Source organism: Melozone crissalis, unplaced genomic scaffold (genome assembly GCF_028551555.1).
Source record: "Melozone crissalis strain CALT ecotype California unplaced genomic scaffold, PUWL_Pcris_2 ptg000035l_1, whole genome shotgun sequence".
NCBI lineage: Eukaryota > Metazoa > Chordata > Aves > Passeriformes > Passerellidae > Melozone > Melozone crissalis.
The window spans coordinates 99,354-243,532 of NW_026535813.1; the positions used below are offsets into that span (position 1 = coordinate 99,354).

At 42.6% G+C, this 144,179-nt stretch overlaps 1 protein-coding gene and 1 non-coding gene across 2 annotated transcripts; both read right to left on the reverse strand.

The window, feature by feature from the left end:
- Positions 1 to 31,440: 31,440 nt before the first annotated feature.
- Positions 31,441 to 105,911, reverse strand: LOC128941419 (zinc finger RNA-binding protein-like). Its single transcript, XM_054283176.1, has 20 exons — positions 105,875 to 105,911; positions 105,547 to 105,631; positions 71,199 to 71,481; positions 64,389 to 64,533; positions 63,392 to 63,610; positions 61,304 to 61,548; positions 58,441 to 58,632; positions 54,882 to 55,170; positions 53,763 to 53,956; positions 52,227 to 52,346; positions 51,113 to 51,258; positions 50,554 to 50,716; positions 48,155 to 48,360; positions 47,758 to 47,908; positions 46,169 to 46,310; positions 39,940 to 40,037; positions 39,049 to 39,144; positions 33,439 to 33,550; positions 33,231 to 33,328; positions 31,441 to 31,620 (listed from the first exon to the last, which is right to left on the reverse strand). The coding sequence occupies exons 1-20, from the start codon at positions 105,909 to 105,911 to the stop codon at positions 31,441 to 31,443; spliced, it is 3,201 nt and encodes a 1,066-aa protein (XP_054139151.1).
- On the reverse strand, positions 74,005 to 74,146 carry LOC128941443 (small nucleolar RNA SNORA66). The gene has a single exon (XR_008483558.1). It is a non-coding gene; the product is annotated as a small nucleolar RNA SNORA66 (small nucleolar RNA).
- Positions 105,912 to 144,179: the final 38,268 nt, after the last annotated feature.

Sequence of the window (144,179 nt, forward strand, 5' to 3'; positions counted from 1 at the left end):
GGAGATTGCAGGTAGAACACCTGGTGGACAAAAGGAGACACATAAAGCAAAGGAAAAGAGAAAAAAAGGCTCCCTAAGAACTGCAGTAGCCCCACAAAAATTATCGTGCACAAAGAAAGACCCAAAGAAGAAAAGAGGATTGGTAAAGTAATCTTTTGGGGAAGCAGATACGGGGGATGAATGTGTGTGTGAATGAGATGCAGACTGGTTATTCCAGAACTGCGAAGTGAGTGAGGGGTTTCCGAGGGCTGTGTTTCCAATCTTTCATGAGAAAGACCACCAGCAAGGAGACAAAGCGAGAGATAAAAGGAGTGAGAGTGGCCCCCTGGGAAACTGGGATGGGGTCCCAGGGAGGGGTTGGACCCCTTGGAAGAAGGGAGCTGAGGGTTTTCCTAGCACAATCCACTGGGAAAACAGGACAAAAGTGGGCACCCCACAAAGTTGCTTGATTGAGAGACCCAAGAAAATTTGGGGTTGTACAACACTGCTGGATTGAGAGATATAAATACCCAAGAAAATCTGGGTTTGGCCAATAACATTTTGTGATTTTACAATACCCATGGGTGGATATTAGCAAGTGACTTAAAAGTAAAAGGTACCTTGTTGTTTTCTTGTTGTGAATCAGAATGAGTGAGATATTAAAGAAATAAAAGTGAGTGAGTGTGAATGAATGAAAGTATATGTGATATGGATTGTTGATTTAAAGTTTAACCCTATTTTCTGGAGTATGGTAGATTGTATTATACTGTTGGAGAGGAAGGATTTTCTGTGCTGTGAAGAGTGAGAGGTATTTGAGCTGTCAGGGGAATGGATTGCAGCAGGGAGACAGAAGCCAGGGACGTGCGGGCAGGGTCATGGGGAAATGAGATGGGGAACCAGAGAAAGGGACTGGGACCCCCTGGAAATGTTGCCTCTCCCTGTCTCCACTTTCTCTGCTCATGACAGGAGCTCCGGTCTCCTTACCCATATCAGCTTCTCTGCCTGTGTCAGGAGTTTCAGCCCACCCCATCCATACTGACTGTGATCACTCCCATCCCCACTGTGACTCTGGAGCCTCTTGCTCCTGTTCCTACCTCTGCTTTTTTCTTGATTCCAGTTTTCCTGCTGACTTCTGCTCTTAACTGTCCACTTACTGGTTCCAGCCTCACTTCTGAACCCCGCTCTTGTCTCTTCCCTCAGCAAATCCAGCTCCTGCTGTATCTGTGGGAGGGGTTCAAGAGGGAGGCAGAGCCCTGGTGTGGTCAGGGTCCCAGGAAGGCACTAGGGATGCCTGTTTCTTCTGTAGCGGGGGGGAAGGGAGCACCCTCATCTAGAGGGAGACTTGGAGGCGCTTCAGGGGAAGTGCCCTGTGCAGGAGTGGGAAGGACATGGGCTCTGTTTTCTGGGGGATAAATGCTGTCTAGAGTCTTTGATAACTTGGGAAGCAGATCCCCAAGAGGAAGTATTGGAATTCGTGGTTGATTCTGGAGTGGAGAGAACTTGTGTTGTAGGGATTCCAGGGAGATGTGATATGGGTGGTGACAGGGTAGAAGTGGCAGAGGCAGAAGGAGAAAGGTTTAAAATCCCTGTCATTGAAGATGGAGTAATAAGGAGAGAGACTGACATGGGGATAGGCAATGTCTTGTTGATTCTTGGGGCAGGTATCAGCTTGTTGGGGAGAGACTTGCAGATGCAACTGGAAATGGGGATTTTACCAGAAAAAGAAAGGGCTGTGGACTTACTTTTAGAGATAAACTAGTTGTGTGTATACCTCGTGCGGTCCAAAGTGTGTTAAATCAAAGGAAAAAGAGAGAAAAAAGAGGAAAAAAAAAGAAAAAGGTTGGAAAAGGGGAAGAGTGGTTAACAGACTCTAAGATATTGGAATGTGGAATAATAGTAACTTGGTACTGGAGGAGGACAGGAGTTTGAATACAATTTCTGTATAAAGGGCAGGGAGGTGCCTTAACACATGGTTGTTTGGAGGTTGTTATCAAGTTTAGGAGGTGTTTGGCTGCTCTCAAGTAAGTGTCAAGGTCTCGGGGGCTGTGACAGGAGTATTAATACCTAATTCTATTCTGCCCCGTTTCAATACTCTCTCATTTCCCCTGTCTGTCCACCAGTTTACTGAATTCACAAACTCCCACGTGTCGAGCCCAGACCACTGAAGCAAAGGAATTCCTTCTATCCATCTGGCCAGATTGGATTCTCAGACCAAAACTACCTCTATTATGATTCTAGCAATCAGCATCTATAAACACAATCCCCGTACCTAAAACCACAAGTAAACTCTTATCAAAGGCTTCTACTTTTTCTTGCCAAACTGGCCCCATCCTTTGTCTGTCTCCAATTTACTTCAAAATGTTCTCGTCTCAGTTCTCAAAAATTAATCAACTCTTTCAAACAAACCACTTTTACTACTTCATACTCGACGTGTGCTACACTTAAAACTTTTGACACAAGATGGCAGTGTTGCCTCAAAAATACACCACAGCTCCAAACACGACTACAACATTACACTCTCATTCCTGTGGGAAACACTTCATGCAATCGAACAATATACAAACACACTACACTAAAGCACTTAACCTCTACATTTCAAATTCCACAAACATAAACACCTGAACAGCAAAGCAATGCCTCTATAATTTCTCAAAGTCTGAACCCTTTTAATTTGAACACCGGCTGTTCCTGAAAATTCCATCCCCCATAACCAAAACACACACACACACAAAGTCACAGTGGGGAGGGGATTTTATTAAGGATCATGCACCCCACTCACTTTGTTTTTCCCTGGCCGTTTCAGTCACCCGAGAATGGAACTGCACGTCCAAACTCCCACTTGTGTCGTGCTAACCAGCACGTCTCAACAAATGGTCTCACAATTGTTCTCACAATCAGGACACACTAACAATAGCATAAAAACTTTAGACCAGGATTTGCCCTTATGACTGCTAGCCCCATCGGTAGCAAACTGAGCCCTCTACAGCGAAACAAATGGCAAAATCCCCTTCTGCCAGCAACAAAAGTCTGAGCTCAGTACAACAGTTCGACAACTCTTTCTGCTGACAACTACATTTCAACTGCATCTTCAGCTTCCAAGCACACTACATAGGCACAAGTTCCACGTGGGATGTCTCCCACGACTTATCAAACGGCCTTTCCTGACCACGTGTATGCCTTACAGGTCACTACTTAAAGCTACTTTAATTTTTAAACATACAATTTTTTCTGGAATTTTAGTAGTCAGGGGTCCTTGTCTGCTGCTGGATGAACAGTCTGGGCGTTGGACCCCACTCTTCCAGGAATATCCCAGTGGCACCCCAAGGGAGTCCACAACTCGAGCTAGTCTCACAGCCGAGCAGAGTCTCCCCCTGGCTGGCTCACCAACTGAATTGCTAAAACCGAAAATCACGGACAAAGACTCTCTAACTAGACAAGGTTAGAAAGTGGTATGTTTATTACGCTGGCTGGTGGCACGGGGGGGCCATCCTCGAAATGTGTGACTTCACCACACAAGGTTTTTGCCTTCTATTTATTTTTCAAAATAATACATATGCATAACACCAGCACCTCCCATCCCCGCTTTGTATCAAAATGAGGTTATCAGTCCTTTACACGTGCACAGTTCTTCTATTGAATTGGGTCGGTGGTCTCAAATTGGGTCAGTGGTCCCAGGGATGAAGTCAAGAAGGTCTTCATCAGGTCTCTGTGACCCTCTGGCATGATCCAAGGCCCCCTGCTTCGTGATGGATTAACAGAGAGTCCAGGTGCTGGGCATTGTTCTACTATGTTTCAATATGTTCCTATAATGGTTCCCTTGCTCCACTTCTTTCTACAAATGAGCTAATAATATAACAATTAGCTTTAGCTTAATCATCTAATAATCATTAACCTATTATTGGTGTATCTAACTTCAATATGAATTGGTTCTATCCCTCAGCTAAAATCATAACCCTTTCAAATCATGATTCAGTATGCACTGGTAAAGTTTGTGTACAATTAAGGACTGCTTGTACTTTTGCAGAAATCAATAGCAACAGAGTAGTTTTACCTAGTAGAAATCATTCTAATTTTTCTATTTGTAATTTTGTTAGGATTATCAGGTGTGGTTTTTTGTATTTGGCACCAGCGAGATCCCACCAGTTGATCAGAAACAATTACACAATGTACCACAGGCTATCATCTACTCCTATTGGAATAGACCTTACATTAGTAAGACAATTAATTAGACACCAAGAACTAATTGTGATTTTGAAGAAGATCTAGAAAAGCAAAGAAAATGCTCTAATTATGGTCCATCATAATACTAGAGAAATAAGCAGAATTCTGCAAAGAATAAAACAAAATGCAGATCATCACTGGTGGGATGTAATCTTTCGATGGTCACCAAATGCAACTAGAATTTTCAATATGTTGTGCCACCCCATTGTAGTTTTATTGATATCAGTTGGGGTGAATTTAGTCTTATCTTTTATAGTGCTAATTTGGAATTGGAGAATACTACAGCGAATAGCAGTGTTGACCTCCTTATCAAATGTACATGGCAAACCATTAAGGGACACCTATTATCATAGAAATTTGTACTAAGTAAAAGAATTTACTCATTTTCTAGAAAAGAGGGGAATGAAACAGGGGTTGGAAATTTAACTCGGGGTAGAAACCAATTTTGGATTTAGCTGGAATCTGCTTATTTAGTCTGTTAACTTGTATGCTCACAAAAAGGCCTGCAGAGAGAACAAAGAGATTCAAGGCTACTTAGAAAGGAATGTAAGCACCCAAGCTAAAGAGAGATAAGAGGCCCTACCGACCTTGGGGCTGAAGCAGACAGAAAAACTGAATCTGGGTTACTTGACTGAAAAATTGCACAGACTCATAAAAATTGATAAGACCAGTTTAACACATATGCATATGTCTTTAATGCATATGCAACAGGTTAGGGGATAAAGTAGACTCGGGAATTTCTGGGAGTGCACATTTGTCCAGCGCTGAAATAAATCATTCCGGCTTTACAGCTTTTACAAGTTGTGGAGGTTTTTTTCTGCAAATCATTTGTGGCGAGAGCCAGCCAGGAGATCGTCTCTGTACCCCGCAGTGGCAGAGCGGGGAGGCGGACCTCCTTGGCGCCCCTCCAGGGGACTTTGCCTGGAGGATCTCCGTGTCTCGTGTCTCGGCTTGCCTCCTTCGGGGACAGACAACCGCCTGCTGGTGTGCGGATAAACGGTATGTATCCTTAGAAGCGCCCTGGGGAAGGAATTGGGCTGCTCAGAGACGTCTGAGTGCATGGCCTCGATCCGTGTAAGTAAAGGTTTGAAGTTTTGTCGGCAGCCACTGGCCGAGTGAGGAGGGTTTTTTTCCGCAAATCAAGTATATTTAGAAGGTTTATATCCGACTGCTGGGGGACTAGTGGCTTTGGATTGAGAGCAATCGGCTATGAAGAATTTAGAGTCAAGGAAGGGTGAATGGAATAGCTTGCATTTGTGGGAATTTTCCTGCAGCTTTTGGTGCATCTAGAGTTTGGCATTTGTGGGATCTCAGCCTCTCAGGGCTGAGGGGCAGAGTGACCGAGACCACCCCTGGGGGGCTCGGGAGTCCTGGAATGTTGCCAGAAATGTCTGGTGGCTGGACTTTGATCCTACACGGGAGACGACATCAGTATGAGGATAGGAGGATTTCACCGGGGTGAATGGTGAAGGGATAAGTTAATTGGAGTGTGAGATACAGGGTTTAAGATTTCTGTACAGGGGGGTCTAAAGAAGTAAGATGGAGGAATTGGGGCGTGCCCTTCTCCTTCTTCTTCTTCTTCTTGGCCTCCATCTTCTGTGGTGATGTTGGCACTTTGGGATTGGTCCTTACCAAAAGTGCACTGGTTAATAAGGGTAGAGGGTATTGGAGAAAAATGATATATATTGTATACGTAACTCCGAGTATAAAGATAAGTGACCGCCCCGGGGAGCTCAGTGTGTGCCCATGGCTGACTGCTGAGCAGAACTCTGTCAGGCCAAGAGAAAATCTTTTAGATAAGCAATTAATAAACACCGAGACCGAGAAAAGATCTGAAGTCCCTTCTCGTCCTTTGGAGCGCAGGCGGCCCAAGGCCACCTCGGGCCTTTCCAGACCATCTAAACAGCCGAAAATCCGTCAGGCATTGTGCGTGGGTGTTACTGCAGTGCAAGATTTGTGCAGGACGCTATTATTGTTCTTCTGCTAACCAGTACAGAGAGTGTGCCTAGTGCTGACAGCTCCCTGATCGAGCTGATTTAGAATCAGGGACTTTAAAGCTGATGTGTGGAAAGTCACATTTAGTACATGAGAGGTGAGATGTGTGAGAAGAAGACTGGGAAAGGACTGTACGAATCTGTGAAGCCAGGTTTGGCTGGAAGCGAGACAAGAAGCAAAGGAGGAAGTAATAAGGATTGGAGTAGAGGGCTGGTTTTGATAAGGAGAAAGGGAGCGATGGGAAGCAACCAGAGTAAAGAGTAAGTAAAAGTAGTGTAAAGTAGTCCTCTAGGGTGTATTTTGGCACTCTGGAAGGAATAGTAGGGTATGTAAGAACAGAAAATAAAAGGACCCTCATGAAATTTTCCACACAGTGGTGGCCACTTTATAGGCTTGAAGAGGGGGTTAGGTGGCCCCCAACTGGAACCCTACATTATGAGACTTGGTTACAGCTTATGTTCTTTTTGAGACAGGAGCAAAAATGGGAAAAGGTGAGGTATGCTGGCATATTTTTCTCCCTCTGGAACCACCCTGAGTGGCAGAGGGACTGTGGACTCAGGGCTCCCTCTGATCCTTTTGTATTGGCCCTGGAAAAAGATAATGAGGCTAGTAGGGGGAGGCTGAAACACTGTTGCAGTGCATGCTCCATAAATCAAAGCTGCACATACCTGGACAAGGTATACCCAGCTGAGTCACTGGAGCAAGAGTTGAGGGATCTGTTTGAACCATCCCTAGAAGGCAAGGGGGATGCAGAGGGACAGCAAATTTGGGAACAACCTCAACTCCAGCTCTCATTCCACCTCCTAAGACTTCACCCTCAACTCCAACTCCAGCTTTTGTTCCATCCCCTGACATCCCTGTCCAGACTCCAGCTCTTGTCCCATTCTCCGCTCCAATTAAGGATATTACTATTTCAACTCCAGCTCCAGCTTTAAACAAAGCTATTTCTATTTCAACTCCAGCTCCAGTTTTAAGCTCAGCTGAATCAATTCTGATTTCTATTTCAAGTTCAACTCCAGCTTCTACTCTATCCCCCACCTCGACTTCTCTACTTACTCGTAAATCTTTCCAACTGCCCAGCACCGACTATGAGGAAGAGGAGCCCTCTCCAAAGGGTCCTACAGCACTCCAGACTCGGAAACCAACTAAGAAAATTATTCAAGCACCTTTGAGGGAGGCAGTAAGTCCTGAAGGGAAGACAATGTTAGTTAAAATTCCTTTTTCTACAACGGATTTAGAGGTTTGGGAAAAGATTGCTAAACATTATTGGAGTGACCCAATAGGTATTGCAAAGAAATTGAAGTTTATGATTAAACAGCATTGGCCTGATTGGTCAGATCTTCAGCTGTCATTGGATGCCTTAACTGAAATAGAAAAACAATTGGTTTTAAAGGTAGCTGGAGGTTTAGCAGAAGATGTCTGTAGAATAACACAGAGGGAAATGAGAGATGTCTTTCCTCTACAGGATCCACATTGAAATGCTAATGATGTTAGTGATATGGAAAAACTAAAGAATTATCAAGACTTCATATTAAGGAGGTTAGAAAGGGCAATCCCTAAAGCAATAAACTGGTCAGCCCTATATACAATTAAGCAGGGTCCCTCTGAAACGCCTTCTGAATTTCTAGAACATTTGCGGGATGCAATGCGTTGTTATACAACTTTAGATCCTGAATCTGAGGAAGGGATACTACATCTAGAGGGTGTGGGAACTCAGCACATCCCTCTGGATGTCCAGAGTTGCCGAGAATCCTCTCGGGGGGCTCGGAGACCCTGGCATGTTGCCCGGGACACCTGGTGGCTTGATTTTGATCCTTTTAACGAAGTGCCACCTGTGTATGAGGACATGAGAGCCACACCAGTTTGAATGGTGCAAAAATAATGTGTTCACAGGGTGAAAATATAGATTTTAGGATTTTTGGTATAGGGGTTATGGGGACAAGATGGAGGAATCAGGGCGTGTCTCATCCTTCTTCTTTCTTCTACTTGTTCTCCATTTTCTGCTGTGATGTTGGCACTTGGGGATTGGTTTAGAGTAGAAGTGCACTGTCTAACATAGATGATAGGTATTGGGAATTAAAAGTAAATATGATATATGTAGTTTGTAGTATAAAAGACAACACCGCCTTGGGGGCGGGGGAGAGTGCTCGTGGCTGCCTTGCTGAGCAGATCTCGGCTGGTCAGAGAGAAAAATTTTGTAGATAAGAAATAATAAACAACCTAAAGACCAAAAAGTTAAGAGTCCAGACTCATTCTTGGGAGTGCAGGCTGCCTCAGAACCATCCCACGCATCTCGAGGCAGAGACCAGACAGCCGACCCTGAGAAGTGGGTTTATTCTTAGGACAGTCTACAGAGGACATTAGACGCAAACTTCAGAAGATACAGGGTCCGACAGCATGGAATTTAGAGACTTTGCTAGAAGAAGCATGGAGAGTATTTAGTAACTGGGAAGAAAAGTGCAAAGAAGGGATGAAAAATTTATTAGCAGTAGTAAGGGAAGAAGAAAAAGGGAAATGTGGACAAGGGCCACTAAGGCAGGGACCACCTTGGCTAAGGAGAGATCAATGTGCATTCTGCAAGAGAGTTGGACACTGGAAGAACCAGTGCCTGGAACGAAGAAAAGGTGATGAACAAAGAAGAGGAGATAAAAAAGAGGGGACAGTGGTTGCCCATGTTCAGGAAGACTGATGTGGACTGGAGGATCTTACCCTAGGAGATCGTCTGGTTATAAGGAAACTAGGGAACAAAGAAAAGGAAATTAAATTCCTGATAGACAGAGGGGCAACATATTCAGTGTTAAATAAAGCTTTAATACCAATAACAGATGATTATTATGTCATGGGAAAAGGGGCAACTGGACAATCTGAAAGAGCTTATTTTTGAAGGCCATTGAAATATAAATTTGGGAAACAATGGGGAATTCACAAGTTCTTATATATATATGCCCAATGCTCCATCAGCACTTTTGGGTAGAGATTTATTGGAACAATTAGAAGCAAAAATAATATCCAAAAATTGAGACATTACTTTGGAGGTTAAGGACCAACAATATGTGGAATTGTTAAGCCTGATGTTAATAACCAATGAAGCCAAAGTTGAAAGTGAAGATGAGACTCACAGGAAAATACTGGATCAGTTATTTCCTGAGGTGTGGGCTTCTAACATACCAGAGAGAGGAAAGAATTCACCCCCAGTGCAAATTAGGCTTAAAGAAGGAAAACAACCAGTTAGGGTCATGCAGTACCCTTTGAGAAAGGAAGACAGAGAAGGGATTAGCCCAGTAATCAAACACTTTTTACAGATAGGGCAATTAAAAGAATGTCAGTCTGAGTTCAATACTCCTATTTACCTGTTCAAAAGCCTGATGGATCATACCGAATAGTACATGATTTCAGAGCTGTTAATAAGATAACTGAGGATTTATACCCAGTGGTTGCCAACCCCTACACTCTGTTAACTCATTTAACATCTGAACTACCATGGTTTACCATTTTAGATTTGAAGGATGCTTTCTTTTGCCTTCCTCTCCATGAGGCCAGCCAGAAAATTTTTGCATTTGCGTAGGAAAACCCCAAAACTGGATGCTAAACCTAGCTCACATGGTCAGTTCTGCCTCAAAGTTCAAGAACTCCCCTACGATATTTGGAGAACAACTAGCAAAAGATCTGGAATCCTGAGAAGCTCCATCAGAAGAAGGACAGCTGTTACAGTATGTGAATGACCTCCTGGTAGCTACCAAAACTCAAGAGGCATGTATGGAGTAGATAGTAAGCCTCTTAAACTTTTTGGGCCTAGAGGGGTATTGAGTATTCCTGAAGAAAGCCCAGATGGTGAAGCAAACAGTTATTTATTTGAGCTATGAGGTTAGTGCTGTAAAAGAACTTTAGGACAGGATAGCAAGGAAGCAATATGCCAGACCCCAAAGCCTCAGACAGTAAAAGAACTGAGAACCTTTTTGGGCATGACTGTGGGTTTATAACTATGGACTGTTAGTCAAACCCCTATATGCCTTGATCACGGAAGGAAACAGAGACCTCCAATGGACAAAAGAAGCAACATGAGCGTTCGGCCAACTGAAGAAGGCCCTCATGTCAGCTCCAACCCTGGGACTTCCAGTCACCTACCTCTCTAAGCAGCTGGATGCAGTGCCTAAGGGATGGCCAGGATGTCTCATACCTGTTGCGTCAGTGGCAGTGAACATCCAGGAAGCACAGAAGTTCACCCTGAGCCAGAAGATGACTGTGCTAATCTCCCACACAGTGTCTGCTGTGCTGGAAGTAAAGGGGGGACATTGGCTCTCCGCACAGAGATTCTTGAAATACCAAGCCATAATGCTGGAACAAGATGATGTAGAAATGTGGTAACTAACATTGCGAACCCAGCTTCTTTCCTTGTTGTGGTGTGTTTGTTTTACTCTCCCTTTGCTTGATTTGTTCTCCCTTTGTTTGAAGTTGGAATGCTCTGTTCCCCCCCATGTTGTAACGGTTCTGCCCAGGTTCTCTCTCCTCTCCCAGTTAAATGTCAGTCTTTCTGGTCCCCATGGTGCCAAATGTATCCAGTTCTACTCCTCCCAGGTTACCCTGACAGCTCAATGTATCCTTTCCCCTACTCCTCCCCAGGGCCCTGCCAGTCACTCCCTGCTCACTCCCTTTTCTCCAGAAGCTTCTCTCCAGGGTTTGAAGTGATTGAGCCAGGGACTGGGGTCCCTCCTTTAAGCTGTACCCATTGATCTCCTGTGTATGTCAATCTCTTGTACCCCTTTCCCCTCTGGATTCCCATTGGTCTCTGTATTGGTTCCACCCCTCCCACCCACTCCCTTTATAACCATGTGTATCAACTGTCAAATCCTCTTCATTTTGTTGGCTCCCCTGGACACCATTAAAGCCAGACTTTGCCCCAAAACGGAGAGCGCTCTTTATTCCTGTTCATCGCAGCGATTCCGGGTCTCGTCAGCACCTGGAAGCACCTACAGCCATAGCACTAGGTGCCTGCTTGAGGCGCTCTCCCGAAGCCAGCTATCGGGACAAGTGCCCCCTGTGCTGCTAGCGGTTGTTGGCCGGCTAGCCTGGGCGATTGACACTAACACCACCGCCGCACCGCTGCATTTCCTCAGTGGTAATATGGGAGAACCGGTGATCCATGATTACCTGGAGACTATCAAAGCTATCTACTCCAGTCACCCAGATCTGAAGGACACCCCTCTCGAGGACACTGAGACCTGGTTTACTGATGGAAGTAGCTATGTCATCAGTGAAAAAAGGCATGCTGGGCATGCGGTTAGCACAAGCCGAGACATAATAGAGTCTGGATCATTACCAACCAACACCTTGGCACAGAAGGCTAAAATAATTGCCTTAACCCAGGCTTTAGAGCTGGCAAAAGAAATGAAAATCAAAACTTAGACAGACTTGAGATGTGCATTTGGGGTAGTCTATGCACATGGAGCCATCTAGAAGGAAAGAGGACTGTTGAACTCACAAGGAAAAAACATTAAACATGCACAAGAGATAATAAAACTGTTGGAGGCAGTTCAGCTACCTGAAAAGGTAGCCGTCATGCACATCAAGGCACACCAAAAAGTAAGCTCTGAATTAGAGAAAGGAAATGAGCTGGCGGACTGTAAGAGATGGTCTGAAGTTTCCCTCGTTTGCCTCATGACCGTTGCAAGGACAGAGACTAAGACCCAATTGGAATTCTGGCCTGGTTGAGGTGGATGCTTGCCAAGTGATTGTTTGCAGGTGTACTTGCTGTGCTACCACGGTACACTGCTTCAAGCAGGGACTGGCAATTAGTGGCTTGCTCTGTATGCTTACACCTGCTTCATAATCCCCGCTCATCACAATAGCCCATGAATTTCCCCACCTCTTGGCCAGATGCCACTCACTTTAACTTTGGTGATCCCCCAAGGAAGATCCCTCATCTGCCTCACGACTGCTGTAAAGGACGGAGATTGAAGCCCCCTCCCAAGGACTGAGACTGAGACCCTTAAAATTCTAACACAGGGGCACTGGCCTGACTGAAGTGAGATGTCTTCCAAGTATTGCCTGCAGGTGTGTGGACCAAGACTGGTTTCCCATGGGAACCACTGCTGAGCCTGGTTTGTCCTGTTCGGAACTGGACTGTCTGTACTGGTTCTCAATGGACATATTCTCCACTGCCCTGTACCTGTTCCATCGACATAAGGCTATAAAAGACCCCTGAGTTAACCAAAGACTTTGTGATTCACCCTGACGTGACAAGACAGATTTATTGGCTGGACCACGAAGATTTCATCTTTCTGTTGGTAGCTATTCCCCCCCTCTTTCTCTCTCTCTCTCTCTATCCTTTATCTCCTTTCTAATCCTTCTATAGCATTTGCTGTGGGCACTCAATAAAAGGTGCATTTGTTTTGATTAATACTGAAAGTCCCCTGCTGTGTGTCTTTTGCACTCCGAGATCAGTAAAATGAACCATCACGACCCACGCTTGTACTAGCGGATTGATCATGACACGGACAGAAAGGCAAAAGAAGCAGCTAAAGGTGAGGTAATTGTTGAGACAGTTGAGGCAGCCTTAATCCCAGATGGACAAATTTCTATTGAAGGTAAGCCAAGGTACAGTCAAAAAGAAAAAAGACTTATTGAAAAAGAAAATGGAAGTTATAATCAAGAGGGATGGGCTGTTACAGATGAAGGGAAAGGAAGGCTTGTGATCTCCTCTTACATGCTATGGTCATTAGTGAAAGATGAACATGAGAAAACACATTGGAGAATAGATGCCTTGTATAATTACTTGAAAGACAGAATCATAGCCAGAAACTTGCAAAGTATAGTGATTCAGGTGACTCGTCAATGTAGCCTTTGCCTCCAAAATAATCCCAAAAATATTCCTAAACCAAAACTTGGGCAAATTGGAAAAGGATATGGACCTGGACAGCAATGGCAAATTGATTTTTCAGAATTACCAAGGAAAGGGGCGTACCGATACCTATTGGTGTTAACAGATACCTTTTCAGGGTGGCCAGAAGCTTTCCCTATGAGAACTGCTAAAGCGCGGCAGGTAGCCAAAGCATTGTTACAAGAAATAATACCGCGTTTTGGAGTCCCAGTGACAATGTCTTCAGATAGAAGGCCACATTTTATTTCAAAAATTTTACAGCAAATTAGTCACCATTTAGGCATAGACTGGGAACTTCATACTCCATATCAACCTCAGTCAAGCAGTCAAGTGGAGAAAATTAATCTCTTGATTAAGCAGAAAATAATAAGACTGGGACAAGAGGCGAAGTTACCTTGGCCTCAGGCTCTTCTATTAGCACTATTACAAATCCAGGCCAAACCAAGAGTAAAAGAAAAATTGAGTCCCTTTGAAATACTGTGTGGAATGCCATATAGAATTCAAGAAGAGACAACACCCACTCAAGTAGGGGAAGAAACCCTACACAAATATGTGGTGGCCCTAAACAAACAACTTAGAGAAATTGAGAAATATATGGCTGGGGCTCAAAGCAGAGAATTAGATGGACCAGTACATGATGTACAGCCTGGGGATTATGTATATATAAAGTCTTTTGCAGAGAAGACTCTGGAACCTCAGTGGGAAGGACCATTCCAAGTGCTTCTCACCACCTTTACTGCACTCAAGATTAAGGAACTAAGTGTCTGGATCCATCATTCCCAAGTGAAGAAGGCTCTCGAGGGACTCTGGAAAGTTATTCCGGATGACAATGAACTGAAATGAAAACTTTCTCGGGAAAATAAATAGAGTGTGGGTGAAATGATAAGCATAGTTTAAGAATAAAAAAGTTTGTAGTTATAATGGATACTCAAGTAGGTGTAGCCTGGAGAGTTGTGGTATTTGTGATTATCACTATAGCCACAGCTAATGCAGTACCACTTGCATATAATTTGACTGGTATATATAAGAGCCAAGGGAAAGCTTATGACTCTGACTCCCGTAAGTCTCTGGATGAGATGTTAAAAGTTACAAATGCAACTGTGTGGGAAGGAAGAAATGTTCAGGGGTGTGAATATGCATTTGTCCAGGATGGGTTTCATAAATTTTATCAAAAAACCATGAAACCTATTTGAATTGGTTCTGAATGCTGTGACAAATGCTTAGCCAATTGCCCAGAGTTTAGACTCAAAATAGAAGGTTGTGCAACCAAGTATTCTAAGACTGATTATAATATAACTCAATTTTGTACTGTTTCGCGAATTGAAAAGGGTAAAATAATTCAACCAGTGCCAACACTGAGAGAAACCACGACTACTTAAATCACTTTAGAACCCATTGTTCCCATAATTACCAAAATTGGACCGTATGCTGTTAAAAAGGCTGGAATTAAAAAATTCCTGATTAATCCAAAGTGGTCATTAAAACGGGTAGAGATGGCAATGCAAGTGAATGCCTTTGCTATTCGGCCTGAGTGTGCTCCATTTTTAAGGACCTCTTTTATGGACTCGACTACCTGGCTGCAGAAGCATATGCCTTATATGTCCAGACAGAAGAAAGACCTTACTGGATTATTAGGAATGGGACTAGGAGATCTAAATAAAATAGATTCAGAAGTATTAATGAATAAATTGACAGAACTTGGCAGTGATATGGTTAAATTGCAACAACCTTTGCAATTCTCCTTGTTGGCATTCGGTACCAGCCAGTGGAACCAGAATGGGAAAATATAGAAGAGTGAGATCATCAACTGATGATTGATACTTTAGGCACAGCTAGTGAGAACATTGTTTTGGCTTTTGGGTGTACACAGGCACAATTATGGATGCAATCAGTGGCGGCCTCAATCATTAGGGACGGGGAAGAAGGCATATCCCCTGCCAAAATTCGTAAAGTTTTTTGGGATAATGCCTCAGATTTAGAAAAAGAACTTCAATCCTGGTGGGTTTTAGTTAATTTTACTTATGATCTTATGATGAGTATGGTAACAGCATTTGTTTTAACCATATACGATGCATCAGCAAGCTTGATGCATCCAATTGTTCCTTTAGGGCTAAATCACGAGGGGATCATACTATATCCTTTTGAACACAGAATGTGGGCACGAAAGGTCGAAGGAATGTGGAGAACTGTTAACTTAGAACCCTGCTCAATGAGGGAACAATTGGGGATTGGGGTTTATATGTGAAGGCAATGTAAGTGATGATAAAGATACTTGTTTGGATACAGAGCAAAGCATTTGTCATTTTGAAATGCATCCCATTAACCAGATAACCTTGCTTGTGTATGCAAGACAAGGTTGTGTCTGCCTCAGAACAGCATGCCCCACTATAATGGTAGATGAGATCACTGTGAATGAAACTCAATTTAACTTCTGCATTTGTAACTTTGTCAAAATCGAAGGATGTGATTTTTCCTATCAAGCGCCTGTTGTATCATACCAATATATAAAGGCATATTTGATTACTGTCCAAAAAATATTATCTGTGCCTATAGGGATGAACTTAGCTTTGGTTACCCAATTGTTGAAACATCATGAATTAAAGAGAATTTTTAAAGAAATTAAAGATGAAGGAAAGAAAAATTTGATTACAATACACCATGACACCAAGACTATATGGAGAGTATTTAAAAGATTGGAAGAAGGCCCATCCCTTCATTGGTGGGATGTGCTTTTTGGGTGGTCTCCAACGGCAACCAGCTTACTCAATACCTTAGTTCATCCAATTATTGTTTTGCTTATCTTAGTTGGTATAAGTTTGTTTTTGTCTATTATAGTACTTGTTTGGAATTGGAGACTGTTGCAGTGAGTAACAGCTTTAACTTCAATATCAAGAGCATATGGTAGTTTTGAGAGACACCTACCGAGCAGCTTTACAAGATGAAGAAGAATCTATATAATAGTAAAAGAATTTACTAACCTTGAAGAAGGAGTGGGGAATGAATCATGATTTGAAAGGGTTAAGATTTTAGCTGAGGGATAGAACCAATTCATATTGAAGTTAGATGCACTAACAATAGGTTAATGATTATTAAATGCTTAAGCTAAAGGTAATTGTTATATTATGAGCTCATTTGTAGAAAGAAGTGGAGCAAGGGAACCATTATAGGAACATATTGAAACCAGTAGAACAATTCCCAGCACCTGGACTCTGTGTCAATCCATCATGAAGCAGGAGGCCTTGGATTGTGCCAGAGGGTCACAGAGACCTGATGAAGACCTTCCTGACTTCATCCCTGGGACCACTGACCCAATTCAAGACCGTCGACCCAATTCAAGAGAAGAATTGCACACACGTGAAGGACTAATAACTTCATTTTAATACAAAGCGGGGATGGGAGGTGCTGGTGTTATGCATATATATTATTTTGGGAAATAAATAGAAGGCAAAAACCTTGTACGGTGCGGTCAAGCATTTCGGGGACAGCCTCACTGTGCCACCTGTTGGCATAATAAACATACCACTTTCTAACTTTAACTAATTAGAGCGTCTTTGTCTGTGATTTTCAGTTTTAATGATTCAATACAAGCACAGTTTTCTGATTAGTAACTGGATGAATCTCGAAGTGTCAAATACTTTGTCCAGTGTCATGACACACATCTTGAGCATCAATAATTTTGCTTTCACAGATGAATCCTACTTGTTCCCGGGTAACACAAGATTCTCAGTTTACTGTTTGATGCTCGTCTTTCATCTTTTGTGCCCACATTCTCTGTTCTGAGTGATAAAGCACCATTTTCTCATGGTTTAATCCTAGTGCAATGATGGGGTGAATAACATAAACAGTGGCATTACATACAGTAAGCACAAAGGCAGTGGCCACATAAGAAGCAGGATCATAGGTAAAATTTACCATAGTCTGCCAAGATTGAAACTTTCTTTCAAAATTAATCACATTAGCCCAAACAATCTTTCGTATCTCAACTGGAAAGTCACCTTCACCCCCTTTCTGTATGATCAAGGCTGGTGTTGCTTGCATCCATAACTGTGCTTGTATACAACTGAAAGATAAGGACACATTATCTTGAACTATACTAAGAGTAAGAGCCGAAATGAGGGATGTGGGACTCCAGGCAGCTCTTCAAAATTCAGTTTATTACGTCCAAGACATTACAGCAGTCCAGGGTCATGGGCGACAGAGCCTGTGCCTACAGCTGTCAGCTCCAGCTGCAGGCAAGCCTGGAGACCCTTAGTTTAGGTATCAAATGCATTATATACTTTTCTTTGCTGAGCATCTTAATACAGTAGAACCAATCTATACCTTAACTTTTATCTATAGCCTATCATAACTACTATAATTATGATATTCATGTTACTATTCTCCAATCACTAAAAGTTAGTACATTACAGTTTAAGCTAGAAGTTGTTTTTCAGTTTCCTTGCACTGGAAAATTCTGAGACCTTTTTTCTACTTGCAACATCGACATGTCTTGTTTGCCTGTGCTATCTTTCTGCTTGGTAAAAACATCTTCTTGTTTGAGGTGGGTTTATCCTTTGCTCTAAGTCATAAAAGCCCCCTTCTAACTAACATACCCTTTGCTTCCTTGGTTATCCAGTAAGACTGGCTCAGCAATTCTTTTCTTCTATATCAAAACTTGCTTTCATTTCTATTCCTTCTTCAGATTCTACATTCAAAGATCTTTCTGCCAAGCATACCTATCTGTGAGACTTTCTTGTCAAACTTTCATCCTTCCCAACAACTAAGTGCCTCTACTATGAACTTGTGGTCTTGGTCCCCGGCCTTTTCCCATTTTGGTAGCACTTTTGAAATTTGCCACCGACTAGTTCCTAATGCTAATAAAGATGACTGCAGGGGCTGTTTTAGTTTTGTTAGATCACTTGTTGCAGTAGCCAATTTGTTCATTAATATTTCTGAGTCAATTTTGTTCACAACTCCCAATCCTGTCCCTAATATCCCAGTTAAATCCCTTCTTATTCTGCTCCTGAGGTGTATTTGTCTTTGTAACCACATTGTCCAGCCCTCGAAGGATGTCTGTGGTGGTGGCTCTCTGGTCACAGAGAGAAACAGATAACTTTTCCAGGCATCATCCTGGGGAAGTGTGAGAAAGCTCAGAGAAAGAATCCAAACAATCCTTAATCTCTGCAGCTGTGATCATGTTAACGTGTGCTACATGATGTTTACAGTAAGGTTGTTTAAAAAAGTGTGGTTTCTTAATTAGCTAATCATGTGAAATGTATTGATTAAATGACCAATCAGCTCCACCTGTGCCGGACGAGGATATAAAAGAAGACATCTCAATAAACGTGAGGCTTTTTGCCATTTTGCCTTCTGATACAACTCCGTGTCATCTCTGACTCAATGGTGGCAGATGTCCTCAGGAAAGAGGAGCAGGCTGGCTGGATTTCTGATGTGTTGATTTGCATCAGCAATTTGACACGTTTGAGAGACCACCCTGAATTAAACAACAGTTGTTGTTGACCCATATTCCTTATTATGTATGGGCCTATTTCATAGACCTTAGGTTTGTCTGGCTTGGATTTGAGCTGCTTGAGTACTGGTGTGAGTTGTATGAGGTTCTGTTGTTGTAAGAGATATAGCATATATTTTAAATTGGAATGAGAGTCTGATAGCATCATGAGCCCAAAGACAGGTCAACTCTACAGGCTGTATTAATGTGAAATTATTCCAACAGCCTGATTTACTTGGGCCATCATAAACCTCCTGGTGCCTGTATGTAGGAAAAGCTGAAACACTAATTTGATTTGGTCTCTTATGGGTGGTCCCCTTGACCATCCGCCGTCCTACCCTGATTTCTTTTCCTTTGATCTCTTGAAGTGTTCACAGTCTCTGTTCTTGCTACTCCTGCTTCCCATATACCTGACTTCCATGCATTACCACAGTTGATAGGTTTAAATTTTTTTACATCAGAATGTTTTCCCATGGATCCAGTGTACCGAATAAAAGCTTGGGACCAAGGCTATTCAGCATCGTTTTGGATAGAGTTACCTGATGGAAGTGAAGGGAGACGAGCACATCCTATTGATGATCATTGAGTCTCAAATTTATTGATCCGGCTTACATGCTTTCATAGTAGTGTTAATTAAGCTCATACATATTGCAAAAGCTAAGCTCATCATTGGCTACAGATTAAATGTCAGCTCCTTTTTTTGTAGCTATATTCTCAGGATGCTTTGTGGTTTTCTGTTGAGGCTAGTACTTGTTTTCACATCCTGCTGTTGTTGTCTTACTACCTGCTCAAGGACACAGTGTTATTGTTTTCTTTTAATCAGAAGGCTGAGAATTTACTGCTTACAGCTGCATTTTTACTGCTTAACCAGCTGTATATGATCATGGCCTTTTTCTCTCAAGCCACGTCTGCACAAAAACTCTCCACAAGTACCTTCTAATTCTAAGACTTCAATTGCAATTACACACAGAACAATTCTGCAAATGAAATTACTAACTACTCCCAGCCGCAATATACTCATTTTACCAGAGTAAGTTTTAGTTTCAGTTCATTATCTCCTGGTGTCACTTTCCAAGTGGCACCTGGGGCCTTCTTCACTCGAGAGTGGTGAATCCAGGCACTCTGCTCCTTGATCTTAATTGCAGTGAAAGTGGTGAGAAGCACCTGGAATGGTCCTGCCTTCTGTGGTTCCAAAGTATTTTCTGTAAGAGATTTAACATATACATAATCTCCAGGCTGTATGTTATGTACTGGTCCATCTAACTCCCTGCTCCGAGTTCCAGCCACATGTTTTTCAATTCCTCTGAGCTGTTTACTTTAAGCCACCATGTTTGTGGCCAATGTAACCTCTCTGATGTGGGTGGACATTCTCTTTTGTATTCCATATGGTCTTCCATAAAGCATTTCAAAGGAACTCAACCTTTCTTTGGCTCTAGGTTTAGTTTGAATTCACAACAATGCCAGTGGAAGAGCTTGGAGCCAATTTGTTGCTTAATCAAATGGTTCATTTTCTCCACCTGGCTACTCAATTGGGGGTGGTATGGAGTATGAAGTTCCCAATCCATGCCTAGGTGGCTGCTAATTTGTTGCGCTATCCTGGAAATGAAATGTGATCCTCTATCTCAGGACATCATGGCTGGAACTCCAAAGCGTGGTATTTTTTTTTTTTTGTAATAATACCCTGGTCACCTCTTGAGCCTTAACAGTCCTGGTGGGGAATGCTTCTGGCCACCCTGAAAATGTATCTGTCAGTACCAATAAATACCGATACCCCCCTTTCCTTGGGAGTTCTGAAAAGTCAATTTGCCACTGCTGTCCAGGCCCATGGCCCCTCTCAATCTAAGTTTTGGTCTGGGGGTATTTTTGGGGTTAGTCTGGTGGCAAAGATCACACTGTCGGGTCACTTGAGTAATAGTGGCATATAAACTCCTGGCAATGATTCTTTCAATTGGATAGGTGTTCAGGGTATCAACTCCCCAGTGTGCTTTCTGGTGCTCCTCCCTTACTAGTGACCACAACAAATGGGAAGGGATTACTAGCTTCTTGCTAATAGTAGCCCACCCCTCTTTGTCATATATCCCTTCCTGATCTTGGATTAACTTTCTGTCTTTATTCCGGCTTACCTTCAAGGGCCATCTGGAATTAGGACTCCCTCAGTGGGAATCTCACCTTTTGCTGCTTCTTTTGCATCTCTGTCCACCAGACCATTTCCTTCCTCCAATTCTGAGCTCATTTTCTGGCATGCCTTGATATGCATTCTCAGGTAGCTGGACAGCTTCTAACAGTTTCATTCTTTCTTGTGCATCCAAATAATTTTGTGTGCATGCACAACCCCAAATGCATACCTTGAGTTTGCCAATTCTGTCTTTTGTGCAGAGGTGTTTGTTGGTAGCGGTCCAGACTCTATTACCTGCAAGTGGTGACAGCATACTCAGCATGTCTCTTTCCACTGATGACATGACTGCTCCCATCGGTGAACCAGATTTCTGCATTATCAAGGGGGTATCCTTCAAATCTGGATGATTGGAGTAGGTGGCCTCAATAGCTTCCAGGCAATCATGGATCACTGGTTCTCCGGTATCCCACTGAGAAAAGAAGCTGGGTTCACAAGGTTAGTGACTACAGTCTCTACATCATCTTGTTCTACTATTATGGCTTGGTATTTCAGGAATCTTTTTGGGGAAAGCCAGTGTCCGCCTTTTACTTCCAGCACTGCAGACACTGTATGGGACCCTAGCAGAGTCATCTTCTGGCCCAGGGTGAACTTGCATGCCTCTTTTTGGTCTTGCCTTAGAGTCCTTTGCCTAGCATTGATTTTGTAACTCAGGTAGGTGATTGTTGGCTTCACTATCTGAGCCTTTTTCTGAAGTACTCTATACCCTTGTAAACCCAAAAAAAGTTCAGGAGACTTACCATCTAATCCACACATGTCTCTTGGGTTCAGGTAGTTATCAGGAGGTTGTCTACATACTGCAGCAGCTGTCCTTCCTCAGATGGAGCTTCCCAGGACTCTATATCTCTTGTAGGTTGTTGTTCTCCAAATATCCTGGGGCTGTTGTTAAACCCTGGGGTAATATCATCGATGTGAGCTGAGTCTTGTGCCCACTCTTGGGATTCTCCTATTCGAAGGCAAAAATTTTCTGTCTGGCTTCATGGAGAGGGAGGCAAAAGAAGGCATCCTTTAAACCAAAAATGGTAAACCAGGTTAGTTCAGGTGTCAAACATGTTAGCAAGGTGTTTGGGTTTGCCACCGCTGGGTGCATATCAGGCTTTTACTGCCTGACCCTAGCTGGTTGTTTTCCTTCTGTAAGCTTAACTTGCACAAGAGGTGCGTTCTTTGCCCTCCTTGGTATGTTAGAGGCCCATACCCCAGAAAACACCTGATCCATTAATTTCATTCTTATTTTCAATTTTGGTCTCACTAATTGTCAAAATTAAGCTTAGTATGTCTACATATTTTTGATCCTTTACCTCAAAAATAATCTCCCCATCTTTAAATGTGATCTTTGCTTCCAGCTGCTCCAACAAATCCCTACCCCACAGTGCCTTTGGAGAGCTGGGCATATACAGAAATCTATGAATATTTTGATGGTTTGCAGAAATATGATTTTTCAGATTGGCCAGTTTCCCCTTTACCATAACATAATCATCTGTTACAGGCATCAAGGCTTTATTTAATACTATGTTGCCCCCCGTCCTAAAAATTCCATTTTCTTATAATATGTGCCTCAGCCTGGTTTTGGGGTATCCCTGGTTGGCTGTTGCAGGTCTGGATAGCGCAGTCCTGCTCAGCACAGCCTGCCCAGGCTCCCAGGCAGCTCCCAGCCACAGGCTGCCTTAGCAAGCTCAGCTCTTAGGTGATATCAGCTCTTTAGTGATTATCAGCTCATTTGTGATTTCAGCTCTTTAGCTTGCTAAGTGCCCTAGGCAGATGCAGGGAAAGAGAGGAGAAGGCTGTGTAAGGTTCCACAGAGATGTCTTTATTGGAGTCTTCTGCGAAGGTTCTCAGGGACAGCTCTTCTGCCAAACTGGGAAAAAGTAGCTCTTTATATAGGGTACAGGAGCTTTAGAAATTGTCCAATGTTAAGGGTGGAGGTGAATGTGACCTATAGTCTTACAGAGAGATAAGCAAGGGTCCGAAGGTGGAAGAGGGGCTTCTTAGGTCCAGTCATCATGACTAGGCATTTCCTATCTTAGGCTGCTGACTGCCAGGGAGGTCTTGCAGGCCCTGTTCCTGCTACATTCTTAGTCCCCATTTTTCTACTCCATCCCAAATCTTGGTCTTAATTCAAAAGTCTTGGGGTAGAAAAAATAGGCTGAGCACACTCACCTTTAATTATTTCTGCTGGATTTCTTAAATTACTTGAAACTCTCTTTTCTAATAATTCAAACAACCTATTACTTCTTTGCTTCTCGCGACCGGTTCCTACTAAAACCCTTATAGCTCTCTGAGTAGCCTATGTTTCCTTAGAATAATACAAATGACAAAGTGCCTGTCTTGGTCTCTGTGAAAAGTACATATTATAAGGCTCTACGCAGATATTTACTATATGCATGATGCACTACTGATTAGTAGTGCTGTATTAACATTTTAATAGTATGGTAAATGTAGTGTTGTAGTTAAAATAGAAACTATGTATGTGGGTTATTTTTTTAAGAGAGGAATGAGGTACTCACACTGAGATAGCAGCCACAGGACACCTAAATCTTTCAGAGAAAAAGAGTGTATTTCTCCCTTATCAGAAGAGACTAACTTCTTCCTGCCTCGCTCAGCCCTGAAGACACCGTCAGAATTCAGAGGAAGAAGTTGACACTGACCAGACAGAATCCTGTGTTTGAATGAAATTTATGCATCATGTATGAATATGCAACAGGCTATTGCTTTTAAGGGTCAATCCTCTGTTAACGTGGGTCCTTTTTCGGGCTTATGTTGCCCAGAAAAAGGTACCTGGACCGTCTGTAACTCTTCGTTTTTATTGTCTTGTATTGTCCTAACCCTAATTGTCCAAATTTTTATTACTCCAATATTATTACTATCTTTATAACTGTTTTATTACTATTAAACTTTTAAAATTTTAAAAACAACTGATTGGTATTTTTCACAATAGTAATGAAAATAGTAATGAAAATTAGGACAATAAGAGACAATAAAAAGCAAAGAATTATGGACGTCCAGGTGCCTGGCACTCCACCAAAAAGCACACCTTGCTAACAAAGGATTACCCCTTAAAAGCAATAGCCTATTGCATATTCACATATCTCATACACGATTCAAACATTCCTTTCAAACTAGGGTGTTTCTGCTTAATTTTAGCTTCCCCCTCAATCTTGTAAATCAACCTTCTTGGTTCCTTGAAGTCTGAGCTTTCCTGATAAGGAGGCAATAATTCTTCTCTTAGGATCTTGGTGTCTGTTGCTGTTATCTCTGTCCAGAGAGGATAATGCGAAGAATTTCTTGATTATCTTTTCCATTCCATGAGCTAGTTACAAAAAGTATCTTACATCACATAGTTTCAATTTTAATAATATGCTATAGCCTAAAAACTATATTTACCACACTACTTAAAAGAGATTGACACAGCACTACTTAAAAGAGATTAATACAGCATAACTTTCCAACATAACACATATAGTATTCATTTTAATATGCATTTTTCACAAAGAGGACTTTCCTTTTGTGAACTCATGCTGACTGTGCCTGATAATTGCATTGTTCTTTACATGCCTTTCAGTAGTACTCAGAGTAATCTTCACCATAGTTTTTCCAGGAACTGAGGTTAGACTACCAGGTCTGTAGTTCCCTGGGTCTTCCCTCACACCCTTTTTGTATATTGCAGTTTATTTTCCCATAGCAGCCCTTACAGTGCTGTGCTTTGCATTGGGAGCTAGAAAGGTGTTGACAATACACCAGTGCTTTGGCTCCTGCTGAGCAGCAGTGGCACAGCATGAGCACTGTCTCTTCAACATCTCTCAATATCCCCAAAGGCCAATAGGTTGGGGGTGGGTAAGATCTCGTGAAGGGACATAACCAGAACAACTGACCCAAATTACCCAAAGGGATATTCCATAACATATAATGTCAGCTCAGATACAAAAACTAAGGGAAGTATGTGGGGGGGGTCGTTCACTATTGCTATATTTGCCTTCCAGAGCAATCACTACACATACTGAAGCCCTACTTCCCATAAAGTGGCTGGACATCATTTGCTGATGTGAAGTAGAGAACAAATCTTTTGCTTTTCCTTTTCTTCCTGCTCTAGGGTGATGTTATGATGCTTGTATCCCCAAATCGTGTGTTCTGTTTATGCTGGATATTATATTCTGTGCCTTTAAGACTGTCTGAGTGCGAAGGCAGGGAGAAGAAGCACAGAGTTTTGTTATCAAGAACTAGACTCACTCCTCCACAGTCTGCTGGAACACTGTTGTTGTCTGGGCACAGGTGTGGCAGAACACCGTGCTCCTTTTGCTTTTGAGTTAACTAGGTAGGTTAGCTAGCTGAGGCAGTCTGAGCTTTCCCTGGACTGTTTTTCTTTCCCTTTTCTTGGAACCATTCGAACCTGCTCCAGACCGGGACCCAGGAAAACACCAAGAGCTTGTACTTTCTAGCCTGCCGGGGCCTACTCTGCAGCCTTTCCCAGTGCTGGAGGGACTGATAACAGAGCAACCACCCACCAGAGAGACTTTCTGAATTTTTCATTTCTTCAGAGCAGCAAATGAGTTTTGTCATCCAGTATTGTTCATTTTGTGTGCTGAGGAGTGCTTGGCCTGTTAAATAAACAGGTTTTTTCCCACTTCTCTATGAGGAAATTTTTTCCCAAACCAGGTGGGGGGAGGGGACGCATGGGTTGGCTTTCTGGAGGGATTCCTTTTGGAGTTTTTCTCCCAAATGTGGCCTGAACCAGGACAAATGATTGGTGGCCAACGTGTGGCTCGAGAGAGTGGAAAAAAGTCTGTTCTCATTGCATTTTGGTTGCAATTACTCTGTGTTGGTATAAAGCAGTTAATAGCCATGTTATTTGAATTCATAATGTCTCTTGGGGTGGAGGCTTGCATGTATTTCTGGTCCCTAGGTTTTTTTGAGGTCTTAATACCACTATGGTCCCTAGGTTTATTTTCTTATCCAGAATTAGCTCTAGTATTGTCCTTAATTTGTAGTTTTTGCAGTAGAGGGGCAGTGACTAGAATAGCTATCATGCTGGGCTTGGTGGTAATGACTTGTAGGAAGTTTATAAAGGTGCTGGGGTCTGTTCCAGGTATGAATGATTCGTGGCTATGGTTATGCACCCAGTTTTTTAGAGGAGGAGCAGGGGATGAGGCTTTTCAGCCTTTGCTTTCCATCTTCTCTGAATCTGTTACATCCCCATTGGAAAATGTTCAGTTTCTCCTGAATGTTAAAGAGACCATCTTTCTGGTATTTAATCTGGTAGGCTTCCTCTATACAGTCTGCAGCTTCTCTAGAATGAGGGCTGAGATTTCTAGAACTTGTTCCTAAGGGGGCGCAGCATGACAACACCTGGCCCTCCAATCAAGTTACAAGAAAGCAGTCTCCACCAATAAATAGCAAAGAAGAGTTGACTGACAGACTTTGGGAGGAGCCAGGGTTGGCTGATGCAACCCCCAGGGGTATAAAAGACTGAGCATCCATCTTGAAGATTAACTGGCCACGTGGTAGGCAGCTATGAAGGCAGTTCCCAGTGCTGCAATTTTTCCTTATTTAGTCCTTTTGTTGTATTTTTGTTAAGGTTTAATAAACCTTTTAAAATTTTTAAAGTGAGCAGTTGTCTCTTACACTGGGTAGCAACAAGTTACTAACCAACTAGAATTAAACACAATGCTTTTAGACAACGATATAAATATGAGCCATGAACAATAGATTGGCTATTACTGCATGAAGAAAAGGTGCCTTGTCCATCTTTACTGCAACATATAACCAGCAAATTAATGACAAACCTATATGCATGCCAGAAGTTGTCTGTAATAAGGGTGTCTTACATATTCTGAACAGAATTCTTCCTAATCATATACATACAATTAAGACAAACACAATGCTGCATGCAGAAAAGAAAAATAAAATCACACAGGGAGCAAGGTTTGCAATTCTCATGTAGAAACAAAGGGCTTTGTGTCTCCCTTTTAATGATAAAGTAACTTTTTACTGTAGAAAGTTTTTTATTTACTCTTGGTCAGCTATTCAAGTCTGAAATCTTGGATTTTTAAATATAGAAAACTTCAAAAATTGATAGAGGTTTCTTGATACCATTCTATGGGGTTTTTTGAATTTAGGATATTAACCTCAAATAGAATTAATGTAGAATATATGCATAAATATTTAAGCTAGGCTAAGCCTCTAAAAGCTTATAGGACTTAAACTGTCCTGCAATAAATGAACCACTGGCTTCAAAATAAATATTAGTTGCCCTGGCTTTTGTCCTGGTTTAGGGCAAAGCATTCATCAGCACAAAAAATGAATAATATTAAATAATAAAACCTTTCGCTGCTTCGAAGAGATGACAAACTCAGAAAGTCCCCTTCGTGGGCTGTAGCTTGGCTCACTCAGTCTCTTATCAGTCCCTCTGGTGCTAGAAAAATGCTGTGGCCCAGGCCAGGCCCCAGCGGGCCACATATGTGAGCTGCCAGTGCGCTTCTGGGTTTTCAGTCCAGAGCAGGTTCAAACAGCTCCAAGAAAAAAAAAAACAACAACCCACACTCCAGGGAACTTCTCTACCTCAGGTAGCTAAAAACTAACTAAAAAGCAAAGGAGAGCTCTGTCCTGCTGTCTGTCCATGCTGCAGACAACACAGTCCAGAAGGAATGTGGAGGAGTGAGTGCAGTTTCTGATAACAAACTCTGCGATTCTTCTCTCCCCTCTTCGCTATCGGAACCAGTCTTAAAGGTGCAAAACTTATTTCTGGGCTAAAGAGATGAATGGGGATACAAGCATCATAAAGTCACCCCAGGACAAAATAGTTCAGGAAAACATACCTATTAAGGACTACAACCCTTAATGAGGAACTTTGCTAATGCAGACATGCTAAGGCTAGATTAAGTGGGAAAGTGTGCACCGTACAGGTTAAAAATCCCCATCAATAGCTGCCAAACAGGTATCCATGAAAACCAATGAACTTTACCCTGTTAGGAACTTTACACATGCCACATATTTTTAGGGCAGCAGTACTTAAAATGTAAACTCTAACCTAACAGAACACAGTTCAATAACTTCAAATTTTCTCAGTACTAGGAATATATGGAATATATATACATGTGGACTTGATCTAAGAGGCCTTTTTCAACCTTAATGATTATATGATTTGCACGTTTTCATAAATTTAAATGAGAAAATGGAACAAAATTGGAGAACACAGATCAACAGATATTAACAAAATTAAGCCTGATTTTTATTTGGATGTAAATCAAAACCACTGTGATAACACTGTTGATGACACTCCTTAGTTTTTTTCCTCCTCAAAAGACTAGGTGTCTGTTTCATTTTAAAAAGGCTGAGAAATATCACAGTACAGGAAAAGAGAACTCTTGAGAAGATTTATAAAAGTATCTCTCAGAAGAAATCTAATTTGCTAGCCTTTTTTGCCTAGGAAAGCTCTTTGACTTACAGCTTTCAGAGGAAAAAAATACCATCCAGAAGGAAAACATGTTCTGGCTGAATCTATCACTGTACTTTGTAAACCTATGATGTAAGTAGGAAAAAACAGCAGAATGCAAATTATGCCTCCCAATTTCTTTTTTTTTTCCCCTTCTCTATTACTAGTGGTATGCTGATAAAATCTGTTTGGGTAGTGCAAATGGGTCTTGTTTAACAAAGAAATGAATTTGGCATTGAGTAATTCTTCACAGACCCATCATCACCAGATATTCATCAAACAACAAGAATGTTAAATATACATGAAAATTGCTGTAGGAATATTTAAAGTTGATTTCAACTCTCAGAAAGTTTCTAGGTACAATTTTAAGTAAATTTTAAATCACTTCTGAGTAGTGAAATAGGTCTAAAAATAAAAGCAGCAAATGAATCCATCACATTCAATAGCTCCATAAGGTTAACAATTCATATAGAATTCTATAATAGGGTAAGATGTTGATGGAATGTATCCAACAGACTTGCATTTCTACCAATGCCTCTACAGAAACCCATGTGAAACCATAATACTCACAGACAGCACATACTTAAAAACTAGGCAGACAAAGCTTGAAAATACTTCAAAACAGAACAGCTCTCATTTTACTAAATTGTTCCTCTAAAGTGAACACTGAGGGGAAAATTCTTGCTGTGTACATTTCTTTTTTGTATATTATGACTATAGTGTCTGGCACTTTGAGATTTAACACACAGCATTGCTCAATAAGAAAGGCAAACACTGTTTATTAGTGAACCAATAGCATTATCAAAACATAGGGTATTAAAATGGCTATTTGCTTGTAAATTGATTACTTGGTCTTAACTTTATCTTCCTAAGCACACAATGTAATATTTAAAAACAAAGTTCATGCTGTACTTTTTAAAACCTTGTTTTTCCATTATTCTTAGCTTAACAGGAGTCAGAAGTTACATCGTTAAAATAGCCCATTAAAATGGGCAAGTAAAACAGAAATAAACTGCAAATTCACTCTTTACCACACAGTGCAAAAATCATAGTCACAGCTTCAAATTTAATGTGGAATCATTTTAAGTATACAACAGTTCAAAAGACCCAGAAACTGCTTAAGAGTTAAAAGCCAGTAGAACAAAAACACAGGAAATCCAAAATACATCTTTGACCTTTTTAATCCTAAATTTTAGGGTTAGTCACATGCCCAAATAAATGTTTGTTTTATGGAGAAAGAAACTTTGGTATGGAGTTGAACTAGCCACATGAATAGCACCTGTAACTTTCAAAATAAACAGTAATGGCTTATTAGACACCATGGCAGCAAGATAGCCCTTGTAAAAAAAACAATCAACCAACCAACCAAAAAACCCAAACAACCAATACCCACCAACTAAGACCAAGCACATGCTTGGAGGCACACATCAAGGCTAGACAAAAGAAACTAGCATAATCCTTTTTTAAAGTAATTTTAAAGCATGCATTAATTATTGTATTTCTGATGCTGAAATTGGTAAGAAATCTTTCCTACAATGAGAAAGCCTTCCTTTTATTTGATAACCAGTAATAACCACTCATTTTAAAACTGCACTCTAATGTTTGAAGAATGTTATTAATATATTTCCTTAAGATTCTCTCAATTTTTCTAAAATACTGTATATTTCTATTTTACAGGCCCATGCTGTTAGCAGTAAGCATTGCAAACAAAAACATCCCCCCATCCTACTCCAAGAGGCATTTATTAAAAAGGTCAAAGATAAATTCAACCTCAAAATGGAACAAAAAGATTTTTTAAATTGTACCAGAAATAACAAATTATCTTTGTAATGTGTGATACACTCCTACAGCCATCAGTAGTCACCAGAATGTTAGTCTATGTTTATCTGCGAGTTTTATGGGTTTGCAAAAAGTATAATACACACTGAACAGAATGAGGGAAACTTCAGTTTCAAGTGTATAATGAATTTTAGTAATTTAATAAATTTTAGCTTTTAGTTGTATATTCCACAGTAGTGCTGTGACAACAAATCACAACTGTGTACCAGAGCATACATCAACAGTATAGTGTAACATTACTATACCACTGCTATACTTAGCTTTTTGAAAGAGACATAAGCGTACATCAAACAATTTTCAGGGTTACTTTTTTCCTTTAATAATGTTCACTTTTTCAATTATGCTTCACTTTTTAAAATTTGAATTATTGAAAAAAAAAAAATCACTGAGAGTTTATACAGAAATAGCTATAAGGAATACCCTTACAGGCACTGATATGACAAACGTTTAAGGCCTGAGAGGCATTAATATCAACCAAGTGGGCTGAAAAGAATTACTAACTTTGTCTAAATGGGAAACGCCTGCTTCTGTTTGTATGATGAAAAAGGAAATTCAGAAAGTTATATTTTGACCTTGCTATGTCACAAAGTCAGTCATAGAAAGACCTACACATTTAATCTAAAATGATAGCTTTAAAAGCCCTTATATTAAAAAAACCCCAAAACATCATGCAAAACTTGGATCAGTTATGCAGCTGCTTTAAAACTGTTGTAAGACCATACTCTATATATTAGCTTTTATACTGCTAATACACAACTAACAGCAAAGTTGATTAGATTAACAAATATTTATATTGATATCACACTATATCACACTTTATATCACACTAAAGAGACAAATGCCAAAAGATTGGCAAAAACATTTAATTTTGAGTACTCAAATGGCAGGATAATTATGTGTTGCAACCCCTTCACATTTGGGAAAACAAAAGCAAAAACATAATAATTCAGTCTGACTTTACAAAATGAAGTTTTGTAAAATATTAACTGGGAGGGCAACAGTTTATGCTAACACAATGTAACATATACAACTAGTGTGAAAGGCAAAGAAAAAACCTTCCAAATAAAAAAAATAATCAAAATACACACAGGAACAGAAGCACAAACACTGAATTAAATACAGTTAAGATAAAACAATGCACATGAGAGAGAAACGGAGACTAAAGGTAGCAACACATTTAAAGAAAATGTAATGAGGAAAAAACTTAAAACTATTTTTTCCAATGACAGTTTCCATTTGCAGTCTTTCCATTAATAATCTATCTGATACAGTATATCATTAAAATATTCACAATCTCACAGAAGATCTATATTTTTCTCTTCCAAATATAATTACTAAGTTGTTTTTGGATATTTTAAACATACATTATTATGTCAATTTAAAAGCAAGGCAACAAATGGACTTTTTATCACCTTCAATCTTAGCACTAATGACAAATGTTTTTAAAAGTTATCATAATCTTTTTTGTCTTTTTTTCCCTCTGCTTCAAATCCATCAACCCCATCACTGTCCCTTCTTCTTTTACGATTATTATGAATGCTGAAGCGTTGATTCATCTGTGGTAATGGATCCATTCCTAAAACTTTGTGTATTTGACGGAATGCAAGGAGTCTCAGTGCAAACTAGAAAAAGGATAGAAAGAAGATATTTCTGTTAGAAACAAATGTCAATCTAAAATACTTTATCAAACAATTAATGAAGAACATTAGTGGTATATGATATTATACTTAGCTCTTATTATCCTCTCTTCCTTCCCCCAACAAAGTCAACACAACAAAATGTGTATGTCCCATTTGCTGCTTTGACACAAAATACAACATATTAACTTAAAAATAATATACGTGTGTTTTAGCTGCTGGACTTGCATTGAAGCAGCCAAGGCTTGTCATGTGCCTCAATATGCATTAGCGATCTTCAGCAAAAGGATTGAATTAAGAGGTAGGGGCAGTAAACTCTTAAGCTGCAAGCATGAATAGCCAATACTGTAAGTAGATACAATAAATATTAAAATTTAAGCTTTCACAGATTTCTTTGAGTGACTTTATGATGCTGCACGCAGTTTATCTGCAGAAGCTTCACTTTACTCCCCCAGAATTCCCCTCTCTCACAAACTGTGCTGCCTAGCTCAGACAGCAGGAGACAGGTAAGAGCTCAGTGCTCTCAGAGTTCTCAGCTTTTGCAGAGAGAGAGAGAATGAGTTTCTCTTTGCTTTTTTTTCACTGGTTTTCCTTGTTAGCTAAGGCAAGAAAGATTTTCCCTGAACTGTGCCTTCTTCTAGGACTGTTCAGCTTCTCTCCGATCCAGGACATCAGGAGAATCACCCAGGGGCCCCCCAAGCTAAATGCCAGGCCTGGCATGCTGGGCCCAAGCCCCAGAGAGACTGAGCCACATCCACAGAAGGACTCTGAATTTGCCATCTCTTCAGAACAGCAAGAGGTTCCATTGTTTATATTACTTTTTTTTTTTCATGCTTGTGAGTATTTTCTTGTTAAATAAACAGTTTTTTCCACTTCTCTCCAAGGAGATTTTTTTCTCCCAAACTGGTTAGGGGAGGGGCTGCTGAAATTTGCTTTCTAGAGGAGACCCCTTTGGAGGTTTCCTCCAAAAATTTGACCTAAACCAGGACAATTTATAAAATATTAAATGCTGGTCCAATTTTTAATCTAATAACATGCTACTGTAGAGTAAGCATCTTTACAGAGATTATATATGTGTAGATGGGAGTGCTTCAAACTTTTCAGGAAAATTTGTTAATTTTAGTACGAAAATGAACACTACAATACATTCTCTGTTGTGACATTTTTATTGCCTAGCTTAAGACTGATCATTTGAAAGACTAGACTACATTCTAAGGAAAGAAAATTCATGTCCATCATATAGTTTCATCAATAAAAACACCAAAAAACCCCTAAATCAACCAACCATCCCCACAAAAAAACTATCCATCAAATTTAGTTACTTAAAACACTTTTCTGTTATGTGGGGTCGTGGGTTAGAGAGAGACACGACACAACACACCAATCATCATCAGCAAACAGCCCTGACTTTAATATGGCTGCCCTTTTTATAGGGGCTTTGAATCTCCAAGGCCCAGACAGCTGCTTGGATGGGACTGCTCTCTGCCCAGCTCTCTGGCCAGTGGTTTGCTTGCAGTTAAGGTTGAACAGGGTTGGCTGAAGGTCCCCTGTATAGGTTTGAATCCAATTTATCGTACTGTGACACTTTTCCTTACCTGTGCACTTGAAGTAATATCCTCTCGTTGCTGATCTGTCATTACCGCAAGTGTATCAAAAGGATCTTTCTCACAAGGGTCCAGAAGGCCAGGGCCACCTAAAACAGTTAGGCTAATTAGTAGCACATCTCCATCTTATTTCAGTCAAGATTACAGATTTTACATTACTTAAACACAAGTATACAAACACTAATCAACTGCAACTTGCCTTTAAGGATGATTCCTGAAGATATACACTCAAAAACTCTTCTTAGTGCATCCCCAGGACTCTGTGGTCCAGTAGCACTGCTAATTGCTTTTTCCACAAGCAACTCCATAGCCTAGAAGAACAATAAGAAAATCCAGACAATTTAGAAGACTGATTTAAAAAAAAAATCTACTACTGTTGTTCAGTATAGAACTTTTAAAACTGAAATTTTGAAGGATATTACACATCACACAACACTTTCAGTTAAAATTTTAAAAATCAGATGTTTGTTAACAATAAAAAGAAAGCTACTGTAAGATTAACATTGAGTGTTGAGTACCAATATGCTGCTTCTCATGACAAATTGTCCAAAGATTTTCTTAGAAATTTATACAGTACTAGCCTCCTTGGGGAACTTGTCCAGTCATTTTTTGAGAGCATGAAACGTGGTAGGTCACTGGAATCTGTTAGCCATGTGAGTAAACAGCACACAATATTGAAACAGACTGGAAATTTACCAGGGTGGAAATCCATTTTGGATTTGGATGAAATGTGCTGTTTAAAAAAAAAACTGCCTCAGCTGAAGGAAAAATGTGAGAGATAAGAGAGACCCCTTGAACTTTCAAACAGATGAAAACCAAAGCTGAGGCTGCAGGAGACAGGGCAAGGTGACTGAGACAGAGTAAAAATCCATTTTGAATTAGGTAAAATGTCTAGGAGAGGTGAAAAGTCTGTGAGGCCAAAGCTGAAGGGAAAAACTGCAGGACAGCGAGAGTGAGGAGACAGAGAGAAAAAACAGAAACGACCACAAGGTCGATCTGCCCTGACCTACAAATTCTTTTGATAAAGAGGAACTGGCGATAAATGTCACGCGGAATGAATATGTATGAACCTATTGTGAAACTGTATGCATATGTATTTGGAAGGGGAGATAAAAGGATACCTGAGGTCTTCAGGGGTACGCATGCCTTTTAAGGAGAGCATTCTCCGCATGCGTCCGGCCCCCGTAATAAACATACCAAGCTTTACAACTTTTATAAAGTTGTGAGGTTTCTTCTTTTCTCCGCAAAACAGTGACCCAGGAGTTCTTTCTGTATTTTCTGATAAAAAAACTAGCTGCAAGTGTAACGGGAAACCAGTAAAATGAATATGTATGAAACTATTGTGAAATTCTATGCATATGTACCAGTAAGGGGGATAAAAAAGGATCGGGAGTTCTCAGGGGTGCACATGTCCTTTATGGGGAACGATCCCCACATGCATCCAGCGCTGTAATAAACATACCGGCTTTACAACTTTTACAAGTTGTGGAGTATTTTTCCTTCCACAAATCAGTGTGAAATGATGAATTTGATTCATCTAATGAAATTAACAGGATGCTACAGAGAAATTATCTTTTTTTCTACAAGAATACAGAAACTTAAAGTATCCAACATTTAATGACCTTTTAACATTTAAGTGGTTACTAATTCTTCAGTTTTGCAAAACTGAAGTTCACTTCAATTTTTGTTTTTTGGGTATACCCTAACACTAACTTAGATGTTAAACAAGTGTAAATAAAACCTTGATGATAAACAGGTTTTCTAAAATTTACACTTTTTTTTCTGTGAATGTTTCCATTGTTTGCCTTTATTAGACACCATTAAAAAGAAAAAAAACTATAAAAGTTTATGCTTATTTTTGCGAAGTAAGCATTAAATGGATGTTTCAATACCACCTCCTTGGCAAGTTTTATTTTCAAACAATATGTCTCTCTTGGTTTTTGGTGGGATTTCTGGTAGTTTGGTTTTTTTTGGTTCCTCTCCCAAGTTACAGTTGCTCTAATGTTGCCTTCTATTTCTATTTTCCAAGAATAAATGTCCATTCTAATGCATGCAAATAACTACAGGCAGTGCTGATTACAATTACTCCCTAAGGGTGCCTATTCCTTTCTATTTTCTCTCAATTTAACTGAAAAATTTCAATTCTTGATCATGGTATTTTAGGACTTAGACTGTATCACTCAGGGTCAAGCTTTTGAGTTTTAGCAACAATTTAGTTGTTTTCAAGTATGAAGCAAAATACAGCAGGAAAGAAAAAAAGCAGATCGCATTATTTATTCAAGTCTAACTCTTTTGGATTCTCATAAAATACACTAAAGTCTTCAATTTCATCATAGGAAAATGTGAATTATGATGCCCCAGTGTTTATGTGCGAAAACGGCTAGATTTCAAGTTTGGAAAATAAAAACAAGTTTTGAATATTGGTTCCTTCTAACTTGTAGGAACTTGACACAATTCTTCTAATTTAGTTTTTATTTCTAGCTATATAAAGAGACTGATACTAATGTGTGTTTAGATTTCCTAATGTTTTCTATTATTAAAACTACTTAGGCTCTTTCTGAAATGCTCTGGCATCTCTGGCTTGTAACAGACTTCTAGCATAAAGGTCAGGAGAAGTTCTGCGTCTAGGAAAATATATTTCTTCAATCTACAAAATTTTATCTGTAACTGTCAGAAATAATATATATTTTTAATGTCTTTTTTTTTTTTTCCAGTAGGACTTTGCTAACAAGCCAAAAGAACAACTGAATACACAAATTTCAATGGTGATTCGTGGCACCGGCAATGCATTGGGTACGAAGAGTGTTACTGAACAAGTTAAATTTCTTTAATAAGAAGTCTATGCAGCACTGGGGGTAGATGTTGGAACATTCTTTTAACTTCAGCACAATAGTGTATGATCCCTGTATTTGTGGTTAATGTTTAGTTTTGTACCATACACTGCTTATGCAAATACCAGAGATGATTGTGGCCTTGTGTTAACTCCCTATATCTGACTAATAAGTCTTCTGCCAGCTAATGTATCCTTGTTTACTTCTATCAGTGATTAATATGTATTAGCTTATATCTTAGTTTTGAGAACAAGGATTGTGTGTCAGAGCAAAGAATGATAAGTGAAGTACATTATGACCTGATGACATACTTGAGATACTCTGAAAGAGAAAAGATTCATCAGAAGATCTAGAACCATATCCAAACAAGTCCATGGAAATAATTAGCATATATGCATGCATTCAGGAAATGTGATGAATATGCATTAGTTTCAGGAATATAACCTGGTCTGTTAGGTTGCTGCTCATGCATGCTTTGAGAAGAATCCCCCATGTATCCAGCACTGCTAATAAAGTAATGTTGGCTTTCTAACCTAGCAAATTGGTTGGAGAGTTTATTTCCCATTTTTCGGAGACAAGAGCAAGACAGGAAGCACTTTTAGAGAGAACTGAGACACCTAGGCCTGAAATCTCTCATGAAATCCTCATAGGCAAACTCAGGAAGTATGGACTGAATAAGTGGACAGTGAGGTGTATTGAGAACTGGCTGAAGGGCAGATCCCAGAGGGTTGTGATCAGTGGCACTCTAGTTGGAGGACTGTCACTAGTGGTGCTTTCCAAGGTTCTATACTGTGTCCAGTATTGTTTAATGTTTTCATCAATGACTTGGACAAAGGGGAAGATGCCTCCTCAGCAAGTTTGCTGATGGCACAAAGCTGGGAGGAGCGGCCGATACCCCAGGGTGCTGTGCTGCTCTTTAGAAGGACCTCGACAGGTTGGAGAGATGAACAGAGAGGAATCATCTGAATATCAACAAAGGCAAGTGCAGGGTCCTGCATCTGTGGAGGAATGACCTCCAGGCACCAGTACAGGCTGGGGGTGACCTGCTGGAAAGCAGCTCTACAGAGAAGGACTTGGGGGTCCTGGTGGACAAGTTGCCCATGAGCCAGCAGTGCCCTTGTGGCCAAGAAGGCCAATGGCATCCTGGGGTGCATTGGGAAGAGTGTTGCCAGAAGGTCGAGGAAGGTGATCCTGCCCTTCTGCTCAGCCCTGGTGTGATGGAGTGCTGTGTCCAGTTCTGGGCTCCTCAGTACAAGAGAGACATGGAGCTCCTGGAGCAGGTCCAGCAGAGGGCTATGAAGTTGATCAAGGGTCTAGAGTATCTCTCTTAAGAGGAAAAGCTGAGGGAATTGGGCCTGTTCAGCCTTGAGAAGAGGCAACTGAGAGGGGACCTCATCAATGTCTGCAAGTACCTAAAGGATGAGTGTCAGAGGATAGAGACAGGCTCTTCTTGGTGATGCCAACCAATAGAACAAGAAGCAATGTGCAGAAACTGATGCACAGGAAGTTCCACCTGAATATAAGGAAGAACTTCTTTATTCTGTGAGTGACCATGCACTGGAACAGGTTACCCAGAGAGATTGTGTAGTCTCCCTCACTGGAGATAGTCCAGATGCATCTGGATGCAGTCCTGTGCCATGTGCTCTGAGATGACCCTGCTGAAGCAGGGAGGCTGAACCAGATGACCCACTGTGGTCCCTTCCAACTTTACCCATTCTGTGATTCTGTGACACATCGCTTCATTTCTGGCTGTGCCTTAGAACAGATATTATGAGAAATAAGAAACAACATTCCTTGTTCTTCATCTATGTGCCTGCTGTGTGTTGCAATATTTTAAAGGATGCTTTTCTAAAAGTATGTCTGGGTTTATTCTTTGGCTACTTAGTAAGCAATATTGAGGGTACTTACACACTTCCGAGCTTCTGTAAAACTATATTTATACAGTATATCTTTCATGAAGTATAGCAGAGAAAGTGGATTTTTCTTAAACTTTAAATATTTTAAAAAGCAGAAATAATTGCTCCACATTTTTTCTGATCAGCAAGCTTATTACAATTGTAAAACATTTCTCATTGAAATAATGCCAACTATTATAACTGTCTTGACAATGTTAGCACTCTTCCTGCCAAAACTGAAAAGTCTACATTAGGAAGCAGCACAGTGCAACAGGATTTGGTCTATGAAACAAAAAGTCGAAGTTGAATTTACCTCCACATATATACGCTTTGGAGATTTTGGTTCAGACTAACTTTGTGCAGTCCACAGATTGAACATTTATTAATATTTGGAACACAAGTTGCACTCCTGGAGAGCATAACTTAAGATAGTCAATGTAAAAGAATGCTCCAAAACCACTCAGCTGCAAGAATTGAGATAGGTATCCAGCTACAACCTAGAGAGCTGTGTCTAAGTGACACTGATTAAAATGCCGATGGTTACACATCCACAGACTAGTACTGTGGTATTTCATCTTGCAGAAACAACATATTAATGATTGCAGGAATTGCTGTGAATTATTCTTTCAAGCAGCTTTTCTGTTATCACAGAGCTATCTGGGTACAGCTGACATTATTTTCTACCAGTTTCAGTAAAGTCCAAGCAATTCAGAGCAGGTTGTAAGTAAAAAATAGATTCTTTGATACAGAGTAAAGGAAAAAAATGCTAAAATATAGAATAAGAATGCTACTCTCAAAAAATTCCAAAAACAACAAGAAATTTCATTTTTAAAAAACATTTTCAGCTCCACATGGCAAAACCACAGAAAATTAAAATTTTAGAGGTAATCTGGATCGTTTGTTGGGGAAAACCAAAAAATCAACCAACCAACAAACCAACCAACCGCCCAAGCAAAACCCTACATTACTCCTTTTAAAAACCTAAATTTTAAATCTGTAGTAACACATTCCCATGCTTTATTTGCAATGGATTAAAAAAAACCCAATGTGCATTAAAAACTCATTCAAAAGAACATTACTCACCCAGCTTGGAAAATCAGACCATGTTGGAACCCGCTGACAGAGGTCGCGAAGAATACGTATGATAACCACACAGGACTGCAGACCATTAGCTCTAGCCTTGAGAACAATACAAAATCAAATTAATCCCAGCAGATACAGCAAATAGGACTTGTTGAAAGACTAAAACACTGCTGTTCAATGGAAGCTCAGATACAAGACCAAAACAAATCATTCTACAACTTTATTCTAAGAGCTGCCATTTACAGCAGTATTTTATACAGGGTTAGTAATTTAAGGTGATAGAAGTCAAAGTGCACAGGTTATACAAGAATAACATTTCTTGATCCCCTATACACTTTGACCTATATTCACCTGCAACAATAAATACAGTATTTTTCTATATTAGAAATAAAGGTCTAAGAAATAGGTATAGAGATGGAAAGGTGAAGGGAATCTGTTTCGTTTCTTTATTGTGCCTTTGCCAGAATGCAAAGTCACTAAACCAAACAGTTGCTTCTTGCCTTTCATTCCCTACACTTAAAGAAATAGGAAAAAAGTCTTAAATCTAAACACAAAGCTTTAAACAAATATTTCATTATTTAAAGCAAAGTTGCTCTGCAGCCTTATGGAACATATAACAAATATACAACATATGATCACCCCAAGTGAATCAAGCTTTCCACATTGCTTTCTTGATGACCAGAAAAAGAAAAAAAAAGGTCAAATGAACAATAACTGCATACAGCAGTTCCTCTCTACTCAACCTTCTACACCTAAATTCAGGGACCAGAAAAATATTAAGTATTATTACCATGAACAACACTGAGTGTTTTCACCCAGTTAGACATTTATATTACAACTGAACTAATCTCTCATAAGGCTACAAGAAGAAAATAAAATTATGTTCCGAACCTGGAACCACTTAGCGTGGCGTAGAGCAGCCAGAGCGTCAAGGCATTTTTGCCTGTCCAAGATGTCCGGTGGGTCTTTCACCATACCCGAGGTTACATCTAAAATGGATTGAATTGGCAAAATGCAGTGAGGAATGGGTGTTTGACCATTTAAAGTAGCTTCAATGCCACACATGCCATTTAAAGCTTGAACCCATGAACAACAAATGCAATTGTTCAATAAAAGTCACTCAATTAGTATTAGGGCATTAACCCAGTATGAAGATTGTAGAATCATATTAAACTTTAGCTGTCATGTTATTTTCAAATGCATTGCAGATTATGCAAAACATAGTACTTCTTTCTTTAAGCTAACACTGGAAAAACATATATCCCCTAAAATTGAACAGAAAAGGAAAAATGAATGGACACAGTGCACCAGCACAGAGACCACAAGACAGAAGGAACACTAAAAATCCGCTTTAACAAAGTAGAAATATTCACACTTAGTTTCATGAAAATTTTAATGGTCACATGCTATTTGGGATCTACTCTTTTTAAGAAAAACTAAGTATATTAAAAAAACACTTAAAAGCACTAGATATTTTGTAATGTTATTTTTATCATACTTTAAACTTGAAATGGAAATTATTATGCATTTTAAAAAACTGACTAAAGGAATGTGAAATCTCTTCAGTTTTAAGATTTCCATTACTTTTTAATATCCTCTCTTACTCATATAAATTCCTCATCCATGATATATGCGTTCCAATATCATTCAGGATGCAAGGAAGGATCTGAATAGGGACTGCTTTACTTATGATTCATCAAGAAAAAGAAAAGCCAAGAAAGAAAAAAACAAAGCAGACTATCTGAAAGAAGGGCCAGAAGGAAAATCTGGGGAACTACAAGCCTGTCAGCCTGACCTTGGTACCACAGAATGTCATGGAGCAGATCATCTTGAGTGTCATCATGCGGCACATACAGGACAACCAGGGGATCAGGCCAAGCCATCATGGGTTTAGGAAAGGCAGGTCCTGCTTAAATGACCTTATCTCCCTCTATGGCAGGGTGATCCACTTAGTGAATGAGAGAAAGGCTGGGGATCTTGTCTACCTAGACCTAGTAAAGCCTTTGACACCATTTCCCATAGCATTCTCCTGGAGAAACTGGCTGCTCATGGCTCAGACAAGTGCACGTATTCTTGAGTAAAAACCTGTCTGGACAACCAGCCTCAGAGTGGCGGGGAATGGAGTTACATCCAGCTGGCAGTCAGTCACTAGTGGGGTTCCCCAAGGCTCAGTACTGGGGCCAGTCCTGTTTAATATCTTTATCAATTATGTGGATGAAGGGATTGAGTGCACCCTCAGTAAGTTTGTAGGTGACACCAAGTTGGGTGGGAGTGTTGATCTCCTCAAGGGTAGGAAGGCTCTGCAGAGGAATCTGGACAGGCTGGATTGATGGGCTGAGGCCAATGGTATGAGGTTCAACAAGGCCAAGTGCCAGGTCCTGCACTTGGGTCACAACAACCCCACACAGCACTACAGGCTGGGGGGAGAATTGACTGGAAAGTTGCTTGGCAGAAAAGGACCTGGGGCCATGGTTGACAGCGGCTGAACATGAGCCAGCGTGTGCCCAGGTGGCCGAGATGGCCAATGACATACTGGCCTGTAACAGAGATACTGCGGTCAGCAGGACTAGGGAAGTGACTGTCCCTTTGTACTTGGCACTGGTGAGGCCACACCTTGAATCCTGTGTTCAGTTTTGGGCCCCTCAAAACAAGACAGACACTGAGGTGCTGGAGCGTGTCCAGAGAAGGACAACGGATATAGTGAAAGGTCTAGAGCACAAGTCTTATGAGGAGTGGTTGAGGGAGCTGGAGGTGTTTATCCTAGAGAAAAGGAGGCTCAAGAGGGACCTTAGCACTCTCTATAACTACCTGAAAGGAGGTTGTTACAAGGTGGTTGTTGGTTTCTTTTCCCAAGTAACAAACAATAGGACAGGAGGAAATGGCCTCAAGTTGTGCCAGGGGAGGTTTAGATTGGATATTAGGAAAAATTTCTTCAAGGAAAGGGTCGCCAAGCATTGGAAGAGGCTACCCAGGGAAGTGGCTGAGTCACCATCCCTGAAGGGATTTAAAAGAAGTATAGATGTGGCACTAGATGCAGTGGACTTGGCAGCATTAGTTTAACAGTTGGAGTTGATGATCTTGAAGGACTTTTCCAACCTAAATGATTCTATGATTTTATTATTCTAAAATATGGTAGATCTTTTATGTTTAAATGTTCAGAAAATGATTAATTACAAAGCAGATTGTTTTGTTACTAAAATAGAAAAGACCACAAGACCCTTTTGGAAGTGGTTTAAATCAGTGAAACTGGAACCACTGAACAATATGAAAGGGTATCTTCAAGTTACTTTAAAAATTGTAGGGATATAATGTAATGATCACTTTTAAAAGTATTTTGTTTTACTAATTATGAAAATGGCTACTGTGACTAGTGCCAAAGTATACTGGTAGCATAACTGGTGATACACCAGACAAGATGAAAAAAAAAAAAGCCTTCACTCAATGGCACTCATTTCACAGGATTTACTCCAGCAAGATTTAAAGTTAGGTAACTCAGAGAATAGAAGTTATATATATAGTTGCATGAAACATGCCAGCAAGTAGGGATGATGCAGAGAGCTCAGAAACCACCTATTTATACACAAATGCAAAATAAATAGTAGGATACTTTAAATAGTAGGATACTTTAGAGAGAACTAAAAAGCTATGAATGAACATGGTTCTATAACTTTGCAAAACTTAAATCTGAAGTACTCCATTCAGATTTGGGCATTTTTTTTATAGGATAGTCCCATTGCTCTACATGGGGCTAAAAGGGGGAAGATTTCAAAATAAGAACAAAGTTAAGAACATAGGTATCTTCTCAAACAGATGTTTAAAATTATGTACTGTGTATTAAAGTGGAAAGAAGAATAACTGAACCAACAAGGTATTTACACAGCAAATGAATACATTTAAAGGGGCATTTCATTTAAAACAAAACAAAAATCAAACCAAAACCTATACAAGAGGGGTGCCAGGTAAGATAACTGATGAAACAAGTAAAACTTGGATATAAAAAGACAAGGAGTATATTTAGAGGGAATGCACAGCAGGAAAATAAGAGGCAAAATAAGACTGAGAAATTAAAAATGTGTCTCTTCTGTCCATTAGCCTAATCAGTCTGTTTTTACAGTCTTTTTTTAAAGCTACTATGCAAATAGATTATACTGTGTAAACTTTAATCACAATAACTCACTACATGATTTGAAATTCCAATTACTTCTAGCTCCAAAAAATTCAATTTGGAAAACAATTTTACTAAAAAGAATTACAGTTTAAGTGCACAGAAAATAATCATACACAGTGCTGGAAATGTCAGTCTAAAATGTGCTACCACTAGGTATCATATGAATATCCTTGAAAGTTAAAAAGACTAAGAAGTTGTAAGACATCTAATTGAGCTGAGAATATATTGACTGGAAAAAATGTATCAAGAAAACTTAATCTGTGAATTTTTGCATCTGTTTTACATTTTAGGATTAACCCCTTAAATAGTCTTTAAATAAATTCAGATGCCTAATCTACCACCCTGTTGAGCTAAAACAAAACCATTAAAATTAATTTACAAAATACAAGCACAAATTCTTACCCTATATAACTTAATTTATTACTACCCTAAATATAAGGGGTTAATCTTCAGTTAGACATTCTGTGTCCACACTACTTCGTCATTAAAAGTTAACAGGCGTATCAATTTTACTAAGTTGTATTACACAGAATGCAATTTATCCAGTCAACTATTTGAAAACTAGTGTGAACACTGCTTAATTCTAGGATAAAGACAAAAAGAAAAAAACCCAAAGTAACAGCAGGCCCTAGGACTGTGCGTCCAAACACCTCCTTTGTAAAGTATGGCAGGTGTGGCACTGAGCTTTAGAAAACCTTGGTCAAAAATCCTTCCGATGTCTTGGTAGCAACCCCTGACAGGAATCAAGACCCTTTGCTAGAAAGCTTAGGACTGGGGCTGTTAGCTAAGGATAAAAAAGTAAAGACATGTGCACATATATATATGCTTTTATAAATATGTACACTTCGTCTGCTGAAGGAAAGAATCCACAACTGGGTTAGAGCCCTTTGAATATATCTGATTTGGTAAACTGTCAAATGCGCAATACTGTAAGAAACAGTAGCTATGTGGTTAGCAGTTTTATTTCACACTAATTTTGGTTTGGTTTTTTTTAGCTTTTTATAATGTAATGGGATTATTACACATCAAACATGTTTATATTCCTCATGCAAGTCTCAGTCTCATCTTTACTTAAACTGCAGGCTAAAAATAAAAAAAAAAAGAAAACTTTAAGCCATTCTAAGACACAGAGCATGAGGAGCTGCAGTAAGAGAAAAACCAAACACATACTATTACTCTGCAGCAAAAAAGCAGAAGTCTTCATAATAAGGCCTCCTTTGCTGCAATAATTTGCAATTCAGTCTTTTATTTGCTCTAGCTTCAAAAGTGAACTTTTTATACTGCTCAGTGTCTTGAAAAGAAATCTAACTTGATTTTGCTTGCCTAGAGACAGCACTCCAGCAGAGAATAAACTCATTTTAACTCAAGTGTGGGTCAGACAAAAGTACAGATATGTTTCCTTTAGGTGGCATAAATTAAGGGTTTGATCATAATAATTTGAAATTTGTTTTCTTTTTAGTCTACATCATAGAATTTTAGGCCAGAAAATGGAAATTTAGTATTGTGGCAGGATCAGTATTGCATCTTTTCACAGTATGTTAATAAGCAAACATGGTGTTTAAGGTTAATTTAATTTAATGCTTAATGTACTTTAATAATCAAATATTTTAAAGCAGTCTTTATGAGCTTAAATAATACATGAAGCCTGATTCAGCACAGAAAATTAAAAGTCATGTTACACTTAGGATTTTCAAAAAACGAGTAAACTAATTGGGTGTCATAGTATATGTACAAAGACTTTATAACTAGGAATAATATGTAAAGCTCAAAAATCATGTACAAAGCACTCTTTAAGACTCCAGAAGTCATCCAAACTAGAGAATGCATCTTGACATTTTTCTTTCTGATTATGTAGGATGGCTTTGTTAACACAGCTTGCTTACAATGCATTAGTCATAGCTACAGAACATTTACTAATGCAATATAAAAATCTGAAGTAATGTAGAGGGCATGTAATGATGAGATGAAATTTTAAAAGTCTCTGTGGCTTATATAAATGCATATATACATGAGCACAAGTATACATACATACAATTTTTTTCAACCTGCATAGAAGTGTTAAGACAGCCTCAGATTTGCTATATGTAGGTTCACTGTCAAACACCAGAACCCTGTTTGCCATGATCTCTTCAACTATGAAAATACAGGATTAAAAGGAAACAAAAGTTAGTTTTATCTGACCCAAAAACAAAAGGAACCAATGTACTGTAAACATTATTCATGCTTGTTGGCTTAAAAGCTTTTAAAGCTTGGAAAGCATTACAAAACAGACCGTAAAGCAACATTGCTGGCACCAGAGAAACTGTGAACTTCAAAAATGCAATTTTATTTACAAATTTCACTTTCTGCTGCAGCTGAAATGACAAAGCCATTTCTTATTTTCCTAGTCTGAGTTTGCCAGTTGGATAGAAGACTGGTTGCAATATCAGGAGCCTAAATATATTCAAAAATAACTCCAGGCCAAAAAGCAACCTCAGAGTGCTGGAAAAAAAATTACATCTTCTTTTAAAATTATAAGCACTGTTGCCATCAAAAATACAAAAGTACATTTTAGGTGGTGCTGCTATTTGGAATATGTCAATGATGGTAATACTGATCTAGCTAAAACTTGAAAATGTGATCTTTCTTTTAGGGCAGGACTGCATTTTAAAGCCAGTTTATAGCCACTTGTTATAAATTAATTAGTTTTACCTATAATTTTATAAGAGGGGTGAAAAAGAATCAAGTTTGTACCTTTTCCAGAAAGGTGAAGTTGGACTTCAAATTAGAATTTTAAAAAATTAAATGCATCTTATAAGCATTTTTTATAGGAAATTGTTCTCTACTGAGACTGCTTGTTGAAAAACAAGGTTTTGATCAAGTACTTTAGTTATGCCAGCATGTTGCCTTCTAGGGCCTCAATGCTATCTTAAGCAGAATAGATAGAAGTAACATCTTTAACAACTTCCCAACCTCTATCCCTCATGTTCTCCTCCCGAATGACTGGAGATGTCAGTGTGATAGTAACTTGCATTTTGGGTTCCACACATGAATTTAAAATTATTGCTGCTTCTGGGACTGCACACTTGATATCATATTTCTCGGGACTTATTACCTAAATATCAAGAAAGAGAAACTTCCATTAGCATGTGGCCAAGAAAAGTAAAGGGAAGAAAATGGATTTCAACATAGCCTTTTTTAACAGAAAGGCAGAAACGCAATATAATTATATGAAGCAAATACCTGTGTATTCAAAGAAACAACAGTATACACAATTAATACATATATATATGGACTTACATACTGTTTCCAAATCATTAATGAAAACACACAGCAGTTGCCAAGTGTGCAAATGAGAAAAAAACAACCAGGTGAAATTCATATAAATAAGTAAATTACATAACAAGAACCTTGACAGCATTTGAGATAAATAAAAGCCTCAGTGGCACTTCAAATGCCAGTTGAATGTTTTTCTTATTGGAACACAGGAGCCTTTAAAAAGCACCAAGATGCAGAGGTGGTTCTTCAAGCTTGCAGTTACAAGTTGGGTACTGAGAGTCACATTCTATACTTGGCTAACACAACATCCTCTGATGAGAGCAAAGGACAAGATTAACACCAGGGGGAAAAAATAGTAAGAGTAACAAGGTGGTCACTCAGAATTTCTTCTTGGGACTAGATTTAATAACTCTAAATACCCCCAAAATAAAGCTGTAGGCACCTTTATCGCCTTCTTCCACAAACTAGAGGAACAAGTGAATTCTCCACAAAGCCAGACCAAGATGTGCAGGTTTAAAGTTTTCTTCTGTTATTTCAAACAAGAGCAAACCCAAGATTATTTTCTAATTATTCTGATCCTGCTAATGCTTCTACCATGCCATGGATTCTGTTGAGCATTTTACCAGACTGCACTGAAGTACTAATGCTGTGAAAAGCATCCTATAGCAATACTAGACAGGCTTTGTTCAGTAGAGAGTACTCAAGCTAAAAACTTTATTCTGTACTTTCATTTATTGTAGAAATACAGCAAATGGTTTATATGAATTTTGCTGAATGGTTTAAGACTACATGTACTTTTTTTTGAAGTGCCAAATAAAAAAAAAACACATACAAGACTTAGTTAACTACTTCTGGGACTACAAAGCGCTGACACATACAAACTGGAAACAAGATGAGTACAAAGAGACTGGCATTAATGGAGAACTTTGACCTTCAGGCAGTGCAAGCTTCCTGTAACATCGCACAAATTACGTCTATCGCTGCTGGTAACTGGATAATCGTCTTTCTTCCGCTCATTTCTATTTCCCAGTTGAAGGAAATCTATTAAATTGTGATTGAAACTACACTGCTAGCATAAGCACCTAGACACTTGTATGGATGCAATATACAGAAAGCAAAACACACAGCATAGTCCCTGAATTCAGACACAGTCAGAAAATGAAAAGAAACTGTACCTGACCTATGAAATGCAGCACAGTCAGCCCGACAGACATTTGACTTGAGGACAGACTTTTATAGTATTTTTACCAAAATTCAGATCCAAAAATCTAAATGTTACTTACTGCAAGTTGTTTGGGAAGACTTTCAGCAATAAAACCAAGTAACATCTTTGAAGGCTTCTCAGCACATAACAAAACAAGATTGACATTTCGGTCTCCACGGAGTAACAAACCTTTAGCCAAAACGCCCACCCGTAAAACTCCTTTCAAAGCTCTGTGAATTATAGTTAAAAGCTGCATTTAAAATACTATAAAAATCATAAAACTAAACATGAAGATAGAAAAATTAAATAAAATAGCAGTATTCCATATACTCTTGAAGCCACAGTGACATATGTCATATTAAAATCCGAAGGGAACAGACTTCCTGAAAGCACTGATAACAGTACAAGGAAAAACATAAAATGGCTTCAGAAAGAAGTCGTAAAATTCTTTAAAAATAAGAAGGAAAAAAAAATACCTGTCTTTACTGCTGTCTTTTTTGTCATCTCCCTCTTTGCTCTTGCTTTTTTGATGGTCAGTCATATTGTCAGAAACAAGTTTCAAAGCACGCTCAGTAATAGAGACAATTTTTTGGACTGCTTGAAGTTCCTCCTCTGTTGGATATATAGCTGCATGTTTGGTCATCACATAGCGGTCATCAGAGGAGTCAGGGCGGCGTAGAGGCTAAACAGATGAAAAAGCACATTTCTGAAATTTGAGTACACAACAGGTAAAGGCAGGTGACTGTTCTGTTCTCATGAGGCCCCACCTGGAGTACTGAATCCAGCTCTGGCAATCTCAACATAAGAAGGATGTGGACCTACTGGAGCAAGTCCAGAGGAGGCCACCAAGATGATCACAGGGCTGGAGCATCTCTCCTAGGAAGACAGGCTGAGAAAACTGGGGCTGTTCAGCCTGGAGAAGAGAAGGCTCTAGGGAGATCTTAGAGCACCTTCCAGTACCTAAAGGGGGCCTACAAGAGAGCTGGAGAGGAACTTTTTACAAGGGCATGTAGTGAAAGGACAAGGGCTTTAAACTGAAAGAGAATAGGTTTACATTAGATATTAGGAATAAATTCTTTACTGTGAGGGTGGTGAGGCCCTGGAACAGGCTGTCCAGAGAAGTTGTGAATGTGCCATCCCTGGCAGTGTTCAAGCCCAGGTTGGATGTGGCTCTGAGCAACCTGGTCTAGTGGAAGGTGTCCCTGCCCATGGTAGGGGGTTGGAACTAGATGACCTTTAAGGTCCATTCCAAACCAAACTATTCTATAATTCTATAATATACTTTCAAGTTCACAGGTGATGTGTGACCAAAAACCAAACATGGCCAAACAACAGAATATTCAAACCTCAAATTATTGAGATGTAAGGAAACATAAAGTATCCTTAATAACTTACACTGGTCACAATCAATCATATCTGTAAAAAACATGAGATGTATTAAAAAAAATAAATTGGGAAATCCCAGGATCAAAAGTACCTCCCCAACATAAATATCTATTGTCTTTCTGTTAACTGGGAAATACTTGCATACTGCCATAAAATAAAGTATCCATGATTACTTTCATAGAATCACAGAAAAATTCAAATAGAAAGGGACCTCAGGAGGTCCTCTAGTCCAGCCTCCTGTGGAAACCATGGTCAGCTATAAGACTATATCATGTTGCTCAGAGCTTCATCCAGTTGGTTCTTGAAAACTGCCAAAGAGGGACCTTCACAACATCTGTGTGGAGAAAAAAAGAAAAAAAATCCTGTATTCAGTTTGCACTTTTTTTGTCTCAGCTTAAGCTAGTATATCTCACCCTCTCACTGTAAAGAGCCTGGCTCCATTATCTTTATAACGCACAGGTATTAGAAGGCTATTACATCCCACTGAAGCTCTCTTCTCCAGCCTGAACAGGCCCAGATCCCTCAAGTCTCTCCTCACAGGGCACACTACAGACCCCTGATCCCAGCAGCCACACCTGCTGTAGTTTATCAGAATCTGTCTTGTACTGGAAAGTCCAAAACTGAATGCAGTATTGCAGTTTGGGTCTCATGAAAGTGGATCACTTCCTTTTATCTCCTGGTTATGCTTCTGTTAATATCACCATGGATGCTATTAGCCTTGCTTGCTGCCAGGGCACATGGTTGGTTCACATTCAGCTTACTACCATCTGCCAAGAACCCCAGATGCCTTTCAGCAGGGCTTCTATCCAGCCCTTCAGTGCAAGCAGTTATGCCCTCCCAAGTGTAGCATTAGGCATTTGTCCTTGCAGAATTCCATAAAGTTCCTGTTGGTCCATTCTTCCAATCTGTCTAGGTCATGCTGGATAGCAGCCCTACCCTCAAAGGTATCAACTGTTCTCCCTACTGGAACCAATTCAGTTTCATGTCAGCTGCAAACCTGATGAGCACGAACTCACTCCATCACCTTTCAGATCATTGATGAGATGCTAATGAGACAAATCCCGGGATAAACACATGCAGCACTGCACTTGTTTACTGACCTCCAGGTAGAGTATGGCCCACCACTAAACCATTATCCTCTGGGACTGATGATCCAACCACTTTTTATCCATACATTTGTCCACAATTAGATAAATAAAAGTATAATGCAATTAAATAAGAAGTAGTACACAAATCCAGAGTGACTTGTATTTCAGAAGAAACAATATTTGTCTTCAAGGCATCCTTTTGTCATATAAGTGGGCTTATTTTCAAAGCGGTCCAACTACAGAGTTTCATTAGTATATAATTTTTTCTTCACTTTTCTATATGCTTTATTAAGAAACGCTGGAGACAACTGAAGTAGCACTGAATAATTTATAGTTCTTAACTGTGCGTCTTGGTAAGCATTTTCTTCTTTCTTTTTTTCCCCTCAAGCTAAGAAACTCACGGCTGGTCCTTGGGGCTGAGGAGGCATTCCTGGCCTAACTCCCAGCAGGCCTAGAGATCCTGGAGGACCATGAGGATATCCTCCATCTGGTATTCTGCGATGGTCATCCCAGTGATGCTGCTCTTCCTCCATTCTCCTCCAGTACATGTCCTCTTCATATCGCCTGAAGTACATCAAAATGTCCTCTTTATATAGCAGCTAATACTTCCAACCATTCTAAATAAATTCTTGGATGTTCTCACTAACTCATTTCTAGTAATCAAGAACAAATAACAATGAACTCCAGAGGGTACCTAAAATGAATGGTTATTTTGAAAGCAGGTCTGAATTCATAGGGAATAATTCTAGCGAGTCTACATTCCTCAGAGAGATTGAACAAAAAACCCAAAACAAAACAAAACAAAAAAAACCCTGAGGGATAATGACAACTTAATTTAAAACAAGACAGTATAGAGCTCCCAAAACAAGTATTTAAAATAAGTAATTACAGATGAAGAGTTAGTTTTAGATAATCTGACTGCAACTTTGTCTCATTTGCTGATAAAACAGAATGCACTACCTCATTTCCATCCTCCAGTGTTCTTCCTCTTCTCGCCTTCTCCAGTATTCTTCTTTCTGCATCTGTTTCCTCATCTTCTCTTCTTGAATTTTTCTTGCTCGAATACTGGGCTTTACTTCTACTTGTAAATCTGGGTTTACTTTTTTCTAGTTCAGAAAAATAACAAATGAAATGTTGGTTAGCCTCTTATCATCTCAAGGTTATGGAGTTCTTCTGACATGTTAAGCACACACTACGAGTCTATGATAAAATCAAGGGGAGTGAAATGCAGTTTTAGAACCGCACTGAAAAAACAGCTGAAGAAAAATCTGTGTCTGGTATTTTAAAGGAAAGAAACAGCAATGTACTACATATAGCATGAATTCCTTTTTCAGCTATGTGAGAAAAAAACTATCTAAAATTAAAATGTTGCATGAAATACTAAGTAATTTGCTGTTCATTCTGTAGCAGGATGATTACAATATAGCCTGAAAAAAAACCATTTCATCTTAACTACTGTGCGCTTCCTGATGCCCTGTTCCTGAAGGGTCCCTCATACTGGACCATAATCATAAGACACTAAATAAATTTTTCTGGCAATTTTTTCTTTCCTCTTCTTTCATCCCTTTCATGATTATGCAGGCCCATTGTATCTCCTGTGACCACGGTAAATTCTTTTTATATAATCTTAATAATAATGAAAATGCACACCATGTGTCACTATAGGTGTCTCTCCATTCATGACTAAAATGTCTGCAAATACTTGTTTCTCAAATGTCTCTATAAGGGGTTTATGTGGTTTATCCTGCCAAAAACATTGACCCTTTGAAATTTACGGTAAGCAACAAAGCACCTATTATTGCTTGCACACACTGTACAATATTTTAATGCTGGAAAAAAAATGCCTGAAAGCAATATTCAGAATGTTTAAAGCAACACCCAAACAAAAATGCAGTTTCAGTTTGCATTACAACTTTAAAGACTATACTCCCTCAGAAATATATTTCTCTAGCTTTTTTTATATGCTGTTTAGTCAGAGCACCTACTTCTGACTAGTCTTTAAATATAAGAACATGTAATCAGTCAGCTGACATCTGGTAGACTTCCAGATTAAAGTATTAGCATTTTTACCAACCTTATACTGAAGTCTGTGCCGCCTCCCTTTTAAGTGCATCTCTTTGGCATTAGGATCATTAAAACTGCATTCACAAAGTTTACAGTGAAAGCGGATCACCTTTCCTTCATCATTTCTTACCTGGAAAATAAAAGTTATAAAACACATTTACTTTTTTTTTTAACAAAAGCTGATTTGAAAATTAATCTAATTCAGTGACACTGGGTAATGTCTACCCATCTCAAAACATGCTTAAAACTTCACACAGGAACTGAAAAAAGGCAAAATAGAACTTTCAATTCTGACAGACACACCATGGTGTTTGGTAAGGAACAAAGTTCTTCAACAGCTTTAAACTTGAGCCCGAACATAATGAGTTGAATAATTACAAACTATGAAAAATTTGCATCATATTTCATCCACATATCTCATTCCACCAACATGAAGAATGCCCCACTGAGGTCAAAAGAAACATGCACAGTACAAAAATGTAAACATATGCACAAGCCTTTGCAGGTTCAGTGCCTTGTAACTCTTATCTTCAAGAAGGACCCAGGGAATTACAGGCCAGTTAGCCTCACCTCAATCCCTGGGAAGGTGATGGAGCACCTAATTCTGGACACCAGTTCCAGGCACATTAAGGACAAGAAAATCATCATCAGTAGTCAGCATGGCTTCACCAAGGGAAAGTCATGCTTGTTCAACTTGATAACCTTCTGCAATGAAGTGACTGGCCTGGTAGATGAGGGGAGAGCAGTTGATGTTGTCTACCTGGACTTCAGTAAGGCCTTTGACACAGTCTCACCATAATATCCTCATAGACTAACTGTTGATGTAAGGGCTGGATAAACATACAGTGAGGTGGATCAAAAGCTGGCTGAATGGCAAAGCCCAGAGGGTGGTGATCAGTAGAATGAAATTTAGTTGAAGGCCAGTAGCTAGCAGTGTATCCCAGGGCTCAATGTTGGGTCCAATTCTGTTTAACATATTCATTATTGATCTGGTGATTGGGCAGAGTGCACCCTCAACAAGTTTGCTTATGACACAAAACTGAATGCAGTGGCTGATATGCCAGAGGGTTGAGCTGCTGTCTAGAGAGATCTCAGCAGGCTGGAGAAACGGGCTGACAGGAACCTTGTGAAGTTCAACAGGGAGAAGTACAAAGTCCTGCATCTGGGGAGGAACAGCCTCATGTGCCAATATATGCTGGGGGCCACCCACCTGGAAAGCAGATTGACAGAAAAGGCCCTGGGGGTCCTGGTGAACACTAAGTTAAACTTGAGTCAACAATGTGCCCTTGCTGCAAAGGCAGCAAATGGCATTCCAGGCTGCATTCAACAAAGTATTGCTAGCAGATTGAGAAAGCTAATCGTTCCTCTCTCACTCAGCACTGGTGAGGTCATACCTGGAGTCTTGTGTCCAGTTCTGGGCTCCCCAGTGCAAGAGAGACATGAACATAGTAGAGAGAGTCCAATAAAAGGCCACAAAGATGATGAAGGGACTAGAACCTCTCTCCATATAATAGTTAAAAAATAATCCATGTTTTCATATCAATACCTCCTCCACATAGTCATGGCCCACTGGCTGGACATCACTTTGCAAGGCAGCAAGATTCATAGATGTCACTGGTTCAGCTGCTGTGTCTGGTTTTACTTCCTGTGTTTGTATTGTAGCAGCAGTTGTTGCTTTAACACTTTCAGCTGATTTCATTTCTTCCAGTTTACTTCCTGTTGTCTGAAGTTTATTACCACCTACAAATCAAAAAAGTTAAATCTCTAACTTTCATAAAATGAGAATTATACATGATGTGCAAACTGAAGAGTTTATTTGCAAGTATCAGTGTTCTGGTCAAAGCATTATCAGTCTGAATTTTAGTTAAACTAAACATTTTTAAATACTATTAAAGTTTTGGTTTTTTTAAAGCTAAACAAAAACTTATTTAAAAACCTAGTTTTTTATTTTAGCAAGAAATCTTTTGCCTTATATAGTTGTAATTGTAATTTTCATGCTTTTTCAAGAGATAGGACTGAATGGGAACAACTCAGCAAATATATTTTAAATTTTTTTGTCATCAGATTTGTTTTCTTTTTGCAAATAGATCCAAGAAAGTACAAACATTAAAAGGTTTTGAGGGACTAAAAAAGACAGCATACTTTCAGTGTTGCAACTGCATAGATCTTTCCTTTGAGAGCAAGTTAGCTTACTATTGAACAACTGCTTTCTGTCTCTAAATGTCTGTCATGCTTATTTCATAAGTTTCCACTGTTAAATTTCCAGTGTTACAATAATGTTTCAGTTTCCCAGTTACCAATTGCCAACCTACTGCAGGCTGTGTTAACAGGCCAGGCTGTGAACTGAAATTAGAAGCAACTGGACTATAATCTGCAATACTCCAGCAGCTACTACAGAAGAAACCAAAGGTGGGAGGCTTTTTCTGAAGGTGGGAGAGGCCTCCAGGAGAGGACAGGTGAAGACAAAAGGGCAGAAAACAGTATAAACTGTGAAGCAAAATTTTGAAACACATTCTTATTTTCCCCATTAGTAATAATTCTCGTAAACACAACAGAATTACTCATGCAGAAGTTAATTAAATATATTTGTACTTGTTGCACTAAAATATTTTTAAAAACTATAGAATAGGTTAGGTTTAAAATAAAGACTGACTTCTGTACTTGCCAACAAAGTTTATTTTTGGTGGAGATATTTTCTTTACAGCTATATTAGCAGCGGTTGAAGATGTTTTGTTGTTGGACACAGTGTTAAGTGGTGCATTTGCCGTGGGAGTAAGAATTTTCACTGTAGAGGATGCGACAGAGGAGTTCACAGTACTGCTGCTAGTTGCTATATTTGAAGCAGAAGCAGATGGTTTAGAAGCAGATGTGGATGTTGAAGTTGCAGCTTGGGTAGCCACATTTGGTTCAGTTGATGGAATAGGTTTGCCAAGTTTTGTATGCAACTTTACTACCTATAAAAATAACAAGAAATTAATAATATTATCTCCCTGGGGTTGCTATAAAAAATTGAACTTGTTATAGGTTATTGAAGCTTTAACAAAAACATCAATATCACCAGTGATATTGATATTTTTATTTTATTTCAAAGTTATTGCCTTTTTTACTAAAAGCAGTTTCAGGAGGAAAAGAAAGGGACATGCAAAAGTTCTTATCGTCTGTGATGAGGAAATAGTTAATATTTATCTCAGGTTGCTTATTTCCCCTATAAATTCACACATTTACTCCAAAAGCTGTGTAAATAAGAACAGAAAGTCAATAAACTCACAAGCCAGTAAAACTCACAAAACAGTTTGGGCAAAATGTTTCCAACGTGACTATTTTGTTGCCTGGTTGCTTTTTATTCTCCCTCCAAAAATTGTAGTATGCTGAACTATTTTAGTTATTTTAGTTCCAAATAATATTTGTAAATAAGTTATTTAATTCAGATTCAACACTGTCTCTTTTCATCACTACATTTTAAGAATATTTATAGACTTTCCAGGTTACCTAGCAAAATGGAAGATATTCCTTGGACAAAGGCTTTCTTTTCTTTTTGTTAAAGCACATCTGCAGAAAGAGTTAAGGAGGATGCAAAAGGCATATTTCAGAGCTCTTTATCTCCTTGAAAGTTAAGAGGTATGTGCTTATTGTTAGAAGTAATAAGCAGAGGCCTTTTTACAACACACTTGAGATAGAATAATACTTCTTTTTGGTGACAGCTAACCATCACCTGAAAAAGCAATACATGCAGTCCATAAGAACAAAACATGCAGAATGAAAACTGGAGACTGGGTTTGAAAGCAGCAGTAAAAAAAATGCAAATCTGCTAGCTATGTCTTTAATGCAAATACATGTACACAATCAGGTTCAACAAGGTGAAGTAGCAGATCCTGCACTTGGGTCGCAACAACCCCCTGCAGCGCTACAGGCTTGGGGAAGAGCAGGTGGAAAGATGGAATAGGAGCAAGGAGTGTTGGCCAACAGCCAGCTGAACTTGAGCCAGCCTGTGCCCAGGTGGTCAAGATGGCCAATGACATACTGGCCTGTAACAGAGATACTGCGGTCAGCAGGACTAGGGAAGTGACTGTCCCTTTGTACTTGGCACTGGTGAGGCCACACCTTGAATCCTGTGTTCAGTTTTGGGTCCCTCAAAACCAGACAGATGTTGAGGTGGTAGAGTGCATCCAAATAAGGGCAACAAAACTGGTAAAAGGTCTAGAACACAAGTCCTATGAGGAGCAGCTGAGGGAGCTGGGGCTGTTTAGCCTGAAGAAAAGGAGGCTCAGATGAGACCTTATCACTCTCTACAACTACCTGAAAGGAGGCTATAGCCAGGTGGGTGTTGGTCTCTTCTCCCATGTAGCAAGAGCTAGGACAGGAGGAAATGGCCTCAAGTTGTGCGGGGAGAGGCTTAGATTGGATATTAGGAAAAATTTCTTCACTGAAAGGGTTGTCAAGCATTGGAAGAGGCTACCCAGGGAAGTGGCTGAGCCACCATCCCTGGAGGGATTTAAAAGTCATGAAAGACATGTAGATGTGGTGCTTAGGGACATGGTTTAGTGGTGGACTCGGCAGTGTTAGTTTAACAGTTGGAGTCAATGATCTTAGAGGGCTTCTACACCCTAAATAATTCTATGATATGCACACAAGTGTATACATACACTTCTTAGCTTTTTATTCTTATTTTAAGCATGTTCCTCATCAGAATACAGACATATTAATGTCATGTAATATTACAAATTTAAGTTCAAGAAACTCTTCCAGATTAATTTTTTCCCACTAGAATGCACAAGATTCTTCGGTGTACCAAAGAAAGAGTCCTTTGAGATTTCATTTTTACAAAGATGACAACCTAACTTAGTATTAGTTAGCAACTATCTATGAGGAAGAGAAAAGGACATCCAAATATACAAAGATAATATATTATTGTACTCCATATACCTATGGAGTTATTGGGCACAACACAAAAATTTAATGACTCAACTTCATTAATGAAAGAACAAACTAGGCAAATCTATATAAATGATAATTTTTGTTCTTCTACTAACAAAAAAAAATTTGGAAAATTATTTTAAATTTGCTATGAGATTTATTTACTTGAATAGGAATGATATTACTGATGCCACTTTGTACAGTGTTCTGAGATACAAAGGTCTATAAAAGCTGAATATTATTACGTTGTTACTTACATTAATAATTCCACAGCTTTGAGGAAAATCTGTAATATGGGTGATCAAGAGAGACAGGGAAGACTTTGAGATGATCAAAGAATCTGATTTTATTGTGGGATACAAATGCTTATATAGTATTTTAGGAAGGCTAGTAATGTTTTACTACAATGATTGGGTTAAAAATCGCATAAATAAACTTATGCATTTTACAACATCTCCTGCTTGCAGAATTTGAGGTAATTTTCTTTTTCCTGTAAATCCATCTGATTTAATCTTCTTGCAATCTTGATTTAATTCTCAAAGTTCTGTTTGGTCTTGCCAAGGCATTTTATTTATCAAATCTCTTATGTTAATAAGGTCCAAAGTACTCTCTGTTTTGTGTACCCCAATACTGTAATATCTAAACATGCATTCTACACTGCACCATTCCCTTTATTGTCGTATGACCAAATTTAGAACACAAGTCACAGGAGTTCACAGTGCAGCTCGTAGTCTTTATTCTAAAATGTTCACCTAACTGCACACAGACAATAGGGGAAGCATGCTTACCAAAATTCTTTAAACATGCTCATAAAATCTACTACAGGACATTGTTCCTTGTTTCCAGATGCCTTTTTTTTTTTTTTTTGCAAGAAATACCAAAAAGTGATACATAATAATCTCATTTCTTGGCACTGACTCAGTTTACAGTATTTCAAAGCACAGAGCACTTCACAGTGCCAAATAAGAATGTCAAGACAAGTCTTGAAAAGTGTTAGGGGGCACAAGCATGCTACTGCATGTCCTCATTGACACTTTTCCCCATCTTGCTCTATACCTTCTTCCTACTATTTACATACCTTTCCCAATATATCCTCTTCTCCTTGATGCTGTGGCAATATGTTTTCCCCCTTTCTCCCAACAAGGCCCTTGTACTAGTGAGCTTAAAGATAATTTTGAAACAAAAAGCAGAACTGTCTTTAAACAAAATTCTAATTATATTCTTTCTGCGTATTTTCTCCTAAAATGAGAAAAATTATGGGAAGAAATATATGACTGACTTGTATAATATAGATGAGAGAAAGTTCTTACTTTCTGATGTTTGGCTCCACGGATATGGGCAGCGTAAGCATCTGCTCCTGTACAAGACACATCACAAAGCTCACAGCGCAACTGATTCTGAGTTCCACGAGCAGAAGTACTGTTGTTATTGGTGTTCTGGGAAGCTTTTAATGCCGCTTCTTTCTTTTTGTGTTTCTGGCCTTCTAAGTGTTCTTTATAAGTCTGTTTAAATAAAAAATACACACAGCTGGTTTTGAACTGTTTGTTCATCATTCATGTGTATACATGTAATATAGAGCATAGCATAAAAGACATGTTTTGTATGAAAAATACTTCCTACACTGAACATTGCTTCCCTATGACATGTTTTAAGGCATAAGTAGGCCACTTCCAAAACCAAGATATTTTCTTCACCACCAGGATTCCACTCTTGGGTAATACAAAACGGTCTTTACTCCTCTACCTTCTCACTTCCTCAGTCAAGTACTGGTCAACATATATTACCATTGAAAGCCTGATAAGATCAGAAAACTGTCTCAGTTGCATTTTCCCACATTGCATTGAATTATTCTTGATTTTGAATTTTCCTCAAACTGCAAGACCACAGTTATTAAATGTATTCACATAACTAAAAAAGCAAATTCAAAAAAAGGTAGCGCATAAATAAAGCTATGCTGAAAATAAAATACAGAAGTTGCTATTTGTTCCTATACTAACACTGGCAATCTATGGAGCAGACAGGGTAGAAAATAATGACTAATTTACCTAAAGAGTGAGAACTGTTTTGCCAAACACACACACAAATATTTCATTGATCGATATCTACTTTTTTATGCACTTGTATCCCCTTTGAAAATAAACTGGGATGCTGGAAAAAAATGAATACATTTTCAGGATTACCATCGCGTTCCTTTAACACAATATGGCTTTCAGTGGGGCCAGAGGAACCCACAGAGGCTGCTTCTGAGAGAGAAGCTCCTCAAAACTTCGATGTCCAGTAGAGCAAATCCCTGAATACTCTGACAATGGACATATTGGCTGGCCCAATTACAGAAGTTAGTAATGCTTCTGTGATGACATATTTAAAAACAAAAAAACATGTGCAAGCTCTCTTTCTTTCTCCCCTCAGAGGGGTGGTGAGAGGGCCGCCAGGCCCCTTCCTGGTGTGGCCGGGACTCTTTTTGGCGTGGCCACTGAGGCTGTGCTGCTGGGACACTATCCCAGCACCGCGAGCAGCCACGGGGCCGAGACCATGTGGCCATGTGGCCAGTGCCCAGAGCGCTCATGCGGCGGAGGGCAGCTGTTGCCATCCTGGCGCTGGGAGCGGCCGCATGGCTGGGATCGGTGCAGCTGGGGTGGTGCCACGCGGCAGCTGCCATCTCAGCATGGCTCGCAATGAACTTTACTTGCTTAGACACTTTTAGCGCAGCCATGCTGCGAACAAGAGGGCAGAAGCAGCAGTAGCTTTTCCTTTTCGGCGCCCCACATGAGGACAGGTGCTGACTGGAACTGGCAGCCGAAGCAGCTCATGCGGTGCCAGCGGGGACCACATGACCAACAGTGAGAGGCATAGCAAGTAATTCTCCAATGTGGAGCCTAGACAGGCTCAACCTTTCCGCACTGTGGAACTCTATAAAAACTTTTCAACTGATAGAACTTGAGAACAAATGAACCTATGGACACCAATTTTCTCCCAAGTCAGAGAAAAGGAAAAGGTGAAGACACATGAGGAGAACAACATGGTGACACTAAGGTCGGTGAAAAATGAGGGAGGAGGAGGAGATGCTCTGGGCATTGGAGGTGAGATTCTTCTGCAAGCCATGGTGAGGACTATAATACAACAAATGGGGTTTTTTCCCTGTAATTCATGAAGTGCATGGGGGATATGTAGAAGTCTACTTGCAGCCTGTGAGAAAAGATACGCTAGAGCGTGTGAATGCTGAAAAGCTGTAATTTAGTGACAAACTTGAACATAGAGAGAGGACCTTTGCTTCCAGGAAAAAAGGAAGAGGACCCTTGCTTCCAAACTAGAACAACTCATCCTTAAAAGACTGTATCCCATGAACTAAATGACCCATGCAAACAGTTGTGGGAAGACTATTTGCCTGTGGGAAGGACTCATGTTGCAGCAGGTTGGGAAGGACTGCTACTTGTGAAAATTAGAACCATGTTGGAGAAGTTCACAGGGAACTGTCTCCTGTGGGAAGGACCCCATGGCACAGCACTCCTCTCCCTAAGCGAACTGAAGAAAGATTTTTAGAAATGACAAACTGACTAAAAACCCCATGTTTTGTCTCCCTGCACTGTTGGTGGGAAGGAAAGAGGGGAGGGGGGGAAAGGTGCTCTAAAGGTTTATTTTAGTTCTCATTATCCTCTTTTATTTCTGTTAATAAATTTTTCTTTATACCTTTTAAGTTTTGAGCCTGTTTTGCCCTTAGAATGTTTTCTCCTAATTCTTATCTCACCCTGCGAGCCTTTTAGTTTTTCTTTCCCCCTCCTCTGCTCAACTACAGCAGAGGAGAATGAGTGAATGGTTTTTGTGGGTGCCTGGCTTCTAGCCAGTGTCAAACCATGACAACCATTCACAAAGTTTTGAAAAAAGTCTTTTCTAAGAAGTTTGCTATGTTAAAAAGAAAATAAAATTCAAAGTTTAGAATACTTCTGGAGTCGAAAGCACAGCTGAAGCTTCTCTGTCCAAGCTAAGGAGATGCATCTTTTTGTCTTCTCTTATGGCCTCTTTCTGTCATAGCATACATTTTCATTTAATTATTCATTTAGTATAAGTATAGAATCAGGTCTTTAAAAATTAACAAATATTCTAAAAGGGGCCATTTTTTTAGCTGGAAAAAATTATGACTAAAGCATATAGCAGGATATTACATAATACAGGTACCTGTGGTCCAGCACAGCTGATCTTGCAAACATCACAGTAGTGGATCTGGGGTGGTTTGGGAGGTTGCTTTGGTTTCAGTTGCTTATTTTGGAACGGTATCTTTTTAGTAAAGGTGGTCCCTGTCCAAGCAGCTGTTGCAGCAGCAGCAGCTGCTGCCGCTGCCTGTTTCTGCTGCTGCTGCTGCTGCTGGTAATACGATGATGCAGCTGAATATACTGCAGCTTCATAGCCAGAATAAGAGGTACCTCAAAGATTAAAATAAATGTTACATCACTGTACATCACGTATCAATTACATAATACACTAATTCCAAGCATATTGCATAATAGAGTAGGATATAAAAGATTTATTGAGATCTTGTCAGGCAGTCTGAATTTTTCTTGATGTTTCACAGTACACAAATACATAGCATGCCATTTGTATCAGGAGTCTATTTGATTTTAGACAAAACTTTGCAGACACACTGTTCTGTTAAATATATCAAAGCATCCCTAAAGAATATGTGAAATTTCCTGGTACATCTGGTAAGACTGAGTATGATGAAACAAGAATTTTAATAAAAGATTGTCCTGGGGTGACGTTATGATGCTTGTATCCCCATTCATCTGTTCTGTGCCTTTAAGATCGGCTTTGAAGAGTGGAAGTTTTGTTTGGGTTTCTCTTAGGGACACAGAGACGGGCAGTACATAGGGCTGTTTTCACTTCTTGCTTTCAGCTTGCTGCTTTGCTTGCTCTCTTTTCTGCTCTCGCTTCTTCTCTGCTTTGGCCTCTGCTTATTAGCTAGCTCTAGCTAAACAGTCCAAAATCCTTCCTGGACTGTTTCTCCTCTCCTTTTCTTCGACCATCTCGAACCTGCTCCGGACTGGGACCTGGGAACATCGAGAGTTTGCACCGTTTTGGCCTGCAGCAGCTGCCCCAGTGCTGGAGGGACTGAGAACAGAGCAACCACCCCTGAAAGAGACTTTCTGATTTTGTCATCTTTCTCAGAGCAGTGTCATCGGGTATTGTTCATTTTGTGTGCTGGGGGGTGCTGGGCCAGTCAAATAAACAGGTTCTTTCCACCTCTCTCCGAGGAATTTTTTTTCCCCGAACTGGTTGGGGGGAGGGGCCGTGTGGGTTTTGCTTTCTGGAGGGGCCCTCCTTTGCAGATTCTTTAACAAGTTTGCCCTAAACCAGGACAAAGATTTATCAAAGGTCACTTGAAATAAGCAGTCTTCCAGAGCCAGATTAACTGTTCAAGTTCCAAAGAGAAAAGGAAAGATATTATGTAGACTAAGGGAAAAAAAAATAAGATAAAAGATAGAATGTAATAGCATTAGCTGTTCTATTTCAAATGAGTTGCAGCACACCCTGTCTAGACACTCCTTGATTTCTAGTATCAAACTTTAGTAAATCAAGGAAACTGGGCTTTCATACCTTTTGATCCAGTATTCCCATAAACTTTATAGATCTACTCATTCAACTATTTTAATCCTCTAATCAAGCTCTGTTTCGATGAAGTCTTACAATCCCTTTTTAAACTGAAAACAAACCAAAACAAATAGTTCAAGGTAGCTATAATATGCCAGTTAATTACCATCTGGCCATAAAATTAACATCTTCTCACCTTTAACTACTTTTTGGATTTCTAGTGTTTGAAGGAAAGTTTTTCTTTGTAGCACCCATTCTCCTCCCATCTTGGGTCAAGACAACCCAAACTTAAAAAATTTATATTTGACTGCTCCTCCTTGTCTCTGTAATTGCTGCTTGATGGCAGCATGCTCCAAATTTCCCAAGATTATATTTGTATTTCCATGTTTTTTCTATCCCCCATCTTTTCTCTCCAAACTTCACAGTAAATCACAAAATATTTGTGCATGTAGTAATGCCAACACTGTATATTCTCACATGGAACAAAATAGGCACATACAAGCATCAAACCTCTTTGGAGATACATAAAAATATTTTACCATTATTATGATTTAACTGGTTGATATTTCTCTATAGACTATGAAGCAATTGAACATAAACTGCTAAAATGCTGAGTATTTATATCCTCTCCTGTAACAAATGCAAAGATCCCAACAATATAATATGCAAAATTCTTACCAGAGTAAGTAACCGCTGTTGTACTGTATGTTGCACTTTGAGTATAGGATGGAACAACAGTAGCTGCAGCTGCTACTGGCTGCACAGTAGAAGATACTGGATATATAGAAAATGTAGTTGTTGCTGGACTTGGGGTTGCAGGTTTTATAGCTGTCACTTGTCGTGTTTGCTGGGCTTGGGTATACTGAGTTGCCCCTTGGCTATATCCTGCTTTTGGAGCTAATTAGGATAGAAAATAGAAGTGTACAAACATTGATATGCTTTAGCTGAATAAAATGCAAAGCATATGAAGCGATACTTAATGATATGCTAGGGAATAAACACATTAACATGGTGGGTTTTGTTTTAGTTTGGTTGGGTTTTGCCTTTTTTTGATTGGGTATTGTTTGGTTTTTTTACAGTAATGGTTATGCTTCAGTTACCATATATCCCACAATGGTTTAATCACATCGAAGCTCACACTAGCAAGCCTCAGATTTATTTATGTATTTTTAACTGTGCTGCCATGTTTTTAAACAACCTTCTCCTTCAATGGTTTCACTGGAGTACACACTAAACCAAAGTACATCTAAACTTGGCTATTATTTCTAATTATAGTAAAAGAAAAGTAAATAGGATTTATGTTTTGTAGCATTTGTGATATCGATAATTAAAGAACTATATACATTAACTGAAAAATTTTTTTAAAAGTCGTTCTAACCAAGTTAGCATCTGAAACCAGCACTGACTTTTTCAACCTACTTCAGCAAAAATTTTTGCCTAGAAGTATGTTTTGAGTATATTAATAACAAGCCAAACCTCAAAGATAGTTACTTATGGCAATGTCACAATAATGTTCAAGTTCTAGGTGAATCAAGTTTTTTCTACATATTGACAGGGATTACATGTCAAAACAATAAATAAATCTGATAATATGAAATCATCAAAGACATATTTTAAGCTATTAAAATAGTATACAGACTGTATATAATGACAGGAGTTAATTCATGCCACCTACCTGTCTGGTAGTATGACTCAGCCACTGAAGGCTGAGGCTGTGCAGCAGCAGCTACAGCCGCAGCAGTTGCTGTTGGCTGTTGATAATATTGTTTGCTGTCATAAGCTACAGCTGGGGCAGTAGATCGAACATAAGAATAGGAATCCTAAAAATTCAAAAAAGAAAACCCATCAAATTTCTCCTTAACTATATATCTGGAATAAGAAAAATCATTAGCAGAGTCAAAGATTTTTCTTCTATTCTACTTAAGTAGATTTAAAAAATATTTACAGATACATTATATACCAATATATGTATTAAAGAAATTAAATTTATGTTTACAGATACTTCAGGCCTGAAGACACGCCTGAATGGTCTTTTTCAGGCATAATATAGGAGTTAATCTCATGCTATTAAACAACTTTTCCCCTTCCAAATTATTTTTGTTACCAAAAAGCAGCTCAGTGCACACTAGTTTTCCATGACTATATCAGACTGCATTCCTGTAAAATACGAAGGAAAAAACCCACCACAGATCTCCACAAACCACAATATATTCACAAGTTTAAAACATGGAACCATGGCTTGGCCCTCCCTGCGACAGGAAGAGCCACCAGAAAAAAATATCAAGGAGGTCCTATATTTTTCCCTTTGGGCAGGTAGAAGGCAGTAGCTCAAAGAAAAGGGGTGAATGGAGGCAAGTCCTCGCTCGGGGCAGCAGGTGAATCCCCTCCTTGCCCACCTCACCCTCTTAGGTGCCTCTGTACAATAGGTACGAAGATGTAGAAGGTCAGTCAAAGGATGATGAGGACAAAGGTCCATCTATGCCAGAGGTGTTGCCAGAATCAGAAAGGCCTACCCTCTGTATAACAACCACCTCCATGAGGAAAAGACAGGTTGCAGCTGTAGGCAGTTGCCTTCTAAGGTGAACAGAAGGTACAATATGCTGGATGGATCCTCCTCTTAAGGAAGTGTGCTGCCTCCCTGGGGCCAGGGTTAAAGACATGACTGGGAAAGTTCTCTAGCCTGGTACAGCCCTCAGAATACTACCCATTATTAGTCTTCCACATGGGTGGTGATGAAATCACAATACGTAATCCAAGGGCAATCAAAAGAGACTTCAGGGGCTTGGGATAGCTGGTAAGGGAATATGGAGCACAGGTTATTTTCTCCTTTATCCTCCCAGTTGTGGGCAGAGACATTGGAAGAAACAGATGAACCCAGTCTAATACATGGCTCTATGGCTAGTGTCACTGCCACAATTTCACGTGTTTGTATAATGGAATGGCCTATATGACACAAGGCATGCTGGAATCAGATGGGATTCCCCTTTTACAAAAGAGAAAGAGGGTCTTTGCTCAGGAGCTAGTAGCACTCATTGATATAGAGCTTTAAACCAGACATGACAGGGGAGAGGGATAATATCAGGCTTGTCCTTGACAAGCGGTGGGACAACACATCAAGATTAGAGGGATGGAGTGATAGCGAGGGCCTTCAGCCAGTGACTCTGAGATGTGCTAGCCACACTGAAGCACACCTGAAGACTTACAGAGATGAGCCAGGGGCTCCTGAGGTAATAGAAGTCACTAGGGAAACACCTCAGAGGAGAGGTGTTCCTATAAAAAAGGTGATATGCTGACAGCCCAGCTGAGATGCCTTTACACCAATGCACGCAGCATAGGCAACAAACAGGAGTTGGAAGTCTCCATGCTGCTACAAAGCTACAACCTTGTTGTCATTACTGAAACTTGGTGGGACAAATCCCATGACTGGAGTGTGGTTATTGATGGCTACAGACTGTTCAGAAAGGACAGAGATAAAAAGAGGGGTGGAGGGGTTGTCCCCTTTGTCAAGAAATGGATAGATTATGAAGAGCTGTCTCTGAAGAACAGCCATGAGAAGGTTGAAAGCTTATAAGTGAGAAATAGAGACAGAGCTGAAAAAAGGAACCCTGTGGTTGGTGCTTACTACAGGCCGCTCAATCAGGAGAAGCCTATTGACAAAGCCTTCTTGCTCCAGCTACAGGAGACATCGCAATCGCAGGTTCTTGTCCTGCTGGGGGGCTTCAACCACTCCGACATCTGCTGGGAAAGTAGCACAGTGAGCTGTAGGCAATCCAGAAGACTCCTGAAATGCATGGAGGATAACTTCTTAAGCCAGCTAATAGACAGCACTACCAGAGGGGATGCAATTACTGGACCTGATGGTCACCAGTGTAAGTGAGCTAATGAGGGTCATCAAGATTGGAGGCAGCCTGGGCTGCAGTGATCATGCACTCATAGAATTTGCAGTCCTGAGGAATATGGGTCAGGCTGAGTCAAGACCCAGAATTTTGGGAAAATAAGCTTCCAGCTGTTCAAGGAGTTAGTCAATAGGATCCCCCTGAGAAACTGCCCTCAGGGCCAAGGAGCAGAACAGAGCTGGCAGATCTTTAAGAAGTCTTCCATTGAGCAAAGAGAGCTTGCAATCCCCCAGCACAAGTCAGGCAAAGAAGGCAAGAGACCAGCATGGCTGAGACAAACTAAAGGGCAAGAGGGAAATGCACAGGCAGTGGAATCAAGAACAGGTGTCCTGGAAAGCATATAGAGACACCGGTTGTGTCAGGATGATGCGTGGAAGACCAAGGTGCAGCAGGAGCTGAACTTGAAAAAGGAGGCAAAGAATAACAGGAAGGACTTCTACAGGTATGTCAGCCAGAAAAGGAAGATCAAAGATGATGTACCACTCCTGATAAGCAAGACTGGCAAACTCTCAATAATAATGAGGAAAAGGCTGAGGTACTCTACAGCTTTTTTGACTCAGTCTTCAATGGCAACCTTTCTTCCCACACTTCTCAAGTGGATAGACTGCAAGACAGACTGGGAGAGCAAAGTCCCTCCCACTATAAGAGAAGATCAGGTTCATGATCACCAAGCCATTCTCCATTGCATTTGAAAAGTCATGGCTGTCATGTGAAGTCCCAGGAGACTGGAAAAAGGGAAACCTTCCACCCATCTTAAAAAAGGGTAGAAATGAAGACCCTGGGAACTACGGCCCTGTTAGCATCACATCTGTGCCTGAGAAGATCCTGAAACAGATCCTCTTAGAAGCTCTGCTAAGGCACATGGAGGACAGGCAGGTGATTCAGGACAACCAGCATGGCTTCACCAAGGGCAAGTCTGACCAACCTAGTGGCCATCTATGATGGAGTGACTCCATCAGTGGACAAGGGAAGGGCTACAGATATCCTTTATTTAGACTTCTGTAAAGCCTTTGACATGGTCCCCCACAACATCCTTCTCTCTCAGTTGGAGAGAGGATTCGATGGGTGGGCTGTTCAGTGGATAAGGAATTGCTTGGATGGTTGCATCCAGAGTGTATCTGTCAACAGCTCAGTGTCCCAATGGACATTGGTGACAAGTGGTGTCACTCAGGGGTTCGTATTAGGACCCAGTGCTATTCAACGTCTTCATCAATGACATAGATGAAAGGATCGAGTGCACCCTCGGCAAGTTTGCAGATGGCACCAAGCTGAGCAGTACAGTTGACATTCCTGAAGGATGGGATGCCATCCAGAGCAACCTGGACAAGCCCAAGATGTGGCCCATGGGAAACTCATGAGGTTCAACAAGACTAAGTGCAAGGTGCTGCACCTGGGTCTGGGCAATCTCTTGTATCAATACAGGGTAGGGAATGAAGAAATTGAGAGCAGCCCTGCCAAGGACTTGGGGGTGCTGGTGAATGAAATCATAGAATCATTATGGTTAGAAAAGACCTCTAAGATCACCAGGTCCAACAGTCAACCGAGCACTACCACCATGTTCACTACTAAACCATATCCACACATTTTTTGAACATTTCCAGGAATGGTGACTCCACCACTTCCCGGGGCAGCCTGTTCCAATGCTTTAGAACCATTCCCATAAATAAATGTTTCCTAATATCCAAACTAAACCTCCCCTGGTGCAACTTGAGGCCATTTCCTTTTGTATTGTCAATTGTTACTTGTGAAATGAGACTGAGACCCACCTCACTACAACCTCTTTTCAGAGCAGTAAGATTTCCCCTCAGCCTCTTCTCCAGGCTACACAACCCTAGCTCCCTCAGCCACTCCTCAGAAGACTTATGTTCCAGACCCTTCACCATTTTCACTGCCCTTCTTTGGACACACTCCAGTGCCTCAATGTCTTTCTTGTAGTATTTTTCTTTAATTAAGGGGACTATTATCTATCTGAATGCATCTAATAACTGACTAGTTTAACAACCTTGTAATTATGTGTAAACATGCTACTGGAAAGACTCCTACATTTTGGTTCATTACCATATGTAACAAAGTTCAAAGCCCCACAAAGGAATTAATAACATACAGCAACAGTATAGTAGCTTTAAACAAATAAAAATGCAAATTAGAGTCTAGATAATGCAACAAAAAAAGCTGCTAAAAATACAAATAAAGCTCACATTTCTAATAGGAAACTACCTGGCCATGTAAAACTGCCCATCTTTCTGCATCTAAGCTGTCTGAAACCAATGGGCTAGGGTTGCTGATGTGTATATACCCTTACATTGTGTCAATTTAGACAGACAGCAGACAGAAAAGACTGCAACTTCTCGCTCCTTGGAGTAAACAGTTATCTTAAATAAGTCCCAAGATAACCACTACGTACTGAAATCTTCCGACTGCAAAACTGATGCAGCACTGATTTGTACTTCTAAGTTTCTTTATTTCTGAAGAGTAATACCAGTCACTGACAGGATGTTGTTTCATAAGACATTTAAGCCAGTGTAAGAATGGGAAGTTGTCTGAGGTACCATCACATCTCTCCTCACCCTACATGATCCCACATCCATCTCTTGCATTGGCACCACAACTATGCAGAACCAAGGAAATTCTGCAGAAGTCTGTCAATCCCATGGAAAGATGCTGTTCCTTTTAAAGTTGGTTAACCTTCTGTGGAATCTTTATCCTGAACTGACCCACTCAAATGCTGACAACTGCTAGATTCAATGCAAAGAAGTGTCAGTAAAGGTCAGAGCGAGATGAAAACACAACAGTTTTCTTTTGTAAAATCCTGTAGCCACACAAAGGTAGGCAGACATCTCACAAAGGGTACTCAAAATCTACTCAAAAGACAGTTCCTCTCCTAGAGTAATCTTCTATCCTCTTACATTTGGTGCTAGAGCTCCTGTGGCAACCAGGAATCTGACAAGGGAACTACTATCTCCCACTGAAAAATTTTATTGGAACAGTTTTTTCATCTAAATCAGTTCCATGACCCATTTAACTGCATGCCACTTGGACAGTGCCGTGGTTTGAGAGGAAGTAGGTTTTCTGGGATATGCTGTGGTCACACCAATGGATATTCCGATTTGAATATTGGCACCTGGTGTGGCCACTGGGGACAATGGATATGATTCGGAGAACACAAGGGTTTAAAAAGCAGAGCACTCCCGGGGGAAGCTCTCTTGGGTCTGGCAAGGGAAGCAGGTCGGACCTCCCCTGTCCAGCTCTCGGCTGGGTGGGGGAGGGGAAGCCATGCGCCGTGAGGTAGGCCGGGCCCTGAGGATAGAAGGGTGGAAGAGCATCGAGAGGCATCGGGCAGCCCCCCCCTCCCCCAGGAGACAGAGAGAGAGAGAGAGCCTGTGAGACCCTGAAATTTGATATGATGTGCTGGCAGCCCAGCCCCGGGCGCGAGTGGGAGCTTTGGGAGGGCAGAGCCCGAGCTTTTAACCCTTTTTTGGACAATGAAAACCTTTCAGAACATTAACCTTTCTTAGAAGAGAGATAGAGATTAAATAGAGGAAGAAATGGGCGAGTATGATGAAGGTTCGGGTGAGTGAAGATGCGCAAGAGTAGAGAAGAATCTTAAGTGGGAAGAGATGATGGAGTGGCTTTTGCTGGACTCTTCTTGCTATAGCCATGGAAAGAACCATGTTCCTTGTGACACAGAGACTGCATCCAGGGGGAGGCGATGGCTCAGACCCAAGAGGGTTCAGTGTTGAGACCCCTCGGACCCAGGGGGTGAAATTTGGGAGGTACAGGTGTCCCAAAGGTGAGACTGTACTCTGCTTGGAACAGGACAAAGCATCCTTAAAAAAGATGACCCTAGAAGCAGCTCTGGTCCATGTTCAGTAGTGAGAGCACCAGACATGAAAAGAGGTCACGATGGCAGATGTTCTCTGGGCAGTGCCATGAGTGACATGGAAACACAGGAGGTTTCGACCGTGTTTCCTGGGGAAGCCTATGGCACAAGAAAGACTCCTCTCCTCTTGATGAACTGAGAATTGGTTACCTAAAGAGTAGTGATAGACCAAGAGTTGGTGATTTTGGGGGATAGATGTATTGGAATTTGGTGGGGGGAGGAAGAAATCTTTTTGGAAAGTTTTCATTTTCCCTGTGTGTTTCTTGTTACTTAGAGTTGTAGTTTAGTTAATAAAGTTTTCTTTATTTCTAAGTGGGGACCTGCTTTGCTTATTCCTGGTCACATCTCACAGCAGACACCAGGGAGCATATATTTTCATGGAAGCACTGGCATTGCGCCAGCGTCAAACCATGACAGACAGTTAGGCTAGCCAAGACAGGTATTTCAGCAGTACTTCACAAAATAATCTGGAGATAAATGTCAATGCATTGTTTATTGTGTGAATGTCTAAATCTTATCAGTATTACTGCTGATAATCCTCTATACACACCATACAGAACAGCAGTCACTTCACATTCTATCACAGTTTTAGCTGTGAGCCATGGAAGAAAAAAATATAAATATCACCACATTCTCTTATCCAAACAGGCCTCCTCCTTTTAACATATAATTTGAAAATTACACAATTATTTTTTTTTAAAAAACACACCTGGTAGTTCTGCGTAGTGACAGGAGGTGGTGGTGGTGGAGCTTCTTGTTGCCTCTGTGTATAACCATAATCTGTAGCTGTGTGCGCTGTAGGATAGCCTCCATAAGCAGCAGCTGTTGCAGCAGCTGCAACAGCTACTGGAGCAGGCCTGGCTACTGCAACTGTAGCTGCTGCTGGAGCATAGGCTGCAGTGACAGTGTGCGCAGCAACTGGTGCTTGGTGGACAGTGTAGCTGGCAACTGTAGTTGGATGGGAATAAGCTACGCCTGAAGCTGGCTGCTGGCTACATTGGAAAAAGACAGTAAGTAAGTAATTAGATTAATCCAACATACTCATCTAATGCCTAAACATTTCAAACTCCCAGATTTGATTCATACTTGTCTGTTCTACAAACAGACCTGGAACAGCTATCATACACTGTAATTACTTTTATTACCTCTTATCTACCCCATTAAAAAGGCTGTATCATTTTGAAGTTTATGTGAATGGAAATATATCGTGCAGGCAATGACTTTCTTCTTAGCAAGGAGTGGTGGTAGCTGTGTTCCACTGCTTGAAAAGATCTCAAGCCTTTCATTCAAAATAATACACAAGTCTTACACAGTTATCTTTTCATTACCAATAAGTTTTTAAATGTTTTAGTGGTTCTTCAACAAAACTGATATACCTGTCAAATTAAGAAAAGTACTGCTTTTCTATGGGAGCTCATTATTGATATGCACTTGCATGATGTTTTTCAGTAAATCATATTAAAGTAATGAGATTTTAAAGACTTCTGTGAAAAATAGCTCAGAACTCTTAAATTTAAGGAAGAGAAGGTTTAAATATTTCTGATGTGGGAGGTTTCCCACAAAAGTTGAAAATTATAAAAGCTGGCCCCACTCACTCAAACAGAAGTCCACTGCCTCTCAACATGAAGCATCAAAAGAACGGGCAGTCAAATCAAGCAAGACAACTGCTACCAGAGGTCTGGCAATCTTCCAGGCACATGCTGAAACTAATTTGCTTCTCTTTAATGTGCAGGTAAAACATTACTATGTAGCTATTTAATAAAAATAAATAAATATTAATAGTGGAAATAAAAAAACTATGGATTCTAAGATTTATTATTTGAACTAAGACTAATATTGTTGTCCTATAATGATTTACAACTTTGCATTATTATTAAAATCCTATAAAATAGCTATTTTTAAACAAATAAAGTGAACTGGGCAAAATATCACTATCTGGAACAATTATATTAAATAGGGGATTGAGTGATTATTATGAATTTTTTAGTATACTTCCTGTACTGATTTTCAAAATTTTAGAGTCTCTATAGAGTTTCACATCTCCATAGCACTGTTAAAAGATTATTCAAAAACAATTCCATGCCTATCAAGGAGGTAGTATCCTCTAATTTTTAGAAAAAAATAGTTAAATGAAATCTTGTTGGAAGCAAACACTCAAAGTGGAATTTCAGCATGATTATGCTCAAAACCAAAAGGAATGAGTTACAGTATTTCTTTCCTAAAGACTGCAATATTCTCTCTGACATAGCTATCAGAAACAAAGCACCTTTTAACTATAGTTGCTATTATTTTTGCAAAAAACATTTCCATAACTCCCTTTCATTTAATAACTTTTATTTTAAAAAAACCCTGATTTTGTAATTTTAATTACAGCAGAACCCAATAACTTCAATATATTTTTAAAAATTTCTTACAGCAGAAACACACAGAGAAAATATTATTATTGTACTTACACACCCGGACTCCACCTTTTCCTATCTTAAGCCCCTGTTTGCTTTAAAAGCCACTTGCATTTCATCCAAATTTAATTCAGTTGTGAGTTGTACTCACAATTATGTTTCATTTCATTTTCAACTTCTTAGCATAACAGTCGAAGGAAAAGACCTCACTCACTCTGGTGTAGCTCCCACCACTGCTTGATGTATATAAACAGTTTATCTATTTTGTCAGTTTAAAGTGAGAAATCAGACTCCATCAGAAAATCGAGGAAGACTATTTTATGATGGTAAAAGTGAATGACAATTTATAAAATTAGGCTGTATTATCTACATAACTAACAGTACAGAAGTGTAAAATAGTCATACGTTCTGAGGTAATTCACATTATCATACGTACCTACTAAAAGTACATTACATTGGGAAAACAGGCAGCAGACTATCTCAGACTGCACTTGAACAAATTACCAGTCTAATACTGCCAACAAGGAAATGTCTTCCTCCTCACTCTTATTCCTCCTTCCTCCCATATACCAAACCTGGTTATGTCATCCTATTTCATCCCTAGTGCTAATTCTGCTACTTGTCAAGCTATTCATTGCACTGATTTAACTCATTAATCTAGCAGAAAACTAGATTTTTTTTTAAATTATTTTTTTCCTGAGTTCATTTTCTATCGTGGTGGAAATGTTAGAAACATTGTAGCTCACAAAACAGTCTGCTGAGTGCTAGAACCCACATAAGTTATACATATGGAAGCAGAGGAAAATAAATAATGGGAGAGAGAGAAAGAACAGGGACCTGCTCAGGAAGCATTAATCTGTCACAAGTTTCATGAAATCAAGCTTAAGTTACTATTACAAAATACAATACAGTGTTAACAACACACTATGAGGTAATAGTATCAGTCTATCAACTAAAATGCTTTTCTTCTCAGAAATATATATATATATATTTGATTAGAGTTGCCTGACAGTTTTCAGTGTTTAATATTGTGAAGAGATTGTGATCATTATGAGGACTATTAACAAGATTCTGCTAACAGTTTAATTTCTTCTGTGCTATTTTTGTACCAAACTTCCTTATCATGGTGCAGAATTAGCAGCTCAAATAATTTGATTTCTAAGGCTAATATAATTCTATCACCATGTTTATTTTATCAAATCTGTTCCCCTTGCTTCTGCAACACCATGCAGAGCTAGTGTAGTGACTGAGTTTGCAAGACCACAAGAAAAATATTCTAGAATTGACTGCTACTTCATTTTTAAAAATTGTTATGCTATGTTACAGAAATTCATATCAACATCTTGTTAGCGTTCAAAAACACATAATCACGGAGGATTATATGCGGGGGATTATATGCGGTGTTTTTTATTAAGAGCTCTGGGAATCGGGGTATATTCAACCCAAATCTGACTCCGACCATACATCCGAGATGATCATGTTTTATACTCTATCGTTACATAACTTTCATGTTAATTATTAAACTTATATTGTTCTATTGTATACATAAATTTAGCCCCTCTCTGAATTTCCAACATAGTTTCTCACTATTCTTCTTATGGTTATATAATAATTGCATTTAATTACTAAACAATCATCACATCTAACAATTATATAATTTATCATACTGCTTACGCAGGTGCAGTTGATCTGGGAAAGCACAAAGCCTAACATTTTAGATTCTATCTTTAACTTTTTCCAGGGTTCCACTATCAGTCTTTTCTAACTTGATGTTTCTTTTTCTCCCCATGGTCTTACTGAGAACCTTTTAACATAAAGATGACCAGATACTTTCAGTTAATTAATTTATAATCAAAATATTTTTGTGTCACTGTCGTTTAACTTAAAAGAGTTTTTAATCCTTGTTTGGTGATTAGTGGTTCATCATATTTGCCAAGATGAACTTACCTCTCTCCAGACTATTTTTCTAGCTCCCTCTTCCATCAATCTTTCTTGCAATTTTTCATTGCCCATATCCTAGTATTATCTATTTTTTCATTACTACAGATGGCAAAAACTGTATGGATCATTTGAGGTTTCAGCTATGCCACTCACTCTGCTCCAGACTTTTTTTCCAAAGAATCTAGCTTCCTCAGAGCAGCTTCTTGTAAAGTTACCTGTGTGTTGACAATATTTCCCTTGCATCAAATATCACAATGCACCATAAATAAGACTCAAGATCAATCCCTAGAGTACTCCACTGCAACTATTCCTCTGATAATCACTCTTCTAATTCTACTAACCACCTCTACTGGATCCTTCTCTACAATTCTTTTACTAATTTCTAGATAGATTATAATTTTCCATATTGCACCACATCAAGTATTTCAACTTAGTCCTAATAAATAACACTCAAAAAACTTAGGCATTTAATCAAGTTATTAGAGCAACAGTGAAACACGGTATGTCAGCTGAGCTATGGTAACAAACTTCATGTGTGCTTTTTACTACAACAAAGAAAGTCATTCAGTTTAGCTTAATCCCCTAACACAGTGGGGGAAAAGTTGAACCAAATTAGAAGCAGAGAGAGAAGCTAACCGGTTGACTTGGTACCTTAGTGAGTTTTCTTTGTAGATCAATTCTTCTCTTCCCCCAAATAAATTCTAATATCCTTAATAGCATCTTTGAGTTCAAAGAATTTGAGTGCTCTTTATATGAAAAGATATGTAGTCCAACAGGCTTTACTAACTAGACAGAACTTAAAAATGACAGAGTAATTTAGGCTGAAGCAAATATTATGAGGTCGTCTGTTCTAACTCTGTGCCCAAAGCACAGCTAATAACAAAGTTACATTCGTTTTCCCAGGGCTTTGTGTCTAATCAGGTTCCAAGACAGCTCTAGACAAACTGTTCCAATATCTGAGCACTTCACTGTCAAAATTTTTTCCTTAATTTATGAAAGATTGTTTCAAAAGCAAATGACTTCTAAACCGATGTTTACTTAAAGCAAACCCAGTTTGTGAACATCCAATTCAAGGTAACTTCATATTACAATTCTTACAGTATTTTAACTTACTATCAAAATAAACATCACTCTTTGACTTAAGAAGTTACAGACAAAGGACTCGTTAGCTTTAAATCTTACTCTGCTACACTGCATTAATAATACCTTCTGCCAAATATTTTAATTCAAAATGAATGTATTTTATTCATACCACATCTATTTCTTTAGCTGATCATCAAAGTAACAGTACTTCCCCACCAAGTATGGATATTCTCAGTTCAGTCAAAGAAAGAACAGAGATAATTTCTCCCAGGCTGAGCCTGGGAATCTTAGAGGAAAAAAGTTAAAACAATTATTATCTCTCTTTCTGTAACCATTTTTTATAGCTATGGTTCTCCACAGTGCGCTATCCATAGTATGCCAGTAGTGTGAGATGTTTTCACTTTGAGACCAATCAGGTCTCAGCTTAGCGAGTGAGACTATAAAGCTCGCAACTTCTTGCTAATAAAGGGATTATTCTGTTTTGCCTTCTGATCCACCTGAAGACTGGAGTCTTTCTTTCCGTCCCTGACTCAACAGCGACACACCAAGCTCACTTTAATTCCAATTTTCTAGGAACAACACACATTCTGAAACACTCATCTTCCATCTTGGATTTCTATATCACAGTGGTTTTACTATCGCAATCACAGCCAGTGTACAGGCTACATGTTGCACTCAATTGTTCTTCTCCATGTTCTGCAGATGTATGTTTTAGTCAATGACAGGTTGTCTTAGGCTGAAAGATTTAGCTGGGGTGTTGTCCTAGTTCGGGGCAAATTTTGGAGAGAACCCCCAATGGGACTCCTCTAGGAAAGCAGATTCAATCAGCCCCTCCCCCCAACCAGTCCAGGAGAAAATACCTCCTTGGAGAAAAGTGGAAAAAACCCTGTTTATTAAAGAATAAAACCTAAACAATATTAAACAATAAAACCCCTTGCTGCTCCAAAAGAGATGACAAACTCAGAAAGTCCCCTCCCCGGATTGCACCTTGGCTCACTCAGTCTCTTATCAGTCCCTCCGATGCTGGAAATGGGGCAGCCCAGACCCAGCCCGGTGGGCCACAGCTGCGTGCTGCCGGTGCTCTTGTGGGTGTTCAGCCCAGAGCAGGTTTAAACAGGTCCAAAGAAAAGGGAAAAAAAACCCAATCCAGGGAACTTCTTTCCCTCAGCTAGGTAAAACTAACTAAAACAAAGGAGAGCTCTGTCCTGCTGTCTGTCCATCCGCAGACAACACAGTCCAGGAGCAGGAATGTGGAGGAGTGAGTGCAGTGTATGAAAACAAATTGCATGCTTCTTCTCTCTCCCCTTCACTCTCTGGAAGAAGTCTTAAAGGTGCAAAACTTATTATTCCGCATAAACAGAACAGACGATTGGGGATAAAAGCATCATATAGCCAACCCAGAACATTCCACCCCTTATCCCCATATCGTCAGCTTACTACTAAAACTAATATATATTCTAACTCGACAAACACATACATTACACATCCAATATACAGCTATACACAGACAATGGTAGTAACATTCAGCAAACGGTGATATTTACACAGAGTTCTCACCCAACAATCAGATCTACCTGAGGTACACATCGTGTTCTTCCATCTCTTTGCATTATCCCCCATGTGCAACCTGGTCCCTGAGCAAAAACAACCCCACAAATGGGTTTGTCTGTACTCGAGGCAGAATTGATCCAAACTGTCTTTCCTAACAAACCTCTGACATGTACCACTGGGACTTTGTCTCCATCTACTCTATGCAAAGGCTCAGATTGGGCAGGGCCCACTCACTTAGTAGAGCCTCAGGTGTTAACCAACCAGGTGGCCTTTGCTAAATGCTGCTCCCAATTTTTGAAAGATCCCCCACCTAATGCTTTCAAGGTGGTTTTTAACAGCCCATTGTATCTCTCCACTTTGCCAGCAGCTGGTGCATGGTAGGGGATATGGTATATCCACTCAATGCCATGTTCCCTAGCCCAGGTGTTGATAAGGCTGTTCTTGAAATGAGTCCCATTGTCTGACTCAGTCCTCTCAGGGGTACCATGTATCCACAGGACTTGCTTTTCAAGGCCCAGGATGGTGTTACGGGCCGTAGCATGAGGCACAAGGTAGGTTTCCAACCATCCAGTGGTGGCTTCCACCATGGTCAGCACATAGCACTTGACCTGGTGTGTCTGAGGCACTGTGATGTAGTCAATCTGCCAGGCCTCCCCATACTTGTACTTGGACCTTCGCCCACCGTACCACAGGGGCTTCACTCGCTTGGCCTGCTTGATGGCAGCACACGTCTCACAGTCATGGATAACCTGAGAAATACTGTCCATGGTTAAATCCACCCCTCGGTCTCGTGCCCACTTATAGGTGGCATCCCTGCCCTGACGGCCTGAGGCGTCATGGGCCCATCGAGCTAGGAATAACTCGCCCTTGTGTTCCCAATCTAGATCTATCTTGGAGACCCCTATCTTTGCAGCCTGGTCTACCTGCTCATTGTTTTGGTGCTCCTCATTGGCTCTACTCTTGGGGACATGAGCATCTACATGGCAGACTTTCACAGGTAGCCTCCCTACCCTGGTAGCGATGTCTTTCCACTCATCAGCAGCCCAAATTGGTTTTCCTCTATTCTGCCAATTAGCTTCTTTCCACCTCTCCAGCCATCCCCACAAAGCATTGTCTACCATCCATGAATTCGTGTAGAGGTAGAGCTTTGGCCACTTCCCTCTTTCTGCAATGTCCAGGGCCAGTTGAACAGCTTTGAGTTCAGCAAGTTGGCTTGATCCACCTTCTCCTTCAGTGGCCTCTGCGACCTGTCGTGTGGGGCTCCATACGGCTGCCTTCCACTTTCGTTTCATTCCCACAATGCGGCAAGAACCATCAGTAAAAAGAGCGTATCGTGTATCTTCCGGTGGCAGTTGGTTGTATGGTGGAGTTTCTTCAGCACGTGTCACTTCTTGTTCCTCTTCATCAGCGAGACCAATGTTTTCACCTTCCAGCCAGTTTGTAATTATTTCCAGAATCCCAGGGTGATTCAGTTTTCCAATACAGGTGATTCATTTGCTCCATGTAGCACTGGTGGCATGGTGGGTGGTGGGAACCTTTGCTTTGAACATCCACCCCAGTACTGGTAGTCGGGGTGCCAGGAGCAGTTGTGCTTCAGTGCCTATTACCTCTGCGGCAGCTTGGACTCCTTCATAGGCTGCTAAAATTTCCTTATCTGTTGGAGAATAGTTGGCTTCAGACCCTCTGTAGCTTCAACTCCAAAATCCTAGTGGTCGGCCTCGAGACTCCCCAGACACCTTCTGAAAAAGGCTCCAGGACAAACCATGGTTCCCGGCTGCAGAGTAGAGCACATTCTTCACATCTGGTCCTGTCCTGACTGGGCCAAGGGCTACTGCATGAGCAATCTCCTGCTTGATCTGGGTGAAGTCTTGTTGCTGCTCAGGGCCCCAGTGGAAAGTGTTCTTCTTATGGGTGACCAGGGAGAGAGGGCTCACAATCTGACTGTACTCAGGAATATACATCCTCCAAAAACCTATGGCACCTAGGAAAGCCTGTGTTTCCTTCTTGCAGGTTGGTGGAGACATTGCTGTGATCTTGTTGATGACATCGGTGGGAGTCTGATGCCATCCATCTTGCCACTTCACTCCCAGAAACTGGATCTCTTGAGCAGGTCCCTTGACTTTGCTCTTCTTGATGGCGAAGCCGGCTGTCAGGAGAATCTGGATGATTTTCTCTCCTTTCTCAAACATTTCTGCTGCCATCTTCCCCCACACAATGATGTCATCAATATACAGAAGATGTTCTGGAGCCTCACCCTTTTCTAGTCCACTCTGGATCAGTCCATGGCAGATGGTAGGACTGTGCTTCCACCCCTGGGGCAGTCAGTTCCAGGTGTACTGCATGTCCCTCCAGGTGAAGGCAAACTGAGGCCTGGATTCTGCTGCCAGAGGAATGGAGAAAAACAGGTTAGAAATGTCTATAGTGGCGTACCACTTCACTGCCTTGGACTCCAGCTCATACTGGAGTTCCAGCATGCCTGGCACAGCAGCGCTCAGTGGTGGAGTCACTTCATTCAATGCCCAGTAGTCCACAGTCAATCTCCATTCTCCTTCAAATTTACACACAGGCCACATGGGGCTGTTGAAGGGTGACTGAGTCTTGCTGGCCATCCCTTGAGTCTCCAGCTCATGGATCATTTTGTGGATGGGGATCACGGCATCTTGATTCGTTTGGTACTGTCGGTGGTGTACTGTCGAGGTGGCAATTGGCACTCATTGCTCTTCCACGTTCAGGAGTCCTACTGCAGATGGGCTTTCTGATAGTCCAGGCAAGGTGTTCAATTGCTTGACACCCTCTGTCTCTACAGCTGCTATCCCAATTGCCCACCTGAGTCCCTTTGGGTCTTTGAAACACCCACTTCAGAAGAAGTCTAGGCTTAAAATGCATGGGGCCTCTGGGCCAGTCATAACAGGGTGTTTCTTCCACTCATTTCCAGTCAGGCTCACCTCAGCTTCCACCAAAGTAAAATCCTGTGATACCCCTGTCACAATAGCAGTAGAAACAGATTCTGCTCCCACGTCTTGATGGGATTAATGTGCACTGCGCACCAGTGTCCACCAAAGCTTTATAGTCTTGTGGTTCCTATGTGTCAGGTCAACGAATCCACACAGTCCAAAAAACACGGTTTTCCCTAGCCTCTATCTGGCCAGAGGCAGGGCCCCTCTAAGCCTGGTTATCCTTCTTTCTTTGGGCATATATCTTGGGGATTCCTTCAAGGGGATCAAAAATATCGTTGTCATCATCATATATGGCAGTTCAGTTATGGGCCACTGGAGCTGCTTCCCTTTTGGAACTTCCTCTCTGAGTCTTCAGTTCACGCACCCATTGTGCCAGAGTAGCAGTGGATTTTCCATCCCATCTCCTCATGTTTTCTCCGCAATTGCGCAGGAAGAACCACAGATCAGCTTGTGGGGTGTACCTTCTCTCTCCATCTGGGGAACGTCTGCGTTGGGTACCAGAACCTTTGATCTTTACTGCTGAGATTTGGAGAAAGCCCTCTTTTATCTCCTCCCTCAGTTTCTTGTGATTCTCCTCCATCTTGTCTTCTAATTTCTGCAGATGTGTTTCCACCGCTGCAATTCTGGCATGTGTTGGGCCATGTCCAGCATCCGCATATGCTCGGAGTTTCTTTGCCATATCAAGCACAGTCTCCTCACAGTCATCCCACTTCATTATTGCTAAAGCAGAAGCATATTTCTGTGGCTCAAGTCATACAAGTTTTTGCCACATCACAGACGTACATGGTACCAAGTCTGGATTTACAGTGTTTACGTCATCTGAGAAGACAATCTCTGCCACTGCCATTTCCCTCAAGCGTTGAATCCCTTGTTCTATGGTCTTCCACTGGGTTTGCTGCATATAGAGATCATCTGCACACAGGTATCTTTGTGCTACACTTTCCAGGACCCGTGCCCAGAGGCTGTGAGGATTAGCCCCCCTCATCATTCCTTGGTGATGACAGGATCATGTGACAGGGATCCCAAATGCCTCGCTTCACTACCATCCAAAACTGTAGCCTCGCCTGCATCATCCCAAAGATGGACTAACCAACTAATTATGGATTCATCAGGTCTTCGAGTGTAATCCTTTCTTAGGCTATGAAGGTCCTTCAGGGAATAGGACTCAATAGTGGCTTCTAATGTCGTGTCAGTTGCTTTAACTTTGGCTTTTGTATCAGTAATTGGTGTTGAGGGTCCTTCCCCTGGATCATCATCGTCGGTCACTGGCCAATTGGTTTTGCTTGTGTGCTTCTTTCCTGTGGCTACTGCTAGTAGCTTAGGCTCACTGTCTGCTGTAGCTCCAGCCTGAGTGGCTGGGGTGTTGGCTGCAGCCTGAGTGACTGGGATAGCTGTTGATTTATCTCCCTGCCCCCCTTCCTCTGTGTGCTGCCCCACAGTATCTAGCAGTGTGCGATAAGCATAGGCCAGGGCCCAGCTTATTGCAATGAGCCTTTTCTCTTTAGAGTCATCATGGCACTTCTGACTTCTCTTTCAGGTATTTCCCCACCTCAGCTGGGTTCTGAATTTGTTCACGTGGAAAATCCCAGTCTACAGGGTCTGAAAATTCCTTCAGGGTTTGGCTCATATTTTCCCATTCTCCACACCACTCAGGATTTTCCACGTCTGGGTCTACTTCTGAGTCAGAGGTCTCATCAGCTCCTCTGGACATCTCAGCCCTCATTCTAGAGAAGTTGCAGACCATATAGAGGAATCTTACCAGATTAAACACCAGAAAGATGGTCTCTTTAACATTCAGGGGAAACTGAACATTCTTGTAATATATGTTAGAAATAATTCATGCTATAAAATAATGTATTTTATAAAGATTGTGAAATCCAAACGAGTCTCTGACCACAAGCAGCCTGAGAGGGGGATGTCTATTCAAACTCCGAAATTCCTGAAGACGGCCAGATAATGATCGGCATTTAGCTCAAGAATAGAAGCACCCAGTGTGATGATCACCATGATGATCACCGTTATCCGAGTCATTGGAAAAGCCTAAGAACGATCATCACCCAGTGGATAGCATCGATCAAGATAGCAGAAGTCCAGAAGTCGCCAGAAAGATACATGTGAATACGTGACTTCCGGGGACTGATCAACACTGGCTATCAACCAGGAAACGGCGATTGTCCAGCTCTGCACAGTGAAAGAACCAACTATGAATATGCAGAGTTACAAAAGAAACTTGGACTCCTTCACCTCGGGCATAATAAACAGTGTAAAACATCCCCGCTAGAAGTGGCTCTTGTGAACAGGGGGGGATTCGATGCGATAGAGGTCGGATCCAGGTTCACTCAGTGCCGATCCCAGGCTCGACACTGTCTCTTTGGCTGTGGTGGTTTTGAGGACCGTATTTTGGTCACGGAAAAAGATAAATCTTTTCGCAATTTTTGATAATTTGGCTTTCGATTGATCATTTATAACATTCTCAAAAACTGACATGACAGATTCAAAGGAGAAGGAGGAAAGGAAAGGCTGGAAAGCCTCATTGCCGGCTCCTCCTCCAACAAACTGGATGCAATTACTAATAAATTCCCAAAAATAGATTCTTTCCCAGTTTCCAGATACTAACACACACACTATCACTCTAGATTCCTTTTGGGACACAGTAGGCAGAAGAATATATACCCTCCAAACTAATGAAGACTTTAACTCAGTTTCTACCCTTTTTTCATTCTATAACCAAAGCCGTAGAGAAAAGAAATATAAAAAGCTCAGTTTCTGTGCAATCTTCCCCTGGGGAGGGAATCCAGACCTTATCTCTTCCACCAGAGACTCTCCCTTCAAATGCTAATCATGCTGATAACAATCTTCCCCTCTCAGCCCTTGAATCCAGTCCTCTGCTTTCTCTGGGTCCTAATGCTGCCTCTGGGGCTGTTTCAGCCTGGATCTCCCTTCCTGGGACAGGGAACACAGAATTCTGCTGCTCCCACCCACCCCATTCGCGCCTGCGGGGTCTGCTTATCCCTAGGCCCCCCACTGGATGCAGCAAGCACAGATTCTGCTCCACCAGTTGCGCATCCTACGGCATGCTGCCTCTGTCCTCCCTCCACATTACCTCTGAATGTAACTGCACCGGTTTCTATCAGTCAACCACCCCACCCCTACTGTGACCCTCCCCACCCCTGCCGCCGGCCCCCCCACCCTCGCATGTCTTCCTACCCCCGCTACCATTCCTGCCACAGCAGTAGGTCTTCTCCCTGCCTGCCTGCCCACCGCAGCCCCAGCAAACCACGCTGTATGCCCCATTGTACCCGCGGCAGCCCCTGCCAATCGCACTGCCTCCTTCTCACCACTTCTCCCTTGCTCCCATCCCCAGGTTTTGCAACTGCCCACCCACCCTAAGGGTCCCCTGAACGGCACCTCCGAGACCCCCCATGGTAGCACCCCACTTCCCCACGCGCCTCAATTCTGCTCATGCTGTGCCACTCGTGGCGCTGCCATTCCAGCTCCACTGCTGCCTCCCTCTAGCCAAGCCCTGCCATGTGCCTCCTCACATTCTCTCCACTCCCATATATCCCTGCAAAATCTTGCTCCAACACGCCATAAAAAGCATAGGGCACTGCCTGCTCACTGTCACTCCTCCTCTGAGGACAGCAGTGACAGCGAATTCAATTCTGATACAGAGGACATTGACCCATAGCCTCTAATCAAAATGGAAGCCACTCAGGCAGAGGATTGGGAACTAGCTCAGAAAATTTCTGCCTTCCCAGCAAATTATATAAAGGGAAGAAGAGGAGGTTCCACTACTACAACAACGTGGGAATTAACACAAATAAAGAACTAGTACAACTATGAAATATAGCCAAAGAACACGGTAGAAGTACACAGATTTTTAGAAATTTCCTAGAAGCTATTTTCTCAGCACATATTTTAGTACCCCACGATGTTAAAAATACTGCCCACTGCCTTCTTTCCCCAGCAGAATATGTTATGGGAAAGGCATTGGAAAAGACAATTAAAAACATTATCAGATGTCACAGACACATTTTATGACAAATCCTTTCGTTAGGATTTTTTCTCCTGAGAAGCTGAGAGGCCTCAGGAAAAAAAAATGTAAACAGCAATTATCTGCTGCTGTGGAATGCAACAGGTGTATCTTTGATTGGTCTCATGTGGATGTTTCTAACTAATGGCCAATCACAGTTTAGCTGTCTCGGACTCTCAGTCAGTCACAAGATTTTGTTATAATTTTTTTCCTTTCTTTGCAAGCCTTCTGATACATGGAGTCAGATTCTCGTCTCTTCCCTCTTCCTGGGACCCCTGCAAACCACTACAATTGGTGACCTCGAGTGAAGAAAAATTCCTCATTTGGTGAGCCCCCAGAGGAGCATTGCTACACTGGGTGAACCCTGAGTGTGTGGCATTGATGATCACCGCACAAGTGACCACAGAAGTGGCTTCTAGCCTGGAGCTGAAGAACCGAAGACCCTGAGTTCACAGCCAAGGCTGACCACAGGGAGAACCTTTTGAAAAGTCTCCCAGACAGGATGTCCAGAAACCTTCGCAGCACAGAGCAGCCTGATGAAGCCCAGAGGACACTGTCACAAGGTACTGTTAACTCTTCCCTTTATGAAAATGCTGCCCTTCGCAGAATGTGGGCTGGGATTTGGCAGAGGGTGCCTATGGAGACAGAGGTTCTGTTCTCTCCCTAAGAGGAGAAAATTATTGCCCTCTGTGTGGTAGATAGGGACAGGCGCTCCGGAAGATTACGCGATGTCACGGAAAGGCAGGACCCCCTGTTCCCCTAAGATAAGAGATTACCCTAGGAGTGTGGCCCCACTAACAGTAGTGCTAGTAACTTTCCATTCCTTACCCAGTAATTTTCCATTCCTTACTAACCATAGATAATAAGGACAGACCCCCTTTTGACGTAGAGAACCCCTTAGACTATAAAACCCCACGAGAAGAAGTAATAAACGCCTTTGACCGTCCACCACATTGGTGTCCGCGTGTTTCATTGGCCCGAGCGACCCTGGAGAGTTTTGGGTCGCCGTGCTGATCCTCAGAACCAGGTCGCCTTGCCTTGCACCAGAAGGCAACATCTGGTGCCCAAAACCCGGGAGCCGATCGGCGCCCGGGGAACGGGGATTCTCCTGGACAGAGGACGGCGGCTGTGGCAGCAGATCTGACCACAGCGGGAGGGACGCCTCCGGACCAGCGTGGACCATGGAATCCACAGCGAAGGTCGTAAGTCAGGCTCATGAGCAATGGGGAATTAATTGTGAGCTCAGGAACTCTAATCTTGCTATTGCAAGGCTCCTAGAGCTGGGGACGATCGAATGTCCGGTAAATATATTATATTCGGAAGCGCGGGAGAAGTGCACTGCCGCCTCAGCAGAGGACTCTAAGTCCACAGGCAGTGGTAAAAACCTCAAAGCGTGGGGGAAAGTAGAAGAGGCCCTACGCAAGACGTTAGAAGAACAGGAGACGCGGGAAGCCGCGTGTACATGTTTATTAGCTACACCAAAGCTGGGGGTGGGGGCCGCGACGCAGACCGCCTCTGAGGGCGATCGGATTGAAGGCGGGAATATGCAGGGGCCGAGCGCATTCCACCCCTTCCTGAGCCTGAGCCCAGACCCCCCGGAGCCCCCAGGAGACCCCCCGGAACCCTCAGGGGACCCCCCGACCTTCCCGCGGAGCCCACCGTGTCCTACCCCCCCCGCGGAATCATTCGAAAAATCCGCGGCTTCTCTATCTGTCTCTTCCCCGCCGGTCGCTGATCCGGTGCAGGAGGCAGAGCAGCGCGCGCGATGCTTCTGGCAGGGACTCGCGGAGGAGGCGCGGAACGCGGCCGGATTGTCGGACCCCATAGGGATTGATAAAAATGCCCCCCCCACACTATGCGTTTGAAAATGGCGCCGAACCGCGTGGTCAGGGCGGAAAGGAGGAGGCAGGGGGCGGAAATGCAGTCAGGCTGCTTAACATCGCATGCGCGGGCGAGCGGGGAGACGGGGCGGCCCCCGTGGAGGTGCGTAAGACCAATCAGAGCGCTCTATTCAAATTAAGTCCTTATAGGGCAAGGACCTCCCCCAGCAGGAGGCGGGGGGACCCCAGGGGGAGGGAACGGCCCGACCCCCGCAGGAAGGGGCAGGGTCGGAGCCCGAGGAAAAGGCAAAACAGCCCGGAAGCGTCTAGTTACTCGACTTCCGGCTCGGACTCGGACTCGAGCTCTGAGCTCGAGAGGAGATTGGAGGATTCCGACTCAGATTCTAGCTTTAACAGAGAGAGAGCAGCGGCATGTAAGGTCACTAGCCACAGCGCTCCCGCATGGGTGAAGGGGTTACCAGAGAAAGACCGAACCCCGCTTATAAACTGGCGGAAAATAAAAATGGCTTGCGCGGAATGGGCTCCGTCTGCCACACTGGTGTTCCCGGTCCGTGTGGGGGGGCAGTCCCGGGCATGGAAAAGCACCCAGCTGGTAGCTATAACACTTCACACAAAAAAGGGACCAGAACAGACAGTAGCAATCACGGAGACCCTTCAGGCCAACGGCTTCGAGATCGCGAGCGCAAAGATCAAGAGAGGACCCTGCGTGACCTTCCTGGGAGTAAGAATTACAAGCTCCTACGTGACACCCCCCGAGATGAAGGTCAACCGAGACGTCAAGACGCTCCACGACGTGCAACGCCTGGTGGGATCGCTGCAGTGGCTTCGCAACATTGTCCTGATTCCTCCCGAGGTCATGGACCCTCTGTACGACCTCCTGAAAGGAAAGCACCCCTGGGAACCCAAGGAGCTGACACCGCAAGCAACGAGCTCCCTCGACTTCATCGAAAGCCAGATGTCCACTGGCACACTTGCCAGGTGGAACCCAGCCGTGCCACTGGACCTGTACGTCCACTTTACACCGAAGGGGGGAGTGGGAGCACTGGCCCAAGGACTTGCTGAAAAGGCCCGGCCGATCCAATGGGTGGTCCTCGGAAGACCCGCTCGTGCATTTTCCCCAGGAATCGAATGCATCGCCAGCCTCATCATGAAAGGCAGGAGACTCGCCTTGAAACACCTAGGGACTGAGCTGACAAGCATCCACCTTCCGTTTCACAAGCAGCCGACCACGGAGTCAGCCACAATATCGGAGTACCTGGCCCTTGCTCTCTCCGGCTTCGGAGGAGAAATCTCCTACTCCTCCAGACCACCCTGGACTCAGCTGCTGACCATTGTCGACATGGACATGCCACCGAAGGTCAAGGACAGACCGCAGCCAGGACCAACGGTCTTCACAGACGCTTCCTCCACGACCTCAACCGCAACAGCAGTGTGGCAGGCAGGAGAGCAATGGCACTGCGTCAAAGCGTGTGACCCCACACTGTCAGTGCAACAACTGGAGGCAGCAGCAGTGGTTTTGGTGTGCAGACTCTTCCAAGACGAACACCTCAACATCGTAACGGACTCCATATTTGTGGCAAGGCTCTGCCTAGCCATGGCAGGACCAGGTGTGTCAACATCAGCAGCAGCCCTAATGCTGGAAGAAGCACTCTCCTCGCGACAGGGCACCGTGTCAGTCATCCACATCAACAGCCATGACCCAGTCAAAGGTTACTTCCAGATCGGCAACGACAAAGCGGACGCCGCAGCAAAAGGCGTTTGGACCTTGCAAAGAGCTCGTCAACTGCACGAGTCGCTCCACATCGGAGTCAAAGCACTGGCGAAGAGATGCGAAATCTCGACAGCGGACGCAAAACATGTGGTAGCCACCTGCCCTCATTGCCAGAAGTTACCCCTTTGGACCTGCGGGGTCAACCCGAGAGGTCTCAAGCCCTCAGAAATCTGGCAGTCGGACTTCACCTTATGTCAACTGCTGAAGCCCCGAGCATGGCTTGCAGTGACAGTGGACACTTATAGCGGAACGATCATAGCCACACAGCACCCCAAAACTAACTCCAAAGCCACAATTCAGCACTGGCTGACAGCCATGGCTTGGCTTGGTATCCCCAAGCAGATCAAAACGGACAATGGCTCCAATTTCACCTCCAAACCAGTACAGGAATTCGCCTCGAAATGGGGCATCACGTTAGTGCAAGGCATCCCATATAACAGTACCGGACAGGCCATAGTTGAGAGAGCAAACCAGACCCTGAAAACCAAGCTAGAAGTGTTGGCAAAAGCAGAGGGCTTTGCCAATTCCATTCCCCCAGGAGATCAGGCACATATGCTGGCAACCGCTTTGCTGGCACTGAATCAATTCCCTAGGGGAGATGAAACAAATAGTCCCATCCAAAAACACTGGACCACTCGAACACTAGAAGAGGGCCCACAGGTGGTAATTAGAAACGAGCTAGGCGAGTGGGAACGGGGTTGGAGGCTGATGATCACGGGGCGAGGGTACGCAGCTGTCAAAAAGGACGGCAAAATCAGGTGGTGTCCACTTAAGTCGATTAAACCGGACCTTCATAGCGAGCAGAATGAGACTGATGAGAATTGCGAGCTTTTGTTCACAGGACATGCTCGTGGGACGTCCTCGTGACGCGTACATCCCGGTTCCAGACGAAAGCGACAGACCACCAAGCCGTCAGGCAGCGCCCAAGAGACCCGCACGGGTGAGACCCAAGCACCAAGGGTGTTTCTGTGTGATTTTGCTGTTGGGGCTTGTCGCCAGAGGGCAAGCCAGCCCAGACCACTACCCCCATCGGCCCTTCAGGTTGGTCATGCGACACCCTAGTAGTGGCAAAGTGCTCAAAGAAATCACCACACCAAACACCCCATCCTTCGTGCTCCACATCACCGACCTGTTTCCAGGACAGCCAAAGGTAAACCCCTATTCCCCACACGTCACACACTCGTACCTATCCTACTGGTGCCCAGCTTCAAACCCTGGGAAAAGCTACTGCAATCACCCAGGGTGGGGATATTGTGGGCACTGGGGCTGCGAAACCATTGTTACAGATGCCAGACTGTCGGGGCCTGGGTGGGATCCACAAGAGCCAGACAAATTCTTACAGTTTACCTGGGCACCCATCGGCTGCAAAACACCCTTCTTCTTTCACGGAAACTTCCATCGAAACCGAAAAAATCCCTAGATTTCGGGCATGCACTGATTACAACATGACGGTCTTGCAGCCAGATCACCCAAGCTGGGCCACAGGCAAAACGTGGACAGTAGTCCTTCAAGGGTCAAAAGAGAGGATGAACGTGCGAATTATCAGGCTCCAACCGTCGGCACCCCGAGCGGTCGGACCCAACAAAGCAATTAAAAGTGTGCCGAAAGGGAGAAACGTAACCTACCCCAAAACCTTACCCACAGGGGTCAGCAATGTCCCGAACGGTCAAGCGGAAACCTTTCAGATGAGCCGCTTAACCGAGTCAGACTCAGACCCAATCCTTCGTATGTTAGAAGCTACCTTTGTATCCCCGAACGAATCCAACCCTAACCTAACCGAATCCTGCTGGCTTTGTTACGATGTCAAACCCCCCTTTTACAAAGGAGTCGCTCTAAACACTCCCTTCAGTTATTCCTCAGCCGATGCCCCTCACCAGTGCAGATGGGATACCCCTCGCAAAGGAATCACCCTGAGTCAAGTCACAGGCCGAGGCAGATGCTTTGGCAATGCAACCCTAGCTAAGCGGGGAGGCAACATCTGCACCAAAATTGTCAAGCCTAACAGGAAAAACAATAAGTGGGCAGTCCCATCCGCATCTGGGATGTGGGTTTGCCAGCGATCTGGAGTGAGTCCTTGTGTGTTCCTTCCCAAATTCAATGACTCTAACGACTTCTGTGTCCAAGTTCTGATTGTTCCTAGGGTCCTGTACCACTCAGACGAAGAAGTGTACCATCTTCTTGAGGAACCCAGCCGGATCCACAAAAGAGAAATAATGATAGGTCCATTGGCGGTGCTGCTTCTAACAGTTACCTTCGGACCATGCCTGCTGAACAAGCTGGTCTTGTTCGTTCAGAGCCGCCTGGAACGGACCAACATCCTGTTCTTAGGTCGACGACAATTGCTGTGAATTCAACCAGGGAACACTGCCAGTCACAAGATTTTCCGAACTTGTCTGGCAAAAGCTTACTCACGTTTTCCAAAACCCCTTTCCCTTGTCAAGTTACAACCTTATACCTCATTTTAGTACCTATGTATATGACTACCTCATTCATTTGTGAAAAAGGGAGGGGAGATGTGGTAGATAGGGACAGGCGCTCCGGAAGATTACGCGATGTCACGGAAAGGCAGGACCCCCTGTTCCCCTAAGATAAGAGATTACCCTAGGAGTGTGGCCCCACTAACAGTAGTGCTAGTAACTTTCCATTCCTTACCCAGTAATTTTCCATTCCTTACTAACCATAGATAATAAGGACAGACCCCCTTTTGACGTAGAGAACCCCTTAGACTATAAAACCCCACGAGAAGAAGTAATAAACGCCTTTGACCGTCCACCACATTGGTGTCCGCGTGTTTCATTGGCCCGAGCGACCCTGGAGAGTTTTGGGTTGCCGTGCTGATCCTCAGAACCAGGTCGCCTTGCCTTGCACCAGAAGGCAACACCTCTGTCAAATGTGGGGTTGTGAAGACAGAGTTCATATGGTGACGAGACATTTTTGTGAGTTTTTCAAATGGACAAACTTCCATGGATTTTTTTGTGGTGTATTCCCTCAATTCATACATACGGGAATGTATGGAATTCATTTTTGGGGAGGCTCTTTACCAAGGGTTTTGGATTTTCTCGAATTTATCCAGCATTCTAAACTCTCTTCAAAGTTTTGAAACAGAGAGAATTTTTAATTGAATGGATTACTGAATGCAGAGGTCGTGCTCCCTTCCCGTCAGACTCAGCAGGAGAGGAACCTGTCCAGGGACACGAACTGCTGGTTCCCAGCCCCCTCGCATTGTGGAGAGGAAGCGAGGCTTTGCCCGCAACCGAGGAAAAGTTTTTTTCTGCTTCTTTGGAGCATGCTCAAACAGAGCCGCGTTTTCCCCCCCCCGTTGCCCTCAGGGGGGATGTGAATTGGCTCTGCTGCCCTGGCTGGTGCCGCGAGCCTCGCTCCGGCCAGCCCCACAGGTCCTGCCCCAGCCAGCACCGCGGGGTGCGCCGGTCCCTGTGGCCCCGCCCGGGCAAGCCCCGTGGGCTGAGCTAGTCCCCACGGCCCTGCCCGCCACCCAGCCAGCCCCACCACTTCCAGCAGAGTTTTTCTGTATTCCGATCACAGAAGCACTGCCTCCCGTGGCTTCACCCGTGTTGCTAGGTGACTCAATCGACAGCAACGACGATCGACAAGAGCCTGTCTCTGTGTTGCTAGGCAACGCACTGGTGTCACAAGAGTGAACACTTTCAAACTTAGCGCTTTTGTGGAACACAGCATTTTTCGTGGGCCAATTCGTGTTTGGCCAGGGGTTTCTTGCTGGGGGTTGGAATGCCTGACTTCCCCCGCGCGCCCCAGCAGCATCAGGGGGGTGGCTCCCGAAAGTTCTGCCTCTGGTCCCCAGCCCAGAGGGGGTTGGGGTGGTGCCGAGGGGCAGGATGCAGGAACGCTCTTCTTTGCATTGCAGGGGCAAGAGAAGCAGTGGAAAGCGAGCATCGCTCGCTTGCGGTGGGGACAAAACATCCTCAGATCCGGGGTGATGATCCCTGGAAAGACTTCTCTTCCCCAACTGCCAGTATGCGCCGGTGGTTCATGGGATTGGAGGCATTCGGTCACTCGTGCAGCCCAAGTATTGGCAGCAGGGTGCCGGGTTGTGAGAACACAGAGCCCGCCTCGCAGGTCATGTCTGGACCATTTGGCTCAGTTCCCTGGGCTGGGCCCTCCACCTGGCCGGCTGTTGGGTTTGGGGGCTTTGCTTCCCCTGTCAGGACCTGGGCCACTGTTCTGTGGGCCAAGTCTGGAATTCCTGATCCATCCACGAGGGCCAGGGCCCCTGCTGGGTCCTAGAAGCTCCTCTCTGCTACTGCTCTTTAAAAAAAAAAAAAAAAGGAAAAAAATTTAAAAATTAAAAAAAAAAATTGAAAGAGCTAGCAGCTCAAAAGCATTGAAAAGCCAAAAATTAACCTCATTCCAAGTGGTTCAGTTAAAGGCTGTGGCCAAGACATTCCAAAAATTTTCTCAAAATTGTTTGATAACTGTAATTGGATTTTTTATAACTGTTGATGATTTTCTTTAGCAGTTCTTTGTTTCAGGATTCTGCAAGCCTGTTTCAGGACCAAAAGGGACTTCCAGAGATGTCAAAGAGGAACATCTTCAGTCCATGGACCTTCTCCTGAAACTCAGCTGTTGGGACTTGAAGCAATGAACTTTCTTTGCATTGTTTTTGCATTTTCTTATATTGTAAGATTGTTTTAGTGATATGATAGAATTTGATGTTCTACATGTGAAGAATTTCTTTGATCATTCCACATCAGCACTTGATTGAGGTTTTTGATTGGCAACAGATTAACCTCTTGAGAAGTGTTTGTTCTCTCTTCTGCATGGGCCCAGCAGATGAGATTACAAACACTTTTCTTTTTAATTTATTTTAAATAAAAAGGGTGACGTGTCACAAATTTTATGAAAAATCCTTTCATTAGACACCTATGCTAAAGATGCTGATGGGCCAGATTTTACAGTTGAACAGCTGGCTGGAGAAGGGGATTTACAGAAACCCTCTGACCAAGCTAACACCTTACCTAAGGCAGCACTACAAGACTTTGCTATTGCAGCAAAAATCTCCTTACTTCTTACCCCAGATGACGCTATTCCTACTCAACATTTTTCTAATATTAAACAAGAAGTAGATGAAAGCTTTATCAAATTTGTGGACAGAATTAAAGATGCTCTGGAAAAACAGAGAGCATAGAGGCAAGAAAGGAGCTGTTATGCAAGCTTGCCATGAGTAATGCTAATTAATGGTGTAAAACAATTCTGAGGGCCCTACCCTTGGATACAGAACCTACCATAGAGCAAATGCTGGAAAGCTGTACATGTTTTTTGTCCACTGAAAATGCAGTGGCCCAAGCAGTTGCTAAGGGTACTGCAAAATGAGTTTCTGGTGCATTTGCAGTAGTGGCTTCCAAAGACCAAGCCTGCTGCTTTCACTGTGGAGATTTTGGATATTTTATAAAGGACTGTCCAGACAGATCACCTACCTGAAATCCCCGTAACACCTATCAAAGACCCCAGAATCAGCAGCGCTACCAGAAGCATTCAGGAAACTTCCAGCGGAGCATGGTCAGGCCCCGCGCAAAGGCAACAAATCAAAAGCTGTCCAGACCCAACCACGCATCATCCCAGGAGATTCCAGATCACGTTAAGAGGATCCAACACATGGAGCAATACAGATGGGAACCCGTCACCAGCTGGTAACTGCTCTGTCCATTGACTTTAATAATGAGAATGTTTATCATATTCCCACAGGCAAACATGGGCCAAAAGGTGGTCCTTTTGACATCTTAATTATAGGTGACTCTCTCCATGGCCCAGAGGAAATCGTCATTGTTTCAGAGGTACGAACAGTGCACCCGGGACAAGAAATCTCTGTCCAGGTATACTGCACAGACTTACCATTTTTCCTTTCAAAGAGAACTCCGATCGCACAAGCCTTTCTACTCCCAAAGAATCACAGGGAACAGCTTCCTCTCAACCCTACAGCAATGTGGGCATGAGTTGTGGGACCAAGTAAGCCTACCATCGAGTGTGGTCTTTCCTGCAGAGGAGAGAAGATCTACTGACCAGGGATGCTGGACACTGGTGCTGATGTGACCATCATTGCTCTCTCAGAATGGCCAGCACACTGGGAACTACAACCGGTAACAGGCATAATTTCAGGGATTGGTGGAGCCAGAGTCTACGCGAAGCAAGACCAACATTCTTGTCAAAGGGCCTGAAGGCAAGTTGGCAACTATCCATCCATTTGTGGTAAGGGCCCCCATCACCCTTTGGGGCAGGGATGTTCTATCCCAATGAGGGTCTTCCCTACATATTCCCACTCGGGATTTCTAATTAGAGCCACTGAGGAGAGAACACTACCAGATACCCCTCAGCTCACCTGGAAATGTCAAGACCTGATCTGGATCGAACAGTGGCCCCTCGCTAAAGTCAAATTGTGTGCACTACAAGCCCTTGTGGAAGAACAGCTTGCCAAAGGCCACATCGTCAAGACCACCAGCGCTTGGAACTCTCCAGTCTTCATACTGCAAAAACCTGGAACGGACAGGTGGAGGCTCTTCCACAACCTTCGTAAAATCAATGAGGTCATCGAGGACATAGGCCCCCTCTAGCCTGGCCTGCTCTCCCCATCGATGCTGCCTAGAGACTGGACATTGCTATCATATGTGGGGGCCTGAATATATGTATGTATTGTTATGCAGAGAGTCCCTGTTAAGATCTATGTGTGTATGGGACCCCCCAATATTATAGAAGAAAGGACAGCTGAATATATGTATGTGTTAGAATAAGAGGACAGCCGAGAGCTGTGGCAGCCTGAGAGCTGGGACTGTATAGGGATATGTATATATTCTATGTATGTGTTTAAAGACAGCTGAGAGCTGTGGCAGCCTGAGAGCTGTGGCAGCCTGAGAGCTGGGACTGTATGTGTATTGTCATTGTGTAATTGCTAAAAGAAAAGGGGGAAAATGTGGGGGCCTGAATATATGTATGTATTGTTATGCAGAGAGTCCCTGTTAAGATCTATGTGTGGGTCCTAGTTACTCCAAACGAGCTACAGCTGCAAAGTCATTAGTTGGGCAGCAGCTGTGGCTCCTGAGGGTAACTGGAATAAATAGGGGTGGGTCGAGAGCCCAGGAGGAGCCCTTGAGAAGACACACGAAGAACTGCACAGCAGAGAAGAACAGCTTGGTGCAGTGTGTGGGACCTGAGAAATATGGATACAACAAGAATGCAACAATCATAGATATTAAAGACTGTTTTTTCAGCATTCCGCTGCACCCCCAGGATGCTCCACGGTTTGCTTTCTCCATTCCCTCTCTTAACAGAGAGGCTCCACTCAAAAGATATCATTGGTGTTTTCTTCCTCAAGGAATGAAAAACAGTCCCACTATATGCCAGTGATATGTTGCTCACATTCTGTCTCCCATTCAGAACCTATTCCCAGATGCAATCATCCACCACTATATGGATGATATCCTGATCTGTGCATCAGATAAAGCTTACTTACAGAAAGAAGTTAAAAAGACCATTGAAACCATAGAAAAGGCAGGATTTGAGATTCGTGAGGACAAAATACAGTACTCCAACCCATGGACTTAGCTTGGAGCCCAGATGTGGGAAAGGACCATCATACCCCAGCAGCTCACCATTCGAGACAAACCAAAAACCCTGAGAGACTTACACAGCCTGTGTGGATCCATCAACTGTGTACATCCACTGCTAGGAATTACAACTGAGGACCTCGGTCCCCTGTTCAACCTTCTTCATGGCAACGAAGACCTGGACTCTCCACGCACTCTCACAACAGAAGCCTGAGATGCCATCACTAAGGTCCAAGAAGCCGTGTCTTCATGCAAAGCCCATCGCTTCGAGCCCAGCCTGCCTTTCCAGTTCGTCATTCTGGGAAAAGCACCCTGGTTCTATGGACTGATTTTCCAATGGGATACTCAACTTTGAGACCCTTTCTTGATACTAGAATGTATCTTAACAAACAACCAACCCACAAAGACAATTACCACCTTCCAAGAAATCATGGCACATCTAATAAAAAAGGCCAGAACTCACCTCCGCTCCCTTGCAGGGTGTGAGTTCACATGCAAATACTTGCCACTGACAACTGGGGACCTGGAGCATTTGCTCCAGACCAATGAAAATCTCCAGTTTGCCCTAGATAGCTATACAGGCCAAATTTCTATCCATATCCAAAAACATAAACTTTTTAATCGTGATGTAACCTTTCATCTGACCCCAAAATTAGTCCAAAGTAAAACACCTCTCAAAGCTCTAACCATCTTCACAGATGGCTCAAGGCCTTCCCACAAGTCTGTAATGACAAGGAAAGACCCTAAGACCCAAAAATGGGAATCTGAAATCCAAATAGTGGAGGGATCTCCACACATTGTGGAGTTAGCAGCTTTTGTCAGAGCTTTTGAGAAATTCAAAGACGAACCCTTTAATCTGGTCACAGATTCAGCTTATGTTGCTGGTATAGCTATGAGAGCGGAACATGCTCTTCTCAAAGAGATTTACTAATCCAAAGTTATACCAATTGATTTCTGCATTAACACGCTTAATCTCTCAAAGAAAGCAACCTTACCATATCATGCATGTGAGGTCACACACTGACCTCCCAGGTATCATCACAGAAGGGAACAGGAAAGCGGATGCATTAGCCATGGCAGTACAAACTGCTAATGTCCCTAACATCTTTGCCCGGGCAAAGTTGTCACACGCATTTTTTTATCAAAATGTGCCTGCCCTTATCAGAATGTTCAAGCTCTCAAAAGATCAAGCAAAAGCTATTGTCGTGACATGCCCAAACTGTCAAAACTACCAAATACCATCTATGGGGACGGGAGTCAATCCCCGAGGTCTGAACAGCTGCCAGCTGTGGCAGACAGATGTGACTCACTTCAGACCTTTTGGGAGGTCAAAATATGTGCACGTATCGGTTGATATGTTTCCTGGAATAGTATTTGCATCAGCTCATCCAGGAGAAACTATACAGCACACCATTAAGCACTTGCTCCTTGCCTTCACTACCCTGGGAGTACCAAAGGAAATCAAAACAGATAATGGACCTGCCTATATCTCTTGTAAGTTAAAAGAGTTCTTCAGTGAGTGGGGAATAGAACACAAGAAAGGCATATCTGAAATCCCACAGGACAATCCATCATGGAAAGGACAAATCAAACCCTCAAAAGAGTCCTCAATCAACAGTCAGGAGTAACAAAAATCATATCTCCAGTTGAAAGACTTTGCAAGGCTCTCTACATTATCAACTTCATAAATTGTACAACATCAGAGCCTGACCTCCCCAATACTTTGCCACTTTGCAAATACCACCCAAGCAAGGCTCACTGAGAAACCACCTGTGCTAGTGAAGGACCCAGAAATACATCAAATTTCTGGGCTTTTCCAGTTGATTACCTGGGGAAGAGGATATGTGTGTGTTCTACTACCATCTGGTCCAAGATGATACCCAAGAAAAAACATAAAACCATACCTAGGCAATGCAAACACTACTCCCACAAACACTGACAAGAATTCCCCTGAGTCAAATACAAATCCTCCTCAAAACCAGACCAGTTCTGCCTGGAGACAAAGATGTCGCCGAATATCCACATGCAGAAGAAAAGACCGTCCCATCACGTGACAGCAGACAAAATAGAAAGCTAAACAACATTCTGCTGCATCAAGCCATAAGCCAGACCCAACTGGAACACACAACTGTTCTCTGAATTATATGTTATTACCCCTTTTTAACCTAAAAAACCCTATTATTTCCCTTTCTCAACTCTGACCAAAAACCCTCTAACCTTATACCCACTCCCACATCTTTGGCTTATAGAAAAAGAAAGAAAAAAACAAAAGAAGCAGGGGGAAAGGAATGGAGGAAAGGAACAAGGGAGAAAACCCTAACCCTCCCCTCCCATCATAAAGATAACAAATTTTGCTTATATTCCCTATCAGAAGCCCCATTCCTGTCCAAAGATGAAAAATATCTCCGTTGGTGCTGTCCTCACTGCTGCCTGGATGTTCTTCACCGTACCATATGCCATGGGCTGGATTAGGCCACAGCCTAGCTATAATGTTTGGGTAACCTTAGCAAGGACATTGAAACAGGATAACATGTGCTGATCCATGGGAAACATTTATAATCCACTTTCCACATGTCTGATAGGAATTCCCTTTGTAGTTGATAACTGGCCTATCTATAATTTAGAGCTCCTCTGCACCACAGGTATGAGACCCAACCTGGTAGATACTTGGGACAAGTGGACAAAAATGTTGGCCAATGCTCTAGAGGAACCCCAAGAATTGGATCTGTTTGGGTCCTCCAAGGCAACATACTGTGTCAAATTTTACTTTAGACATCTGAAAAATAATTGGCCAGAAACTGACCAGACAAAAAACACATACTGAAAAGACGTATCAACAATTAACAAAGCCTATAACTAGACCAATTGGTGTAATTACACTGCTCACGTGATCTCTGTATCCTCTCTCCACCCCAAAGTATTACCCAAGGGAACATTTCTCATCTGTAGTGACAGAGTATGGGCTGGGATCCCCTCGCAGCTCCAGAGAGGTCCCTGTATGCTTGGAAAACTTTCTACCCTCACACCAAATATCACCTTGTTACATAATTGGAAAACAGAAAGTGAATTAAAATGCCACAAAAGGTCTTACAAGGAATTTAATGGAAATTGCGATCCCAAATTATACGATTGGAACAAACCAAAAAAGATTGCTGTCTCCCTATTCCTACCATGGATAGCTGCAGCTAAAGCCCTCGGTGAAATAAATCACCTAGGGTGCTGGCTCAATAAGCAAGCCAATGCTACATCTGCTGCCCTGAGTGATCTTTTAAAGGAAGAAGAAACCACAAGACATGCATCACTTCAAAATCGAGCAGCAATTGACTTCCTGCTGCTTGCCCACGGACACGGCTGCCAAGACTTTGAAGGGATGTGCTGCTTCAATCTCTCTTCATGCGCTGCTTCAATCTCTCTTCATGCTCAGACTCCATCCACACAAACATCCAGAAACTGAAGGAACTTGTGAAAGACTTAAAAGTAGAAAACAACCCTGACTGGGTCAATGACCTTTTTGGTCAATGAGGATAAACAGGATGGGTTGCATCTTTGGTTAAGGGAATGTTCTGGATTTTCATTGTAATTGTCATTGTGTTAGCTATGTTCTCATGCCTTTTCCATTGTTTTAAAAGAACTATAGGGAACACTTTTTTACTAAATACAGAAAGTGGAGTTGTAGCAGGCACAGGGCCTGCAAGGCCTCCCTGGCGGTCAGCAGCCTAAGATAAGAAATGCCTAGCCATGATGACTGGACCAAAAGAAGCCCCTCTTCCATCTTCGGACCCTTGTTATCTCTCTGTAAGACTATAGGTCACTTTTGCCTTGACCCTTACTATTGGATTGTTTTCCTAAACTCCTATACCCTATATAAACCCCTATTTCTGCCCAGTTTGGCAGAAGACCTGTCACTGAGACCCTTTGCAGAAGCTGCCAATAAAGACATCTCTGTGGAACCTCATACAGCGCTTCTCTCTCTCCCTGCATCAGCTGCTGAGGCACTTAGCAAGCAAAAAGCTGAAAATCACTAATGAGCTGAGAATCACTAAAGAGCTGATCTCACCTAAGAGCTGAGCTTGCTAAGATTGCCTGCGGCTCTGGAGCCTGCCTGAGGGGCCCGGACAGGTTGTGTTTAACCGGACTTGGCTGTCTGGGACACCGATGGCAGCCCAAAGCCGCATTACTTAAGCAGTGTAATTTTCCACTTTAGCCAGCATGTAGCTATTGACGCAGGGCATGTAGCTCTTTTGGTTTTTTAACAGACTGTTATTGTTAAGAGTTTGATTATTAGATCACTGAAACTTTAAGTTTTGCTAAACTAACCCTGATAAGTTTCAATGAACAAAGCCTGAGGGAGTAAAAAGCTGGACACCTGGAATCCAGAATTTAGAGCCTTCCAAAGACATGTTGAAGCAACCAGAAGATAAAGAAGAGACTAACAAAGACAATCTAACATGTGTTGCAGACTCCCTGTCTGGGAAAAAGATAATAAAAATACCTTAAAATGTGGACTAATAAGCATGAGAAATGGGAAATCAATAACCAGTAGAAGATAGAATACTAATTAATGAAGAGAATTATGTAATTTAGAACCAATGAACATTAATTTGTTTACTAATAATGTATACATAAGTAAAAAGTTTTCAAAGTTGTGTGCACCTAGGTGTAGCGATCTCCTTATGCACCTGGCCTGGAATAAAGTAATGCCTACTCCTTAATACAAATAATTGTGTTAGAGAGTTTAATTTATCCCAACATTTTCAGGGAAGACATGCTCTTTGCTTCCTCCTTCCAAATAAGCTCACTTATATTCAGAAGTTTTAGACCCCAATGTATACCCAGCTTCCTCTCATCTTTCACATCTTACCTAAAAAACCTCAAGGATCAAGAGACTTAATTCTTTACATAGAATTATTGTACTACAGTGCATGAGAAAAGTTTGGGCTTTTTAGAAACGCCTTTGACTCAAATCTTTGAATAACAACTTGTCCTGGTTTAAGGCAAATTTGAGAGGAAACTTCCAAAGGGGTCCTGTGGTAGATTGTTTTTCTGTTGTAATCCTAAAGTGTTCCTTATTGTGAGTTTATAGTGGTTTGTTCCATGTACCCTGTTTAGTTTCCCCAGTGGTTTTGCCCTGAAGTTGTTTACTATTTTCCTGCCTAATCTTATGTCAGTCCCCATGTCAATCTCCCTTGCACCTCCCTGATTTCCAGACCCTTCCCTGCCAGTCCTGGAAGTACTGCCCTCTTCCCTTGTTCATCAAATGTAACTCCATCCCTTTCTCTAGAACCTTCCTTGGCTATCATCCTTTCCTCAAAGTTCCATTGGTGTGCCAAGCCTGATCCCCTCCCATGTTATCCCCTATTGGTTACCTAGAATCTGATCCCCACCCTACGTTCCTCCTCTGCTGTTCTACTATTGGTTAAGATTTGTATCCTCCCCTAGTACCCTCCCCTGTTCCTAAGTTGCTGTTACCCTGTTGGAGCTTGTCACTTGTCCCTGGACCCTCTTGGAGATTAAACCCTCTTGAGAGCTTATACAAGTGGCCCCTCTCGTCTCCTTTGTTCTGGCTTCCTCGACTCGGGATTCCTATCAGCAGACGCACAGAACAGCTTTGCTGCGTCTGGGAATTAGGCAGCCCTGCTCTACTGCCACCCAGACTGTCCCGAGGGGAGGATAGGGGGCAGCCACTCTTGGCACGGGCCAGGAGGCAAGGGCTAGCTGGAGGACATCACCAAGCGACTGCCCGTGCCAGAGTCCCTCTAGAAAGCTGATTCAAGGGGCCCCTCCCCCAACTGGTAGGACACAACTACACTAAATTCTACTGACATTAGTGATGGAAAATACTGATGTCTGTGATACATTAGTATCAGAAAAAGTGCCATATATTATGAAATACCATTATAATAAACCTGCTAGATAAGGCTGATGGCAGCAAGCTGTGACCATGTATTTTTCTCCACACTAATCTTCAATTCCATGTGAATCTGATTTTCTGTGGAATGAAGGGCCACACTGGCTCAAAATCTTGCAGAATTCATCCATCTACTTCTCTTTACGTGATTGCGCACCATTGACAGCTCATTATCAAAACATTGAAGTTATTCAAGTCTAGATAACAGCCATGTTCACAATGATAATGCATGACAAAAAGAACTGAGCTTTAGATGTTATGTCTGCCTGTAAAACTATCAACCACTAACATTTTCCTTGTCAAAATCACAGAATCAAAGAATGGCTGAGGTTGAAAGAGACATCTGGAGGGTACAATCGTGTTCAAGTAGGGCCACCAAGAACCAGTTGCCCAGGACCATGTCCAGACCACTATTTGAACATCTTTGAGGGACTCCAGAAGGTTACTGGGCAAACTGTGTCAGTGCCGTCACCCTTACAGTTTAAAAAACATTTTCTGATGTCCAGAGGGAACCTCCTGTGTTTTGGTTTGTGCCCATTGCCTCTGGTCTTCTCACTGGGCACCACTGATAAGAGCCTGGCTCTATCCTCTTTGCACTCTTCCTTTAGGTATTTATATACATTAACAAGATACCCATTGAGCCTTCTTATCTCTAGACTAAACAGTCCAAGCTCTCTCTCTCAGGCTTTCTTCATAAGTAAGAGGCTCCAGCCCCTTCATCATCTTTGTGGCCTTTCATTGGACTATTTCCAATATGTCTATGTCTCTCTTGCACTGGGGAGCCCAGAACTGGACACAAGTCTCCAGGTCTGATAGGGCATAACTGGCTCAACTGTGCTGATGTGAGAGACAGATGCCATGTCTTAGAAGGTGTTATAAACCATCAAAGACCCCCAAAGTGCTCCTAGACTAATTTCTGAGGCCTTCCACCAGAAGACTGAAAGCTCCCCCCCAGGGGAGGTACCTGGGGGTTCCCACACAGCCTGAGCATATTTTAACCCATTGAACTTTGTGTTTTGAGGGGTTTTTCCCCACCCCTAATGGATCAAGACAGTGATCACTACTGTGACCAATGGATATCGAAATTGCATCAAGTCTCATTGCAGATCCATGGGTAGTGATATGTTCCCTTACTCTTATCCTTTCTTTCTTTTCTCTTATACATTTTCTTAAATGATATTTTCATGCTTTTATATTGCTATATTACTATAGATAATAACAACTCAAATGGCTACATACCTGCTTTCCATTGCAACCAAATTGTTCTAAAATAAACCCTATATGTATATATTTACAAACATGAATCAGTGTCATTTCACTCTAATCCACCCCAAGGGATTAACAAGAAGCTAGGTTACCCTTGCCTTCTAGGGTGGGTCATAATACTTCTGTACAAGTCTCGAATATCCGGTAACATCATACACTGCACTCAAATAGAAAACTAGCTATAATTGCAAGAGTTCACTTCCATATGGCTACCTAGAAGACTGCATCTTAATCTAAACGCACAGGCATTGCGATTGGCTCTGGACCCTATTTACTACAATAAATTCCCTTTACCTCCAAAGACTCACCACACTTAGCAATTCAAAGTTAACAATTCAGTCCTAACTACCCAAGAATATCGCATCTGTGACCTGCCTCATTAGAGTAGGCACACGGTAAGTAAGATGAAACTCAGATGCTCAAAGGTTCTTTATCTTCTTAACAGGAAACAAAATCTTGAAACAAGATAAGAGACCATCACATTTGCACACTTCTCTGTCCAAACAATTCTCAATGTCCCTATCTCTCCATCAGCATCCCCACATTTCAGTCAGCCAACTTCAAAATAAAAGCATAATTATGCCTCTTCTCCAGCAGTGAATCAAGAATGCTATTTTTTACACATGAAAAACAAGCCAATATTAGGTTGTTCATGTCAAGCTGAATAGACACACAGTGGTTAAGGTGGCCTACAGAATGCCCACACACACATACAAAATAAAGAGGACTAGTATCACCAAATTTCACATTTATTTCAGGCTTGTAAATAAATGGATTAATAGTTACTTAAATAAGTAACAGAGTTTTGCATTGCATGCAGGCTTATAACCCTAGACCCAATACCACTACTAGCACAAAGGTATTGGAATATTCAGAAAAAATTTCTGTATTGGTATTTGCATAATCTAATGCTTCTCTCATTAAATCATGTCATTACATTAGATAAACTCCCTTTTAGACATTGACTCCTGTGTTTTCTGTTCAAAATATTAAATTCATTCTTATGAAAGGACTGCTTTAACACTGATTGCTTTGCCTCTTCACTTTCAGACTTGGCAAATATACAAACCATTTATAGGATAGAGTCTTTTACTAATACGTAAATGGAATGGTATCTTGTACTTTTGACAGCAAAAGAAAAAGCTTTCAATCTATCAGTCTTTCCATCTTCTCAAGAATACATTTAGGATTAACTATGAAAACAGTTTTGAACCTGAACTGTATTCCAATTATATGGTTTTAAGGAAATTTCAAAGTCTACAGACTACCTCAGCTCCACAATAAAGGAATAACATTTTTTAAAAATTAATCTACACTTCAAAAATGCATTATATATAGATGTCAGTTTATTATTCACTCAAATATTGTTTATTTATTTACAAAAATAAAAAATCCTCTATGTTATTTAAAAACTCCTTCATAACCCATGACAACCCAGTTTCAAATTTCACAACTGTCAAGTAAAACATAAACATACTGTGAGCACCTAATCAAAAAAAAAAAAAAAAGAAAAAGCTTAGCTAAGTTTAATCCCCTCCTTTAACTATTATACATTGGAGTAAATGAAAATTCATTTATTTTATATCCATTTCCAGAAAATAATCATTTGGGAGTCGTTCCATGACCCACATAATACTGTATATTCCTGAGACTATGTCAGGTATGCAGTTCTGATTAGATAGATAACAGTAGCACACATCTGCATTCATTTGCCAATAATCCCTCATATTTCATATATTTGCTTTATCCTACTATTTTCCCATTAACTAAGACTTAGGAGTCAAGGAAGGCCTTTATTATAAATTTATGAAACTAATAACAAAGATTCAAATATGAACTTCAAGGTGCTACTCCAACACAAGCCAAAAATGTGATGATGTTCATGATTGTATCTGGGTTTTGTCAAATTAAGTAATTTGTTTTCAGAAAAAGTGAGATAATAGATGCTACCAATTACTTTTCAACAGTCTGACACACAATTTGGATGCACAAAGATGCAAAAATTTAAGGCAACATACCTATACAAAATATATATCGTTACATGTCCCCAAGTTCCCCTATAAGACCTGCTCCTGATCTTAGATACCCAAGTAGGAAATCTTTTTAAAAGGAGCATGGCTCCAAAAGTACTTTCTCTACTTTCCGATACATTATTTATAACATTGCTTCAGTGGAATGGGACAGTCCCCTGTATTTTCTGGTGTTTCTATTCTTCCCTTATCTATCCCATAGGTTAGGTTGGTGTAATTTTAACACGTTAAAAAGGATTCCATCCTCCCACACTGACATAGGGGGAAGCAAAGACTTGGGGAGCAAGCCCCATCTTCACGGAAGGAAAAGTGTCTGGGGGCAGCAGGCAGTAACTTGTTGGCGTTGTTGAGTCTAAGTGGTCATTTTAATTTAAGGGCCTTGGGATCTGATGCTGCCTCCTCCGTGGTGTCTGGCTCCACCTCCCCACCCTCACACCACTGGGGATACAGGGAGGTCCTTACCAGGATAAGAAAACAGACCTGCGGGAGAGGCAGATAAGCAGATGAGTCCTAAGCACAACTATCGCGGAGTAGCGGATTGCAGAAGCAGGCTCCACACGGGGCGGAGGATGGGAGCAGTCCCGAGCACTGACCCCGAGGGGGCGGGGAGATCCCGATCAGGGACACGAAACCGGAGGCGAAGAGGGAAGTGATTCCGGGCAAGGACGGAGGGAGGGACGGAGGGAAGGGTCGCGGTGGTTACCTATACTGGGCAGCAGCCCCGCTATGGGTGAATCCAAAGTAGTTGCCGGTGGCCATTTTGGCATCTTCTCCCAGGCGGCTGGGCACTGTGGCGAAGATAACCAAGAGGCGGCAGCGGTCGGGGCCATGACAGGAGGCCCGGCAGGAGGAGGCGGGGAGAGAAAGGGACAGACAGACAAGAGACAGAAGTGCGCGCGAGCGCAGGTCAGACACGGCGCCTCAGGACCACCGTTCCTCCGCCCCACGCGCGGGCCGCATCTCCTTCCCCTCGCCGCTGCCCCCCTCCCCCCACGCTCACGGACACAGAAACATCGAGCGCCATTACTTACCATAGGTGAAAGAAACTACCGGACATATAGGAATCATGAGTGCAAGCTAGCAGGGACAACGGCGGTTGAACTCTGAACTCTCACCCCCCTCCTCACCGCCGCGTTCGCTCACTCCCTTCCCCCCTCCACACACACCTACGGCGACAACGGCAGTGCGGCCGGACCAAGGCCGTGCGCACGCGCGAGATGTGTGAAGGGCTGCTAGAAGTTGTAGTTCAGCCAATGACTACGCCCCCGCCCGCAGAAGAGCACCCTCGATGTCGCGTAGGCTGCCACCACGCTTAAGGCGTGAATCCTCCTGCGCTTGATGTTGCAAAGGCTCTTGGGAGTTGTAGTTCCCCTCGCTGAGGCCCGGGCGCGAGGAAGAGCTGTTCTTAGAGTAACGCTGCACGTACCACTCCTCCTGCCTGTCCCCTTTCTCCCTCCTTCCATCATCCCGTGTCACACCTACAGTCACACCACACTTGTACCCGTGGACTCACATTGCAAAGATAGGGTCAGTTTCTCATTCTTTCCTGCAAACCTACAACACACCACAGTAGTGATCTGGAACGTGTGTACTAATGTCTTTCCAAACAATTCCATGGGTGAGGGTATGGGTGGTAACGTTTTTGAAATGGGTCTTAATAACTCTACCAACTTGTGAAAAACGCCAATCACTTGTTTTTAAAATTTTAAAAGTTTAATAGTAATAAAATGGTTATAAAAATAGTAATATAATTAGAGTAATAATAATTTGCACAATTTGGATTAGGACAATATGAGACAATAGAAACAAAGAGTTACAGATGGTCCGGGTACCTTTTTCTGGGCAACATAAGCCTGAAAAGGGACCCACATTAACAGAGGATTAACCCTTAAAAACAATCGCCTGTTTAATATTTATAAACCTCATACATTATGCATAAATTCCATTCAAACACAGGATTCTGTCTAGTCATCATCAACTTCTTTCTCTTAATCCTAGCAGCGTCTTCAGGGCTGAGCGAGGCAGGAAGAAGTTTGTTTCTTCTGATAAGGGAGCAATAAATTCTTTTTCTCTGAAAGATTTAGGTGTCCTGTGGCTACTATCTCGCTGCGAGTCCTTTCTTTTAAAAAAAGTATCTTACATAGCATAGTTTCTATTTTAACATTTTTTTATAACCTAAAACTATATTTAACACACTACATATAAATACATTAATAAATTTTAATATTTGCGAAAAGCCAATAATAAAATACGCATTTTTCACACAAATTCAAGCTGCAGGTTTGTTACAGAACCCCTACAGTTTGACTCTTGAAACAGACAAATGGATCTGTGCAAGTCTGCATTTCTGAACTTTGGATGAAAATGAAAGGATCAAGGGGGAGGGGGGGGTATGTGATAGGCAATTTGGAAAGGCTGTACCTTCCTAGTACCTCAGCCAATGGGGAAAGGAAGAGGGCAACATGTGGCCCTAAACTTTTGTTTTTCTATCACATGGACATCACCCAGATCTTGTCCATAATCTGTTACCTATTTCACAGATTAATTCTCCTTTCAACAGTTTCCCCCCACTTCTGCCTAGGCTCCTTTTTAAAGAAATATAACTGATTTGGTAACAGGTGGATGCACCCAAAGGACCTGTGACCTCATGGAGACTCCATGCCGGAGGAGTTCATGAAGAATTGCAGCCTGTGGAAAGGACCCACAGCGAAGAAGTTTGTGGAGAGCTGTCTCCTGTGAGTGGGACCCCATACTAAAGAAGGGAAAGAACATGAGGAGGAAGCAGCAGAGAGGTGTGATAGTTACTGACTGCAACTCCCATTCCCCATCCCCCCGCCCTCCTGGGGAAGGGGGCAGGGGAGAGGTATCAGGAGTGAAGTTTAGCCTGGGAAGAAGGGAGGGGTGGGGCATATGATGTTTTAAGATTTGTTGTTATTTCTGATTATCCCACTCTGTTGTTAATTGATAATAGCCATTGGTAATAAATTAAATTAATATCCTGAAGTTGAGTCCGTTGAGCCCGTGATGGTAATTACTGAGTGATCTCTCCTTGTCCAAAAATATAATGAAAGACTCGTGAGTCTTTCATTATATTTTCTCTCTCCTGTCCAGATGAGGAGGGAAGTGATAGAGCAGCTATGGTGAGAACCGGGCATCCAGCCAAGGTCAAACTCAGCACACAGCTGAGTGTAAAGTATAGCAGCTTAAGATGCCAAACATCCTTGCCAATATTAGCTTTGCATAGGAACTAAATAGTACTGTACCTCTTGTCCTTCCTTATCCTAATCAAGTACAATAGAAAAAGGATTCTGCATGGGAAAATGAATAAGTTTCCAACTACTGTGGTTCACTCTCAGTCAATATGCTTTTCTGTTAAAAAGGCAGCAATTGTGTGAAGAAAATGCTTAGAAAAACAAAAGCCCAAATCCTGAAGCTATTGTCAGGAAAATTAATCCACCAACACCAGAGGTTTATGTACAAAAAGGAGACAAAGGAGTCTTGTAACTTTATTCAAATAAAGGGAGAGGCCATGGGGCATTTCCCTTAGGGTCTCCCAAGTTTTTGGAGGACGCAGCCTCCTTTTTATCTTAATTTCCCAACTACATTTTCCTTTCTCTTTCCTCATTGCCTGAGGTACTTGAGAGGTACAGACTGAGATCCCTAAGACTCCCTTCTAATGTATACTCTCCCCCTAATTTTTTCTTTTCCTTGTGTCACTCAGTGGAATTCCTATGGAATTTGGTTCTTCCCATTGTTTCTTTCATCTCTCAGTATCCAGTTTTATTTATCAGCAGACCTACAGTTTGTAAAGACAAACCTCTCTCATTCCACTCATCAATCAGTGGAATCCTTCCCATTGTTTCTTTTCTCTCTCACTGCTAGTTTTATCTACCAGCAGACCCACAGTTAGTTTGTAAAAACAAGTCCCTCACTCCTTTCACAATATTCAAGAGTACTTCAGGAGAGGGCTCTACACAAGTCTTCTATAGAAGAACTTACTCTGCCACAAGAACCACAGTCAATTTGGCATACATAAATGAGATCTCTATACTGTCCTCACCTTGTTTTTATGAAAAATTGATCACAACTGGACCACCGAACCATAGCATTTGGACGATGTGAAAAGTGCATATTATATGGCTCTATGAAGATATTTACTGTATGTATTATGTTGTATTGATTAGTAGTGCTGTATTCACATTTTAATAGTATGGTAAATGTAGTGTTGTAGTTAAAATGTAGTTTTTATAATTAAACTAGAAACTATGTATGTGGGATATTTTTTAAGAGAGGAATGAGGTACTTGCACCTAGATAGCAGCCACAGGACACCTAAATCTTTCAGAGAAAAAGAATTTATTGCTCCCTTATCAGAAGAAACTAAATTCTTCCTGCCTCGCTCAGCCCTGAGACGCCGTCAGGATTTCGAGGAAGAAGTTGACACTGACCAGACAGAATCCTGTGTTTGAATGGAATTTATGCATCATGTATGAGATGTATGAATATGCAACAGGCTTTTGCTTTTAAGGGTCAATCCTCTGTTAACCTGAGTCCTTTTCTGGCCTTATTTTGCCCAGAAAAAGGTACCTGGACCATCTGTAACTCTTTGTTTTTATTGTCTCGTATTGTCCTAACCCTAATTGTCCAAATTTTTGTTACTCTAATATTATTACTGTCTTTATAACCATTTTATTACTATTAAACTTTTAAAAATTTAAAAACAAGTGATTGGCGTTTTTTACAGATGAAAAAGAAATAGAAGTTTTCTTTGTACTAGTGTCTTTCAACTTCTCAGTTATAAGCCTTCCAATATATTGATAAATATACATATGAAATGCACATTTCATTAAAATATAAGCATTTATATACACACACTTTTTAACACAGTACCATTGAAGTTATATTTTTTAAAGTGTTAAAGACTGCAATTACCTATTCCTTTGCAGATTTCTTTTTCAGAATAAAGATTTCTGTCTTAAGTTTCATAACTTTTTTCATCCAAGTAATTTCCAGTCATTCTAATTCAGATATTCCATCCTGCATCTTGTGATTTCAGCCCTGCATATACATCTCTGCATACACCTCCTGTTGGGCAGCCTGATTCAGCTGCGATTTCAGCCGAAGTTTCAGATTAGTTTTCCAGTTGAATTTTGCATACCAAATATTCAGTGCACATATCACTTTAAAAGGATTACAACATAATTCATGAGAAGTCACACTTACCAAGTGTAACAAAAAAAATTAGGGTTTCTCATTTTCTTGGCAAAAAAATCCACAGTAGTATTATGCAAGTCTTTCTCTCAGTTTCCTAATAAGAACCTGATGTTTCCTGGTGACTGTGAACCGTTACATAACATCTATTTAACATATAACTACATTACTACTAGTTCACATGTGAAAAACACGTTCACTCTCCTGTGAAAATTTTAAAAGTTTAATAAAGGATAATAGGAGACAAAGACCATAGAGCAAAGGTTATTATGGCCGGGTGTATCTTGGCACTCAGTCAAGACCACACCATTACCTTTGGAAATATCCTTTAAATACCTTTTCCCTTACATCAGTCTGTTGCATATTCATAGACCCTTATGCAGAGTAAACTGGTTCCCCAAACTAGTTTACATGTTCCAAGAACTGTTTAGCATGGCTCCTCCTTGGGTCTGCCTTTATAGAGCATGTGTATTCCTTGGCTGTGATTTTAGCCCTTTTTTATCATCACCTTCAGCTTTAGGCCCCAGCCCACACTGTCTTCAGATGATGGGTGCTGATAGTTGGCATATCTGTAGCAGGTGTCCTCTTCATATGTTCATTGGATGTTATTCCATCCAAGCAGGCATTTTAACACAAGTATACTTATATCAGCTATTTCACTCTAGAACCTTCCTGTTCTTAGAAGGCTGTAATCTGATCTTAAGACTCCTCCCATGGCCCTGAGTCTGCTGGCTCTCTGAGTTTTGCTCAGGCTCCCGGGCCTCTGCCTCCTGCCCCCCTCTGGCATGGGGCAGCGGCGGGGGGGGGAAGGAAGGGGGGTAAATAAATGGACTCTCGTGCTAAACAACAGAGACTTGTCTTGTCTGTTTCCCCTGCCGTTGGGTTCTGGCCTCCCTGGACACGATCATCCCTGTAGCCACATGCTGCTACAAATGGTGGAGAATGCGGGCAGCCAGTGAGGACAGGCCAACCAGCACCCCTGTGAGTCACCTGCAGATTGATACACCCTGCAGGACTCCCATCTTCCATGGAGGTAAAATGTTTACAGGGAGGGAAACATCCAGTAAGGGGACTGGCTTACTGGGACTGAGAGATGAAATTGACATCAGGGCACAAGTCCTTTCATTCTTTGTGGGATGGAAGTTTTAAGAGCTACAAGCAGCTAGTCTGCCTGCAAAAAGGACCATGCTTGGTACTCTTACCAACTCTACTGACATGTCTGCTGCAGTTTATGGACGGTAAAGGCTGAGTGGCTATTTATGGACAGTTACGGACAATTTGCATGCACAGTGTCCATGCCCTAAATCAGTGGTCCTCCCTCCTGTGAACTCCCATGTTTTTCAGTTTCTGTGAAGCTGTCTGCATCTTTCCTTACCCTTTGTTCCTAAGAGCATGGCAAGGAGTGAAAACTGCCAGGATGGCTCGGAATTGCTACCGTCTTCTCTGTCACTTTCTGCCCATCTGCCACCTGTGAAAAATGCCAATCACTTGTTTTTAAAATTTTAAAAAGTTTAATAGTAATAAAATAGTTATAAAAATAGTAACACAATTAGAGTAATAACAATTTGGACAAATTGAATTAAGACAATATGAGACAATAAAAACAAAGAGTTACAGATGTCCGGGTACCTTTTTCTGGGCATCACGAGCCCGAAAAAGGACCCCCGTTAACAAAGGATTAACCCTTAGGAACAATAGCCTGTTGCATATTCATACACCTCATACATGATGCATAAATTCCATTCAAATACAGGATTCTGTCTGGTCAGTGTCAACTTCTTCCTTCTAATCCTAACAGTGCCTCCAAGGCGGGAAGAAGTTCGTTTCTTCTGATAAGAAGGCAATAAATTCCCTTTCTCTGAAAGATTTAGGTGTCTTGTGGCTGCTATCTCACTGCAAGCCCTTTCTGTGAAACAAAACATCTTACATAGCATAGTTTCTATTTTAACAATTTTTATAGCCTAAAACTGTATTTAACACAGTACTTAAGAGAATTAATACAGCATTACTTTCTAGCACAACACATATAATATTCATTTTAATATTTGCGAAAAGCCAATCATAAAATACATGCATTTTTCACAATCCCCACTCTTATTCTTTGTAAATCATTTGGCTTGAGCAACATTTTTTATCTACTTGCATCTTCTGGACTATGCTGGCAAAATAAAACAGGGGATTACACAAGGAAGAAATATAAAAACAGTTGGAACAAAAAATTAAAGATCTTAATTTTTTCTAATACATTACCCCACCAGCTGGATTTTAACATTGTTTTCTAATTTTTGGACTGGTACCTGGGTTATTATATGCATATATATTTTTCTTTTTGATTTCTTTTGCTTTTGATAGAATTACTTTTCTGTGGTCACCAATTTTCAACAATCTGATATATTGAACTTTCCACAAACACCCCCTTCTTTGGCTAATAAATAGTCTAAAGCCAACTTATTCTAATACCCTACAGTTTTTGTTTGGCTTAGCTGCCTTAATATTAACTCTAATGCCTGGGCAGCCTTATTTGCTATCATTTCTATAACTGCCTGGAGTCTTGTAATGCGATTCAACAGATAATTTGGAGTCAATACAGAGTTAGATTGCTGTGCTTGTTTTACTTTTTCGTTTATTATTTGTTTTTTTACCAAATCTTGAACTATATCTTCAAGATTAAATTTAAAACAAACCCATCTCTATCCTTTTGGACATTCAATTCTAAATCTATTACCACTTTTTCCTAAGTTTCTTGTAATCCGATAATTTACTCCATTTTGCCTACAGGTTTTTAATTTGGATGGGTTATAACAGTGGCTGTTGACATAGGTGTGTGTAATAAAGGAGGAACTTTGGTTTCTTTCCATGTGATGCTTTCTGTAGCATTTGTGACACAATCTTGCTGGCATCCCGAAAGGGAAAAGACAACAAATGAGTGCCAGAAACAGGAATAACAGAGGTCCAGTATGGCTTATACTCCCACCTCCCATGCCTGTGAGGTTGCAACCCACAGCAGGTGTATTTGATCTTCTTGGTGGCAAATACAGAGGCCAATCTGGTCTTGCCCTCTATTTTCTTGTCACTTTCTCTTAACTAATTTCCAGGCAAATTGTTTTTGACACTCTTTAACTGTGGTCACCTACTGTTCCTCAAGTATCTCCCATTCAACAGGCACTAATAATTCCCATCCACAAAACAAAGTTATTACTTTAACACTTTTTTTGCAATAAGAGCATAAATTTTGCGAATTACAATACTAATTACTCTCACAATTTAAGCATTTACTTATAACCCAGATAGCATGTCCAGTATTGGAATGAATCAAATAAAGTTTACTAATGGAAATGGTAATTCCCCTTCTCCCCTGTACAATTCTCAGGCTAAGGTCAGAATACAATAAAAACTAGTCTTGATCTTTCTATCTGAGGTATTCCTTCCCCAAGGAGATGTTCTATTCAGGCAGTGCTCAAAACCGGTGATATAAGCGTTATCTTATTTCTTAATTCAGTATTATTCTTTGTACATTTCTTGGATCATTTGGGTTTTCCTAAACTATTACCACTCAGTCCCCATTGGAAAGTCAGTTCAGTATCACCCGGTTTAAAGGTGATAGTCCATTCCTCAGGTTTCTTCACAAGTCCTTTGATTCTGCTGGCATGAATCCACCTTCTTTCTGTGATTCTGATTGTTGCTTCAGTAGTGCCTGGAAAGGAGTTCTTAATAGCATAGTAATAAAAGAAAGATAATACTGCATTAACTTTTACTATTCGCTTTCCTTCTAAACTTTCTGGGTTTAGCTTAAAAGCTTTCTCTACAGCAGCCCCTTCTTCTTCAGGAAAAAAAACCTTCTTGTTAACAGCAAACAAAACACGCAAAAGAAAAAAAAAACTAAAAAAACTTCTTACTTAAGAAAAACAGATCACTTTGTGAGGTTTGGAGAGTCAGCAATCTCTGCTTTGATTTTATCTTTTAGTGCTGGCCCCCTCCAGCTCTTTTCACAGCCCTGCTATCAACGCCGTCCTTCCCTCGGTGCTGCCCCTTGGCTGCAGGGCTGGAGCAGGGGAGAACAGCCACGGGCATGGGGACCCTGGGGTATGCCTTAGGTCTCTTTTGCCCTCTCTCTCTTCTCTCCTTTTCTCTTTCCTTCTCTCTCTCGGCCCACTTACCGGGCCGACGCTGCCATCCTGGACTCGGGACCCCGACAGTCTGGGAGCCCCCCCGGCAGTTCCGCCACGGAGCCAGCCTGCTCCTGGCCGGCAAACCTGTGTCCTCTGCTGCCAGCACCGCCGCCGGGTCACCTCCATGGATCGGTCCCTACCGCAGCCCCCGAGACCCCGCCGCTCGTAGGGAGCGGTCAGACACCTCCCAACCTTGACAACCCCAAACTTGGCATCCCCAGGTGCTCCTGACATTCTTTTTTTTTTTTCTCTAGTCAACTTATCCTCTTTTCCCTTTAAGGAGGGCCCGTTCTGCTAAGGCCTTTCTGGACCCCAGTGTGGCATTGAATAACCTCTTAACAACCATGTGTTAAGACACTTCTCTGCCTTTCATGTAAAAAACCTGCATTCACACTTCTGCTCTCTTCTAGCACCAAGATGTCATCACTTCACATTCTAACATCTCAGAGTTTCCTAACTACCTCTCTACTTCAACTTCTCTCTTTCTTCTCCCTCAATTGTAACCCTTATGGGGTCGATATTTAATCTTCCCCTATTTCTTTCTCCAGCCCAAACTTCTTGTTCTTCTTGGCCTAATTTCAAAACTCTAGCTGTCATTTTCCTCTTTTCTGATATAACTCTTTTTCTTAATTGCACTTCTAAGACTCTTCCCAATAAATTGCTACCTGCCCCTGGGACCAATAAAACATCTCCCATCTAAATTTTAGTTTCTTCCCTCAATTACCATATCTTTAATGACTCGAAATGTAAAACTTTCTCTTTTTTTTTTGCCCCTGTTACTTTCACTATATGTTTGCTTACACTATAACCTTTTGGAACATTTAACAGGCAGGTTCTCTCTGCCCCTGTGTCTATTACAAATTCCAATTCTTCTTCTTGGGGACCCACTTTTAAAGTTATCACAGGCTCCAGATGGTATTTGTCCCCAAAAAAAAATTAGAGCCTATGACTTTTTTTTTTTTAATTTGTTTTTTTATGTGCCCATTTCTTTAAAGATTTTCAGATCTTCTGCTTACTTAGGACCATTTTCCTTTTTCTCTCAAGTTTGTTTATCTATTTAGTTGGAGTTTCTTCTTTCCCCTTTAAAAGCTGCCCTTCAATAACCTTTTGTTTTCGCATTTTGCCTTTGATATGCTGTCTCATTTATTCTCTTGATTATGTAATTACGATAACAATTCATGTGTTTACTCCCCTCCTCATTATTTTAACCCCACTCAGGGGGTACAGTTGGCATTTTGTCTTCTCTGGGGGTCCCCGCAGATTATCTTTTTCTCAAGCTTTTATTTCAGTTGCTCTGATTAATTGCCTTTCTTCCTGTGAAAAATATTATTTTCATTACTGTTGAAAGCGAAGGGAGAATGACCCATCCTTGTTGATCAGCATCGACTCCGATTTATTGATCTCACTTACACACTTTATAGTGGTGTTAATTAAACTCATGCATATTGCAAAATCTGAGCTCCTCATAGGCTACAGCTAAAACATTAATCCCTCCTTTTGTTTTCAATACCTGTGGTTTGTTATTGAAACCAAGATTTATTTTCTCACCCTGTTATGAAAGTTCTCAAGGCCTCCATGTTATTGAAGACAGGCTTGAGAACTTAGCTGTTTACAGAAACAGGCTGTGAGAATTTGCTCCTCACAGCTGCCTTTTAAGCCATTTCTGAGCAAAATTCTCCAACACATTACCAACCGCATCTTTTCTCAAGTATAAATGTTTGGACCTAAAAGTTGGTCTAATTGTTCAGCTATGCCTATGGGATTCTCCAAATATCCCTTTTATTTATTTCTTAAAATTTCAGACCTCAGACGAAGTCAAAGGAGCATTTACAAACTCTGATCCGTCCCCTCCTATGAGAACCTTTCGTAATGGAAATAGACCAATCTCTTTATCTCATTCGTTTTGGATTTTTATCTTCTATAGACTTTCTCCCGTATTTTTAGGAAGAATCAGGAGAGGGCTTCCTTCTAACTGAACTTTTAGTGTTTCGATAAAGTGATTCTTTTAGCAAGTTCCCCTGAGCAGCCGGAGCTGTGGTTACCAAGGGAACGGGGCTCAGGGCAGGACGGGGAGACGGCGTGGCTCCGAGTCTCGGTCCTCCAAAGGCGGGGTCTGCTGCCGGGATCGCCGAGGGGGTGTTCGGTGCAGGCCGAGCTGGAGCGTGGATAGCCCCCACATGGCTCACGGTGGCTGATCCGACACAGACAAAGCAGGTGACTGACCCCGGCTGTAGCGGCGGGAGCCGACAGAGTCAAGGCAGCCGGGGATGGGACAGACGGGATCCCCCTCGGTGCGGTCAGCGCGGTAACCACGGTCTACACGGCAGGACAGACCCCCACCCCCGGCACGAACTGCGGAGCGGCCACGGGCCAGGCGGCCGGACTGGGACAGATGGACTGTGCCGGAGCCAGCACAGGGGCTGGGAGGGCTGGTGCGAACGAGTGGGGGAACGAACGGGAATGGATGAGGCAATTTGTTCTCAGCTTTATACTTTCCCAGTTTTGCTTTTATTGCCTTTCAAAAATGTTATTTTCTTACAGCCTCCCCTCTCCCCAGCATGTGGTATACTCTTTTTCTTCTGGATTAAACGGTTTTTACAAATAAACCCAGAGCTTAACTTAATTCTAAACTTCTGCTTGGATGCTTTGAAATGGTCGACGAGCTAACTGATGACCTTCTCATATTGTTTTTCTCATCACCCTTTCATTTATCTTTTGACAAATTACACATGTTTCAGGTACTTGTTTTTCTACTCTAAAAGTCTCATTGTACCCATAGTGCCTTAAAAAAATGATCACACAAAGCCTGAGTATCTCACCGGGCTTTTTGATACATGTCCTCTGCTATTCCCTAGTAAGGGTTTTATTATTGAATTGTCTTCCATCAAGATGTTTCTATTTCGGCGATTTATCTTGTTCGCCACCTATCTTGTTTTAATTCCCTCCCTTTTTTTTTTTTTTGCTTCTCTAAACTTTGGAATTTCCAATTTTTCTTCATTTGGAGTCAATATTAACTCTTTCAGCTCTATATTCTGCTGCATCTTTAGCTTCTTGATCTGCCAATTATTTTTTCTTATTTCTGGGTTTTTACCTTTTGGTGTCCTTTAATATGTATTATTGCTATCTCTCTTAGGTAATTTTAATGCCTCTGAAACCTCGAAAATAAGTTTCTCATGTACTAATCTTTTTCTTCTTTAATTAAGTAATCTCCCTTTTTAAATTTCTCCTAAGGTATGTGCTACTCCAAAGGCATACCTTGAATCAATATATAACTCCTTTGTTTTGTGTTAAATTTTCTAATGCTCTTTTTAAGCATATAATTCACAAGTTTGCATGTTTTTACTCATCAACATCTGCATACCCTGTATTTTGCAAGGAGTTGTATTTCTGTTTGTTAACATAACCCCCAAAGTGCTATCTTGGGGTATTTCTGTTGGTAATTTTTTCTGCTTTTCTTTTCCTGTATCTACCTTACTGGATTTCTGTCTCATTTTTCAATTTTCTATCTATTCGTCTCCTGCTTCCGTATTGGAATATGAATCCCAATATTACCAGATAGATTGTGCCTGGGCCAGTCTGACCCTTACTGCTGGGCCAAAGGCGGCAACTGTGGCGTACCACCCCAGAGACACCTTTAGCTTGCTGGTGGTTGCAGCTGGGCAGCTGAACAAGTCCAGGCTTGGTAGGAACTCTGTTTACCTCAGGAGGGAAGGCTTCAGGCTAATGGTGAGGAAGAAGGAGACGGATTCTGCCGGAGGGTTATATCCAGAGCTTTATTCCATGGTCACAGAGGTCTGAATCTTGGCAACAGCTCCAACAGAATCCCGACCGCATGGCTTGATTCACCTTTTAAGCTCCCGGGGGAGGGGGAGGGAAGGGACAGGTGAGCCACCAACCAGGTGGGAGGGGCAGGGTCTCAGGGGAGGATGACACCTAGACAGGCCAATGACCTCTGGGCATAGGGGCATCTTTTGAACTTGACCAACCACACGACGACCTTCCTGGAATGTTAAGCCTGATTGACAGGACTCACTCAGCAAGGGGGCGAGGGGGAAGGGAGAGAGGTATAGGCACACCTGGGAAGGGACCCGGAAGTTTAAAACAGGCTATTACAACACACTGCAACACTTCCCTTTTTCACTTTTTACTAACAACTTAAATACCACTTTTCTTTCAACTACTCACACCCCCCAAAAAACCCCCCTTTTTCTCACACTGCTTTTCAATACAATCCACCTCCCTCCAAGGAGATATGGTAAGGCTTAAAATGCACAATTGACATTACCTATACTTTCATTCGTCTACATTCACTCGCTTTTATTTCTCGTTCACTTTCACACATTCCTACACACTCTCAAGACACAAAGTGGATCCTTATTGCTAGAAAGTCACAGGTCCTTGTGGCCCCCTCTTTCGCTTTGGGGTTTACCTCCAGGTCTCAGTGTCACCAGGCCCCCTAGAAGGGCCCTGACTCTGGTTGCCTCTGGTGTCTGTTCACCTGTGAGGCTGTCTGCATATTTTTCACACTCTTCAGCTACGGCCCCTCACACGCCCAGGGAATGCTAGCTTGGTTCGCAGGTCACTCACTCCTCTTCGACCCAGAAGCCCCCATCTACCCGGGAGCTACAGCCTACAGTGAGTGTGCAGGTCACTCACTCCTCTTTCCACTGCCTCCCCCTTCCCACCTGCCCGGGAAGTTGAGGCTGATCTTGTGTGTGTCTCACTCTCACACACCACAAAACAACAATAAGGTACCTTTTACTTTCACATCACCTATTACAAGTTTAGGTGTTACTGGCCAGTCCTGGTGCTATTGGATGTCCCTCAACCCAGTTGTGTTATTGTACTGGTTTAGGGCAAATTTGGTAGAGAACCTCCAAAGGAGGGCCCCTCCAGAAAGCAAACCCACACGGCCCCTCCTCCCAACCGGTTCGGGAAAAAATTCCTTGGAGAGAAATGAAAATAACCTGTTTATTTGACAGGCACAGCACCCCCCAGCACACAAAATGAACAATACCAGATGATACTGCTCTGAGAAAGATGGCAAAATCAGAAAGTCTCTTTCGGGGGTGGTTGCTCTGTTCTCAGTCCCTCCGGCGCTGGGGCAGCTGCTGCAGCCAAACGGTGCAAACTCTCGGTGTTCCCAGGTCCCAGTCCGGAGCAGGTTCGAGATGGTCACAGAAACAGGAGAGGAGAAACAGTCCAGGAAGGAATTTGGACTGTTTAGCTAAACTAGCTAATAAGCAGAAGCAAAAGCAAAAGCGAGAGCAGAGAGACAGCAAGCAAAAGCAGAAAAGCCAAAAGCAAAAAGCAAAAACAGCCCTATGCACTGCCCGTCTCTGTGTCCCTGATAAGAGAAACCCAAACAAAACTTTCACTCCTCAGAGACAGTCTTAAAGGCACAGAACAGATGAATGGGGATACAAGCATCATAATGTCACCCCAGGACAGTTATCCAACCCCAAATGCTCTTGGGCAATTTTTCCCTCAATCCTGCCGTGTTGTTCAACCCCAGATGCTCTTGGGTATTTTTCCCTCAATCCAGCTGTGTTGTCCAACCCAGGATACTGTTAGGCAAAATTTTCATCCCTCAATCTAGCTGTGTTGTCCAACCCCAGATGCTGTTGGGCAAAATTTTCATCCCCCAATCTAGCTGTGTTGTCCCACCCTGAGTGTTCTTGGGCATATCCTCACTCCGACAGAATTCTGCTCAACCTTGCTCTTGGATGCTCTTGGAATATAAATCCCTCAACCCAGCAGGTTTTAGGGGCCCCTCCTGTCCCGTTTCCTAGTGAATTGGGCTAGGAAACCTTGCTCCCTACCTCTGAGGGGTCCAACCCCTCCCTGAGCCCCAGTCCCAGTTACCCCGGGGGATTCTTTCACTCTCTTATCACTCGCTTTGTCTCTTTACTGGCCGCTTTTCTAGCGAAAAGATGAAAACGCAGCATGGGAGAGCCGCACTCACTTGGCAGGTCTGGGACAACCAGCTCGCCTCTCATTCACACACATTCATCCCCCCATACCTGCCCTCCTGAGAAATACTTACCAATCCTTTTTCCTTCCCGGGTTCTTCGTGAGCACTACTAGTCTTAGGGGCCCAATTACCGCGGTTGTAGGAAGCCTTTTTCCTTTCTCTTTGTTTTATTGCCTCCTTTTGTCCACAGATCATAACCTGCGTCTGTGGGTCACTTCAGGGGAAACAGAGCGAGGCTGCCAAAGAGGGCAGGGTGCGCCTTCCCCACTCTGACTCTCCTAAAGCACCGGCATCGAGGTGTTAGTAACCATCCTCTGCTACCAAATTGTGAAAAATGCCAATCACTTGTTTTTAAAATTTTAAAAATTTAATAGTAATAAAATAGTAATAAAAATAGTAACACAATTAGAGTAATAACAATTTGGACAAATTGAATTAAGACAATATGAGACAATAAAAACAAAGAGTTACGGACATCCGGGTACCATTTTCTGGGCATCACAAGCCCGAAAAAGGACCCCCGTTAACAAAGGATTAACCCTTAGGAACAATAGCCTGTTGCATATTCATACACCTCATACATGATGCATAAATTCCATTCAAACACAGGATTCTGTCTGGTCAGTGTCAACTTCTTCCTTCTAATCCTAACAGTGCCTCCAAGGCGGGAAGAAGTTCGTTTCTTCTGATAAGAAGGCAATAAATTCCCTTTCTCTGAAAGATTTAGGTGTCTTGTGGCTGCTATCTCACTGCAAGCCCTTTCTGTGAAACAAAGCATCTTACATAGCATAGTTTCTATTTTAACAATTTTTATAGCCTAAAACTGTATTTAACACAGAACTTAAGAGAATTAATACAGCATTACTTTCCAACACAATACATATAATATTCATTTTAATATTTGCGAAAAGCCAATCATAAAATACATGCATTTTTCACACCACACCAACCCCCTTTCCCTGAAGGAGGACAAGGTCTGAAACCGTCCAGAGCTGACGTGGGAATGCTACCGTCCTCTTGCCACCCTGTGTCCGCTTTCACCCCCATCTCTTTCCATATGCCTTGTTCCCTGCCTGGGAAGGCACTGGCCATACCGTTCCAGGTGCTCCTTCTCAAAGCGGTGCGACCATGTGGTTTTGAGATTTCTCTTTCTTGCTGAGTCCTTCTTTTCTGGTCCCATGCCTGCCCTTCCCCCTCACCTACCTTCCCCCTTCCGGCCGCGCGGCTGCAGCTGGCTCCGCCCCCAGCCCGCAGGACTGTGTGAGGCGAGGCGGGGCTGGTGAGCCCTGAGACATGGCTGGGCCCTGCTGTGCCTGCAGGAGACACAAGGCAGAGGCGGCGTGGCGGGTTGGAGTGGGGTAGCCTTGGAAAGGGCAGAGCCCCGCCATGTGCTGCAAGCTGTCCCACTGCTGCTTTCACCCTTCCTTGCTTCACAGTCATCATCATCAGAATCCAACGGAAAAACACCTACAACATCAGTACTGAAGCAGAGATCAAACACTAAGGACTGTGCCCCTCATGAAAGAGGAGACCACGAACAGCACCCCTTCTGGTGAAAAGATCAAAAGCCAAAGGAGAATGAACTATTAACCCACTAAGCAAAAATGTATTCATTTAATTCAGTATCATAATTTCTGTTACTTTATCCTCTGTAATTAAGTCTCAAATGCTTTTTTATTACTGTTAATTCAGCTTAATAATGTTCATTTTAGTTTTGTAAACCATTAAGTCATATTCCCAAGGTAATATGTGGTATGAAATAATTTGTGCTTATATAAAATATACATTAAATAAGTTGTGAATAAATTGTGCCTATACCCAAAAATCTTTAAAGCCTAAAACATCGGACAGTCAGGGAAAAGATTGCCACACAAAATTCCGAAACCCCAGATGGCAGCAAGGGAAGAAGACCTAATTAGCAAGCGAAAGGATGCAGCCCATGCGGAGATGAGCCCTTTCCTGGGACTATCCAAGAAACACTCAAAAGTGATGAATACTCAATAAGTATCTACAATCAAGATAGCCAGAGTCGTCAGGAACATGCATCCAAATGCCAGTTTCCTGTAACACAATATCAGCATTCATCGCTTCCCAGAAATGGCATTGTCCAGCCCTGCACAGAGAAAGGGCACCGCATGAATATGCAAAGCAAGGAAAAGAATAGAGGAACCTCTGCCTCAGGTGGAAAAAACTGTATAAAACCAACCCCAACGGAGATGGCATTCATGACTGGAGGGCATCCGATGTGATAGAGGTCGGATCAGGGTTCACCCAGCACCGATCCCAGGCTCGACGCTATCCCTTTGATTGTGGCTATCTGACACCCTTATCATTATTATTATAAATTTAGCTTTTTCATTTATTACCTATAACAATCCGGGTGACCCCGACATGATCTGATTTAGGGGTCCAGGGACCCCCTCTCCAGTCAGGAGGTGCCCTGCTGATTTCAGTGGCCTGACAGGATTGGAAAACCTCATGGAAGCAATCATATCTCGAACTGAAAAGCCAGACCCACAATCAAAGGGGGGATAAAAACGGGCCCAGAGCTCTCGGGTAATACGGACAGATGCAGGGAAAGGATCTCCGAAGCTGCGGCACAGCTTTTTCACTCTTAAAATTCTACGTGCATGAAGAGCCCACGTGGGAATAGGAACCATAAGTATTGCGTGGTTGAGTGAGGTGTGATCGAGCTCGTGTGTGAGACGTGATATTATCACGAAGCAAGTATGGACCCCAAGATTGCAGTTCCACTTTCCCGCGAGGGAAGTGGTCGGTCGAGGGGGAAGCGGACGCAACGTGGTAAAAGACTCATTTCACGCATAAAGCCTACAACTCAGGGAGTTCAGGGGATTGACCACAGGGAGGATCAAAAAGGGAAGGAACGTTCTCAGGTGTTTGGGAACTGGTAAATCTTTTTGATCCAGGACTCAGATAAGTCCAGAAGGAAAGGAAAAGAGAGCTCATTACCATCCGAAAAACTCACAAATTGGTTCACTGTGAGGCTAGTAGGCAGGTAATCTTAAACAAATACTAGGCATAAATACAGTACCAGTTAAAGACATAGGATTCTTTTCAGGATCCCAGCACAGAGTTACCGTAAGGAAACACTAGGACAGTTGTTTTTCTAAGAAGGATGGGGCAGAATAAAAGTAAGGCTCAGGGAAAAACCCAGGAGAAGCCTGTAAAGGCACGAGGAAAAGGTTTACCCAAGATTCCAAGGGATAGCCCATTGGGGTGGATGTTAGAGCATTGGGAAGATTGTTTCAAAAGGAGGGGGAAGTCTAAGGAGAAAATTATTCACTATTGCATAGAAATATGGGGAGATAAGGAAATGAGAAGACATTTGGTCTGGCCTGTGTTTGGCACCTTTGAAAGATGAACTTGCCAAGATTTATACAATCATGTGGCTGGTAAATATCTGCAGGATAGAGAGGAAATGGACTATGCCAGATTATGGGGAAATGCTAGCACGGGGTTATTCCCGATCAGAACTTGCAAAGGTGCTGTGGACCAGAGCAAGGTATGGGAACCTTTAGATAACCTCCCACCTCCTTATCTAACTCCCCCACTCCAACCCATGCAAGCTCAGGTCCCTTTGCCCATACCCACGGGACCTCCGCACCAACCCTTACAAGCCCAGGCACCCTCGTTGCCCGTACCGCCTCCAGAAGCCCTGCTCTTACAAGAGCAGGCTTCGATGTTGCAGTACCCACAGGATTATTCCCAGCCCCCACCCCCACCACAGACAGCAGAGAAGCAAACCCTCCCTACCGGGAAAACCAGTTCTCCCCCAGCCAGAAGGCACAAAACGAGGAAGGTGAATAATGATGGTAGTGAGGATGAGAAAGATAAGCATAATCTCCTCTCTTTAAGAGAAATACCAACTGGTCCAGGAGTTATCAGATTTGTAAACATACCGATTAATACTGGGGACTTAAGAGCTTTTAAGAAAGAGATGGGAAGGCTGATGGATGATCTGTTGGGGGTAGCAGAAAGACTAGATGAATTCCTAGGGACTAGCATCTACACGCACGATGATATAAATGCTATACTGAGGTCACTGTTCAATAACGAGGAGCAGGAAATTATAAGGCAAGCCACGATTCGAGATTGGGAACACAGGAACCCCCAGGGAGGGTGAGGTGACCAGAGATGGCCTGACCAGAGACCGTTGTGGAATGCCCAGATGGAGGAAGGCAGGCAGAAAATGATAGAGCTAAGAAATATGGTAATACAAGGCATAGAGGAGGCAGTACCAAAGGGGCAGAATATGAGCAAAGTACTCAGGGAATGCCAGGGGAAGGACAAAACACCCACCGAATGGTTAGAGAGGCTGAGAAAAAGTCTTCGGATGTACTCGGGAATGGACCCTGATTCCCCAGTCGGGGAGGTCCTGTTAAAAATGCAATTTGTTGCAAAGTCATGGGAAGACATATGGAGGAAACTGGAGAAAATAGAAGATTGGCAGGAGAAAGGATTACAGGATTTACTTAGAGAGGTGCAGAGGATTTATATGAGAAGGGATGAAGAAAAGCAAAAAGTACAAGGGAAAGTGTTGGTAGCAGTGGTGAGGAAAGCACAGAAGCAGGAACAGGTGTGAGACCCTGTAAAGCCAGAGCAAAACCATCAACCTCAGAAGAAGCAGAACCCCTCCCAAAATAAGTACTCAAACAGCCAGAGGAATATCCCGGAGTGCTTTTACTGTAAACAGAGAGGTCACTTTAGGAGGGAATGTAAGAAGAGAATGAAAGATGAGAAAATCTTCCAGGAGGGTTGGAGGTGTCAGGGGCTTTTAAATTTAGGGTCCAGAACATCTAAAGAGCCCTTGATAAAGCTGAAGGTAGGACCCCAAAACCAGGAATTAATATTCTTAGTGGACTCCAGAGCTGAGCGAAGTACTGCACAGCAATTGCCACCAGGATGCACTAAAAGCAAAGACACTATGGTGGTAATCAGGGCAAAAGGGGAACCCTTTAAAGTTCAGGTTATTAAAGACCTAGAAATAGAATCAGAAACTAGGTTTTGCTTAGGGAATATGCTGCTGGTCGAAGAAGCAGACTATAATCTGCTGGGGAGAGACTTGATGGTAGCTCTGGGAATAAGCCTGATTGTACAAGAATCCCAGCTCAGGGTAAGTCTATACTGATTAACCACAGAGGACAAGGATGAAATAGATCCAAAAGTCTGGCATACCCAAGGGGAAGCTGGAAGGCTAGAAATAGAGCCGATCCATATCAAAATCGAGAGACCGGAGGATCCAATTAGGGTTAAGCAATACCCCATTCCTATGGAAGGGAGGAGGGGTTTGAAACTTGTAATAGAAGAACTGATAAGAAAGGGGACTCTGGAGCCTTGCATGTCTAGGCATAATACCCCAATCTTGGCAGTACGGAAGACGGATGGTAGTTACAGGCTAGTGCAAGATCTGAGAGCCGTGAACAGGAGGACTAAAACACTATTCCCTACGGTCTCAAATCCTTACACCCTGTTAAATAATGCTTCTCCTGAGGATACCTGGTATAGTGTGATAGACCTGAAAGATGCTTTTTGAATCTGCCCCTTAGCTAAAGATAGCAGGGACTATTTTGCCTTCCAATGGGAAGACCCAGAGACCAACAGAAAACAGCAGTTCAGATGGACATCTTTGCCTCAGCGGTTTGTAGACTCACCAAACCTGTTGGGTCAGTGTCATGGTTTGATGCTGGCGCAATGCCAGTGCCTCTATGAAAATTTACTCTCTCTGGTGTCTGCTGTGAGATGTGACCAGGAATAAGCAAAGCAGGCTCTCACTTAGAAATAAAGGAAAAGAAAACTTTATTAACTAAACTACAACTCTAAGTAACAAGAAACACATAGGGAAAATGAAAACTTTCCAAAAACATTTCTTTCTCTCTCTACCGAATTTCTAATACATTTATCTCTTAAAATCACCAACTCTTGATCTATCACTACTCTCTAGGTAATCAATTCTCAGTTCATCAAGAGGAGAGGAGTCTTTCTTGTGCTATAGGCTTCCCCTGGAAACACCGTCGAAACTTCTTGTGTTTCCATGTCACTTGTGGCACCACTCTGAAAACATCTGCTATCGTGACCTCTTCTTTTCATGTCTGGTGCTCTCACTACTGAACATGGGCCAGAGCTGCTTCTAGGGTCATCTTTTTAAGGATGCTTTGTCTCGTTCTAAAAAGAGCACAGTCTCACTTTTGGGGCACCTGTCTCCTTCAAATTTCACCCCATGGGGCTGAGGAGTCTCAACACTGAACCCTCTTGGGTCTGAGCCATCACCTCCCCCTGGATGAAGTCTCTGTGTCACAAGGAACATAGTTCTGTCCATAGCTATAACAAGAAGAGTCCAGCTAAGCCACTCTATCATCTCTTCTCACTTAAGATTCTTCTCTACTCTTCTGCATCTTCACTCGCGTGAATTTCCTATACTTGCTCATTTCTTCTTCTATTCCATCTCTATCTCTCTTCCAAGAAAAGTTAATGTTCTGTAAAATTTTCATTGTCTAAAAAAGAGTTAAAAGACTCTGGCTCTGCCCTCCTACAGCGGCCGGACATCTTCTCGCTGCATCCCCCCTACTTTCTCCACCGGCCGGGCTGAAGCTGCCAGCACATGATACCGAATTTCAAAGTCTCACAGACTCTCTCTCTCTCTCTCTGTCTCCTAAGAAGGAGGGGAGCTGCCTAGTGCCTCTCAGTGCTCTTCCACCCTTCCATCCTTGAAGCCCGGCCTACCTAACCCCGGCCGCATAGCTTTCCCCTCCCCTGCCCAGCCAAGAGCTGGGCAGGGGAAGTCCGACCTGCTTCCCTCACTGAAACTAAGAGAGCTTCCCGTGAGAGTGCTCTGCTTTTTAACCCTTGTGTTCTCAGAAGTGTACTCAATGTCCTCAGTAGCCACACTAAGTGCCAATATTAAAATCTGAACACTTAGTGACTACAGCATATCCCAGAAAACCTACTTCCTCTCAAACCATGTCAGTCAGGCACTTGAACAATTACTAAGTCAATTCATGCCAGTAGAAAGGACAAAATTATTGCAATATGTAGATGACTTATTTGTTGCTGGCCCAAGAGAGGAAGATGTAAGGGCAAGCACCATAGCATTATTAAATTTCTTAGGGGATAAAGGATTAAAGGTTTCGAAATCAAAGCTACAATTTACTGAGCCCAAAGTCAAATATCTGGGACATTGGCTAACAAAAGGAAAGAAGAAGTTGGATCCTGAAAGGGTGGCAGGGGTCATTGCTCTACCTTCCCCACAGACAAAAAGGGAGATAAGACAGCTACTGGGACTTCTAGGTTATTGCAGACAGAGGATTGAGGGATATAGTGAAAAAGTAAAATTCCTGTATGAGAAACTCACCACTGATAGGCTAAAATGGACAGAACAAGATGAGGAAGGATTTAAAGAATTGAAGGAAACACTTATGGCAGCTCCAGTATTGAGCCTCCCTGATGTAAAAAGGCCATTTCAGTTATACGTGGATGTTAGTAGTCATACTGCTCATGGAGTATTAACACGGGATTGGGCAGGGGCCGAGAAACCAGTAGGGTACGTTTCAAAGCTTCTGGATCCTGTAAGCCGGGGGTGGCCCACTTGCTTACAAGCAATTGTGGCAGTGGCATTATTAGTAGAAGAAGCCAAGAAAGTAACCTTTGGGGCCCTGTTGGTAGTTTATACTCCTCATAACGTTAGAAGTATACTACAACAAAAGGCAGACAAATGGCTTACAGACACTAGGCTATTGAAGTATGAAGCCGTATTAATCCATTTGCATGATTTAGAATTATGAACAACTACTGCACAAAATCCAGCTAGATTTCTGTTTGGAGAAACCTCAGGAGAACCCATTCATGATTGTGCTGAAGTGGTGGAACTACAGACCAAGACAAGACCGGATTTAGAGGAGGAGGAGGAATTAGAAGAGGGAGAGAAATGGTTTGTGAACTGAGCCGGCAAGAGTTATAGAAGGAAAAAGAAAGTCGGGATATGTGATTGTTGATGGCAAGTCAGGAGAAGTAATAGAATCAGGACCTCTGAGTGCTGGGTGGTCAGCTCAGGCATGTGAACTATACACAGTATTGCAAGCCCTAAGGAGATTAAAAGGAAAGAAAGGAACAATTTTCACAGATTCAAAATATGCATTTGGGGTAGTTCACACTTTCAGAAAAATTTGGGAGGAAAGAGGGCTAATTAATACTCGGTGACAAGGGCTGGTACATGGGGAAATAATAAAACAGATCTTAGAAGCTGTCAGGGAGACAGAAGCAATTTCGATCATACACGTGAAAGGACATCAAGCAGGAATACAATTTCAGACTCGAGGAAACAATTTGGCAGATAAGGAAGCTAAGAATGCAGCTTTACTGAAGGTAAGTACCCCGGAAGTCGAGGAAAGTGAGGCCCAAGAATATCCCTCATATCCTTCCCAGAAAGAAATTGAAGGATATGAGAAAATGGGGGGAAAATTAGAAGAAGGTAAGTGGAGATTACCAGACAGGAGGGAACTGCTGTCTAAGGGCTATACCAGGAAAATCTTGAGGAGGTTACATCAACAGATACATTGGGGGGCCCAGGCCCTTGCAGAACAACTTCTGAGATTCTTCAGGTGTAAAGGGATCTATGAATTGGCTAAACAGGAAGGGCAAGGATGCACGATCTACCAGAAAGTTAATCAGGCCAGGGCACAACAGGCAATATTGGGAAGTCGCCCAATAGCATACCAGCCCTTTGAAAGGATCCAAATAGATTTTACTGAATTGCCCAGAATTGAGAGGTATAAATTTCTACTGGTAATAGTCAATAAATTGACCCATTGGGTAGAGGCCTTCCTGAGCTCTAGGGCTACAGCTCAGACAGTGTCAAAAGTCCCACTAGAAGAAATTGTACCCCAATATGGAGTAGTAAATTACATAGATTCAGATCAAGGGACACTCTTTACCTCAAAGATCATTAGGCAACTAGCAGAGACCTTAGGTATCCAGTGGGAATACCACACCCTGTGGCATCCCCAAAGCTCAGGACAGGTTGAAAGAATGAACCAGACATTAAAAGCCCAATTATCAAAGTTAATGTTAGAAACTAGGATGTCCTGGCTAAAATGCCTCCTCCTAGCTTCACTAAACATCAAGACCATGCCTCACTCTGAGACAGAGCTGTCACCTTTCAAGATGCTATATGGAATGCCTTATGAACATGGGATGCCAGTAGGACACCCTAGGTTAGAGGATGGTCAAATACAACCCTACCTAATAGCAATAAATAAAAATCTACAAGAATTGTGAAAGCAGGGGATAGTGAAACAGAGCACCCCTTTGGGGTTCGCTATAAACAAAATACAACCAGGAGATAAAGTACTTATAAAAGCTTGGAGGGAGGTCCCCCTCTCCCCTCACTGAGAAGGCCCTTTTCTTGTCCTTTTGACCACAGACACAGCTATTCGAACAGCGGAGAAAGGCTGGACGCACGCATCTTGAGTAAAAAAGGTCGAACACCGGGAAGAGATACTGGAGTGGAAAGTTACCTCTCCCCCTGGAGACTTAAAGATAAAATTGCGCTGACCAAGTAAATGACCAAGAGGGATCAGATAAGTAGTACAGTGACTGCTTGCGAATGTTATCTGTTTGTTCATTTTAAATGTGAATATTGTCATGAGGTTTGGGTCATGCATTGTAAAAGGGGGTATAGACCTAAGGGTTTGTGCACAAGGTGTCTTGAGGACAAACAAAACCTGACTAGCTTTATCTTAGGACTCACTACTGATTTGGGTATAATAGAATTGCACTCCCTGGAGTGGTACCTCTTGTATAAAAACAGAATAAGGGGAAAATTGGACTCAAAGGCTCAAATCATAGCAGTCGAGTGCCGAAGGTTGAATAAGGTACCTTGCAGCACAGATGCAGTCAAGCTATCAAGGTAGGGCACCTTTAAGAGGTGGTATGCGACTCAGTCCGGGTATGGAACCCCGGAAGAATACTCTTGCTGCTGGGAAGATGGCAACCCAGTGGGCGTAGGCAAGGGCAGAGGAGTACAACTATGGGGAATCCTTATGGGTCTGAGCCTAGTCGTGTGCAGGACAACTAGTCAGCACCCTGAAAACCCACTCCGTATGGAAGGGCAGAGCCCTGTTAGTGAGTGTGGGCGATGCTTGAGGGTTGTCTGGGAGGGACAAGGAGAAAAGTGAATTTCAGCATATCCAGACCCTGAAGACTGCCATGGTGATGGGAAAAGCGGGTACTGTACCTTAAACGGCACTCAGTATAGAATACGCGAATTGGATAGAAAAACAGTGTGTTTTAACCTAAAAGTGAGATCTGAGGACGTGCAGTCAGAGACACCCATGCGTAGAATGTATAAGAGGGACGCAGGGCGACTATCTGTTCCTACTTGTAATCAATGTAATCGCACGGCGTGGATTGGGGGAAAAATGAAATCAGTCTTTGTAGCATATTTTCAAATTAACCAACCGTGTTACGGCAACACTCAGTTGGAAATCTGTGTAATGGATGAAAAAACTGACTGGGTCAGGAAAAATTTGAAATATGAGAATAGGCTCACCCTCAGTAATGAACCTGTTATTCTGGATCTTCTTGAGGAAAGCGATGATCGGGCCTGTTTACAATATGATAAAACTTTCTGGTTTTCAAGGAACAGAGAAGGAGTAGATCCAGAAAGTTAAATGAAACAGGTAGCCCAAGAATTAAAAAGACAGGAATCAGAAATGAGAAAAAGGAGGGTGGAACAAGAAAGATTAAAGGCCCTTGTCAGTTCTTGGCTGTTTTATGGCCTGGAAAGGCTCAGAGATGGCCTTGGGCAGCCCGTGCTTCAAAAGGACGAATAGAGGCTTCAGGTCTTTCTCGGACTTCAGTATTTATTGGTTGTTTATCTAAAAGATTTTCTCTCTGCCCGAGAGAGGTCCACACAGCAAGCCAGCCACGTGCACACTACTCGATCACTTATCTTTATACTCAAAATTACGTATACAATATTTACCTATTCTTTCCAATACCTTTTACCCTTATTGACCGGTGCACTTTTAGTAATAACCAATCCCAAAGTGCCACCATCACCACAGAAGATGGAGGCCAAGAAGAAGAAGAAGAAGGAGGACAGGACACGCCCCAATTCCTCCATCTTACTTCTCTAGACCCCCCTGTACAGAAATCCTAAACCCTGTGTTTTACACTCTAATTAACTTATCCCTTCACCATTTACCCCGGTGAAATCCTCCCATCCTCATACAGGTGTCGTCTCCCGTGTAGGATCAAAGTCCAGCCACCAGACACTTCTGGCAACATTCCAGGACTCCCGAGCCCCCCAAGGGTGGTCTCGGTCACTCTGCACCTCAGTCCTGAGTAGCTGAAATCCCACATCTCCCCCTTCTGTTTGCACCAAGAAGACCTCTTTTGCTATCTGATTCATCGCACGTTTTACACATGCAAATATGCATGGGACAACAAGTATGAGGACTAGGAGAACTATTAAAATATAGAATCCTATCTTTAAGATTCCTCTCCAAATGGGAGAGATGTCAAAGAATTCTACCAGCTGATCGATCCATGATCCTGTGATCTCGCCAAGCTTATTTATGCTGTCCTTTATGTTTTTAATACTTTCATGAATTGACCTTGAATGATCCGAGAGATTCATGCAGCACATCCCTTCAAACTCTTCGCACCCATGTCCATGAGCGAGCAATAGATAATCGATCGCCGCTCTGTTTTGAAGCGTCACCTGTCTTACGCCACTGATGTCTTTTAACATGTCATCCAATGCGACAGACACAGACCGGGCATGTTTGCTCAACCAACAACCCATGCGGTCGATCTGAGTCAAGGCCACCCCTGATGCTGTTTGAGGTGAGAAGATTGCTGTAGCAATCCTCGTTGTCTTGTCCCAAGAAAATATTTCATCATTGCAATCTGCCGCATATTGTTCTATTGATCTTTTTTCTTTGTGCTTTTTCTCTCTTAGCATGTTCAAATCAGGCGATAGCATTGAAATTTCCCCAATGCTGCATGGACCTCCCGTGGCATTAGCAGGACTGCCGTGCCAAATTCTGTCTCCGCAAATTAAAAACAAACCCCGTGGCAGTTGCACTGGGACTTGGATCGATCCCCTGGCAGTTTTCTCTGTATATTTACACCATGCTGATGCATTCTTATAGAATTCATGATTGGGAGTTACATCGATAGTTTTTGCCTTTGTGACACCTGGAATTTCAAACTGCATGCAGAGTTCCATTGTCATGGACCCAAAAATCTCCAACTCCTGAGGTTCTGTAGAAGCCACAGAAAGTAGATGTGTCCAAGCACACCACTCTTTCACAGGATCTTTAATGACCTGTGAAATGTTAACTGCGGAGTGCCCTGGAACTGGCCATTCGTCCACTGGCAATCCAACCATGCATGCTGAAAATGGTTTCCATGGTCTCGAATGTGTCAGGCAAATACTATCTAAATTCTCTGCTTGAGCTAAAGTCTCCCATACATTTTGCTTTGGCTGACTAATAGGTAAATTTCCGCCATTGCTCACTGCAATGAATGAAAGAATGATGCACATGAGCATCATGAAGCTCATGACTTTGCTTTTGTGCGAGATCATTGTTTTGTTTTTCATTCAGGACCCTAATGGAAAATCCCCAAAGTCCTTAGTTTCTCTTTATTTCTCTTCCGAGTCGTTTTTCGCAGTCTGAGTCTCGACTTCTGTCTGAGTACTCGTCTCTTTGTTTCTCGGATCAGTGTTCTCGTGTTCTTGTGTTCGAAATGGCTTCACGTGTCGCGCTGACACCCACTTCAGACCTCGATCTGTGGAAACACAAGCGAAACCCTTGCCCCAAGTGATTAGTTTGAAAGGACCCTCTATTTGTCCTGTCTCTGGGTTTCTGATCAAAACTAAAGGATTTTCCCTTAGCTTTGCCTGTGTGCTGTTTAGAAAATGCCTCACGATTGGTGGATTGGGTTCTGAGGATGAACTATTTAAGAAATTCAACATATACAGTGCCTTATTTAATTTCATGTGAGGTGTTGCCTCCGGCTCACCCCTCCTTTGTCTGTCCAGAAGGGATTTCAGGGTGTGATATGTTCTCTCAATGATCGCCTGACCTGTGGGCGAATGTGGAATACCAAATGTATGTTTGACACCCCATCTTTTCAGGAATTTGTCAAGCACCCTGCCTGTATACGTTGGACCATTGTCTGTTTTTATCTCCTGAGGCACACCTAATGATGCGAATGCTTGCAGAAAATGTTGACAAGCATGGTCTGCTGTTTCCCCTGCATGTGCTGAAGCAAAGACTGCACCTGAGAATGTATCTACTGAAACATGAACATTTTTGAGCCTCCCAAAGGATGAATACTTCGTGACATCAGCTTGCCACAACTGAAGACTTTGCAGCCCTGGCGGATTAATCGCTCCGGTAGAAGAAGGTGGCTGCACAAGCTGACAGTCTGGACAAGCACTAATGATCTCCCTCGCCTGACTCTTTGTGAGACGAAAGGACTCCATCAGCGCTTGCGCATTCTGATGAAAGAATGCATGACTCAACCTTGCCTGCTCAAAAATGTCCGGCAGTGTTTGCAAAATGGGCATTGTCAACCTGTCCGCTCGAGTATTTCCTTCCGCTAAAAACCCCGGAAGTGTTGTGTGCGCTCTAATGTGTGTGATAAAATATTCTCTTTCCCTGCCCTCCAGCAGTATCTTCAAGCTCGTCAGATATGAGTATAAAACCTCATTACTGACTTCTTTCAAGAGCGAACCCTCCAATCTCTTGACCACACCCGCAACATATGCGGAATCTGTGACCAGATTGAGAGGCTGTTTGAACAACTGAAATGCTTGGACAACGGCTGCCAACTCCACAATTTGTGGAGAGCCCTGAACCATCCTCACGTCTGATTCCCAATCTCCTGTCGTTGAGTTTCTCCACGTGATCACTGACTTGTGTGTCTTCCCTGAGCCATCTGAGAACACTGTGATCCCGTCCAAAGGTTCTTCACTTATTCTTGGTTTCGCTCTGTAACATATTTGTGATTGCAGTATTCTATGCTGTGGAAAATGGACTGTGCAAGTTCCTGGGAACGCTAACAACGCGATTAACAAGTCTTTCGATTGTTGCATTGCCCAATCGAAATAGTCTCATTTCAGAGGCAATCAGATGACTGAGAATTCTCTTCCTGCCATTGTCAGCAACCTTGTTCTCGCCTTTATGATGATTTGTGTTGCCATCTCTAAATCTGTGAGAATTGTTTTTGCGGGCCTGTGTGGTAGGAAAATCCACTCTATGATTATCAAAGAGTCCTTTTGTGATTCATCCCATTGGAAGATCAAACCATGGAACTGTGTTTTCTTCCCCAGCACTGCCAACTGAAAAGGCAACATTGGAACAAATCGATGTGCCTGCCTTTTCTGTATCGCGTCCGTGATTTTCTCCAACTCTTTTCTCGCTTCTGGCGTGAGTGTCCTGGGAGATCGAATGTCTGTGTCTCCTCTCAAAAGATCGAGCAACGCTGAAATGTTGCTGTTTGTGATTCCCAAAACCGGCCTCATCCAGTTGATTTCTCCCAAAAGCTGTTGTAAATCATGCAAATTGTTGATCTTAGTGCTGATCTCCATTTTTTGAGGCTTTACTGTTTTCTCTGAAATTTTCCACCCCAGATATTTCCAAGGCGCAACCTCCTGAATCTTCGAAATGCTGATTTCCAGACCTGCCTTTTGCACCTCTTCAATCACACAGTCACGAGCTTCTTGCAGCTCCTGTTGTGTTGACGCTGCAATGAGCAAATCATCCATGTAATGAATGATCTTCGCCTTCGGAAATTTCTTCCGCACTGGTGCCAAAGCTCGTGCCACGTACCATTGACAGATCATCGGAGAATTTTTTAGGCCTTGTGGAAGAACGACCCAATGGTACCGCTGCAGAGGTGTTTCCTTGTTGATACTCGGAACTGAAAAGGCAAATCTGGGAGCATCATCTGGATGGAGCGGAATACTGAAGAAACAGTCCCTGAGGTCAATGACCACAAGCGGCCATTCTCTGGGAATCATTGAGACAGATGGAAGTCCCAGCTGAAGTGGTCCCATGTCTTCTATGACTTCGTTGATCTTCCTGAGATCGTGTAACAACCTCCATTTGCCTGATAGCTTTTTCTTGATGACAAACACTGGAGAGTTCCAAGGGCTGTCTGTTGGCTTGATGTGTCCCTTCTGCAATTGTTCTTGGACCAGGTTTTTCAAAGCACTCAACTTTTTCCGCTCAAGGGGCCACTGATCCACCCAAACTGGATCGTCTGTTCTCCATGTCAACTTCAGTGTGGCGAGTGCCGCAGTGACCCCTATTAAAAATCCACTTCGATCTTCGCGCCCCATTGTGCCAAAAGGTCTCGACCCCAGACTGTGATCGGCTTTTGGACGACAAAAGGATGAATGATCGCCGTCTTGTCTCCTGGTCCCGTGACAACGACGGAATTCTCACTTTGCAGACACAGAGATGCTCCCCCGATGCCTGAGAGAGAGCCCAATGGCGCGACCAAGCTCCAACTGCATGGCCAAAAGATGTACGATATTACCGTTACATCCGCCCCTGTGTCGAGCATACCTCTGATTGCTATTGTCCTGTCCCCACATGTCAATTGGCATGTGAGCGTGGGTCGGTCTCGACCTATGTGCTTCACCCATGTTGTGTGCACTTCAACATGTTCCTTCATAGGGAAACCTTCTTCATCGAAGATTGACATGACCTCTCCAACTGCGTGTGGCGGCAATGCGAAAGCTCTCGCAACCACAGTATTTTCCGGTACAGTCAATGGTGGACGAAGCGCTCTTGCCAAAACTGTTAATTCTGTATTCTTGTCTGCTGAGACAACCGTTGGATAAACAATGAGTCCAAGAATACTGCATTTGTCTTGTCCAACTATCAAGAAATCTTGTTTTTTGTATGAGTCCCCGCGGATACCCGTTGGTATCTCCGCATGACTTTCGTCTAGAAAGCATACTAGTTTTGAAGCTGCCAATGCACACTGTGCCCCTGGTGGGAGGAGGTCTGGGTCACTGTGGAATCGACTGAGGGTTTTGCTGAGGGCATCTGCCTGTCGCTCACTGATGACTGCCCTGTCTGTTCTTGTGACACCGCCAGTACTTGTGTCTGAGTGCGCTGTCGATTTACGGCCGCGCTCCGTTTCCCGTTTTCCGGATGCGGTAACAGATTTCCTTCCACATCAGTCTGGGAATAACATTCTTTCACAGAGTGTCTTCCTCTTCGGCACCGCGCACAAATTGGCCTTTCCGCTTTCTGTGCTGGCGTTGGTGTATGTGTTCGTGGACAATTCTTCTTTATGTGTCCAAATTCTCCACATTTGTAGCACTGTCCTCCTGGGGGATTGTTCTTTTTCTGCATCGTTGCAAGAACTTTGTTGATGTTCTCGTCCTGTTGATGGAGTAATTTTTCGAACATCTTTTCCAATGTTTTGTCCTCTGATTGCCTTTCTGAGTGTCCCTTTAACTGTTCTTCCCATTCCTCTCTTAATTCATTCTTCACGATCGATGCGACATGCTGAGGTGTCCCCACCTTGCTGCATGCCTCCACCATCTCTGTCAAGGATGGCCGTCCTGGCATGGCACTAATGACCCGTTGACAATCCAGGTTGGCATTGCCGAAAGCTAAGCTCTCCAAGAGAGGCCTCTTCGCTTCTTCTATCGTCACCTGTCGATCCACGGCTTGCGTGAGTCGATCGATGAATGACATGAATGGTTCTGTGGGACCTTGCCTGATGCAAGAGAACGGAACATCCGGAGCTCCTGTCGGTGTAATTTGCATGATTGCCAATCGCACTGCTTCTTTGATGTTGCTTAACACTCTTCGTGGAAGCCGCGCTGCTTGTTCCCCTGGGTTGTCATCTGGAGGATCCCCTGCTAACTGCCCTTCTGTGAGGTTCGCGTTTGGCCCACCTTGATATCTCTTTCGCAACTCAGCAAGATATTTTCTCCACCTTTTTTCCCAGATGAGATTTTGTGTGTCAGTGAGAATCATTGCCACAATACTCCCAATATCATATGGCGTGAGATCATACGTGGTGAATGTCCCTCTTAGTAGCTGTTTGAAGTATTGTGAGTTCAGCCCAAAAGTTTGAGCCGCCTTCCCTAAGTCTTTGAGTGTCTCATGACCCATCCTTTCCCACCTTGGATTCTGTCCCTGGGCATCATATGTCACCGGCGTTGTCAAATCTCCTGATCCCGGGAATAAATGCTTTTCCTTTGCCAACGCTTTTCTGATTCGCTTCCAATCCATCGTCTTCACCGGCTCTTGAAATTCCTCTTTTTGAGACTCCATTGGGATTTGCATGAATAATGGTGTTGGGGATGTCATTGGTGATTCATCGTACCTCATTTTTCGCCTTGAGGTATTTGGCCTCGCTCCTAAATCCCAAAAGGAAACTCGAGGATCTTGTTGATATTTCTTTTTTGCTGTATCAAATGAATGCAAGAAGCTTTTCGCTGCTTCTGCTGCTGACAGCATCCATGCCGGAACACCTTCCAATGCTGTGATCCGTATGATATCTTCACCTTGTTGCTGTGCTTCATCTGAACTTTCATCATCTTCACGAAATCCCCAAGTCGACGGATAATCCCTTTGCTGCGTTATCATTGTCGTCTTTGAAGTGCTTTTCTTTTTGTATAATGTTGGGAAAAATTGCTGCATTGTTGCAGTCTCGCCACGAGATGGTGCTGTGGCTCCACCGAACAGATCCGGCATGTCGTGCACTTCTGTCATCCCCCCACGAGGTGGCGCTGTCACCGGCCTCCCTGACTCTGATGACGGAATGAGCTCGACTGCTCTTCCTTCGGTCGACCGCCGCGTTCGCGATCTCGCCCGAGACCGAGCCTGCCTGGCTTTTAATTCAGCTGAAAATGGAGCTCGAACACCAGAACGTCTCGCTTGAAGGGATGAGCCTTGGACTCCGAGGTTTTTAAGTAAAGGCACTGAGTCTGGAGAGGGGGTGGACCCCTGAGATGCGGAATCCCGAGCATGGCCCCTCCTCGCCCGAGACGTCACAGGGGACCTGGCCCGCCCCCGCCCGCTTTCTGCTCTCCCCGCATGCGTGCTTTCCGAGCCACTCCCTGTCTCTCCCGAGCTGACGTCACTCTCTCCCCCTCGTTCCACCTCCGAAGTCTCCTCCCCTCGGTCTGTCCCTGACTCTGTCTCCTCCTCCTCTGACGCTGTGTCCACTCCCCCCACCGGTATGCGCCTGCCTCCCACCGGCACCAGGGCCCGCTCCGCGATTCGAGCCGACCTCCGCACCAGGTCTGACGTCACAACCGCGCGCCTCCTGCGTCTCACTATGGTGGCCCTTTGGGGTGCGGGGTTTCCCCCAATTCGCTGCCCGTGCCTAACGCTCCCGCACCGGTTTGTGACTCCCCCCCCCCCGGTCTTTGCGAGTCCTGCCCGCCGCGCGCGTTTCTGGCTCCCTGCTGACCGTTATCTCTTCACTCGCGCCTCCCGCCTGCACCGCCGCAGCCTGGCCGCCCTGCTCTGCCGCTGCCGCGCCGCCGCAAGAAAGCGCTCCCCCCGATCCCTTTTTTCCCCCCTGCATCCCCCCTTCTGATCTCTTGTCTGAGTCGGATCCTGATTCCCCTGTACTCTCCGGGGTTTCAGGACGTTTTAGGAGTTTCCTGGGGTTTCTGGGTTTTGGGACCGGAGGCTTTGATACCATTTCCTGCTCCCTTTCCTCGAGAGCCTTTCCCCCCTGGCTATCTGAGGCCAGAGCTAATTTTTTCCAAGAGCTTTGCTCTCCCCCTCTTTCTGAGGGCCCTGCAACTTGTTGCTTTTCCAGTTTTTTCGACTGCTTCGAAATGCCTTCTAGCATTAATCTTGCTGGCGAGAGCAGCTTTAACGCTGTCTCATCTTTTTTTGTTGCTAAAAGATATAAATGTCTGTTAATTTCCTGCCAGAACCCAACTTCAAACAGCAGGCATGTTTCTGAAAGTGGATAATTGAGCCTCACCCACAATAATAACTGTTTTAACTCCTTCTTTGGGATCCCTTCCGTGTATGATGCAGCCACGCCTTGTAAGGCGGACAAAATTCCCAGCTGTTCCTGGGAGAGTGTGCCTCCCATGTTCTTATTTTTGACCTTCTTACCGAATCTGTCGTCAGAGCGGTCCGAAGGCTCCCGATCTCCGTCCAGCGGGTCACGAGGGATGGATCCAGAGGCGCCTTTCTGGTCCCGGTCCAGGCCGCTCTGCTACGAACTTCTTCGGCAGAAGCTGAGAGATGTAATTCTCAGTGACTGCTGTTTTTCGCAGACTCTCCTGGCCGTTTTTTTTTCTTCTCTCCTCAGGAGTTATCAGTGTTCTCCTGGGAATTCGTCCAAGGCCAGAGCTGTCCTCTCGGCTCTTCTGCTCTTCAGCTCTTCAGGGCTGATTCCCCCCCCGAAAGGTTGGTGGGGGGTAGCCCACGCAGCGGACGCCACTTGTCGGTTCTTGGCTGTTTTATGGCCTGGAAAGGCTCAGAGATGGCCTTGGGCAGCCCGTGCTTCAAAAGGACGAATAGAGGCTTCAGGTCTTTCTCGGACTTCAGTATTTATTGGTTGTTTATCTAAAAGATTTTCTCTCTGCCCGACAGAGGTCCACACAGCAAGCCAGCCACGTGCACACTACTCGCCCCCGGGGCGATCACTTATCTTTATACTCAAAATTACGTATACAATATTTACCTATTCTTTCCAATACCTTTTACCCTTATTGACCGGTGCACTTTTAGTAATAACCAATCCCAAAGTGCCACCATCACCACAGAAGATGGAGGCCAAGAAGAAGAAGAAGAAGGAGGACAGGACACGCCCCAATTCCTCCATCTTACTTCTCTAGACCCCCCTGTACAGAAATCCTAAACCCTGTGTTTTACACTCTAATTAACTTATCCCTTCACCATTTACCCCGGTGAAATCCTCCCATCCTCATACAGGTGTCGTCTCCCGTGTAGGATCAAAGTCCAGCCACCAGACACTTCTGGCAACATTCCAGGACTCCCGAGCCCCCCAAGGGTGGTCTCGGTCACTCTGCACCTCAGTCCTGAGGTGCTGAAATCCCACAACCCTGAGTGAGCTATATGACCAAGTAGAAAAGGTATATACTGATTGGGGATTACCTCCTCCAAACAGAAACCTATTTATAGATTTGATTCAGGAGATTGCTACTGAACTAGGATTGACTAACTGTTGGATTTGCAGGGGGCTTAAATCAGCTGAGAAATGGCCTTGGAAAGGTGAGAGCTTAACTCAAGAGCAGCTTTTAAAATGAGATAATACTCAAGTCTCCAGAATGATACGGAGACTTGAGGGATGGGTATTAGACCAAAGAGTAATTGGAACAATCTGCATTAGTAGAGAAAGAAATGAAGATACGGCGGTAGTGGGATATACCCCATGTATATCCACTCTAGAAGTAAATTCTAGCAGCAAAAGCAGGGTCTGGAAACCAGAACCTCCTACTGGATATTGGAGTCATGAGAAGGGAACCAATTGTGAATGGAATGATAAAATTGGACTTTGTTGGATCAAAGGCTCTGCAGCTAACCCTTACCAATCCCTGGAAGAACTGAGGAGTTACTGGGAAAGAACCTGAAAATACAAAAATTAAATTGAAAGCCCTGTTATAAATGATCACTCGAAAGCCAAATTATCAAAAAATGCAAAAATATTTATTTATCTTTTTCCGCGACCAAAATACGATCCTCAAAACCACCACAGCCAAAGAGACAGCGTCGAGCCTGGGATCGGCGCTGGGTGAACCTGGATCCGACTTCTATCACATTGGACCCCCCCTCATTCACAAGAGCCGCTTCCAGCAGGGATGTTTTACACTGTTTATTATGCCTGAGGCGAAGGAGTCCAAGTTTCTTTTGTAACTCTGCATATTCATAGTTGGCTCTTTCACTGTGCAGAGCTGGGCAATTGCTGTTTCCTGGTTGATAGCCAGCGTTGATCAAATCCGCTCTTAGGCATCTTCCGATGGTTCAGGATGGCGGTGATCATCGGGCTGGGTGCGTCTATTCTTGGGCCAAATGCTGATCGTTATCCTGCCGCCTTCAGGAATTTCAGAGTTTGAATAGACATATGTCTCTCAGGCTGCTTGTGGTCAGAGACTTGTTTGGATTCCACAATCTTTATAAAATACATTATTTTCTAGCATAAATTATTTCTAACATATATTACAATCCCTCCCCTTTAATATCAACATATTAATTCATGCTCCCTCTTGTCAGGATCCGTCCTAGTGAACAGATGACCTGATGGTTTGTAGGAGTGATCTCAGAGTGCAAAAACCAACACGGTACAAGGGGGTTTGCAGTGATAATCAAAACAAATGCAGTTTTATTGAAATAACCACAGCAAAAATGCGATAGAGGGATTAAGGGAGAGAAAAAGATAGAGATAGAGAAAGAGAGAGGAGAGAGAGAGGGAGAGAGAGGGGATATAGCTACCAACACAGAGACGAAGTCCTTTGGTCCAGTCCAGTCGAGGATCCGCCTGTTATCGCCTGTTACGCTGGGGAGATCTCAAAGGCTCTAGCAAAATCAGAGGTTTTTATTATTGGAAATTGTAAGGGGGGGGAAACAGATACAATAGGGAACAGATGTACCAGGTAGTCCATGTTCTCAGCAGTAAGCGAGAGCCATTGTTTTTTTGGTTCAGTGGTCACAACCTGCAGGCAAATATCTTGCTTTGGCCAGCTTGCCTCCCCCACACACCTCCCCCGGGCTGGGGGTTTCAGTCCCAGTCCTTGGAAAGAGCAGAGGGGCCTTTTAGGAGTTTCATGTCTCAGTCCTTGATGGAGAGGCTTCTTACATCTCAGTCTGTCTGTCATGGTGGTTGTAAAACAGATGAGGGTCTTCTGTGGGAGACCACCTGAAACTCAGGAGAAGTCCAGCCAGGCCGAGAGGTGGGACAGCTTGCAGAGCTGCTATTGTTGCAGATGGGGCATGTTGTCCCCTTCTTAGCATACAGCAAGCACACCTGTAAAAACAATAACTCAACACTGAGCTTTCAGGTCTCAGGGCCTTTGGCATGTGACTTTTCTCCTTCAGAGCCAGATATTCTAGACAGGGGGGATCTTCTCTTCAGTGGTCTCCCAAGGACAATTTGAGGTAGATGAGGGAAAATTCAGACAGACTCTCACACCTCTACATCCCAAATTACTATTATCTATTTACTTCCTACATCTACCCTCCACTTTTAAGGGTCTCCTACAAAGAGAAGGCTTTATTAAATTCTCATGCCATGCTCTCCTTGCGGGATTCCCTCATAACCATTATAATTGCTCCGATTTCTTTTGACCTGTTTCTCAAATTTTGCCAAGACCTTGGCAGCATTGCTTGCACACTTCCATTCTCCCAGGCTCATGATCTGTGACACGGTGTTTCTGGAAGCCAACTCTGGGTCCACGGGCACTACAGCTATCTGCATACCCTGTACCACAGAGTGTACCAGTCTAATAAAACAAGGTATTAGACATGGGAGGAATATGACTCCTGCTACTGAACACAGTACGAAAAACATTATTTTGTTCTACCAGGCCCCATCAAATAATCTGTCCCACCAAGATGACTGCAAGATCGAATTCCATTTTTGAACTGGGACATGGGCCACTTTCTTAATTTTGGCTGCTAATCCCCTTATGGTTTCCCCATAATCAATTTCAATACAACATTCCGATTCGTTGAATTTTCCACACACTCCCCCTTCTTCAGCCAGCAAATAGTCTAAAGCTATTCGATTCTGGTACACAAAAGCCTGTACCTGAGTGTGCTGCTGACTCAACAAGTCCAGGGCCTCTGAGGTGTGATTCGACACAATTTCCACCACTGTCTGCAGCCTGATCAACTGGTTCAGTAGATAGATTGGAGTCCTATATCCATAGCTTCCGTCCTGAGCCCATGTGGCCCGCCCATAATAATCAATTATCCTTGCTGCCGGCCACTCCTCCTCCCCCCAAATTTGCCTGCCGCTTATGACAGGTATCATTTTCTTCAAGCTTCTTCGCTCCCTCCTCAGGGTCTCATACAGAGGAGCCCCTAGTAGGTTGCTTTTTGTTTGAGGGAGAGTGAAGAAAACTGGATGGATCATGCCCAATTTTGAGACCCTTGGGTGTTACCGGGCTTGCAAGGGTTCCTCAGGGGTGAAGAGAGAGACGAGAATCTTGACTCCATGATCAGAAGGCTGGATTTATTATTTTATGATATATATTACATTAAGACTATGCTAATAGGAATAAGGAGAAAAGTTCAGAAGCTGCTAAGCTAAGAATAGAAAAGGAATGAATCAACAACGGAGCTCTCTCTGATTCTGTCCCAGAGAGAGCTTGTCTTTGATTGGCCCTTAATTGTAAACATGGAACATGGGCCAATCACAGGTGCACCTGTTGCATTTCACAGCAGCAGGTAACCATTGTTTACATTCTCTTTCTGGGGCCTCAGCCTTCCAGAAGAGGGAAAAATCCTAAAGAAAGGACTTTCCACAAAAGATGTCTGTGACACTTGGGTTGTCCCATTTCAAAAGCTGTTCTGGAGCCAAACCCTCACCCTTCCAAGGCCACCTCTCTGCCAATTTCATCCCCCCACAAATCCAACAGTTGGACAATCCCAATTCCTTGGCAATTTCCTGAACTAAATCAATTAATAAGTTTCGATCTGGGGAAGGTAGTTCCCCATCAGCGTATTGTCTCTCAAGCTGTTCGTACTGCTCGCTCAAAGTTTTCGACCTCTCCTGTTCCACCCTTTTCTTTCTCAGTTCTGACTCCCTTCTTTTCAGTTCCTGAGTGATCTCTTTCATCTTTCCTTCAGGATCTATTCCATCCTTGTTCCTTGCAAAACAGACAGCCCTATCATATTGCAGGCAGACACTATCATCATTTGCCTGTGCTAAGTCCAATATGATCAGCTCTCTGTTCAGGGTGAATTGGCCATCAAATTTTATATTTCTT

Coding starts and splice junctions, on each gene's coding strand:
- LOC128941419 (XM_054283176.1), bottom strand. CDS start 105,911: ATGATTCCTATATGTCCGGTAGTTTCTTTCACCTATG. Junction 63,611..64,388: donor TGAGTCATACTACCAGACAG/GTAGGTGGCATG, acceptor TATCCTAATTAG/CTCCAAAAGCAGGATATAGC. Junction 55,171..58,440: donor GTGGAGCCAAACATCAGAAA/GTAAGAACTTTC, acceptor TTATTTTTATAG/GTAGTAAAGTTGCATACAAA.